Source organism: Scardinius erythrophthalmus, assembly GCF_964197995.2.
Source record: "Scardinius erythrophthalmus genome assembly, chromosome: 2".
NCBI lineage: Eukaryota > Metazoa > Chordata > Actinopteri > Cypriniformes > Leuciscidae > Scardinius > Scardinius erythrophthalmus.
The window spans coordinates 32,810,803-32,947,506 of NC_138222.1; the positions used below are offsets into that span (position 1 = coordinate 32,810,803).

The following is a 136,704-nucleotide window of genomic DNA, read 5'->3' on the forward strand; positions in this document are numbered from 1 at the left end:
GAAGACAGCGTTCGTCACCCCATCTGGCCATTATGAATATCAGGTTATGCCCTTCGGGCTGTTAAATGCTCCAGCGGTCTTCCAGGGGTATATGAACGAAGTGTTCCGTGAGTACCTCAACCGCTCTGTGATTGTCTACATTGACGATATTCTCATCTATTCATCTTCAATTGCTGAACACCATCGTCATGTCATTCAAGTACTAGAGAAACTGAGAGAAAACAAGCTTTACCTGAATTTGGACTGCTATAACTGAATACATACCAACTCCTATTCATTAAAACCACTAATGCCATGTAATGAGTGAGTATAGGAACGAGTGAGAGTTAACAGATGAAATAAGTAAAAATTTGACATTTATTAATACAGTTGAACTATACTCCACAGTGGTGATTTTGTGCATTTTAATGTTAAATTCATCAATCTGGTGCACTTTGAGAGTTCAAAATTAAAAGCTTAAACCCATATTCAGTGTGCAAATTAAACAAAGAAAAATTCAAACCTCTTTTAGTTACAGTGTCTATTTACATTACACCTACTACATAATAATAGTTATAATATTAATCCAATGACAGTAATAGCCATATTTAGTAAAACAAATGCACTAAAAAATAAAGGAAACCTTCATAAGTAGTTTTGTACCAATTTCTATACTTGAAAGAGATAAGCACATGATCTTTTATTTTGACGCAAACTGCATCAAGCTTTTATTTTGGCGGAGAACGTCTCGGTTACGTATGTAACCCTTGTTCCCTGAGTAGGGAACGGAGACGTTATGTCGGATGACGACGAATGGGGTTTCGCTTAGAAAGCCTGTCATCTTCGAGTATATAAAACGAGCCAATGGCAATGAAATGCCATGGGTCTGCGGAATTTGCATAGCGTAAGTCCGCCCCACATCATGGGTATATAAGGAAGTACGCTGGCAACATGCAGATATGTCTTCGCTGAGGAAACGAGACTGAACTCCGGCGTTCCAGCGGTACAGCGGAAGTGGCAGGGAGACGTAATGTCTCCGTTCCCTACTCAGGGAACGAGGGTTACATATGTAACCGAGACGTTCCCTTTCGTGGTCACATCCGAGTTACGTCGGATGACGACGAATGGGGTTCCCAGTCTAATCACGCCACCTCGGCTGTCTTCCAGTGCCCTGCGTAAGTCTGAGCTCCCTGTCGTGAGACTGGCATGGATGAAGGACTCCTACTTAACACAGCAATACCAAGGTACACTGGGAAGCATATCTCAGTGGAAATATGCAATTATGCCCAGCCCAAAGGGGGGGACTTGGGATACACATATGACCCTGGGGGGGCTGTATATGGATTATCACTGGGGTGTCCAGCCGTAGGTGGAATATTTCAACCCCAGGAGTGGCAAGGTGGCTTGCCGAGGGAAAACACATGCTCAGAGAGGCTTACAGTGGAAATACACGTGGGGGTTGCCCAAAGGGGGAACCATGCACATGGAGGCACCTAGCCAAGCGCGAAAGCTGCCGGTGGCAAAACTCTGGCGTTGACGTCGACAGTGCTGGAGGAGACTCAGGGCTAATTAGGCTCATCTGAGGAAATATCACATGTATCCCGTCCGTGGAGAAGAATGGCGAGCAAGCGAAGACACCTGAGCAAAATCTAGTACCGGCTAGTTGAACATGAGAAGAAACTGGCTAGTACCGGCTATCTAGTACCGGCTAGTTGTACATGAGAAGAAACTGGCTCCACTCGGAGACTATAGAATCTCGCGAATGTGTTGGGTGTCGCCCAGCCTGCAGCTCTGCAGATGTCTGTTAGCGAGGCGAGCCCAAGAGGATGCCACACTCCGGGTGGAGTGGGCCGTCACACCAAGGGGGGCACGGTCGACCTTGCTGCTGGTAAGCCAAAGCAATGGCGTCCACTATCCAGTGAGACAACCTTTGCTTGGAGAGAGCCTTTCCCTTCAGCTTCCCACCATGACAGACAAAGAGCTGATCTGAGGTCCTGAAACACTGCATTCTGTCTACGTAAGCACGGAGTGCGCGTACTGGACAGAGCGGTGCCAAGGCTGGGTCTGCCTCCTCCAAGGGCAGCGCTTGCAGGTTCACCACCAGATCTCGAGTGTGGGAACCTTAGGCACATATCCAGGCCGGGGTCTCAGGTCTCAGCCAATTTCTTCAACCGAAAATGCCTGCAGGTCCCCTACCCCTTGATGGAGGCCAATGCAACCAGGAGCGCTGTCTTCATTGACCCTACTGGTGGTAGGGTACTCAAACCTGCCTCGTCCCGTCCAGGAGCCACACGTGGAGGTTCCAAAGATCGGGACGAGGGTGCCATAGGGTGCCCCGTCCCTGAGAAAGCAGGTCTTTCCTCAGGGGGATAGGCCAGGGAGGTGCTGTCGCGAGGAGAACTAGTTCTGGGAACCAGGTGCGGTTGTGCTAGTACGGGGCAACCAAAGTGACCTGCTCCTCGTCCTCCCTGATCTTGCGCAAGGTCGGCGCAAGAAGGCTCACTGACGGAAACGCATACTTGCGGAGGCCCCGCGGCCAGCTGTGCGCCAGTGCATCCGTGCCGAGCGTGCCCTCGGTCAGGGAATAAAACAGGTCGCAGTGGGACGAGTCGTGGGAGGCAAACAGATCTACCTGTGTGTCCCCGAACTGATCCCAAATCTTCTGAACCGCTGGGGATGGAGTCTCCATTCTCCAGGGAGAGGCCGAAACTGAGACAGCTCGTTGGCCGCACGGTTCAGGTCTCCCGGGATATAAATGGCTCGAAGCGACCTCAGATGCTTCTGACTCCATTTGAGGAGGTGGCGGATGAGTTGCAACATACGGCGGGAGCGCAGACCACCTTGTCGATTGATGTACGCTACTGTCGCGGTATTGTCTGATCGGACTAGTACGTGCCAGCCCCTGAGCAACGCACGGAAGCGGTGCAGGGTGAGACGTACAGCCAGCAACTCGAGGCAATTGACATGCCAAAGGCGCTGGGGTCCTGTCCAGGAGCCTGTAGCAGCATGTCCACTGCACATGGCGCCCCAGCCCGTGGTGGAGGCATCTGTTGATACAACAACATGCCAGGAAACTCGTTCTAAGTGCACTCCGGCCTATAGAAAACTGAGATTCGTCCATGGGGTGAATGTCTGACGGCAGGTCAGAGTCACTGGGACTCGGAGCGTCCCGTGTTGCCATGCCCACCTCGACACTCGATCGTGAAGCCAAAGCTGAAGTGGTCTCATATGAAGCAATCCGAGCGGCGTTACTGCGGCTGTGGATGCCATATGCCCCAGGAGCCTCTGAAATAGTTTCAGCAGAACCGCACTCTTGCCCTCGAACTGATGAAGGCAAGTCAGCAGTGGCTGCGCGCACATGGCGACTGAGTCAATTTCCATACCGAGAAAAGAGATCCTCTGCACGGGGCAGAGTTTGCTCTTCTCCCAGTTGAGCCGAAAGCCCAGACGAGCTAGGTGCTAGCCCGAATGGGAGAACTGGGCATCCTTCTGGTCAATGGAATCAAGCCCGCCTTGTGATGCTGTGAGTGACATGACATTATCTGTTGGAGTCCCGAATGAAAACACTGGGTCACCGAGAGGAACCAGGCACACACAGAAGCCCCACGGTTTGCGATGTGGAGGGGGGGCGTGGCCCGAGGAAAGCTCGTTGGAATTATGCTACACCATAACCCTCAGATCACCCTGGCCACCAGCCAAAGTATCCCCTCTCGAGGAAGAGATAGATTGGGGTGTGGCAGTGGGGACTCTCACACAGAGATCATTGAGTCTCGATCTATAAACATCGCAATGGTTATGTTCCCGCAATGAAAACATGACTCATCCACGAGGGCTGCCGAGCGTGATTAAGCCCAACACGCGAAACAGCGCTCGTGACAGTTAGACAGATGAGTCACGCGCCCACATCCAGAAAATACACGGGCGAGCCCTCATGACATGGCCTAAGTGTTTTGAAAGTAGTTCTGCTTACCGCGGACTCTACACTCTCTCATCTCTCTCCTGATCCACCTCACTATCCTCATCATCACAGGAGCTGATGAAGGTCAGAAAACATATATTTTGACACATAAAGCGTCTGCTTTAAGGGCCTGGTTCTATTTTTTCACGCTATTTCTCTGCACATTCCTTGCGTTTCTTCTCCATCTATTTTGACAGATACACACTGACACTGCTGCACGCTCGCTCACTCGTTTAAAGTTGTGATTGGGCCAGCCCAGTGTCAAGCAAGAAAAGAACCGATGGGCTGCTGATCTATGTGTTTCATGGGCTGGTCTGTCAGAAAAAAAATAAAAAAAAAAATAACACTGACTTTTTTTGACCAATGCATTACACCGGTACAAACCCAGCGCCGCCAATTAAGCAAAACAAAACAAAACGAATGGGCCACCGATGTACAAATTGTATGGGCCGTTAAAAAAAAATAAATAAATAATAATAATAAAAATGATGTATGAGTAAGAGATGTATCAGCCCAAAAAGTACGTCGGCCCACCGGGAAAATGCCCGGTAAGCCCAATGGCCAGTCCAGCCTTGGATAACCTAGATATATTTATGAATGATTACGTCATGGTATTTGTAGAAGATATATGTAAACTTTTTTTTTTATATATATATATATATATATAATGATTATATAAGATACAACTCAAATATAGTTATCAAAACTCTATGACGTGTTCTAAAGTAGATTTTTAAGATTTGTTTTCTTTTAAAAACACTCATACATCATTGAACCATCTATATCAGAGCTCTCCCACCATAACTCCATTGTTCCTCCCTTTTATTGTCTTTTCAGTTTGACGAAGTGAGCTAGAGGAATATCAATATGCTCAGTACGTGTTATACATTTAGACTGGGTGACTTAACACACTCCTGGGGCATTTCATCAACCTACGGTCTCTCTTTTTTACTCCCATCAGTTGTCACAGTCTTTGATGCTGAGAGAGCAAACACATTCTGGTAATGCAGGATATATGTATAGTCAGAGCTTTGAGATACCTGTCTCGCAGCAGCACGCTGTTTCATGTGGTTTGTTGTGAGAATATCTGCAGAGTTAAGGGGAGTTAAAACACAGAAGCTGTCAAATTACTTGTCATACCTGCTTGTTTGTGCCGTTGTGCACTCTGCAGACTGCCAGTACACATTCTCATTAATTAGCCTCTATCTTTTTACATTGCCACTTGCTCCCAGAGCAGTTTAAAAACATATCTGTAAAAGTCAAAGCAGACTTAACAAGCAGTCCTGCTGTGGTGTGTAAGCAAGCGCGCTGAGAGTGTGTACTCCAAGCAGGGAAGCCTGTGTGGTGACGAGAACATATCAATAGCATTATGCACACATTGCTATGCCTGTCCGTCTGACCCTCTTCACACTTGAACTCATTATGGAGTCTACTTTGAAAAATGGCACGTTATTTTAGTTTTATTTAGTTTGAACATGGACCATGCACAGTCATTATGCCAGAGATGGTATAAAGCTAATTTGCAGTCCCTGAGCAGGAATGATGTTAAAAAAAAAAACATTAACCACATATTCCATAAACGTACAGATCAGTGATCACATTATTGATTTGTCTTAAGCCACTTGGCATGTTTGGTTCAATTAAACTTTTAGTGCAATTCATTTGAATAAGTGTGAATGCTGCCATTCGAACCCTAGTGTGCACCAAACAACTTGTAAAGGTGGGCCTTGGTCCGCTTACAAACGAACATGGACCAAAGATATCTAAACAAACATCTAAACAGGATGCGATGTCACAAGATGCGACCCTAAAAAGGACAGAATGCTCAAGCACTTGACTTCATTTTCTTCTTGAACACTTTCTACAAACCTGTTTTTTTCTCGCCATAGGAGCTATGTCACCCATTACAGTTCGGTACAGGAGTCTGTCTCCTTGCTGCAGATCTTCTTCTGAGTGTAAACCTTTACATATTTTATAAGCTCTTCATGAGTTCTCAGCTGGTAAAAATACCATGTACGCAGCTCAGCACACAGCATTGTTTTGAATGTATGGTAAGTTCTGTTGCAAAATATGTCATAAAAGCCTTCTTCTTTTTTTTTATCTTTAGGTTCAGAGTTAAAAATGACATTGTAAAAGCTAAGCAAACCAGGATTAAATGTACAATTGTCTTTTTTGGACTAAGAGAACTGAAGTACAAGTGTAAACACACTTTAAGTGTATAGTTTTAAAAAGGCTAAATGATCAGGTATCAACATCAAAATTGTAGAAAAAAAATAATAAAAAAGAGGGAAATAATCATTGTCCAAGCATTCATCTTTAACTAATGCCCTGGTTTCCCTAATGTTATCCATACAGAAAGTCATAATTGTTTAGGAGGTGGTGCTGAAAGATCATGGATTTACATCAATCACATATCAAATCACATTTAAAAAAATTATACTTTTTAATAACACTGCAATGATGGTAGGCTAACTCCTTGGGTTTTTTTTTTCACAGCTTGTTTGTAGAATGGTTTTATCGTGTGAGTTAAAAGAATTTGTAGATGCATTATAGGGGTGTTAAAGAAAAGGAGTGAGGGTTGGATTAAATACTCCTGGCTTTCCTTGCATGCTGCATGCTGCTTCCTCTTTCATCGGCTGTCTATTGGCATGACTTGCATGTCACAGCTGATGAGCCCAATGAGTGCCATGTAATATCTGCAAGGGACATTGATGATGTTCAAGGCATATGCCTGGTGATTCGACACAGCTGGCCATGAGGGTAATCCAGAGAAAAAAAGTGAAAGGAAGATTAAAGAACATGCAAGTGACATGAAGGGACGAAAGAGGAGATCTCTTTTTAGTGCTGCCCCACAGGAGAAATTGGGAAATATTTTATATTTTATTACAAACCCCTTTTAATGCTGTGTTCTGGCTGCTGCAGATAGACAATCAGGAAAGTGTTTTGCTTCTGGTCATAATGTCCAGAGATAAAAAAAACAACAACAACAAAACAAAAAAACAGACCTACACATTTATTATAAAGGTCTGGGAATGGTGAAGCCATACAGGTAAAAGATAGACAGATGGATAATTTGCATCATAATGACAATGGGATAACCAAGGTGTTGTATCAAGTAACTGGATAAACAAGCAAATAAATAAATGAACCCACACTGATCATCTCCATTTTTTCCGACTGATTAGAAGCAATCAACAAGATTGGTTGTAAATGCTGTTTCTCAGCAAAGCTCCCTCGGGTCCTGTTTACACCTAGTGTTGTCACGGATGATCTGATCTCAAGTGGTCAGCTGAGATAGATTGACATTACACCTGGAATTAATGCATCTCCAGTGATCTTTGTGATGAGAATTTTTTTATTTTTTTTCATGAGTACATATGTCACAAAAATAAACATAATTTTGACAATAAAAGACTGTAAAAATGCTTACATGCTGCATGCTAAGTTCTGTATATACGACAAAAACAGTAATCATTTAATAAATACTGTTAAATGTATACAGTTTTTGGAAGTGAAAAGACATTCTATAATTTGCAGTGAAAAATTATAAATTGACATTTCCAGAATAAATGTTTATTATTTTAGTGTCGTGTGTTAGATGGTGTTCTGTATTTGTGTGAATGACAATGTGCACCTTCTATATAATTAATATTTACCTCAACTTGTAGAAAAGCTACTTGTGATGAACGTTGATTCATCATGTGGTTTTCTCTTTACCACCTGTGTTTTTAAGGTCAGTGTGTATATATGAAGGTAAAAAGAAAAACATCTGATATTAGCAATTTGCTATATTAACAATCTCAGTTAAAGAAAAATAGGTTTCACTTTATTTTGATGCTCCCTTTAACCCATTCTGTTGACTATAAGTAATGTTGCACCTACATGTCTACTAACTCTCATTAGAGTGTTAGTAGAGTATTAGAAGACTGGCAGGGTAGTTGCAAAGTTACTTATAGTCAGTAGAATATCTGTTGAGGAGCATCCAAATAAAGAGTTAGCAGATATTAAGCAGACAGTCTAATAATACTCTAATGAGAGTTACTTGACATGTAGTTGCAGAGTTACTCATGGTCAACAGAATGTTCAAAGGGGACCAGTAAAATAAGTGTTACCAAAAAATGTTTTTTTTTTTTTAAACTGTAAATTTAAGTTCAGATTGCTTCTAACTTAAAGTTGCAGTATGTTATTTCTCAAAGTCGTTGATATTTGAAATCAACCCAAACAAACACACCCCTCTCTTCATTGCTCCTATTCCAAAGCTCACCCTCCAATCCTAATCGCCCTGTTTCGAGTCTGTCTCGAACCCTGATCGCCGGCATGCGAGGCTGGTGCACTAACAAGGACACTAAACAGTAAACAATGCATTCTCTAGCATTCATCAGCCTGCACAACTCTCACTAGCTGGTCAGCCTGCAAGAGTGGATGTCTATTTATCGTAGCAGAAGTGCAAAATACAAACAAAATAATACTTCACGCAAAATAAAGGGAAGATAATGGACGAATGACAAGGAAGCATAACAAAATTAACATGCATACACAAGAGTAAATACGTATGGAGAAGAATCAAAGTAACCTCCTCATCTGTTTTCAGGCCTTCCCGCTTCGCTTTCTCTAGCGCTGGAAAGCTTTTCTAATATTAACACCGGTCCTAAAGCTCTTTCCTGATCATAACCCTTCATTTTCCAGTGATATTCTCATGAGCTTTTCTCTTTTGTAATGTCTCTCAGCCATCTCTCTTTCTACAGTCTTTCTTCAAATCTCCCTCCTGCTTGTTCTCTCTCCTCCACAGTCATACACCCGCTAATGCTGATTGGCTACACGTTTGTTGTAGTGTCTGGTTGTGTCGGTCCGACCAACTTTCAAACAGCATTTTTCAAAAATCGCTTACCCCACCTTTAAGATCAGATGATTACCTTTTACAGTTGACATGGTTTAAAACATTTGATTTGATGCAATTATTTCACTAATTTTGTCATTAGCATTAACCCAACAAATTTAATATGGTCATATGCATTTCTGACTACTCTCACGAGTCAAGTTTGCTAATTTTTATACTATTGATGCTTAAAGTCATATACATGTTTGCGTATGTAGGGAATAGGAATGTTGTTTGTTTTGTAGTTCTGATGTTCAGTAGCCTATGCATTTTATGTTGTTAGCTTTGGCCACAACCCTAAAATAAACATTTTAGGATTTGAATATATTGTAAAGTTTCAACTTCTTCTCATATGTGGTTGTTTGTTTGTAGGACATTTTTAGCAATTATTTGTTTTGTAACCTCTTAAATTAAAATATATGAACTGAACCAAGAAATGTTTGTTCAAGGCTGATTAAGGACCACATCTTAGATCAGTGCAAATATTGTTAAGTTCATGTATGTAGCACCACACAGAATTTCTGAAATAATAGAGACCAATTTGTCTATGTTTCTAATTTGTTTTTGTGGCAAGCAGGGCAGGGCTGAGAGCCGTGGTAACGGAGCGAGGCCAATGACGCGAAGGTTAATAAACGTCACCTGCACGCCACACCAGTCTCGAGTCCCATGTAGGAGCTCCAGAAGGATAAGAGGAGGAGTGACGACAGTGGAAGACGAGAGAAGACTAGCCCTAGACACTCCATAATCATGCCCAGGCCTGATTGAAGAGGTGGGTGCGGTTCAATTGGGCTTGGGCGGGGATCGCATTGGGCGGGGAACGCTTGTGTGTGCGCTACTGTCATCATTAGGATAGCAAACTTCTTCTATTACAACTTGGATTGAACACTTTTCTATATAATATAAAAGGCTCCAATTTAGAGCAGCAAAGCGATTATGCACATCCCATGCGCAGAATGATGCACTTGAAGCAATGCGAAGTCACAGCGTGCAGTGCTTCGCATTGAAAAGTTCAAAGCACAAAGCAAAGAGATATTTGATGCTTAGTGTATTATATCTATGCAACAGTTTATTGAGCCTTTTCTTTTAACAGTTTTAAATTTCAGTTATAGTCGCATGAAGAACAATTCAGATTTAGATTTAGAAAGCGCAATAACCTCCAGCAAGATAAAGTCGTTTTATGCAAACCATAGACGTTTATCTACAAATAAAGTGTAATAATGGGAACACTGATCTTGGAGAGAGTGTCATCGTGTTACTGTTGTAACCGAACGTGATGCGCTGTTTGAATGCTGAATGGATAATGACTGAGGAGAGATGAGTTAACCATCCATTAACTTTAACTTAACGACTTAAATATTCATTTTTACCTCACATTATGCTATCAAATGACTTTAGAAGTCTTGGAATATAGTGCACGGAAACTTTATGGTGCTTTACAATGTTTTTTATGCATTTAGTGGGGCTTAACAATAACACAAAAATATGCACGATATGGCTGTGTACAGTATATGGCCTACATTCATTCTGCCGTGACCAATCAAGTGAAAATTGCTCGGCGGCATAAATGATAAATCTGTTAGGCTCTTTGCGAAAGCACTCTTCTTTCTGTTTTCTTCAAAACAAAAAGATGACGTAAGCATGCTCTGAAAGTTAAGTGCAATGTGAGTGCAGGCCAGCAGGGGAGGGGGGACCATTGCGCCAGGGCACGGTACAAGGCAAACAAAGTGCGAGTACTTTATTTTCGTTTTTTTGTTTGTTTACTTTTGGATTAAAGTTTGTTTAAAGGGGGGGTGAAATGCTCATTTTTACTCAATCTCCTGTTAATCTTGAGTACCTATAGAGTAGTATTGCATCCTTCATATCTCCAAAAAGTCTTTAGTTTTATTATGTTTATAAAAGAAAGATAGGCTGTACCGAGTCTTTCCGGAAAAAAAACGAGCGGCTGAAGGCGGGCCGTGTGGGCGGAGCTAAAGCTGTGCTAATGCGCCGAGCTAACAACACAGAGACATTTGAAGCAGTTTTACTCACCGCCCGGTTCCAACGCACGACCGCGAACCTTTATCATTGTGACTGCTCGATCCTTAAAGGGATAGTTCGCCCAAAAATGATATTTAAGCCATGATTTACTCACCCTAAAGCCGTTCGTGATGCATATGTCAATCTTTTTTCAGACGAACACATTTTCAGTTATTTTAGAAAATGTCTTAGATCTTTCAGTGGTTATAATGGGAAGCAATGGGGTCCAGCTGATTCAAGTCGGAAAATGAACATGCATCCTTCTTAAAAATAATCCATCCGGCTCCAGGGGGATAAACGAAGGCCTTCTGAGGGTAATCCGTGCGGTTTTGTCGTATAAATATACATATTTAAAACTTTATAAACTAAAATAACTGGCTTCCGGTGGCGGTCGGTGCGCGTTCACAGAGATGAATGCTGGTGTATGACGTATGACGTAGCGTCGTGACGTAGAACGAACGTTGAGTTTTGTTTTGCTCTGCTCTCTGGCTCCGCTGTCACGTTCGTTCTACGTCACGACGCTACGTCATACGTCATACGCCAGCATTCATCTCTGTGAACGCGCACCGACCGCCACCGGAAGCCAGTTATTTTAGTTTATAAAGTTTTAAATATGTATATTTTTACGACAAAACCGCACGGATTACCCTCAGAAGGCCTTCGTTTATCCCCCTGGAGCCGGATGGATTATTTTTGAGAAGGATGCATGTACATTTTCCGACTTGAATCAGCTGGACCCCATTGCTTCACATTATAACCACTGAAAGATCTAAGACATTTTCTAAAATAACTGAAAATGTGTTCGTCTGAAAAAAGATTGACGTATGCATCTCGAATAGCTTTAGGGTGAGTAAATCATGGCTTAAATATCATTTTGGGGCGAACTATCCCTTTAAGCATTAGACGATCTGCAAATCCGTCGATCTGGGCTTTGTTTATAAAACAAGCATCGTCGAAATGCAGGGAACAAACAGTCTTGCACAACCTTGATGCTCTGAAAAAACAAACTCCATCCACTGCTCCCTTAACGCTGGGTTCTTTGGGAATCTGTGCAGGGTTGTCTTGCCCTGGCAACCAAAAACCCACTTCTTTGGTGACATTGACTTCCTAAAGCCGAGCATAGCGCTTTGATGGGCGTACTGCTTTCGCTCTCTCGCTCTGGTCTACGGTGGCGCGCGAGCCTGCGTCCTTCCGGAGAAGTGCCCTTAGGACCCGTATAAGGAAATTTTGAAACTTTGTCCATGTTTAGCATGGGAATCCAACTCTTTAACAGTGTAAAAAACTCAGTATGCATGAAATAGCATTTCACCCACCCTTTAATGTTCTCGGGTTCCCGCCTTTTCCTTCCCTGAGCCTTTAACCTTGTTATAGTTTATTATGAGATTTTTTTTCCACATTTCAGTTTCAAAATTTCAAGCTATAATGCTATTTTGTATTTTATATATATATATATATATATATATATATATATATATATATCAGATGTCATTCGCTGTGCATTGCTTGTCAAAGATTACTTCACTTTTAAAACATCATTAATATGTAATGCCCATTTTTCAGTGAGTCGACCAATGAATGTGCTGACATGCTAACTTCACACCTCTCAATACCCACGGAGAGTTTCAGGATGGATTCAAGCTTGAAGGAGAATAAAAGGCCTGTGGTTTGGGAGGGAATCAATTTTTTCACCATGCCTGGTGATTTTCAATGGAATCCCTAAAAGCAATAGAAGAGCGTAGAGTATAAGATCTGGATTGAGTGGCAAATGTACTTTTTAGCCCATTACTGAGACAAGTGTATAAACCCTTGAGGTCTCTCCTTTACATGTGTAAATTTCACTGACTTCAGTTCCCCTTTTGAAGATGAGACAGAGGTCATGTAAGACTCGGAGGCATTTGTCCCACTCCAGCCTTTAACCCACATCTCACAGTATCTAGTTCAGTTGTCTGAAGCGACTACAGTCGACCTCACTACATGATTTTTCTGACAACTCCAAACATACATGTGTAAAATAAGCAATTGCTTGTGAATATATATGTCATGTTAATATATTTTTACATGCTGCAGTAGTTACAGTAGGTAAAACATTGGCATTCAAGATTGCATGCTGACTAACTGTGACTCAGACCGAAGGAATATTTCGTGTGCATAATGAATACCGTATAAATTATGAGCAGCAGAAACAAAAGATTATGTGCCTGGCATCCAGAGCAAAATCACACAGCCTTGGTTGTATGTCATCTACCATTAGCTGAGATCATTTTTCTACCACCTTCTTTGATTGAGAGCCCATTGAGAATATTTGTGCTTGTGAGAAGTTCCACAGAGGTTTCTGATTTAAATTGGACCTGTCATGATGTAGTCTGCGCTGAGCCGTGATGACATAAGTACATGAGATCAGTCAGATTGGTGTGTTTGATGCAGAGCAATGTTCTCGCCTCCCCGTTCATTACTCCTCTTGCATGCAAATAAGCTCCTGTTGTGGCAGTTCTAGTGAGACCTTTTAACAATTAATATAAAATATGCTAAAGGGAATACATTAAAAGGCTTACGTGAATCGATATGGACAGCATAATGCAAATCTTCTCTCTTTTCTAAAGGTCATATATGTTGATTTGTGATGGAAGGGAAGCACAAGGCCCTTTTCTCAGCTTGTAGACATGGAGACCTTTTGGCTTATTTTATTGGGATCGCTCGGTTCTTGTTTTGCATCAATCTAGGCAGACTAAATTGTTATTTTTGTTCTAAAAACTTTACATGGTCAGGATATTATTCTGTCCTCTCCAACTTCTGATATCATATTTACAAACCCTATACTGTTGATGAATCTGGTCAAAATAGTACAGTTAAACTAAAGTTCAAAACTTTGGAGTTAGTACAATTTTTTTTAAAATGTTTTTGAAATAGGCCTAAGTCATTTATGCTCACCAAGGCTGCATTTATGTGATTAAAAAACAGTAATATTGTTAAATTATTGCAGAGAAAAATAACAAAATATTAACTAATGATTTTTTTTTTGTAACAATGTAAATCACTTTTGATCAATTTAACACATACTTACTAAAAATCTATTTTATTTTAAAAAACAAGACCAACCACAGGTAGAAAACAAAAGAATAGGAAGAATCATCAGACATTCCTTGTGAAATAAAGGTTCATTGCATTTATTCAGTCATCAAAGATTAAATTATTGTTATGCAGAAAAAAATATACTTCATCACTGATACACAATGATGAAGTGACGTTTCACTCATAGTTACCACAGGCAGAAAACAAAAGAATAGGAAGAGTCATCAGACATTCCTTGTGAAATAAAGGTTCATTGCATTTATTCAGTCATCAAAGATTAAATTATTGTTATGCAGAAAAAAATATTGTTATAAAACAAAAGAATAGGAAGAGTCATCAGCAAAACTTGAAATGGCTCAGCGATTTACTGTAGAGCAAGCACTGAACACAGTAAAATATGATAGTCACTGTCACTTGATGGTGGATCTGGTCAAGAAGCTGTCAGCGATCAAAATATTGTTTTTTGAAGATGTTGAAAATTACAGTTTTTAGAATATGTTTGAGATTGTGAATATGTGCCAGTTGCTGAATATACTGGGAAATGAGCTCTGACGGGGACAGTGATGATGGTATAAAACATCTGCTCAAACTGAACCCTTCCCAGATCCAAAAGGTAACAAAATATGCTTTATTTTATTCTTCTGTACTCTAATATCTGGAGAGTTTTATATAATTGCGGCAGGCAGAGTTCCATCCATGTAAGATATAGATCTGGGTCGCTAAAGACCTTATGCAATAATCATTGGTGAAACATTCATGCATTTAATGGAAATAATATATAGACATTTGCATCCTCAGAATATTCCTGCATGTAGTACACCTTGTTTTGATCAATTTGTCATTTCTTTCAAAGCTTTTTCTTATCTTATGTGGTTGTATTTTGAAGACGTAGACGTAGACGCTGATTGTACCGTGGATGCGTAGATTTACTTCACATAATCTACAAAAGTCGTTCACAGCCATGTTCACTCCGGTATTTCGCTCGATGGTTTTGTTTTCGCATCATACATGTGTTTACAGTGGAAGTTAGATGCGGCTGAGCATGCGCATAACACACCCCATAACCAAACGTTATGTGATTGGCTTACGGGTAAGCAATGATTTTAAGCTTCAGACTAGCGCCCCCAGGCAGTAAAGAAAACGTTTTTCTATTACGGAACTCCAGACTCTCTCTACGAAGCAAAGCGAAGTAGCAGAGTCTGGTATTACCAGGCTATCAATTAATGTTGTTAAACTGAAAATGACCAGTTATTATTAGTGAAGTCAAGAAAAAAAATGCAAACACATTTTGTTTTGTTTTTTTCTTTTTTTTACAGATCTAGAGACTTCAATGATGGATTTCAAAAAAGTTATTTTTGAAGTACAGTGATGACGTGCAGGTGGGAACTGGGACGCTGGTGATGGATACTTGAGCACCTCCGAGATTAGAAAATGCCAGCGACTGTAATGCTCATGTTTAACACATAGGGAATGTGGAAATGAGTATGAATGCATGTAAATAGGCTTTTGATGGATGGGGATATCAGGCCGCTTTTGGAACAAGATTAACATGTGATAAGAGTTATTGTGTGCTCTCTATCATGTGTACCATGGGGAATTATTTAGATTCCAGAATACATGGATGTGATGGACGATTCTCCCTCTGCATGTTTAATGAATAGACTTTACACAGCATTAAATAGTAAAAACTCTGTTTTATATGCATGACTGGTTGCAGCCACTATCTGCTCTTATTTTCAATATGCCAAACATGAACTGGCCAGGACCGACCACTGTAGGTCATCACCATTCACATTGGCAATCTAAAATTCTTCCCTGCTAATGCTTCCTTGGATCAACTAAAAATACAGCTATTTTTATTCTTAAATGCAGTCTGTTAATGACTACTCAGGAGGGTGCTTTGTATAAGCAGCACGCATTTTATTAATGCATTCTTCGGAGGAAGAACCAAAAAATAACAATAATAAAAAAAATTCAAATATGGACCTCGGGAGTCGGTGGTTGTGTCACATCATCAGAAATGATAGTTTACGCTATGCTTTACAGATGCAAAATAATGCTCAGTATTGCGGTGCAATGAACCCGCTGTATTGCATTAGTTTGATGAATGTAAATTTCGGAAGCCATGTTTTAATTTGGCACTGACTGCCAGTCTAAATGAGTTACAAATCACAAGTATAAGATGTGACTGAAGTGACATGAGAGATAAGAGTAATCTGTTCTCAAAGAAATACCCAATGGAAGGACATTCTGACAAGCACTTTTGTCTGTGCAGCAGCATTTGCATGCACGGCAGGCTGGTTTGTTTACCTGAAAGTCTGGTTTGTGTTCTCTGACGCATAACTCCCTTTTTTTCTGTTTTCCCCCTCAGACAATGATTATGTTAAAGAAGATTACGAATCTAAGAGATAAAAAACATAAACGATTAAGCGTAAATGATATTTTAGACGACCACGTCAGTGATATACATGGTACATTTTAGAGCGCATGACTGTTAATATTTTTTTAACCTTTTTTTTTCAGTTTGTGGGCCTGTCTCTATAGCGTTGAATATGCTTTAGTCATTTTCCTCCCACTGACGTTTGGATGTGGGCTTTATGTCAGCCGTAAGCCATTGAGCGAGCACTATAGAGAGTGAAAGATGAGTAATAAACTAGTACCACCCTTTAGAATCTGGAAGTGGAGAAGTGCTGAGAGATTGGTAATTGGGTCAATATAACTATTGTCCACGATAAAAAGGAAAAAAATGTAGTTCAAAACACGTGCCACATACAGTAAGCCCTATATACTCTTTGTATTCAGGTTGGCTTTGAAAATCTTGTACCTTTTTTTTTTTTTTTTTTTTAAGCTTACAGTACATTTATCAACAGCTTTTACGGGTTCTTGTGAAAGCATCAATAGGCAAATGTAGGTCACTTTCAATAAAATGTCAAACATATTAGGAAAACTTTAGCTGTGTTGCTATCTGTCATGAGAGTTAGCAACTAAGCAGCTACTACTCTGAATAGAGCGTTATGCAGCTATTTTTGTTGTAATGTTGAAACCCATAACGCACATAACCCATAACCCAGCATACACAGTTAAAAAAGTCACCCCTTGCCACTGAGATATATAGATTTTTATATATTATTTTTCTTTTCTTTTTTTATGGAACGAAGTGTTGACATAATCGATCACTTCTATTCATGTCATTTACAAAAATAACTGACTTTTCAGGTGTTTAGAAGTTAAATGAGTTAAACAGGTAAATTGCTGATGACTGTTGCTGGTCTGTAGTGGCCATTGGAGAGCTAGACACAATCTGTTGGGCCTACTAAATAGGCACCTGCCAACAGCAATGGATACCGACAGACATTTCCACCCTAACCTCGGCTTTATCCCAGCTTTATCCTAGCTGGCTGGAGTAGGTTGGGATGAGATTGACAGCTCTTCCTCTCTCCTACCCTTAACTCCTTTACTTTTCAAATGCCTTTGTCACTGATGCCTGCTAGCTAGGAGGTCTTCCTCTCGCTGCTCTTCAGCTCTCTTGGAAAAACACTTTCCAAGCTTTCCCGAGAAGTACAAATCTTAAATGCCTCAACTGAATGCATTTCCCCCTCATGTCAGCAAGTATTAAAATGCGGTGTTAGAATAACTGATCCTATCCCATCGGAAGACCATTATATTCCCTGTGCCCACTTGTAGCAGTGACAGGCGCTATATGATGTGTAGACGCACAAACACACACATTCTTTTAGCCACAAAAACACACCCACATGTTCTCACATATGTTATGCCCACAGACTCACACACGCTGGTATTTTTCTGCATTCGTTTCGGTTGTTGAGAAACACGCATTGTCACTGCAGAATGAATGTATTCACTGTTTTTTCCTGGCATTGCAACCATCCCAAGTAACGCAAAAAAATAAAAAAATCTACCCTGGAGTAACATGTAGTATAAATGGAAATCAGGCCTGGATCAGGGGGGCTTCTCCCAGAGGGGATGCAGACAATAGAAGGATGGTTATTTACCTTGCATTAGGCCTAGCATAATGTAAAACACAGTGGCTGGAAGCTAGTGCATGTTCTGTTGATAAAGAAGTGAGTTATAGAAGAGGGAATAACAAATATTTTGGATCAGTAGGTTACAGGAATAATTTAACATAAGCAAATGGGCCTACAAATAATGAAGACATATGCTGCTGGAGAGCGCTTTAAAACAAACAGGCAGTGTATCTTTTATGCATGGCTACATGTGTTAAACACATTTCAGTCCCTGTCATTTTCTCCAAAACAAATATTAATTAAATCCTACAAGAATGCGTACAATATGGACAACTATTCTAAACAAATATTATCTAATGGATTGCTGCCATGCACTTTTCCCCCCTTCCCAACAGATGGAGGATCATTGCTGGACTAGCATACATTCATAATTCTCTCTTCTCATCTCTTCTGCTTAAAATAAAATATTTCCTGCTATGTTGGATTCTCTAATCTGTCAGTGAGCTCAGTGTCTGATGTGATCTCAATCTGCTTTGTGTGAGAGGGGAGAGGGAGCTCTCTTTGCTATGTGGATGGCTAAGCATCATTCAATTGATTTGAGGGCTGGTGTGTGCTCCACCCTTTGGCAAAGATCTAAAATCATGTTGTAGCTTCATTCCCCGTCAGCACGCTCAGCACTTTGAACACGGAGGAGTGGATAGCCCCACTTTGATCTGAAGCCACTGAACTGATACTTTATCAATAACTGCCATTTTGTAAACCTGTGAAGAGTAAAGACAAGCTGAACTTTGACAAATGTCCGATTTGGTTTTCCTTTTTAAGAAATGTAACTATTTGAGGCATGCATTTTTAAGCCTCAAAACAGGAATATAATTATTCCCATTTACTTATTTATTTATTGCATGGTATCCACTCCTATATACAGTTTGGAGTCAGTATATTTTTTTAAAGAAATGATCTTTTATTCAGCAGAGATACTAAATAAATTGATCAAAAGTGACAGTAAAGAAATATAATGATTCTATTTCAAATAAATGCTACTCTTTTGAATGTTCTATTCATCAAAGAATCATGAACGTATCACTGTTTCCATGTAATATTAAGTACACTACTCTTTTCAGCATTGATGATAATAAGAACTAATTATAGAGCAGTAATTCTAAATATTCTGATTTCTGACAGATCATGAAAATTAAGCTTTGCATGGATAAATTGCTTTTAAAAAATATGATAAAACAGAAAACAGTTATTTTAGATTTTAATAATATTTCACACTATTTATAAAAGATGGTAGATCGAGAGATATTAGGTGCTTTCCCTTTTCATCAGCCATGTTGAATTTCTGCTAAACCACATTGGCATATTAAAAGAACTGTTATATTATAGGATAGATAATATATAGAGTAATACACTGAATGGTCAAAAATAGCTTTCAAGGTTCTGTGTTTTGTGGGCTCCTTGCACCAGAGGGTTACTGTAAATACAGATCACTCTCTCTTTCAGGAGTAAAAAGCACAAGATCACTCTTTTTGCTTTTGTCTTATATAAAACAGATGACTTGTTGCTTTGGTACTTCTATAGCTGCTTCTATCTTAGAAAACCCACTGAAAGTGAGCCTTTTACACGAAGTTAAATTGATTTCTTCTGGGCGAAGACAGGATGAAGACTGACCTTCTTTTAGGCATGGCAGAAAAATCTAGATACATGTTTGTGGTATGGCAGAACTCAATAAGTCGAACTGTGTTGTCTCTGCCTGGAGATGTGAAAATTATATTCAGGTGCCGTTATAAATTGAGTAAATTGTTTGTGTTCCTGCTCTCTGCCACAACAGTTGGATGAATAAGGTATACCGATGCACAGACATTCCATATTCCCATCGTGGAGGGCCAGAATAAATGGGAAAGGCAGCCAGTGACAGTTGTAATCTGTTAAAACCTCTGGTCAGCAACTCCCTGGCTCATTTGCTGTGAAAGGGTTTCGCTGATCCCTCACAGTGGCAGAAGGCTGTATTATCACAGTGGACATATGCCCACACAAACACAGAGTCAAATTAAACACAACGTTAGTACTGTTTGTCCTTTATTGCTTTTCAGCCTCGACATGTAAACATGGCAATGCAAACACATCTAGATGTTAGAAGGATTTATTTAGAGGCTTTTAAATTGGTCTTTTTACTGAAAGGCGAAGAGAAGACTCGAGCTCTGCACTGCAGGAATGTTTGTCGAGCATTGTTCAATCAATTTTTGTAGTTGATTGTAGATTCTGTTCTGATCGCAGATTTAGTTTTTCTTTGACAAACTACTGTAGTTTTAGTCTAAACAGACACACACACACACACACACGTTGGGGTTCCATGTTTTATGGGGACATAGACGCAATGGTTTTCATACTGTAAAAACTGTATATTCTATCCCTTTACAGTTTACACTAACCCTACCCTAAACCCATGGCAGTGGCTATTTGCACTAAGTGCAACAGCAATAGATTCTATTTACATGTAAAAATAGCAGTTCTTTCTTTGCAATAAGTGTAGTTAGACGCTATTTATACTTATGAATTGTGACAAATACTATTTGCACCTCAGTGTTGTTGTACATTAAACGGTATGCAATAATGGCTTAATGATTATGTTTATTAAAATGATTTAATGTACGTCACCTTATTGGGACAATAAAGCCCTCCCTAGACCTACTCCAAACCCTAACTGATAAACACTTTATTATTAAACACGTTATACACTTTATTGCACTTTTCAAACATTTTCTAAAACTTTTATTGAAAATAAATGGCTTTTCAGTCTGATATGTGATGGGGAAATGGAGTAGAGCGAGCTTGGCAAAAGGTGGATTCGAACTCGGATCAATTTGCGTCAAAAAATTTGTCATGCACCGTTACCCCCTAAACTATTGCTACTGGTGACAATCTAGAGTCTTCCGTTATTTTGTATACATGTCCCAACCAAACGTCAGTAGGTGGAGATAGTGTAAATACCCACCTACCCATCACAGAAAACTTTCTGCTATTTTATATTTTCAAAAAAAAGATCATTCTGTATATAAACTTGTTTCCTCATGGGGACCAAAAATAAAAGAAATGTTCCCACAATGTCAACATTTACTGGTATTACTATACTTATGGGGACATTTAATCCCTATAATGTTGGCAATACCAGGACCTCACACACACACAAGACAACTGTGAATTTTTTCACTGAATTTCTGGAAGTTGTGTACTGTATAATAAGCAATGTGTACAGAAGATCACTTGAATGTAATAAAAAATTTTAAAACGTGTCATCATTCACCCACCCTCATTCCAAACCTATATGACTTTCTTCTGTGGAACACAAAATAAGATAGTTTGAAGAACATTTTTGGTTGAATTGAAAACCTAATGACATTCTGAGTTTTGCAGACTGGTTTTCAGTATTACTGTAGTTGCATAACCCTACACTCAATTATGTTTTTGGGAATCACCTAGAGAGCTGACTCACTGTCTTTGTGCCTATACCAGTCTAACATTACTGTTTAGGAGTCTGTGTGAGGGCAAGTTCACATTGTTACTGTGGACCCACTTACGTGGGTTGTCGTATGTCAGAACCTTGAGGGCTACAATAGCTTGGTCACTCAGAAATTTCCTGTGGCACAACTGGATCCCATATACAATTTAAAAAAATAAAGGTTTCAAAAAGGAGGTTTCCCAAAGAATCTTTCAGTAAATCTAAAGAACCTTTTGTGCATTGGAAAGGTTCCATGGATGTGAAAGGTTCTTCATGGAGCAATAGATGTAGTGTATCATCTCAATTTTTTTTTTTTTTTGCACAGTTGAAACTTTTTTTCCATTAAGCTACCTGTGAACTCATGTCAATGTTTTTAGCTCAAAAACAGCCTATAGTTGTTGTCCATAGCATGATTTAGAATGACTGACTATTTTGAAATTAGTAGGATACATGCGCTTTGCGTGGCGCTTTTCGTCTGGTGTGCTTCTCTGTCCACACAAGACTGCCACTATTTGTTACTCATTGCTCCTCTGTCAATTTTGCAACAACAGTTGAATTAACACATTCTTGTAATAAACCTGGACATAGCCTATAATGTATATTATACCATCTGTCTACACAAATAAAGTCATTGTCTTGATTAAAACTGCTGCTTGTACTTTCTCATCACCAGTCTGTGATTTAAGAGAAAATGTATTGCCTGCCCTTCGCTCACTTGCCTCACTCTCTTTCTAGTTGAGATCTTTCTGATATTTTTCTGAATTATCAAATTCTTGGTAGTAGCATCTCTTTTTATGAACATCAGAGAAAGCAGCAGTAAGCTGTAAATTGCTACTGAATGTGAGCCATGTGAATCACAGTGCCCTTAATTATTATAAAAAAAAAAAAATCATGATGACATTAAATACTAGATATTCCACCAAGTGAGTTATTAGCACTACATTTATTATAAGAATCTGACTTTTTTTTTATTATTATTATCAATAATGGAATTCATTCCTCTGATACTTTTCCCTGTGGAAAATGCTCAAATGAACAAGTCCACTAGGCTGGAAAATGATATATAAAGGTGTGTGTGTGTGTGAGAGAGTTTGGGCAGAATTCAAAAGAGGCCGATTGACACTTATTTGATTGCCTTTCAATAGCTGATGGGTTTCTGCACAGCTGACCGGCTCACCAGCCCATGCTCCAATGAGCGGGTCTGAATCAAAATGCATGAGATCTATATTTCTTCACTGCAAACAACTCTTGAAAAACACTTTTCACATCAACAGGCTCTGGAAGGACATGTCATACACACTGACACTATTAGATAGAAATAGTGCATATTTCTCAAGCCACTTCAAAAACAAAGAATCAATCAGCATGGAGTGACTGTGACTGTAATATCTTTGAAAGATACATGTGAAGGCCATAACATGTGGAGGCATGACATTCATTAAATAAGACTTCCGTGTGCAAAATCTCTTGATAATTAGTAATTAATTTCGCTTTACAGACGCAGCCTTGTCGTATACATGTTTTTCAGATCTCCTTTATCATAAGCACGGCACACACTGTATGATGCTTTTGGTCTTATGTTTGTTGCTTGTCAGACTGTAAGATTTGACCCCAATAAGATCTTGGGTAAAAGCCATGCGCACTGTGTGTCATCAACGGCCTTTTATCAGATTGATAAAAACATCGTTGCCAAGTCTTTGGTCCTAATCGTCTTGTCAGCAGCTCGTAGGAAGAGTGTCAGTGCATGACTGTGACTTAGAACTTCGACACTGTCCATTATGTATTACAAATGGAGAGCAGTATGGGAGCTACATGGAGTTATAACCATAACATGCACAATTTTCTGGTTCTATTTGAGCTTCATTTGGGTTGAAATAGTTGTAAATATAACTTTTCTGGCTAAACTGTGTGAAACTGCCATACTGTCATACATTTCCCCAAGCCAACTATGGTCGTAAGTTTCGTCGTTATCAGTACAATTCGACTGAACTTGCATCCGTAGTTGGCTCACAGTGCGTTTGGGAAACGCACCCCTGAATGTTAAAAATCTTAATCAAAACTATGCGCCTCATATTATTATAATTACAAATATTGCACTAAAATGTTATTCTTTAAACTATTTCTGTAAAATGGCTGGTTATAAATAATATATTGTTTTATAAGTATTACATTCCATAATTATATTATTTAGCCCTAAAATATTTTATAATACTGAATAAGGCTGCATTCCACTTCGCTTTTTTATGCCCTTAGCTTGCTAAATTCCTTCAGTCTTCTTGACTGATGAAATTCATTACATTTCATGAGTGCCTACTGGTGGAACCCTTGCAATGGGTTGAATTGGAACGTCCCAAGCCCTAGATCACTAGGAATCCACTATGGAGCAGATTCATATATATATAATATATATATGAAGAGTTCAGATGCAAAAGCCTCTAAGTGCCATCTGAAATTTTCTTCTAGAATGATCATTCTTATCAAGCTCGTATATTTAAGTTAAATAATTTCACTTAAATGGCAATGCAAATGACCTATTCATTTTCATTTAAGTGAAATAACTTAACTTAAATATACAAGCTTTATAAAAATGATCATTCTAGAAGAAAATTTCAGATGGCACTTAGAGGCTTTTGCATCTGAACTGAAGTGATATATATATATAACTTAATGTAACAAGTATTATGTGGTTAAATCTTAAATAATTCATATATCATACACTCGAGTTGTGTGGGGTGGGGGGTAAATTAAGAGAGATTTGCTGTTATGTTACAATTGTGTTGCTTTGTGATGGAGCTGCCTAAAGTGTCCATAAGTAGACTCGCTTCCTATGTCAAAATAAAGCGGTCGAGGGTCTGTTCATATAAACTTTCATTGCCTCATTGACGAAGTGGAAGTCGCTTCAAAATGGCAGCTGGGATTCCCTGAATTGAAGTGCTTAGGGAAGTTGGCGATTGTGTGTTTAAAAGTGAAGTGGAGGGTTACGTCAGCTTCACAACCTATTTGAAGGTATATATGCAATTGCAACTATACAACTGCCACTAGGTGCAAAATGTGAAAGTCGTATGCTAATGTCAGGGGTAGTGGAAAGTTGGCTTAAGATTCATTGGAAACAATAAGCGATCAAATACTCCTTATCATTGCATTGCGTGAAATTTGTGTTAACACATTTCGAACAAATGAATGACCAAGTTTAACAGTAAGTTGTATGTGGAAAACTTGGAATGGGAATGGGTGTGAGTTTATGAGAAACATTAGGGGCTTTCGCACCGGAGGAACCTTTTCATAGTTCCTAGAACTATTGGCGGAAGTTCACGGATTTTGGAACAAGGAACGATTTTAGTTCTAGGAACTCCATTTGTAGGAACTAATTTAGGTCCTACTTCAGAGTAGGTTCTAAACCAGCACTATAGGAACTACCAGTGATGTTAGTGTACACTGATTGGCCAAACGCATGCGAAACACCAGCACCCGGCATTTAAAAAAACACACAGATTAAAGCCTATATATTTTAAAACAGTGATAGATGGGCCTCTTAACCTTTACGCTAAGGAGAAAATCCAACGCAACTTTGAGCGAAACATGATTATTTTTGCTCAGCTAGCAACACTGGGCATCAATCACACGGCATATGCTAATGTCTTTTCATTACTGTCTCCTTTCTATGAATAACAGTTCTATCTTATAACGTATTAGACAGGACTGTTACAGATCGTAAACTAATGAACGCGGAGAATGCGAGCACTTTGTGATTAGCCTCTAACGTTCACAGCAACATCAAAATAAAAGTCACAACAACAGGCATGGCATATGTCACTTAAAGCAGCACTCAGTAGCTTCGGGATTTTTTCGCTGTATTCTAGCTTTTTGCTCGCAGGTTTCTCTCTAGAGCCCCCCCCACAGCTTCGGAATAGATATTTGACAACACTGTTGTAAAAACTCTTTGGTGATTCTCAGACACCAGAGGCTAGCAGATCAACGACATCAAAGCAGATGGGACATTCTTTAAAACGTCTTCTTCCTTTGGGTTCGGACAGCGTGAGGGAGCGCAATAATGACAGTATTTGAGCAGATTTCTTTTGGCCGTAAAGCAATTGTTTACATCGCGAGACCTGATATCACGCGATACTTCCTGCCGCGGCTGCCGGCGGCCCGCCGTCTCAAAGTTGCAAGTGCGAATTTTCCGCTCACGGGCACCAGGGGGGTGCGAAACGACCACCATTCAACCCGAAATAAGTAATATAACCATTCCAATGACTCTGGAGCTGTTCAGTTAAGGTAAAAAAGTTACTTAGTTCACCTTTAAAGGGAGGTGCGAATGCAACCAGGAAAACGTTCCTAGGGGAACCATACTGTAGTTCTCGGGGAGCCACCCTGGTGGCTAGTTCCTAGAACTAAGTTCCTAGAACTACCCAGTGCGAAAGCCCCTATATGAAGGCGTTTTGTTCGAAAGAGCTTATAGAGAAAAAAATTAAAGTTAATCACTCATCTTCCATGGTTTGCTTTATGCAAAATATTTTTGTTTAATAATATGTAAAATATCCATACATATATAAATAAAAATTATATAATAAATGCAAAATTTAATAAAAACAATAGAAAGTGTAATAACAAATGCCCACTTGAGCAAAGCATTTGACCTACGCAAAAATAAATGTTTACATTCCTTGAAATTGGTCTCAGATGACGAAATTGTGGCCAAAATTGTGCTATGTGAACTCAGCTTTACAGGAACCTATCTTAGAGCACCATTTGCTCATCTTGTATCCCACAAGCTCATTTCATTGTGAATTGTGTCTTCTATTCTGGTTTGTTGACAATAACAGCTAATGAGGGATCTAATGTAATTATCTGTCATGGCTAACCTTGTGTTAAAGTGTGCTCATCAATCCCCATTCGATGTATGTCAGTGTTGGATACATTCCTGCCTGGTCGTTATGAGACAACGTTGTCAATTAATCACAGTGAGGAACGCATTCGCAAATCCTTCACCTGTTCATTTCTGAAGGCTTAGTCAATAATGAGCTGTGAATCACTGTGTTAAAAATTTGATCACTCTTCAAATGACCTTTGCCCAATGGGAATCTGCTTACTGTGCCACAGGACATGGTGAAATCCACAGAACTGGAGTGTTTTGATGATCAATACATTGATTAGTTAGGTCAGACAAGGTAATTACCAGCCGCTTTCAATCAATGCGTGACTCTTTTCTCTTCCCCTTTTTGTCAGACCACTACAGAAATCAGAGCAGTAAACATGCTGGGACTAAGGCTAAATTGCAATGTGTCTAATTGTTTGACATATGATGATGTTGTGTTGTACAGCACTACAAGATGGGTGGCTAGAGTTTTCTGTGGGCATTTCATTTCTGACCACAGAGCACTTGATTGCAGATTGACAGCACAGTGTAAGTGCAAGATTATGTAAGGTAACACTACTTGTTCACTACACTTGCTAAAAATGAGGCCGAACTGATTACTGCTTATTCATGCTGAAAATGAAACAAAGTTAAGAACATATCTGTTTTTTTCCTTCTTTTCTTTTGTCTTTTTTTCCACCCCAAGCTATTACAGGCTCATCTATTAAAGAGAACAAAAGGATGTTTATTTTGCACATTGGCCAGACAAGCATATGAAGCTTCTAATTAGCAATTCTCTCCGCAGCCAGTAAATTATTAATATTCCAATTTATGGCAAAATATTGAAATGCATGCCTGAGAGATCATGGCTAAGAGTGTGACGGATTTTGATTCATTGCTGCGGGGGGAGAGCCAAAGGGCTGTGACCTGAAAGGGATTCAGCTTAATGATTCAAACTCAGACTGCAGAGGGGTGTAAACAGACCTGATGATGTCTTTGGTGAGGGGCAAATGGTTTAAGGTACTTTATTTGCTTCCTGAATTCATCTCTAACTTGGTCTTCTGGGAACAATGAATCAGGGTTAGGTTGGATTCACAATTATGAAACAAAGGCTCCAGATTAGAGATGCATTTTTTTATTTATTTTTTACTATAAGTACGACGGAAGTCTAAAAACAGCAGTTTTATGATCCTGGGTGCAAATCTGTGACGTCAATGCGTCAAGTGTTGACTATATTTCATTTGTTCGAAGATTATCTTTCTCTTGAATGTGTGTATTGAAGGTTGCTGATTACTTTAGCTTAGGTTTACAGACATGTGGATCAGTTTCATTCCAACATTTTGATAATATTAACAGTTTTTGAAATGTATTATTTTGTTATACACAGTTTCATTGGAAAACCGTACCTGTGGCAACATTTTTGCAAAACGCAAAATACGCACCAATACGTACATATCACTGCAGTTTCTAATATAATTGAACACTAGAGGCAGTAAAACAGCAAGCACTTTTAATCGTTTGCACACACAGTTATGATAACAGAGGCATAATATGAATTAATAAAGACTTGTTTTCATGCGTCTCCTTGCACAATTATGTTATGACCTCAAAACACTTTTTACCATAGTGCATGATTTGTAAACAAATATTTTTTGGAGTTTGCATCACTTAACCAGCTCCATATGTTCGGTTTTACTGCCCTACAAAGTTTGCTCGGTAGCTCAGCTGGTACAAAATCGTACTTGTGATGCGGAGAGCTCAGTGAAATCCTGTGAAAGACGAGTCATGATTAAAGAGTTCAAAGACAAGCTAAAATGCAATGTTTATGATTGTGTTTTTATGTCGCATTTGCTTTTGTTAACACTATCGGGTAGGTTTAGGGGTTTTTTTTTAAACGTGATGGAGCATTAATCTTTTAGCTCCACTCACTGGACATTTCAATTCAGAACTGGTACAAACACCAACGTAATTTAAAGGCACACTATGCAACCCCTAGAGTCGTTGTATTTAACGTTACTGTCGTAAACTCTTCAGACCGCGCTTTCTTCGTTTTCTTCGTCGACTCTGTCATGATTCACATCTGAAATGCATGCTAGTGTCTTCCATAAAGGCTGCTTCATATGTTGTTGATCTATGTGATGTACTTGTAAAGCAAGTCATGATTCTCGCGAGATTTGTCGGGGCGCCACCGCTCAAACCAGCATTGCTGGTTTTGCCAGCGGCATCCCGCTTTGCTATCGGGATGATTCGCCCTACTACGAGTTTGTTTACAATCGAAATTATTTCAAAGCTGTTATATTAAGGTACAAATCTTGCATAATGTACGTTTAAAGTTGCCATATTCACGTTAATCTGTTCCGGAAAAAAATAAACATGCTTTTAGTGCCACTCACTGGAAAAACTGTTGCGAAACGTGCTTGACGCAACGTATTGTAATTTCTCACCTATAGAGATGCATAACATAAAACATCAGGGTGATGTGGAGATCAGCTATTCTTTAAGCTTATAGGGATTACACGGCATAGCTTTAATCAGTGAGCTTGATTAATAAAGCTAAAGCCGGTCATTTTCAACTGTGGAAGACCTTTTAATAGAAGTGTATTATTAACTAGAACAAAGCACCAACATTGTCATTGCTATTTTTATGACCGTCACCATGATTGTTAGCATGATATTTAAAGAACTAATCAAACAAGTGCACAGCACACATCCTCCCACAGTTGTTATTATGCTGAAAGTGGTGTGTAATACGGTAGCTGACTCGTATTTTGTGCAATTTTTTGTCCGATTGTATAGGCAACACGACTTGCTAAAATGTCAACATTACAAGTTTATAATCGGTTACTTTGGGGTGAAAACTGTTAAGTTCCTCTCAAAACAAACTTGGTAAATTTGGGCAAATCCAGTTTATCCCCAGAATAATTAATTCTATTAATCTGTTACCTAAAAAGGAATGTAACTCAATTGGATTAGATTTGCAATATAATTGCAAAATGCATCAGATGATTAGTGAAAAGGACAGTCCATAGACTGAGGCTGAACACTTTTGTGATGATAAACTTCTCTGCATCCATGCGAGTGGAACTAAGCTCACCATGCTTTATAAATTCATATGATTTGCATTGCACTTTCCCTGTGCATGAATCTTCCTTGAGATCAAGTCATATGGGCAGTTTTCACCACATGAATTCTTATTACACCTGTGACGCATTTGCTGTTGTCTCAACACTGAGCATTTCATTCATTCAAATTTGTGGTGAACATCCCACTGAGCTCCTCTGCAGTCAAAACACACTTTACAGATCATGCACATTGTTTACCACTCACTTCACATCTTCTCATGTCTTTCCATTCTATTTATCTTTTTCACTGATTGCGTTTCTCTCGTTCCATCTCCAGCTATTCCTTCGGGTTTCACACAGCTCATTATAGGGAGGTCCTGCTGCAGAGGCAGCAACAGTCTGAAATTTTCATTAAGAATTTATTGATGAGACCACACTCATGTGGAACACTGTTTACCCAATGATGGAGACTCTAGTCTGCAGTGAGGGCGCCAGGCTCTGACGCTGTGGTAAGTTGGATAAATGACATTACAATGGGCTCCCCATTACAGGCAGGGTGAAACAGACCTGTGCTCACAGGTGGCACTGTGCTTTGGCTCTGGACTTCTCAGTATGGTTTGAACTAGGGACATGCTGACCTCAACAGCAGGGTTAATCTTAAAGGATTTAGCATCATCTTGAGAATATTATTTTGCCCAAAAGTCATTTGTGAGTCTGGTGTAAGACTACTCCCACAGCAGATCAGTCAGTTAATGTAGTGTAGTGGGTTAATGTGCAAATCCTAATGCCAGAGGATAGTTTAAGACTACATTAGGAATTCATTATTGGTTAATTTATACCTGTGATATTGTTTAAAAAAAATAACTGTACAGCTGACATTTACAAGAAGGGCTTCAACTGTACAAAAAAAAAAAAAAAAAGATTTACATACTAGCTCATCAGTATCATAATTTTTATTGGCCAGTGCCAGTAGTACTGATTTCTACTTACCCAACATTGCCAATATTTTTCTATATAATATACTGTATATTTTGTTACATTACATTTCAGTTTTTACTATGTCCATTTTATTGTTTTAAAATGTCATATTGAACTCACAATAAATACATTTTTTATTTAATGTATTATTATACATTTTCCACACATGTTATGGAAATGTTTTTCATCAAATGTTAAAGTCTGCATAAAATGAAAATTCACCCGATTTACTAAATGGGTGTTATTGATCTTTTTGGGAACAATTCATCCATGCGCACTGTATTTTTAATCAAAATGTCACTCGATCCACGTCACAGTGTCTCAATAGAACTGTTGCCATAGTGTTATCCATAACAGGACCCAGTTTGAGTTTCGGCTGAGCCAGGAGACCTGCGTGGAGTTTGCATGTTCCCCCCATGTCTTGTCCAGCATCACTGCGAATCTACAGAGGACAAGCAGTTTGGATGTTCACTCGATTATCCGGGGAAGCAACATACTTCTGTTTGGTAATGTATGCAAGACCATTTAGTCCGCTTAAACCCCATCCCTGCAAGCTCACATTAATTTGCCTCCATTTTGAGTGCAACGCCCACATCTCAAAATCCAATCAGCAAACGAAGTCCCAGCCTGCCCTTCATTTTTCTTTTTCAATAATCAGTTACACTCAGATATACAGTACATCACAAATTGGAAGAAAAGATCTGTGGCTACTTTTGTTTCCTCACAAACTTAAGGTTGTGATGAAATCTAAAAAAAGACCATTATTTATAAGCATTTTTGCTGACTTAGATGGCAAAACATTACTGATCGGTTTGTAATTTTAACCCATCATCACTCATGCTATCAAGACTATCACAAGTCAATCCTTGCAAATTTGACAACCGCACCTACTGTACCTCAACTTAATCAGACTGTAAGCACATTTTACATATGTCTGAAGCTTTAAAAAAACACAAGCATAGGTCACAACCAAATGTCACAGAAGAAATTCATAAAAATAATGTACATGATCATAAAATGAAAGATATAGTGCTGGCCTAATAGGACAGGTGACAGTTCAGTCAAGTGGCTTGAAACTCTCTCACACTGGCCCCAGGCCTTACCATTGAACCCTGCATTATTGAAATCAACACAGTCACAGTGAAGGGAAATTAAGTGCTCTGGCCTCTGACCAAGTGACAGGCAAAAAAAAATGAAAGACTGCACTGGCTTTAGAAAGTTCAAATTTGATTCAGATTCATTTATTTGGCCTTCGGTCACTTCATACTAGGCAAAGACTAAGCTTATAAGAATAATCTGTCGCTCTGAATTATTGGAGTCTCTCCTTAGATAGGGCACTGGCCATTATCTTCCCAAGCTGGATTGTAGTTTAAACAAGGCGGCTATCAAAAAAGAATTAAGAGGTAATTAAAATGACAAAGTCTAATTGTAGAGCACTTCATTTTATTCCGTACTTGTGACATTGTCACAGCTTTAAAGCTGAAGCTCTATTAATTGGGTAAAAACTATAGAGTTTACACTTAGTTTAAGCTTTAAGTATTTAAACCAAAATATTCAAAAGTAAAATGGAAAAAGCTTTATGTAATTGCTGGTCAAAATTGCTTATCCAATATTTTGGATGTACAGTTCATAAAATCACAGGATGTGCTATAATTTATTTGATGTTAACATTTGCAAGTATTGTGATGAAGAAGTGGACGTCTACTCCCAGCTAGAAGTAAATGAAGAATTTATCTGTGTATTCCCCACTGTGTCACTGTAAAAAGACTGTTGTGTGCTAATCCATTGGGCCTTGTTGTTAATTATTTTGATGGAGCTTAAAATGTGAGTAGTCCCTTTGAAGACGTCTATAAAACAAAAATAACATTTTAATGAACAGTCTGCTCATCTCACGTTAAAATCTCTAGAATTAGCACTAATTAATTACTTTGTGAGACACATATCATGTTCTGGGACATGGAAATCCCAGTATTGTTCCATTCCAACACTTCTTGAGCCACATACAGTACAGTATATGTGTGTGAACGTTTTGTGGATATGTCTGATAGATTATAACATGATGAGAGCTTATGCTCATATCTAAAATGAATCCAAAATGTGTTCTCTTACGAGAGGTCTCTCGTATTGCGTAAGGTTAGCTTACGCATCGGGAAAGTCTTCTTTCTTCGAGATCTGAAGCCAAAAAATTATCCTTAATTTTGTATTCATTGTCAACGCAGTGCAGCAGCCGACAGACCTAGGCAGGCTGTATAAGCGTGCTCATTGGCTGCTCGGTGGCTTCGCGCCCTCCACACCCTTCTAACCGTCAGAATGGGTGTGGCCAGCGTGTATATATTCAGCGCTCACAGGCTAAAATTCTGATTTTCTTGTCTTCAGCGACGCTCTTCGCATCGCTGGATCTTGAGAGCCGCCGCCGTTGAAACCAGCGACCAGCAAGCTTAGGACAGCGCCTGAGGAAGCCGGCCGTCTTCGCCGCCTTCAGCCATCCGTGCCTGCTACGCTATCCGGCGACATATCCTTTACATTATTACTGTTACTGTGTGTATTCTAAAGAGCACGAGGCGTTTTTGTAAAAACGCCTCGTTTTTCCTGCGGCTCGTGCCGCGCCCCGCTCAGCAACGGAGACCGCCACCTCTCTGCGCTCTCCGCCTGGGCCGCGGGCACGCCGCCACCGCACTCTCCGAGTGCGAAGAGCTTTCAATGTCGACCCTGCGGGCTCGACTTGAAGCTTTCGACCAAGCTGTCGCTCCGCCTGTCCCTGCCGGGCCGCGCAATAAGAAGCGCCGCTCGCAGCGACCACCGGAGACTGTTGTGACTGAGGAGCTCGCCGGAACCTCTCCCTCGAGCTCTCTCTCGCCCTCTCCCTCCCGGCCGCTCAACCGCCGGCTCTCGCCCGCACCGCCGCCGCGTCAGGAGATGAGGCGAATGTGATAGATACCCGTACTCTCCCTCTGTTCGAGCCGTGCAACTACGCCGCTCACAAGGGATGGCAGAAGCGGACGGTCTCGGAGCGAGTTTCCTCTCCCTCTGTTCGAGCCGCGCAAACTGAGCCGCTCACAAGGGATGGCAGGAGCGGACGGTCTTGGAGCTCTCTTTACGTTACAAGAAAGCTACTCCGTCCTCGCGCGTCACTCACCGGTGAAAGGGGAACAGAGTGTTTTCGTCCCGCTGTGGCCTGGACTATAACCTCCATTTCTCACACATTTCTCAGTCCCCTCTTAAGTTCAGGCGACTGGAATTGTTACTATTGCAGTATACGAGCCTGTTATACACGCTCGCCTGCAAGCAAACGCTGTCACAAGACATGATGACGCTAACCGAGTACTAATGTATTCTCCCCTGTGGCTCAGTGGCGGAATCCTAGACTGTCAAGCTAGAGACCCGGGTTCGGTCCCCGCTCTCGTGGCAGTTAAAAATTTATGCTGTTCGCTTCTCCGAGCTCGCGGCCAGTTTTTCTTACATACAGAAAGCAAGTCCGCTCTCTCCCTCGTTGGGCCGCGCAGATTGCGCCGTTCAAGGGATGACGAAGCGGACGGCCACGAGCAGCGTTCAGCGTGCGCGCCTCACTCACCGGCGAAAAGAGAAGAGAGTGTGTTAGTCTCGCTACGGCTGGACAACCGCCAATTCTCACACATTTCTCAGTCCCCTCTTAAGTTCAGGCGACTGGAAATATTACTATTGCAGTAAACAAGCCTGTTTTAAACACACGCACGCCTGCAAACAAACGCCGACGCGACACATGAGGTCGCTTTTTATATGCTCGCGCTAACTGAAAGCTAATGTGTTTGCCCCTGTGGCTCAGTGGCAGATTCTTACGCTTTCGTGCGGGAGATCCGCGTTCGATCCCAGCTCTCAGGGGCAGATAAAAATTTATGCTGCTTGCTTCTCCGAGCTCGCGGCCAGTCTTTCTTACTTACAGAAAGCGAACCCGCCTCTCGCACCACACCTACTCAGGGTGCTCGAGTATTTATGAGCGTCTAAACACGAGAGAAGAAAAGACGGTTAAGCCCCGCAGCGCTGCGGCTGGACCACCGTCGAAGCTTCACGCACAGTCAGTCCCCGTTGCCACGGCTACTGCAGCTGTTTACTTCGCAGTCAACGAGCCGGTATATCTACCCGCTCGCCTGCGCGCATCCGCCGTTCTCACGGCAACCCAGAGAAATTTCAAAAGAGCATAATGTCTGGTTGCACGGCTGACGCCGTATGTGTTTCTAGTACAGTGAATGTGCCCACGTTTCTGTGCTCACCCCTGTACACAAGCACTATACATCCCGTGTCTCTCATAGAGCCCACTCTCATGAAGCAGGCAAAAGCCGCTTTAGTGTTGGAAGTAGGTCACGTGTCCACTTCTCCGTGCCCACACCTACTCACTGCCCGCTCTGTCACACGGCCTCGCACGACCGGTCATGTTTTCAATGTAAGTCCTGTGCCCGCCCTCGAGCGCTAACACATACTAACTAACATTTTCGCCCCGACGCCGACATCGCGCGTCGCGCCTCACACTATATGTTCCCCGTCCAAAGCCACCGGGACACTGTGTGTAAAACGGCCAGCTATCGCTGCGTGCGATACGCCGTATCTAAGCACCAAGAGCGCGCGCGCCGTGCCCGCCCCTGAAATGTAAGTCCTGTGCCCGCCCTCGAGCGCTCACACATACTAACGAACATTTTCGCCGCGCCTCACACTATATGTTCCCCGTCTAAAGCCACCGGGACACTGTGTGTAAAACGGCCAGCTATCGCTGCGTGCGATCCGCCGTATCTAAGCACCAAGAGCGCGCGCGCTGCGCGCGCCCCTCCGTTTCGAGCTCTCGAGCCCGCGATGCGCGGCGATCGGAGCCCGGAGGCCATTCTGCCCCTGGCTGCACACGCAAAAGCGTGGGAAGCTATTCCAGGCGCATCAGAACGGGTGCTAAGCACAGTAAAACAGGGCTATACTCTGCAGTTCGCTCGCCGCCCTCCGCGCTTTCAAGCGCATATCGAGACCAGAGTGAATGTGGAAGTAGCACATCTACTTCGAGCAGAAATAGCTACACTTCTGTGCAAAAGGGCTATAGAACCGGTTTCCCCTTCCATGAGCGAGTCGGGCTTTTACAGCCGTTATTTCCTCGTTCCCAAGAAGGACGGAGCTCTCAGACCAATTTTGGATCTGAGACGTTTGAACAAGGCTCTTATGAGAAGACCGTTCAAAATGCTCACAACCAGACAAATTCTCGCGCAAATTCGCCCGAGGGACTGGTTTATATCTCTCGATCTAAAAGACGCGTACTTTCAGATCCAGATAATACCCCGTCACAGGCCATTCTTGAGATTCGCCTTCGACGGTCAGGTATATCAGTACACGGCCCGCCTGTCGACACAGCGCACGCGCTGCATTCGACGCCTGGCCGCGTCCCTCCGGCCGGGCAGCACCGTACCTCTCAAAACATTTCAGAGGTTACTGGGTTGGATGGCCTCAGCCGCAGCAGTGCTTCGGCTGGGTCTTTTACGAATGCGCCCGCTACAACGCTGGCTGAATGCCCGAGTGCCTCACAGAGCATGGGCTTCCGGCGGTGTTCGCATCAGAGTGTCTCAGAGCTGCGTTTCAGCTCTGAAGCCCTGGTTAGCGGCCGACTGGTACCAGCGGGGAGTGACAATGGGAGCTATCTCACACCGCAAAGTTATCTCGACGGACGCTTCCACCTCAGGCTGGGGCGCTCTGTTCGAGGGCAAACCGGCTTTTGGCCTATGGTCAGACCGGGAAAAATGCCTCCGCATAAACTGTTTGGAGATGATGGCGGTCGAGAACGCGCTCAGGCGCTTCCTCCCATTCATACGGGATCACCATGTGCTAGTCCGCTCGGACAACACGTCCGTGGTATCCTATGTGAACCGACAGGGCGGTGTCAGATCCAGGAATCTGTGCAGGCTGACAGAACGCCTTCTCGTGTGGGCTTACCGCTCCCTGCGCTCGCTGAGAGCCGCGCACATGCCGGGCCACCTGAATGTCGGTCCAGACAGACTGTCCAGGGACAACATTCCCCCGGGAGAATGGTCTCTGCACCCCCAGACAGTCCAGTTTCTCTGGCGCCTATTCGGCAGAGCGGAAATCGACCTCTTTGCGTCGAAAGACTATGCTCAATGCCCTAAGTTTTATTCGAAGAGCGAGGACGCGCTGTCCCAGACATGGCCCAGCCTCCCGCTGTATGCTTTTCCTCCGATCTCCCTGTTGCCACAGGTCATTTCGAGGATCAGAGAAACGCACCACTCAGTGCTGCTTATAGCCCCGCGATGGGAAAACCAAACTTGGTACCCAGAGCTAGTGAGGCTGTCGCACTCACCCCCATGGCCGATCCCGGTGAGAAAGGATCTCCTCTCCCAAGCCGGTGGATCGATCTGGCATCCCCATCCAGAGCGCTGGTCGCTGCATGCATGGGTGATCAACGGATACCCGTTGACCTGTCAGAAGGGGTCGTGAACACGATCACACAGTCGAGAGCCCCTCCACGAGACGGCTCTACGCGTCTAAATGGTCGGTGTTTTCTAAATGGTGCGCTACTTAAAACTTGGATCCGCGCGCATGCGGGGTCCCGCGGGTGCTCTCCTTCTTACAAGAGCTGTTGGAAAAGGGCAGATCCCCTTCCACGCTCAAAGTATATGTGGCCGCTATTGCAGCGTTCGCTGAGACGACGCGCGGCCGGGCAATGGGAAGGAATGAGCTCATTATCCGCTTCCTCAGAGGAGCTAGACGGATGAATCCCCCGCGGCCCCCTTCGGTTCCCTCGTGGGATCTGTCCTTGGTCCTAGCGGCCCTAAAGGCTTTTCCCTTTGAACCGCTTGAATCCGCGGATCTAAAGTATCTGTCGCTTAAAAAACGTTTTTCTGATAGCTCTGTCTTCAGTCAAACGAGTGGGTGATTTGCACGCGCTATCTGTTAGCCCTGCATGTCTTGAGTTCGGGCCGAATGACTCGAAAGTCATTCTCAGACCGAGACACGGTTACATCCCCAAAGCGATTGGAACCCCGTTTAGGGCACAAGTTATTTCCCTCTCGGCTCTGCCAGCATCTGATAGTGGGGACAGTGATAACCTCCTATGCCCTGTCCGGGCGCTGAGAGTTTACATCACGCGCTCCGCCGCTTTCAGGCGTTCAGAGCAGCTCTTTGTTTCCTTCGGCGGACGCACCAAGGGTCTTGCCGCCTCGAAGCAGAGCTTGTCCAGGTGGATAGTGGACGCGATAGCAGCAGCTTATGCCTCCAGACACCTGCAGTGCCCTCTGGGCATAAGAACCCACTCCACTAGAGGCATGGCCTCGTCGTGGGCCTGGTCCAGCGGAATTTCTATTCACGATATTTGTATGGCGGCGGGCTGGGCCTCCCCGTCAACATTCGTGAGGTTTTATAACCTGGAAGTTCCTGCCCTACAGGCAAAAATACTGTCAGTATAAGTGACATGTATGCTCTGCCCATTTCTCGTGTGCAGACTACGTTCATATGCTGGCACTATTCTGGTAACTATACTCAGGGTGAAGTGTTTGACTCAGAACGGCTGATCCGCTCTGTTTCCTATTTCCCGTTACGCGCTGTTGTCGGTGCTGGCCCGCGCTGCTGGCCGCCTGTATTATTCTCTGTCGCGCGGGAATTTTTTCTCTTCATGTGAGACCGACTATGTCGTTTTTCTCATACCCTTATGAGTGCTTATGTACTGTATGGGCTCGCTCTGCCGGCCCTACTGTTTGTACTGTTATATGTTTAAAGACCGGCCGCGCCGCTCTATTTCATATGCTGCATGAAGTGCCTGTACTGCGCTGGCCCGTCTCTCTGACCGGCCACATTTCCCAGCAGAGTGTTTTCCCCAGTTTCCCTGGGATTCATGGGCTGGATGCTCGGCGCACACGGCGTTGACAAAGGGTTCCCGATGCGTAAGCTAACCTTACGCAATACGAGAGACCTCTCGTAAGAGAACGTACTCGGTTACTAATGTAACCTCGGTTCTCTCTAGAAGAGGGAACGAGTATTGCGTAACCTGCCGTGTCGCGCCACGAGCTTTTGCGCTTCAGACTGCGAAAACCAGAATTTTAGCCTGTGAGCGCTGAATATATACACGCTGGCCACACCCATTCTGACGGTTAGAAGGGTGTGGAGGGCGCGAAGCGTTCTAGAGAGAACCGAGGTTACATTAGTAACCGAGTACGTTTTACTTTAGTTTCATTTAGCCATTCATTTTTCAACTATTACTATTGAACTTTTTCAGCCTATTGACCTTATGTAGCCCCGCCCCTTTTACAGCACTGCACTTGTTGTGTTCTGTCTTCCAGTTTGTTTTTCCACAGCATGAAGGTAAGATCTTACGGATTTTTATGAATGAGCCGCTCATTTTAAAATTTTCCCGGTCTACTGACCTTTGTTATGACATCAGCTTCAAACATTACAATGCCCATGATAACTTTCGTCAACTCTACAGTATCTAAATCCACTTCACTAGCAAATTACTCTTTGACAGCGATGCCATAGAAATATACAGAGCCACTGCAAAAACGGAAGTTCAAACACAATATTGTAAAAATGCTGCACGCTTGTTTCTCTGGCTCATAAATTTTATAGAGGTTTTTTTTTTCATTTGAATTCAATAATTAAAAAGGCATGTTAAAAATGTGTATGTTTTTGCTTTATTTTTGGTGTATTTTAATATACATATATTGGTGTGGATGCTTGAAGTTTGTTAATCTTGTTGTGGGTGCCTAGTTTAATATTTGAATTTTTGATTATACTGTATATACATATACAATTCCTGATTTACAAAAATCTAAAAAAACTCTCAGCTTAATAAATGCTTTAAACATTTGAAAGATAATGGTCACTGTCGCTCTATCAGCACTGTTGGACCTTAGGTGCATCGAAGTTTGCATTTGTTTTAGTGCAACTCACTTCCTCTTGGGTTTCTAGTGCTGCGACTACTGGCACAGATCCCAGTCAAAGGATAAATTCGAAATGGAGAACATGGCTGATCATATGATCTCAGCATAGCTGTTGTCATGATGAGAGACTGACCCACTCCATGTCTCGTAGTTATTCATAGCATGTGACATATGTTCCTAAGGCAAGCACTTCAAATGCTCAGGCACTTGAGTAAGTTGATACCATGCTGAGAAAATGGTCTTGAATGTTCTTTGCATGACTTCCCCTGCAATGGTGATAGAGCGACAGTGACCATCACCTTGGAAATGTTTATACAAAACAGGCATTTATTGGGTGAGAGTTTCTAGATTTTTATAAAACAGTGTTACATAATAGCAGTCTCGAAAGATATTTTGAGATCTTTAGTCTCAAAAGTGCTTTCAGATATTTTTCATGACACTTTCAACAAGTGTTTCTTGTTGAAAGCATCTTCCAGCTCCAATACTCTGATATTAGATGGATTGTCATCAGTTGTGTGTGTTTAAGGGATAGTTCACTTTGAAATTAAATTTTGGTATGTTTTAGCTTCTTGTCTTAGGCCATCAATGTGTACTTACGATGGGGAATTGTTTAATTTGGACGATGGGGAATTGTTTTCATTTGGACTTTGTGCATGCTCTTTGAGACAGTGACCACAGACCTGCATGAAATGACAGACAAGAACGGTTTGACCTAAAAATATCAAAATTGAATCTACTGCGGAAAAAAAGACACCTACATCTTGGATGCCCTTGAGGTAAGCTAAAACATACCACAATTTAATTTCAAAGTGAACTATCCCTTTAATGGACGAATATGTTCAATCTATTTCCCACAGACAGGCAGCTAAATTGCTGTGAATTCCGCTTGAATTTGTCTCTAAAGTGTCAAAGTAATGACTGGTTAAAATGTGGTTATAAATGGCGACCAGCTGCTTGGCCTGTTTTCTTAAGGCTTCAATATACTCAAAAGTTCTTCTTTGTTCTTTGCTAAAAGTAAATAGAGGTTTGGAGCTCCTGAGCAATGGTAGGCTGTACTGCAAATATTCCAATTCAGCACTCCAGTGTATTAATGTTTTTCGTTTTTTTTTTTTTTTTTAACTGTACCTCGACAGAGATTGACCAAAAAATGTCCATATCAAAGACAAAGGAGCCTCAGAGCACATGCCAATTACAATAATGGTATTTTAAAGTTGTTAAACAGCCATTGCAAATTTTTCCTGAAGGCTTTTGCTGGCAAGCTATTTCGAACCACTGGAACAAATTTCAAAACAGTTTAGTTTTGGTCAGATTTTGTTCACTATGACGTCACACGCATTCGTTCTTCGATTGCGCTTGAAGTATTTTGCAGCCTTTAGTAAGCGTCATGGCCTCTCCAGAGCTGCTTGTTGCAGATTTGTTAGTGTGATGCAGTGATAACGTTATCGCAAAATGTAATTTTACATTACATTTATTATATAACAAATTATGAATTAACAAATTAACAAATTAGTTTATATATATATATATATATATATATATATATATATATTTGTCATCATGTGAGACAGAAGAAAGCAATGTGTGTAAATAGTTTGAGAGTGTGAAAAAAAGTTGCAGTACAAAAGTTAAACATTTAAAATACTTCAAAGCTTTTATTACAACTGTGAATGGTGACACAAGATATCAAAATGCATTCACTCAAAATGTATGTATTATTCATCTTTTTCTGTCAAACAAATCAGCATGAGCTCTTTTGAATTAATGAATACACTGCTTAAAACTGAAACTGCATAATTCTTTAGCATCTGAATGAATTGTGCTAAAGGCACCGTGTGTACAAAAGCATTTTTTTTGCAAGGTGAGTCGAGCAGTGGGGGTTGTTTTTGGAGTTGTACTTTTTTGTTTTCTGATGGAGCACCACTCTCTCATTTTGTTTTCTTCAGATTTCAACTTAGAGGAGCTCTCAGGCAATTCGTCGTGAAGGGCATTATAACAAACAAAGATTGATTGACTCAGTACGTAGTGAGGCCAGGTGCCAGCACAGATACTTCAAACACTGCATTTAAATGCTAATATCTCTGCTACAAACCTGGCCATGTGTCCCTCCTAACATCCTAAGCTTTAGACAACAGCATGATAAACCACATGGGGTGTCTTCCGAAATTTTTCATTGGGACGGAATGTTATTCTTGAAAACCAATCCAGTTAAATTGGAAGACTTGAGGGTATTTCATAAAAAAACAGATTAAAAAATATCAAGAAATGATCTATTCATCCCTAAACACAGACAGACACATTTAGCATCATGTTAGACAACTTAGCAAATGATCTGTCCAGATTGATCAATTCATTTTTCTTTGTTTCATTGTTTTTTGTTGTCATAATAGAAAGAAACAACAACTTTGCTGTCAGCAGAACTTCTGGTAAAAGAGAAAATGAACTGATGTTAGACCTGGGATGCTCTGATAAAAACTTTATCAATAACTGGTAAATGGCCTTTATTAAAATTTGATGCTATTTTGTCGACATATAAATTAATCTCTAAACTAAAATCAGTCATTTAGGCATCACAACATTATAATGTGCAATATAAAACAAATGGATATTAATTTTGACATTTGCTAAAGATTTAACAATGTTATTAAATTATTAGTGTTTTTACAGATGTATCATTATAATTATAATTTATCATTAGATTTATAAGGGATAGTTCACTCAAAAATAAAAATTGTCTTCATTTACTCACATGTCAATTCAAACCTTCTTCTGATGATGCCATCATTCTTCAAAAAGATTCATTTTTATGTAAGTGCTTTATGATGGCAATGTGGCGAGGGGGGCGTGGTTTTGCGAAGTCTGTAGCAGGAGAGAAAGGAGGGGGCCGATCGGTGAGTAAGTAGGTCAAGTGCAAAATGATGAACACCTGTGTCTGACCAGACTCCGCCAGGTACGCCATTTGCGGACATCATCCAATCGCTCGCTGGTCTTCACCAGGAACAACATCAGCATCTGCTGGCCATAAAGGAGGAGCAGGACAAAAGGTTCGAGGCGCTCCTCCGAGGCCAGCATGAAGACCGCGAGCTGTTCCGGAGCTGGATAGACCGGGAGGTTAGGGCCGTCCCCCCATCACACAGAGACTCGTCCTCGCCGATACCTCTCAATAAGATGGGGCCCCAGGATGACCCAGAGGCGTTTTTGGAGCTTTTTGAGAGGTCGGCTGAGGACCGGGGATGGCCCTCAACGGACTGGCCAATGCGGCTGATACCCCTGCTGTCCGGAGAGGCGCAGGTGGCCGCACACCAACTGCCAGTCCAGAATCTCCTGGTCTATCAGGATTTAAAGCGGGCCATTCTCCAGCGGGTTGGCCGGACTCCGGAACAACATCGCCAGAGGTTCAGGACGTTGGACCTCGAGGAGTCTGGCCGACCCTTCATCATGGCCCAACAGCTCCGGGACTCGTGCCGCAAGTGGCTGATGGCCGACGGAAGCGACGTCGAGGAAGTCATAGATCGTGTGGTGCTGGAGCAGTTCGTGGCGCGGTTGCCAACAAAGACCGCGCAGTGGGTCCAGTGCCACCGCCCGACATCGCTGAACCAGGCCATCCAGCTGGCGGAGGACCAAATGGTGGCGTGCCCGGGGGTCGGCGAACCCCTACCATCTGCTTCTCTCTCTCTCTCTCTTTCTACCCCCCTTTCTAAGCCCGCTCCCCTTCCCAGGTACGGGGGGAATCTGCCACCGAGGCCGGCTCCAAGGTGGAGGAAAGGGGGTGCCGCGGAGCCGGTATCTTTCCCCAGGCCTCTTCCCCGGGGAGGGGGCCCATCGAGGGGGGGATTCTCTCCCCAAGCTGCACTACCTCTCTCTCCATGCCAATCCCTTGACCCGCTTCCTACCACTGGAGCGGCGGGGAGGCCCGGGCCGGCTTGTTGGGGCTGCGGGGACCCGAGTCATTTTATCGATCGGTGTCCGGTGATGGAGGTGGGGACGCTGATCCGGGTCCCCGACGCGCCGCAAGCTGCCCCCGATCAAGCTGGCCTGTACCAAATACCCGTGAGTATAAAGGGGGGTACTTTTAAGGCTCTGGTGGATTCAGGCTGTAACCAAACCTCTATACACCAAAGCCTGATTCAACCTAAGGCATTAGATAATGGCCGCATGGTTAAGGTACGGTGTGTGCACGGGGAAGTGGTGAATTATCCGTTAATGCCTGTGGATATTCAATTTAGAGGACAAAAGCATAGTGTGGAGGTGGCGATTAACCCGCACCTCCGGCATCCGCTGATTTTGGGGACAGATTGGCCAGCGTTTAATGAATTATTGGGTCATTTATGTGCGGATGCTTCTTGGGTAGAAAAGGATAAAAGGAAGGTGGCAATTGCTCAGTTGGGAGAAGCTGATCCGGAACCTCTGGGTACTGGTTCAGGGGAACAGAGCGCACTGGAGAGAACCATCCTCACAGAGCGCGATGATTTTCCCCTGGAACAGTCCCAGGATGACACGCTGAAACATGCCTTTGATCAGGTTCGCTCTATCGACGGCCAGCTTCTCCACCCTGACCAACCGCTCACCTATCCGTATTTTACAATTATAAAAGATAAGTTGTATCGGGTGACCCAAGATGCCCAATCAAAGCAGGATACAACTCAGTTGTTGGTACCCAAAAGCCGTCGGGAAATGCTTTTCCAGACGGCTCATTCTAATCCAATGGCCGGGCATTTAGGACAAACAGCGACACTAAACCGTCTCATGGCCCGATTCTTTTGGCCGGGCATTCACGAGAATGTACGCAAGTGGTGTGCGTCTTGTCGTGAATGTCAGCTGGTGAATCCACCGGCCAACCCAAAAGCACCATTGTGCCCTATTCCGTTGATGCAGGTCCCCTTCGAACGAATTGGTATGGACCTCATCGGGCCATTAGAACGGTCAGCATGGGGACATCGTTTTGCTTTAGTCCTGGTGGACTACGCAACGCGATGTCCTGAAGCAGTCCCGCTTCGCAATATTTCCGCAAACAGCGTGGCGAGCGCTCTGTTTCAACTAATCTCCCGGGTGGGAATCCCGAAAGAGATTCTCACCGATCAAGGCACGGCGTTTATGTCACGAACGATACGCGAACTTTACGAATTATTGGGCATTAAATCGATCCGGACCAGTGTCTATCACCCACAAACGGACGGGCTGGTCGAACGATTTAACCGCACTTTGAAATCCATGATTCGAAAGTTTGTACAAGAAGACGCCAAAAATTGGGATCGGTGGTTAGAACCCCTCTTGTTCGCTGTACGGGAGGTCCCTCAAGCTAGAGGTCTGCACTCCCGTGGGAGTCCCGCGGGACCCGCGGGTTGCGACGCAAAACAGTGCGGCGCGGGACAAATTTTGAAAGGTCATTGCGGGCGCGGGCGGGATGATGGAGGTGCACTTGCGGGTGCGGGCGGGAGGGATGATACGCTGCACTCCCGCAAATTAAATATGAGTGTAAAGTAAAATATATAAATGATTAAAGTAGCGTACATACTTTGTAGTTTTGAGGGAGATTCTGTTTGGCAGCAATAAAAACGTTTTAAGCAGCCTAAACTTGTGGATGTTGTCCTTTGGAGTACGGGCGGGGCCTAATCTCACGCACACTTGTTTAGAGACAATTCCTTCCCGCTGCTCCGTGTTCGAACTCGAAAGCTCAAAATAGACAGCAATAACATTCTAACATTATCTAATATATAATTATATATATTAGATAGATAATAATATTACCTAATCGAATAAATTTTTTTTTTTTTTTTTTTTTTGGTTACTGTTAGCCTACTAGTGAATATTATGCTGTTCGTAGGCCTAATATGGGACCGTTTCGTGTTTTGGTGATCACATTTTAAATGTTTAAATGGCCTGTAGTCTAGGATAAAAATGATCCGTTTAACAAATGTTCCTATGTGTGTAGGCCATGCCTAAGGCTGTTTTTATGTTACATGATAATTAAGCCTATTGAAATTTGGGCCGATTAATGTTTATCTTTGTTGGCGTTAGTTACTGTAAGGAATTATGTGCGCACGCATTTTTTTTCCAAGACCTTTCGTGAGACAGAATGTGAACATCCATCCTGCTGCCTGCCGTCTTGCGGGCATTTGCGGGCGGGAGCGGGACATAATATCACAGATGCGGGCGGGAGCGGGACTAAAAATGACAAATCTTTTGCGGGAGCGGGCGGGAGCGGGACTGAACACTGCGGGAGCGGGCGGGAGCGGGACTGAACATTGTGTCCCGCGCAGGTCTCTACCTCAAGCCTCCACGGGGTTTTCCCCCTTCGAGCTTCTCTATGGGCGTCAGCCCCGCGGGGTGTTAGACGTCCTTAGGGAGACTTGGGAGGACGGACCTTCAGCTAGTAAAAATGAAATTCAGTATGTCCTGGACCTGAGAACAAAACTCCACACTTTGGGGCGGCTGTCACGGGAGAATTTGTTACAGGCTCAGGACAAGCAAAGTCGGCTGTACAACAGGGTGGCTAGGCTACGTCAATTCACACCGGGAGAGAAAGTGCTTGTATTACTTCCTACCTCTAGCTCAAAATTACTCGCAAAGTGGCAAGGACCTTTTGAGGTTACACGGCGAATTGGAGATCTTAACTATGAGGTAATGCGAACAGATAGGGGCAGAGCACATCGAATTTACCATCTCAACCTGCTTAAAAAATGGTCTGAGGTGGAATCAGTGATGCTGGCGATGGTGGTGAGTGGAGAGGAGGATCTCGGTCCAGAGGCGAATGTCAAATCAAAATTTCTCGCCCTGGCCGCTGGGGGAGACCACCTCTCACCATCCCAACTCACTGATGTGCATAATTTACAAGCAGATTTTGCTGATGTGTTCTCGCCCCTGCCTGGTCGGACGGACCTCATTCAAAACCACGTTGAGACAGAGCCGGGCGTGGTGGTTCGCAGCCGGCCGTATCGACTGCCAGAGCACAAAAAGCAAGTTGTGCAAAGCGAATTAGAGGCGATGCTAGAGTTGGGAGTAATAGAGGAATCTAACAGTGACTGGGCGAGCCCGATAGTTTTAGTTCCTAAAACGGACGGCTCGGTCCGGTTCTGCGTAGATTACAGGAAGGTGAATGCTGTGTCGAAGTTCGACGCTTATCCAATGCCAAGGGTTGACGAATTGTTGATCGGCTGGGTACTGCTTGTTTTTATTCGACATTGGACTTAACCAAGGGATATTGGCAGATCCCCTTATCTCCCTTATCCAAAGAAAAAACAGCTTTCACCACGCCGTTTGGGTTACACCAATTTGTCACTCTTCCTTTTGGGTTGTTCGGGGCTCCGGCAACGTTTCAGCGTCTGATGGACAGGATTCTCCGACCGCACGCTGCATATGCCGCTGCCTATTTGGATGATATCATCATCTATAGTGGTGACTGGCAGCGTCATATGCAGCAGGTGCGGGCTGTCCTGAAGACGTTGAGACGGGCTGGGCTCACGGCCAACCCAAAGAAGTGTGCAATTGGGCGGGTGGAAGTTAGGTATCTGGGCTTCCACTTGGGTCATGGACAAGTGCGTCCCCAAATTGATAAGACGGCAGCGGTTGCGACTTGTCCGAGACCCAAGACCAAAAAGGAGGTTAGACAGTTCCTGGGGCTGGCGGGTTATTACAGAAGGTTTGTGCCTAATTATTCGGACCTCGCCAGCCCGCTGACTGATCTAACTAAAAAGGAGGTACCAGATACGGTTCAATGGACGGAGCAGTGTCAGCGGGCTTTTACCCAGATAAAGGCTGCTTTATGTGGTGGACCGCTTTTGCATGCCCCTGACTTTTCTCTCCCTTTCATCCTACAGACCGACGCGTCGGACAGGGGGATGGGCGCGGTCCTGTCCCAGGAGGTGGAGGGTGAGGAGCGGCCGGTGCTGTACATCAGTGGAAAGCTCTCTAAGAGAGAGACGGTGTACAGCACCATAGAAAAGGAGTGTTGGGCGGTGGGGGTATGTGGCGAGGGGGGCGTGGTTTTGCGAAGTCTGTAGCAGGAGAGAAAGGAGGGGGCCGATCGGTGAGTAAGTAGGTCAAGTGCAAAAAGATGAACACCTGTGTCTGATTGCAGTGATTGGGGTGGAGAGACCGGATATAAGCCAGCATGCGGGAGGAGATGAGAGAGAGAGTTGGACTGGATCCTCACCTGTACGCTGTGTTTGAATGGAAGCTGTCCTTGTTATTTGTCCTGTTTTATATTGCTGTGCATGGCACGGTGAATGTGCTACGTGCGCCCTTTTTGTTTGTTTATTTCTTTTGTAAATAAAAGTGAGTGTTTCAGTCACGCCGACCCCTGTCTTATTCCTTCCTTGCAATACAACGTTGAACCTTGTTACAGGCAAATATAACCTAAATATAAAAATGGGGGGAATAAGCATGTGCAATTAAATAACAATTACTGATATTGGATCAATATATTGTGAATTCCTAGATGATAGAATTGTTTCCTCATTTGATAGCACCAATCCTCTAAGGGCGTTTTCACACCTGAAAGTCTGCACCAAGGTCCGAACCAAAGTTCATGTTTTGATACATTTTATACATTCGGTAAGTTTTGGTTTGGTTTCACATTGCAATTATGCGAGCGCACTAAAGAACTTTACATGACATACTTGCGTCCTGTCATCATCATCTGTGTGGGTTGCATCTTGACATTGATTGGTCATATCATTGCCACTATACTGTTATTATTACGACATTACTACCTGCAGCACCAACTATACTCAAGGCTAGTTCAAATTCGCCAAATGAACGTCCTCACTGTGCAAACATTTTATCGTCGCCGGCTGGAAAGGAGGAGAAGAATGCAAGCTATCCTGCGAGAACCACCGAAACTTACTGTAAATTGTCTGAAAGTCCAAACCATACAGAAAATGCTTTCACACTAGAAACAAACCAAACCTTTGTTCAGTTTGATCCGGACCTAGACTACCTCTTTTCATCTGACCAAATTTTGTCTGTTTGGTCCGGACTGTGGTCCAGAGGAGGTTTCCCACTTGTAATTTTGATTCGGATCAAACTGAAAAGTCCGAAAATCCGGAGCAAACCAGGTAGGTGTGAAAGGGCCCTAAGACTTTAGAGGATTTTTTTAAAAGTGAAAACGCCTTATATGCAATATGCATGGAATTGCAAGATTGAACAATATGTCATTATTTGGAGGCACAGCAATGTATGAAAAATGATTGTTTTGTATGAAACAATACGTGTCCGGCACTGATAAAATGAGAATGCAGACTGTAATTCACTGACACTGGTCTGATTGCACTCTTCCTCACAGACACATTTGGCAGCTAATTGTTCTGGTTGTGATGGACGGTTGACTCCCTCTTTTCAGTCAAGGAATTTTTTTTCTTTTATTTTTTTTTTCTCTCTCAGGTCTGGCTGAATGCCCCATACCAGCACAGCACAATGAGGCCCAATCTAGGAGGATCTAATCAGTAGCAGCACAGTCAGATGTCTCCCAGAGCAGGGGTCAAATAGGGCTATACATTGATTGTGTATACTGGGTGAATCATTAGCAAATTGCCTTACACAGACGTTGTTATCTTGATGATATAGAAATTCTTTCCATGAGGACTTTGAATTACTCCTTATACTCATTAAGACTGCAAGCTAACTAATCCGATGTCTAGCACCATTTTGTCCAAATGGACAAAGGGCTCAGTTCTACATCAGCTATGAATGCTTTCTGTAATTTTGAACACTTAGCCCCATCCCTCTTTATTCATTACCTGTCTAGAAAATAGACTTTGTACTGACAGTGTCGCAAAGTGCTGTCTTCAATACATGGTCATACAGTAAATGCCGTGATATATTCTCTGCTATTGTGACTTTCACACTCACTTACATGAGCTTGAATGAACCATTATGGAACAATGTTATGGTAAATTGTGTTCCCTGTGCCATAGCACACTACATGTCTGTCTCAACAGAAAAGAAATGGCACTATAAATCTAATAGTGTCTCCTGAGCCACTGTGAATTAATGCATAGCACACATAGGTAGCCGAATCACATTGAAATGAGCCATTCCAGAATATTCCACATGGATGCATGTATATATTTTCACAGTCCCTGCTGTTTCACAATGTATTCTGCTTTGATGGATACAGGCGCTGAAATCAGTTGATTATTTAAGGTCCAAAGTGTGATTAGTGGTGGTTTTGCAATATACTGGTATTGATGTTGATACTGTGTTAATACAACTCATATGCTCAACAACTCGACGATCGATTAATTGTCGATAATAATTTAATCGATAAATCGCATCGATGGTCGATTAAGCAAGGTCATCAATAGTGTGTAGTTTTGAGGTGCATGTGGCTCATGCGCAAAACGTGCTACAGACACACAAGGAAATATGAAGCGTGTGCACCGTAGTTACGTATTCTAAGTGTATTAATGTGTTCATTCCATGCAATGGATTAGGTATGCTAGCCGTTTATTTCTAAACATAATTAATCAAGGGTCCAAAAAAAAAAAAAAACTCCAAACAAGATACTTTACTGAACATAAGAACTACTTACTTGTGTAAATGCCACAATAAATAGAATAAACAAGTAATAATATCCTGGTTGAGAAGTGATGAATTTACAGTGCTGTTTCAGCTGTGCGCTCCTATTCTATGGTGCATGGTAAATAAAGACTTGTCATCAAACACTCTCAGAAAAAAAGGTACAAAAGCTGTCACTGTGGCGGTACCTTTTCAAAAGGTACACCTTTGTACCTAAAGAGTGCATTCTACTCCCTCAAAGGTACATATTGGTACCAAACGTGTTCATATTAGTACCTAAATGGTACATATTAGAACCCTTTTGAAGGGTATACTGTCCCAGTGACAGCTTTTATACCTTTTTTCTGAGAGTGAACCAATCCAAGCCCTCTCCAGCTGTAAAACAGTGTCCGATTGGTCTCTACACATCGTCCCTATACCCTCTATATCTACACACCATACCCGAGATCCAGTTTCCATTGATTAAACTTTTATTTTTAAGACAATTATCGCATAGCGTATGTGACGTTTTGAGCACGCAGGCTCTTCATCAGACAAATTGACTACAGATGTGCAACCCTTTATATCTCCAGGTGATCACATGTCCAAACATCATGTTACTCATCAATACAACAATACAAAACGAAAAAAGAAAAACAAATATATATATATATATATATATATATATATATATATATATATATATATATATATATATATACACACACACAAAAATATCTAAAAAACTATGCAAAATACAACAGTATCATTATTAATATGCACTTCAAAAAACACTTTTCTTGATACCTGCAAATATACATCAAAATAACTAAATTAAAGTAATCACTCCAAAACCTTTGATGTATTATATACAAAAAAAAGAGAAATACACACACACACACATCTATATGACAATTCAAAGAAATGGACGAATATCAAAATCTTCATTAACTCCTCGAGGGGACAACGTGTCCAATGTAAAAATCCAAAAAGCCTCACGCTGTAAAAGCAATTTATCAATGTCACCTCCACGACGTGGATACTTAACTACCTCGATGCCTATGTATTGAAGAGTAGAAACTGAATGTCTAAAAGCTGCAAAATGCTGTGCGACTGGACTTTTTGGATCATGGTGTCTAATTGCACATCGATGTTCAGAAATGCGATTCTTCAAAGGTCTAATAGTCTTACCAATGTAACATAAGCCACAAGGGCAACGCAGCATATAAATAACGTTGGCCGTCTTACACGAAATGGTGCCTCAAATTTTAAAAGTTTTTGCCGTATGAGGATGTGTAAAAGTTGATGTCTTGTATGTAAAATTACACTGTTGACAGTTCCCACATCTATAATTACCATGAGGTATTTTATTCAAGAAGTGAGGAGCCGGTTTTAAATCCGCTCTAACTAAAATGTTTCGAAGGTTAGGTGTTTTTTTATACACTAAACAAGGTGGTTTTTCGAAGCATTTTTTAAGATTGGGATCACTCTCTACAATATGCCAGTGTTTAGATAAAACATTATTAACATCTTTGGTAACAGGCGAATATTGCATATAACAATTAACACGACATTCCGTTTTTTTATGTTTTTTTAACTAGACTCTCTTTTTGTGACACATCTTTAAAACGACTCGCTGCAGACTGAATCCACTCTTCTTTATATGATCGATGTCTGAATCTCTCTGATAAAATATGTGACTGCTGTTGGAAATCATCATCACTGCTACAGATACGGCGAATCCGACTAAATTGAGAAATAGGTAACGAACGTTTTAATGACACCGGATGATAGGATTGTCCGTGCAAGATAGTATTACGATCAGTAGGTTTTCGATACAAAGTGGTCTCAATGCCCGACGTGGTATGAAGAACAAGCACATCCAAAAAATTCATTTTCTCTTTATGGAAATCAATGGTAAATGTTAACGCAGTACATTTATTATTTACCAAATTGTGAAACTCTAATAGCTCCGCTTCAGTGGCACTCCACAATAGAAAAACATCGTCAATGTATCTTTTCCATAAAATAATGTGCTTTAAAAAATCGTTAACCGGATTAAACACAAATTGATGTTCAAACATGCCACAAAATAAAGATGCAAAACTTGGGGCCATCTTAGATCCATCTTAGATCGTAGGTTAATTCTTTCCTCACTCTCTTTCTTTCTGCAACTCGTATGAATGTGTGTGTGTGTGCGCGTGTGTTTGTGTTAGATATTAGTTTTATGTGTTAGAATAATCAATAAAGTCTTGTTTGTATTTTAAAGAGAAGTGTTACTTGTGTTATGTGCTTACGAATTTAATGTCTTAAACTGCTGATCTAAGTTACCTTGCTAGTAAATAGTGTTTCACTATAATTTGGATATTTATATCTGCTGCAGAGCTGATAGTTGCAGCCGGTTCAAATGAACCCTGTACGAGTCATTTGCTCAGCCGTAATAAGTGATTGTTTCGAATTCCCTATTAATTAATTAATAATTCCTTTTAAGCTAAATTGACCTGGCAGAATCACTAAATTACGTTACACGGAAGTTAAAAGACAATATTCTATAGATGGCGGCGCCCTCTTTTCTCTGGCACATAAGGTCTATTCTGCTAGTTGAGACCTTTTCAATGATATATGACAAAAGGCTGTTATGTAGGCTACTATTATTTTACAGATCACATTTTCATGTTTCTGTTATTTTTTCACGCAATAAAAGATAGAGCACTTCTAAAATGTCAGCAAATTAAAAGCACTTGTGTGATGGTCATAATGGTATTATATATTCCATATTCCATATTCACTGTAAAGCCAATCTTCTAAGATATGGTATGACACTTATTTGGTGCTGGTTAAGCAAGTGGATGTTGAGTAACATGATAATTTATAGCACCCCCCACTTAAGGTTAAATATTAATCAGAATTGACTTTGGGAATTTATGTAAAATCTTTTTTACACCTTATTTTAATGTGTCCATGTTACAGTGTAATAATACATTTAAGGACTGAGTAATAGTAATTTATTACATCTACTAATAGGGTTAGGGTAGGATTAGGGTTTGTTTTAGGGTTAGTTTCTTGTAATTATGCCTAAAATAAATACATGTAACATGTATAACAAGGACACTTTAAAATAAGGTGTTACCAATATCTTTACTAACCCAGCACTATAGTAACTATCTGGTTGTTGCTTCAACATAGTAGGTGGTGGGATTGCACCTTAGCCTTGGTAACCATCCATCTTACAACAGAAAAAAGATTCACTGTGTAGCTGCTACTGCCACTGCTGCTTCTTTCTTTCTTTCTTTCTTTCTTTCTTTCTTTCTTTCTTTCTTTCTTTCTTTCTTTCTTTCTTTCTTTCTTTCTTTCTTTCTTTCTTTCTTTCTTTCTTTCTTTCTTTCTTTCTTTCTTTCTTTCTTTCTTTCTTGACAGCCCTAGTGACAGACTTGTACAGGTTTGGTCAAACAATCAAGAGCTCTTGTGTTGAAGGACGTGATCTATCAGAACTAATGGTACTGATCAGCTAGCTAATTTCAGCACTTCGTTTGCAAGACACTTGAGATGGTGTGCGGAAAGCCAGCATCCTAATGTACACAACTGAAGGGTGTTTATTTGTGCTTTTCACTGGTGGAAGCGAGGCACCAATGTGATGAAAAGGTATGTGTAAAGAACAGACAGGCAGCTTTCATCCGAAGGCTCGGTGACCTCCACAGCTGTCACACGCGCTCCAGACTCATTTCCAGCTCTGCTGCGAGAGGGGTGCCATCACCCTACAATTACATCCGTGGAAAACAGAGTAGATTTCTGCACTCATTTGTTGTCGCCTGGCCACTTTGAAAAAAGATATGAACACAACGGATGTCTACTTCCCTCACTCACGTAAGCAGACACGTCCCTCATGTGTAATTCTGCTGTGAGGGTTTGTTTTTGAATGCCTAAAAGAAGCCTAATATTCTTTCATCACCGCTCAGCTCAGCAACATGTAATAAATAAAAAGGAATGAGAAAAAATAGTAAGTAAATTTGTCTTCCTTTATTTGTGCTGCAGATATCCAGCATGGCTTTCTGTTCTCTCTCAGCATTTTTTAGCCATTTGCCGCACTTACGTTCCTGGTACCTGGCTGACCCTTATAAAAATGTGCATATAAATAAACATATCTTAGATTGTGCACTTCTGTTGGTAGAGATATTGAGCGAAATAATCTCATTTAGCATTTGGCACGCACTTCGACTATATATAATGGACGTCAAGGCCTAAGAAGAGAGCTTGAAGTCACTCCACAAGCCACCCCGGAGAGTTTTATGTTTTATTTTACCTCCACTAAGCACCAAGTCTCGACCCTGCTCACCAGATGCCACAATAAAGTAGCCTTACATGATAAAGCCAGCATGAGAATAGAGCCTTACAGAAGAAATGAAAACACAATCATGGCTACAACCAGAGTTGAGGACAACACAGGCTGTGATCCAGAGAGGGTAAAAGCCACAGGGATGTGATAAGAAGCTCATAAAACAGAGCTGTCACCACTATATAGTTTATTACCGCACAGTCTCTCGTCGGCAGCTCCGCTAGCCAGCCGCAGTTCATATGGGAAGTCTGTCCCTGGCTAGAGAATGACCTTTCAGTGTGGTAATATGGGGGGGAAATTACTATATACTGAAGACAATAGATATTCTCAAGGCATTTTTAAATCTCTGAAGATTTATTATCTCCAAAGCAAGTTGAAGAGGGAAGATGTGATTTATGTTTGGCTGCAGGGTAATAGAGAATGAGTCTTTAATATTTTACTTAGTTCAGAGGTCAGGTCGTCTTTAATGATGGTGCTAAATGAATTTATTTGAACATCTAGCATGATAATACTTGGGAATTAAGTTTTTAATTGTACAAGTCTCTAAAGAGATGATCAGTATCCAGCAGTTATGTAGAGCATGGTTTCTCAAATGGTGGGTCACAAGACCGTTTTGAGTGTGTAGTCAAAAAACAACAACAAAATAATGTTTCATTAACAAAGTTCGGGAGGAACACGTTCAAATGATCTATCCAAACAACACGTCCTTCCAATCAGCAATTAACTCATCTATCCAGGCAGCATTAGAGGAGGCCTTCTGAAGATTAATACTTGCATATTTACATATATATGTGTATATATACACAGTCGACTCACCTACTGTACATTCCTCGACAGTTTTCAGCATCCCTCCACCACCCGAGTCCTCTTGGCTGGTTCATACCACAGCCAGGAATACGGGGGGAGTACTCTGGGTTCGGGCCAAAATACAGAGCTCGACAGGAACTTGATTGTCCTGTTAGACGTTATAATCAAGTGTAGCGTTAGTTCTGGCTGGTCACGTCAGTCATGCTTGCATCAGCTGACTCTCAGCTGATCCACATTTACCTATAGGAATACGACGCCTATTACAGCATCCCTATATATAAGGTCCATTCAGTATAATAAGCAGCTTTATCGTGTTGCTCAGGAGCTAATTACCCTCCTCCATCCCCAGCTCCTCCTCTCATCCACAGTCAGTTGCGATTATTTCTCTTCAAATCAGACTGTCATTTATCTTGATTTATGTTGTCACATTATTGTTATTAAGAACGTGATTGATATCTGCAATACATTTATGTTGGTTCTGTTCTGTTCTATCGCTGCGCTTCCTGCTCTTATCCATGTTAGGCTGCTTGTATGGGCAGGTTACATCACCCTTCCCTGCGTCAGTTTCAGTTGTAAACTCACACCACAAACTCAGTTGTGCTGAATTTGAACTCCCTGCCAAATTATTACCCCCCTCGTTGAGGCCGCTACCTGGTTGCCTAATCCTAACCCCACCCCCACACCTAATCCTAAACCTACCTACTGGGGACCTATATATTGGACCTATAGACCTATAATATTTTGGCAGGGGTCAGAACTCGGCACAATTCGGACTCTAGAAATCCCTGAGCCTAGGGGCCTGTGTAAATCTTAATCCACCCCTGCATGATGTTCATTCTATTCATCAGGATCAGTGTTCGTTTTATTTACAGTTCATGACATGTTAGTATTGTGTATTTACCATGGTATCTGTAGATTCCATAGATTCCAAAATACCACTTTATTTACTAATTGTGCTATTTTCTATTTTTTGATGACTGTGGTGGCTCACACCGACTTACTGACTGTTGTTTAGATCCTTACCTTATACTCAATATATTCATCAGTGTTAGTGATATTCTCACAGTTTATGTTAAGTAAAGTGGGACAGACATTTTTGAGAAATACATTTGTATGTTATATTATCAAAAAAGAGCCTACATACAGAATACATTTGTGTTATATTATTTACACTATAGTAGTTGCTGCTGCAACTTTTTTTCTATGTATTTATTTTAAAATGTAATATTTCAAGATCTCAAGTTGAAGATCCATTTCAGTTCAGCTCAGTTCAGTGTATTTATAGAGCACATTTAAAAACGGCCACTGGCCGGCCAAAGTGCTCTACTCTAACTGTACATTAAAATCAATTGGTTTAAATGCTAAAAGTAAATTTAGGCATCACAACATTATAGTTTTATTTTTTTGTTTTGAATGTATTTAGAAAAAAATAAAATAAATAGGATATCATTTGAAAATCCATAAAGCCATTTATTTATTAAAAGCACAATAAAATAGGTAATAGGTTATTGACCATAACATGAAAATTATTATTGGTTTAATTTTAACATATGCTGTAACGCTATTATATGATAATGAAATTTAAATTCTGTTCATGTTCAACTTTACAGGGGCCGACAACATTGATGAAGATCAGCAGGTAAGAAATATGAACAAGATTTATTGCTTTTACAGCAATATAAGATTTACCCTTTAGGGGAAGAGTGGAATTTAATGTTGTTCAGATGTTTAAGCATTTTCTTTCAATTACTTTGTATCTTTAGATCTATACAGCTTGTTATAACATACAGTATGCCATTTACAGCAAACTGTGGAAAACAAAAAGTTTAATGTTGAAAAAGAATGTTGGTAATCTAAATGTTGAAAATTGTGTCATAACTGTCAAGACATGTATCAACAAGGGATGTTGTTATTTTGCTGCATGTTGTATGTTTTCGCAGGTGGCACAGATGGACGGCTCTGGGTCATGTCACACAGCAGCCTGACTGGCAGGTGTCATGGCACTTGTCAGATGTGCTGTCTTACATGATTCCTGCATTGCTCTGCAGATATCTCCACCGGGTGCAACGTGGCAGTTGTATCCTGTGCCATTACAGCCAGGGATACATGCGCCTGTCACTGCGGTGACAGGAACAGGCTTCTTCGTTTTTCCGCAGGGCGGTTGGCACGATAAGAGAATTGCGTGCCCTTCGTCAGGGTTTGTGTGGGCAGCCGTTCTCTTTCCCTTTTCATTTCAGACATCTCATACTCATTGTTTGTGCTGGGTGGTCAAGTGGCAGTTGAGAATGAATAGATTTTGCTGGAGTACCAGCTGCACAGCGTTGGCATATTTATTTTTGTATTATTCTAATGAGGCCGATAGATGAAGGAATCAAACACGCTCTTCAGCTGACCATGGGTGGGAGCAAAGTTGGGCACATAACCAGCCATAATAGAGGTCATTTTTATCCTTTTAGTGAAAACAAAGCACATAGTGAGGGGAAATGTATGCACTCTTTTTAAGCATGTAAAATTCATAGGAATGAGATTCATAGGAATGTGCAGTAGTCTATTTGAAACCTGAGGATGGAGCAGAAAAAAAAAGCAGCAGTTGCAAATGGAAATGAACAAACAGATGCTAAAATACTTTTATCCTACGACTTGCATTGTATATCAGGCAGCCGCCACCAAGACTGTTGTGGTATAGCACAATAACAGATCACCAGGATAAATAAATTATCTATCTATCTATCTATCTATCTATCTATCTATCTATCTATCTATCTATCTATCTATCTATCTATCTATCTATCTATCTATCTATCTATCTATCTATCTATCTATCTATCTATCTATCTATCTATCTATCTATCTATCTATCTATCTATCAACTACTTCTACAGCTATTTATTTTTATTAGCTTTTATTTTTGTTGCAAGCTAGAATATAAATGGACGGGCTATTGTGTCTATGAAATTTGATACATACCCCTCATGAAATGACCTTTTTCTTGGAGAGACAGAAAACAGAGTGTGATTCAATATTCAAAGGGGAGAGCTGTCCTTACAGCGTAGCATGGCAATACACAGAGATGATTGGCCGACTTGCAGTGTTATTGCCGCACATCGTTTTAATGCAGGGCACGCCATGACCCATAATGCCCATGTGCATTACATCTTCATTAGGTCTATTATCTGAGCCCTCGCTGACGCACATCTCAGAGACCCTGTCCTCATTGACCTTTCTCAAATTTGCCCTTTGTTCTCTCCCTCTACCACATGCTAAACTGATAGTTTAAGATGCCCCGGCTGACAGTGCAAAAGGCTTTGCAGTGAACTTTGTGTCTTTGATTGAACATGTGCATGGGAAAAAAGTGAAAGCATATTTGGTAGAATATAGTTTGTTTATGTTACTGTGACAGTCAACATTTTAGAATTTGGGAAAGATGTGAGAATGGAGATAAATATAGATCAACAAGGAGATGTGAATGAATAAGAAACAGCTGTGCTGCTGTGGGAATGAGGTTGTCATCAGGTCCATGAATCAACAGGGGCCTGATGTATAAACGTTGCGTACGCACATATCACGATTACTAAAACATAAACTTGTCTTAAATATCTTTTTTTTTCTGGAATGAGTCTAGTAATGAAGTAATGTAGTAATACATTATTTGAAACTCTGTTTTCATTTTGAAATGCAAATTTAGATTAAATATTCCAGTCTCATTAATGGAGTTAAGCAAACAAATTAGTTAACATAAATTTACAAAAATTATAGTAATTTAGATAAACATTTGAGCTGTTTTTGAACACTTTTCCTGTGGCATGCTATGTTTTAATGTTTTACAGTTTTCCTTGATTTTTGACATATAATAGGTAATTGTGCTATAAAAAATATCCTTTAAGTTACTCAAACCGTCCTTCTTAGTCCAAAAACAGTTTTTTTTATAGAAACCATGCTCAGAAAACAACTTGTTTCGGATTGTGTCACATTATTATGTCATAGTGTGATGAAAGACTGCCTCTGCAGAAGAAGATCAGTGCCTACAGTACTTCTACATCATTGCCTCTTTAGCCCCGCCCACCAATTTGCGCATGTCATGATGTAGGCCTAGTAGTAAATATGAGATACACAAACACAGGATTACTCCAGCAACAAAATGATGAGATGCCGCTGAGGATTACAAGACGTTTTGATGTGCGAAGTTGTGGAAAAACATTGCTATCCTTGTGATCCTAACAGAAAGAAAGCATGGATGAACTTTATTTTTAATGAAGTTCTAGTCAGATCACGTCAATAAGACACTGTTTATTTGCTCTGTTCATTTTACTGCTTATTTGTTCTTAAAACAAGACACAAGCTTTTCAGAGAGACTGAAAATAAAAGATGACACAGTGCCAACTTCATTGGATCCGACAGTAGGCTAATGTTCCAACACACAAGCGTGAGTAACAGTGTTTTTACCATGTGTCACTATTGCTTTGATACATATCGTTTGATATGTACTGAGTATTTATATTGTAGTGAAGCAGTCAAACTGAATAGTTGTGATAGTTGTGATGCCGTTCTTTCCATTGCTTCGGCATTAATGGAGTTAATACGTTGGGTTCTCAGATATATTGTTTTGATCAAATCCATTCGATAATCATTTTATCGGTTCAGTGAGCAACATATTCTGTTTTTTCATCGTTTAGACATGACTACATTGTCATTCGCAGTGTCTTGTTTTACAGTTTTTCTCCATTGGTTTGGCTCATTTTTTGAAACAGAAATTACATTCTCAAAACAACATGGACAAACCTCCAAACCACTTGGCAATTGTTCACAACAGAATTGAATTTCTCATTCATTTCATCAAATTGCAAATGTCTAAGTACATGTCTCAATGTCTCAGTACATCTTTGCAAATGATTAAGTACAGGTAGCCTACATTTAGCACAATTTCCAAGTGAATAGATCTTGTTGATCTAAACTGATTGTTGATTCTCAGTCTAATGGTTGTTCACTCCAAAACGTGTCAGCGTAATTTCATTGTATAAGTCATCACATGCACAATAGTCTGTTCAATTGTCAAAATTAGTCAAGAACATAATACCATGAATACCATATATGAATCCCTTGGAACATTTGATACATTTATTACAACAATTGACAGTCAGGTGAAACTACAACTTGACTAATGAAGGAGGAGTTTCACACATCTCAGATGACCAATCAAACAATGTTTAGTTATCTGACAGGTGCTGTCCATGACTGTGAATGCTGCCAAACATGTATGTAAAGAGCTTGACCATGCAGGAACAGTAACATATCTGAACATGGAGGCACCTGGCCAAGTAAATGAACAAGAGCAACTGCATGCTCAAGGAAGAGGAAGAGGAGGAAGAAGAAGAAGTGGAGGAGGAGAAGTAGGAGGAGGAGGAGGAGGAGGAGGAGGAGGAGGAGGAGGAGGAGGAGGAGGAGGAGGAGGAGGAGTAAGGGTGCATGGTGGTGGAATAGGGGGAAGAGGCCGGGGAGCACGAAGACACCATGCTGTCCCAGATGAAATTCGGGCCACAATTATAGACCATGTCATCAACCATGGCCTCACAATGGCGGAGGCAGGTCGCCGAGTGCAGCCTAATGTGCCTCGCTCTACAGTCTCCTCCATCATCCAAACCTTTCACAGGGAAAACAGGTATGTTGTCAGTCAATGATGGAAATATATGTTGTATAGGACAGGACACTGCATAGAGCAAGAAATATATTTATTTACACATTTACCTATTCATTTAGTGTGTGTGTGATAGGCCTACAGCAATATCTTACCTCAATGGGATGTTACTGTATGATACTAAAAATGACATGAAAAACATTGGAGAAAAGAAACTATGGAATAGTTTATTTTCTACAGTATTGATGATACAGTATACAGTAGTATTCCAGTCACTGTGCAGTGATGCATTAGAATTTTGGTAAAGTTATTGTAAGTAAAACAACAATACAATTACATGGGTACCTCATTCTGTAAGGAATACATAAGGTATACATTACGAATGGAGTGTTGACCTTTGAATTCTATGTCTAGGATTGGACGACAACCTTGTACGGGTGGCAGAAGAAAACTTCTCAATGAACAACAAGAACAAGAGATCTGTAACATGGTGATGGCAAATAATGCCATCACATTGAGAGAGATCCGCACTGCAATCCTACAAGACAATGCCATTTTCCAAAATGTCAACTCTATAAGCATCTCCACAATAGACCGGATATTGAAGAAGCATGAGATGACAATGAAGCAAATTTACAGGTACCATTTGAGAGGAACTCTGATAGAGTGAAAGAGCTGCGGTACCAGTATGTACATGTAAGTCAGTTACTGGTTGTCCATCATTATAACCTTTTTACAATTAAGCAGTGGTTCCCAAACTTGTTTGGCTTCAGTACCCACTTTACCTGATTTGTGTATCCAGGTAATCCAGGTATGAAAGTATATGATTAATCTGACTTCAACATTTCCCCTAAAAACTGCAGCTTACTGTATGATGCAATTATCATTATAATCCTTATTTTTAAGAATATAACATACAATAAGAAAAGTGGTCAAAGAGCTGCAATTAGTGCCTCCCATGTAAATCTATCTAATACTGTGGGTTTAACTGTAACATTTCAGTAAGTCTAGTCATTGATTATTTCCCCCCTCCTTTCTGTCAAATACCCCCTGTAGTACCTCTGCATAGAGGTACATCTACCCCAGGTTTGGAACCACTTGAGTAGTGGCCAGTAGTATATTGAACTTGTGTAGAACATAGAACATTCCTATGTAATTGTCTGTAACTGTAGTGTATGACTCTTCTGTATGACTGATTTGATGTTTTCTTTGTTTATGCTATTGTAGAGAATAATGGCATTGGAAGGAAACGAGACCCATCACATCCTCGTGTTTGTGGATGAAGCTGGCTTCAACCTGGCTAAGGGCCGAAGACGTGGCCGTAAAATTATTGGCCACCGGGCCACGGTGGATGTCCCAGGCCAGCAAGGGGGCAATATAACTATGTGTGCTGCCATATCTGAGAATGGTGTGGCCACTCACATCCCCAGTCTTGGCCCATACAATACGCAGAAGCTCCTCATCTTCTTGGACCACCTTCATTTGGATTTGATCCCTGAAAATGAGAGAGGTCTCGTAGGCCCTCACCTGCCACAATTTGTCATTTTATGGGACAATGTGAATTTCCACCATGGCCCGCTCATCAGGGCCTGGTTCACTAATCATCCAAGGATGGTCATGGTGTTCCTACCACCTTACTCTCCTTTCCTCAATCCTATTGAGGAGTTTTTCTCCGCTTGGAGGTGGAGAGTGTATGAGCATCGGGCTCAAGATCAAAGGTCCCTGCTCCATGCAATGGACGCTGCGTGTGAGGATATCACAGGAGATCAATGTAGGGGATGGTTGCGACATGCGCGCCGTTTCTTCCCTCGCTGTATCGCAAGGGAGAATATACGCTGTGATGTAGATGAGAATCTGTGGCCAGACAGACAGCAGCGTGTGGATGGCCAGGAGGGTGAGGGCGGTGGCCAGGAGAGGGAGGGTGAGGACGGTGATCAGTGAAGAACTTTATTCTTCAGCTTTATTTATTTATTCTTCGACCAGCTTTATTTACAGCACTGTAGGCTGCATATAATTTTCATTGTTTTTTGTTTGTGTGTTTATTTTACAGTATATTATGCTGTATACATTTTCTTTTTACTCTAATGTATGGAAGTTATTTTATGTGTGTGAATGATAATTTCAATTACAATAAATTACAATTTCCTTGGCAGTATGAGTGCAATGTGTGATGTCAAAACTTGGAGGCTACTCTTACCCTAAAATCCTATTTCTTTTTTTCAGTTTTATACACAATTGTATTCTGTTAGCTAGACAAAAAACAGTACAGTAACCATTGTCAATGAAAGACTGGGCTAAGACTGAAAGGTGGACATGAGGGATATTTCAATGGTCCTCTGCCATAGTGACAAAACATCTAAACATTTTGACTTGCAGTGCTTACACAATGCCAAAGGGACGAAGCATTTTGGGGGCACTGACTGTTTAAATGAGAAGGAAATTTAGTTTTGACACACTCATGTAACTGTTTTGGGAGAGGTATGAACTTTTGTAGGTGAACCATGGTGTTGTGCCAAACCATCCATGTTATTTTGGCAAAAGCACCAAAAGTGTTGAGAACGTCCGGTCTGTTTCAAGAAATGAGCCAAAGCAATTGAGAAGGATCTTTACCATTTTCGTGGCACTGACTCTTTATATGGGAAAGGAATTTAGTTTTGAAGCATGAGTGAACAGTTTTGGGAGAGATATGAGCTTTTGCAAGTGAGCTATAGTGTTGTGCTGAACTGTAAGACTGTTTTGCCAAATGATCTTAGAGTTTTGAGAATGTAATTTCTGTTTCAAGAAATGAGCCAAACCAATGGAGAAAAACTGTAATAAAATGAAAAATACATTTTTCACTTTATCGAAAAGGATAAACTATGAATAGCCTATATAAGAACAGCAGTGTGACAAACAATTGTACAATCATTCAATAACACAAAACAGCAAGTCATCCTTTGTCAATTATAACTGTTTATTTGCCACAACTAAGGCTTTTAAAGCATAATGCACAAAATGTTTCAATTATGCACCGAGATAAGTTTTCAAAACAATTCCACACGTGTGGGGATGTTGAAAATTATTTTAATATGCAAAACAAATGTTTACCTTATAGAATACAAATTACATAAATTTGATTTGTTTAAAACAATTAAAAATACTATTTGGCCAATGGAAAAGAATGAGAATAACTATACAATTTTGCTTTTATGAATATTTTGATAGCCTTTATTTATTCTAAAACAAGAACACTCACACAAACACTTTGAAGGAAGTTTTAACAATGAGGCCCCAGGTCTAGAGAAATGTCAGCGGGTTCAGAAGTGAGCATTTAAGGTGATGTAAAGAAGTCGATTTTCCACTTATTCACTGTGAAATGACAGTGTAATACATGTAAGGTGCTTAAGGACAATTACACTTGTCAAACCAGAAAGCAATTAGTTGTACAGCCCACACAGGTTCAAATGAGCTGAGTTGGACAGAACTGCAGTGCAAATGGCAATAAGGGGACAATAAATCTGTAATCAGTATTTCTAGGCATGTAATGCATTCAACCAAATGTCTGAGTAACTTTTGCATTAGTTCTTTTCAGTATCCAGACAACTAGGGATGGTTAACCATGATAAGTATGATGATTTTGGCACAAGTCTGGAGTTTTCCAAAAGCCCTGAGCTGCCATGCTGTTGACGTGTGTCACAGGCTACCGCTTGCAAAGGCCATTCCATCTAAAATCCATCTGCACCCACTTTGAACCAAATGAGAGAGCCAGCCAAGCTAAGCATGAGGATAGATTTGTCGATTACCCACTCCACCTACCCCTACCCCTCTCTCTCGCTCTACACCCACTGAATCTCTGATCTGCCTCTCGCTAGTTCGATTACGGCGCAGGGAGCTGCAGAGAACAGGGCTCACCCCTTTCCAGCAGGCTACTGTTGAAAACGGCAAGCTTTCTTTATCAGATTATCTGAGAAAAGGGGCCCCTATCTGCCTCTGATTTACACAGATCAATTCTCCATTAAAAATGAACGTTGCTTCACAAGTTTAACGGGTGGAGAGGGAGGATGCCGTCCTGGCAGTTTGCCTTGTTGAACGGAGGCCCATCAATTGGAGTTTTCGAGAGCAGCTTGCGGGAAACGGGAAGGCCTGAATGAAGGCAAATTACTTAGTTCCGCTGTTAGACATATCAATGAGGAAGCTGTAGTTTACAATAAGACAAAAAGCTCACGTGCCACTGTGGGAGTGTGTGCTTGAATCATGGAAGTGCTGTATATGAATAAATTTCATTCACATTTGAAAAAAAAAAAAAAACTTAAACCCTAAACCTCTGTGGCCATTTATTTATTTCACACTACACAATGAAACTACTCAATGCTGAGATGCCATTTAACTTAATCAAGGTCCACATTTATGCTTAGAAACTTATTTTACAAGGAAGAACAGAGAGGTCTAAAGGACAAATAGCACTTTGCATCACCAAAATATTCATTGTTTTATCCTGAAACCCATGTCCTTGCTGATTTGTACAGTTGAAGAAAGCAAAGGTTGTTCAGTTGTTTTAGTATAATATGCTTTATTGGTTGTATTCAGGATTTAGACTTTTTTATAATATTAATAATAATACTAATAATACATTGCAATATAATTCATTGTTATTGTTGTTGATTTTACGTTCTGACTTTTGCAATGCTTTTCGCATTGTATTCTGCAGAATTAAACTGTATCAGTTGGTAGTGTAGACTCTGTTTAAATAAGCTGCCTGAGACTGAATCTCAGATCATCAGCCTTCGGGAATTATATACTGGAAATAACGAGAAAGAGAGAGAATATAAAAAGCCTTGTAAATAATCTAAGGAGATTGAGGAATGTAGTCAAGGAGAAATTGTTGGAGTGGTGAAGATAAAACGTTGACATTCCCAGAGCTACTAGCCAAAAATAAATCTCCCCGCAGCTGGATCATTAGATTGTCAAATAGAAATTTTGGACGATAAGAGACGTAATGATAAGGAATAAATTTCTGGTAATGTGAAGAGAAAAATACATTACAGAATTAATGTTTTCCCTCTAAATGATATTATGCTTCAGCAAACACCTCATGCTACAATAGAGTCCTGTAAACTGAAGAAAATACTTTTGTCTGCATGTCTCACACCTTTCAAGGACACAGGGATGGGAAATGGCTGTGCAACAAAGTTTTGGAGTTTTTGCAGTTTCACCTGACCTCTTCCCAAACCTTCTCACATATTTTCACACTTACATTTGGCTGGAAATAGGTGCTAGTATTTGTAATAGATAGTACATCTAGACCTGTGAAATGGAGGCTATGTTCTATTGAACATATTTTGTGCTGGCATGATCTGGCCTCGTGTACATACTTCAGATGTCATTCCCACCTCTTCTCAGGATTCTGACACCCTGCTGTTCCTCACCCTCTGTAGCACACCAATTGGATTACTTTAATTCCAAAAGCCAATTACAGCAAGTATTTCGGTTGCTCAATAAAATGAGAGACATTTAACAGTATTAAAATAAACCCAACCCAATCATATGCTTAAAATAATCTATCTAAATATTCTAAACATTCTATATTTCTCCCTGGGTCCATTTCTCAAAGTTAATTTTGATAACTTCCATTAAATCCTGTTTTGATTTAGGATATTTTAACATTAAGTGAAGTGGGGCTGAATCGACACAAATGTGGACCCTGGACTCATGGGTACATTTTTTGAAATTGAGATTTATACATCACATGAAAGCTGAATAAATAAGCTTTTCATAGATGTATGGTTTGTTACAGATATATCTGAGGGTGAAAATCTGAGGGTGCAAAAAATTGAAACATTGAGAAAATCACCTTTAAAGTTGTCCATTTATGTTCGCAATTGTGCTGCATTCACTCACAAAAATAAATGTTTTATATATTTACGGTAGGAAATTTACAAAATATCTTCATGGAACATTATCTTTATTTAATATCCTAATGATTTTTGGCATAAAAGAAAAATTTATAATTTTGACCCTTATAATGTGTTAAGTGTGGCTATTGCCACAAATATACCCTTGCTACTTGTGACTGGTTTTGTGATCCAGGGTCACAAATAAAAAAAACGTGGTAGGCTACTATACAGTTATCCGGACCACATGTGATGATCTACCCCAACCCCGCCCCCAAACCTACCCGTCAATGGGGTTACGACCAACCAAGAGTGGTTGTGGTCACGTGTGGTCAGGGTGCGGTCCGGATAACCGTATAGTACCAAAAACGCTGTTTATGTAAATATGCTGATTTGCATTGAACGCATCGACGCATCACACTGTTTACATTGCAACGATATACTATCCTTACTATAGCCTATCATGGTATGATATCATACATGTACATTTGCTTATCTTATAAGGCGTTGTCGGGAAAATTTCGTTTCGCGTTCCTACCCCAAATCAACAAAATAAAATAAAATTCTTTATCAAAATTTATAAGGAAAGACAAGTACTTGTTTAGGCTTGGCTTGTAGGGAATTCCAAACCTGCGTATTTTCAAATGCACATAACTATAGAACCCATTCTAAATGTGCATGTGAACGCCATCAGCGTTTCTCACAGGTTCGCGTTTAAAGTCTGTGTAGAGGGAATGGTGTCGTCTTAGCGGCCCCTAATTTAATAACAAATTATCGTTGCGACGGAAGCAAATCAATCAAAACTAACTTTAGATGGAAAATAACTTAACTCTGCTATAAAGCCAAAACAATATCTGTTTCCTTAAATTATACGCTTATCTCTGTGAAGCTGCTTTGAAGCAATCTATGTTGTTAAAAGCGCTATATAAATGAAGATGACTTGACTTGACTTGACTATCTACGATATTGAAAAAAGTGCGACTGGATGGAGAATATCACCTGCACGTCTCTTCTCCACTTCAAATACCTGTCAGAATCTGAACTTGAGCCACACACATGCTGTTGAGAAAATGTCAGAGAGGAGTGTGGATGATGTGAGGTAACTCTGGATATCCCCAAATGGTTAAAATCTTAATTTTAAAGACAACGATACTGATTATTAAATCCCAAGATCAGTCTTTTAGTCTATGCTGTGTTGTTGATGTTGTTGCAGTTGATGCTTGAATAAAGCTCCACTAAACATTACTTTAACTCTCCAAATTTTAATAATATACGTGTCAGCCGTTACTGAAATTGTCTGTAATTTTGGGAGGAGGTAGAGTACCTGATTTTGTGCATTAAGCTATTAGCGATGTTACATTTATTTAGTGCAACAATTACCTCAATCTCCTTTACCTTTACAGAACCCTTTCCCTGTTTTCTTTGCTTGATTATTTAATGGTTTGCTCTCAGTCAAGAAACAATCTCAAAGGACACAAAATATGCTTCTGTCTCTGTAAGTATAGCTATAATTTCATTGATATTTTTTTTTCTGTCACTGTAGTATAAAAAAAAGAAAATAACCAGAAATTAAGATAAATGTGCATTTCAGTGAGAGTGATTCAGCACATCAATTCAATGCAGATCCCAAATAATAGCCTTCTAGCTACCTTTAATCTTTTCCCTGCATAAACTGCAAAGTATTACATTTATATTTCCATACAAGAATAAAAAAAAAAAAAAAAAAAAAACAGAATAGAATAGAATAGAATAAAAGAAAAAAAAAAACACTTATATTCCACTTGATATAAAAAAGAAAAAATGTACTAATTAATCTCTAAATGTGCCAAAATAAGTAAATTATAATAAAGCAACTCAGTGTGGTTGTAGTGTGTGTTTTGTAGTAGTAGTAGTGGTGGGAGAAAATATGATTTAACAAACAAGATATACAAGATATCGGAAGTGAGCATTGGTGACCAAACTGGTGGCAAATCTGAATGCATTTGGCTTAATGTTGGGGTAACCTTGCGTATATCAGAAAAGAGAAGTGAATTACAGTATAGGAAGAACAAATAATTACTATTAATATTCATTAAGAAAATAAGGGGTCACTTTTGATCTCATGATGATTTTTAGTTGTAGTTTGAGCAGGTGAACATGGCAGTTTTCTGTCTGGCACATCTTAAGTTATTTTGAAATATAAACTTACAACATTATGACAGCTGCTGTATTTTTCATTGCATCATGTGGCATACATTTTATGGTATTTGCACAAGCAATTTGACAGTACCGTATACCGTACTGTAATAAAATTTCAGTTGTCGCGGTCTGCCGCCTCATCACTCAGTGTGTTGATTATCTGCTCACTGGATCATCTTATATGAGGGCCAGCAAAATTGCCGATTGATTACCCAATTGAACCTGACCACAAAACCAGCCCACTGTTTGAAAGCGGAGAGACCTGCATCCTGTTACCATCGATCGACCGCCCCATCTAGTCATCTAGATTCTAGCCAAACAAGGTACTCTGCAATGTCGTGTGGAGCCTCTCAGGAACTGGCCAGAGCTGAAGACTTACTTAGGATTTACAACCTGTCTTCTGAGTCTACAGATATCATCTTCCTGCTTCCAGGGATACTGTTCCGGCATAAAAAGACTCATGGTCATTAATTACTTTTAGGGTAGGTGAGCTAAATGCAGGTTCCTATGAAAAGAAAGGCATCTGTCCAACAAGACGGTTAGAGCTGACGGATTTTCATTAATGCCAAAGTAATATGACAGCATCATCTAACTAGGCTAAACAAAAATCAATGCATTGACTGATTAACAGGAACATTGACATTTACCGAAATGGATTCTTGCAGACCTTCGAGTTTCCTTTTTTTTTTTCTAATTATATGAGGGAATTAAGTTTCTATCCAAAGTGCTGAGCCTGCATTGCCCCATAATAACCCTCTTCCTTCAGGATCAGGAAGCTCAACATCAGGAAAGGAAGTTTTACTGTATTACATATAGGCTAAATACATAAATGGGCATCATGTTAACCTAAGGTCTACTTTCTGACCAAACTGACACAAAGTTCACTTTGAGAGAAGCAAATGTCTGTATGAGTTCATTTTCCTGATAGACCATGATCACATTTTACATAATGTATCCCTTTCTTCACCGTGATCTCTGGGACGTGGGTGCATTTGAAATGCTGACAGCTTCTAAATTTACAGCTCATATTTTCCTTAAATGGCTGGCAGTTGAGTAGGGGTTCTTTTTGTAAGAAGTGTTTCTCTTTCTTTCAGCTGTCAGGCCTCCTGATTGAACAAACCCATTGAGAATGACATACAGTGGCTTTGAGGGAGCAAAAATGGGGGATCCAAGACACTGCCTGATTGATGACTTAATTATGGATGCCAAGCCTTTAAGGGCAGAAAAAAATTGAAAATATTAATTTTAGTTTTGAAATCAAGCAGTCACCAACGTGTGCTGTATTGCGGATTCCTCATTCTTGCAGTAAATGAAACAAACTTTTCTAAATGCAGGACATGGGCACAGTAGATTCATGCTGCAGTCAATGCACAGGTCGAAACTTGTCTTAAAATAACATCCAAATACAATATATTCACTTTGAAATTATTCTGGTATAATTTTACTAATTATTTTGGTAACAATTACACAGTAAAATTGCAATCAATTGGATTACTGCTGATCTAACTTTTATTTTCTTTTTTTAATGATGTAAATTGTTTTGCGATTACATGTAGCCTAATTCATTGATACCAAGTGCATGCAATTGCAGGATATATTATAGTAATGTTAGTGTCATGATTCCTGTCTTGTGGTCCCCTTGTCTTGTGTGGACTTTTGTTATTTCCTGTTCTGTTCCATGTTTTGTAGTCCTTTGTAGTTTTTCTTGTTTATTAGTCTCCCCAGGTGTTTCTGATTAACCACGCCCCCTTGTTATCTTGTTTAGCTTGTTTGCCTGTGAATTTAAACCTCTTTGCTTCAGTTGTTGGTTGTTGGTCATTGTTTGCTGTAGCTTGTCCCATGTCCCATGTCCCATGTCCCATGTCCCTGTCCCATTTCCCTGTCCTGAGTTCTGTTGTTTGCCCTGGATTACCTGTTTGTTTTATTAAAGGGTTAGTTCACCCAAAAATGAAAATTATGTCATTAATGACTCACCCTCATGTCGTTCCAAGCCCGTAAGACCTCCGTTCATCTTTGGAACACAGTTTAAGATATTTTAGATTTAGTCAGAGAGCTTCATCAAAGAGCTGCATCATCAAAGTAGTCCATGTGACATCAGTGGCTCAATCTTAAGTTTATAAAGCGACAAGAATACTTTTTGCGCGCAAAAAGTAAACAAAAATAACGACTTTTTTTTTTCTGAAGTATTCTCGTCGCTTGATAAACTTAAGATTGAGCCACTGATGTCACATGGACTACTTTGATGATGTCTGTATTGCCTTTCTGGACATGGACAGTATGCCGTCCATTGACTTTCAATGGAGGAACAGAAAGCTCTCGGACTAAATCTAAAATATCTTAAACTGTGTTCCGAAGATGAACGGAGGTCTTACGGGCTTGGAACGACATGAGGGTGAGTCATTAATGACATAATTTTCATTTTTGGGTGAACTAACCCTTTAAAGTCGTGCTTGCATGTGGATTCTCTCCCCGCCTCGTCCGTGCCTACCTCATCGTTACAGTTAGATTTTTTCACACATTTTTGGCCTATATAAAAAAAAACATTGTCAACAAAAGCTTGTAAAGTCTAATGATATATAATTGTTTAGATTCAGACATATTAACAGATGTACTTTTATTTTTTGTTAAGGCCTCTTTCACGCGCCATGATCAAAAAGACATGGCCAGTGTCACTTTGATTATTTTTTTCTTACACCCAATTTGTATTCAATAGGCATGTCACAGTTGAAAAACATTTTTTGGATTTTGTTGTGTGCCTAAGGTCCTATGCTATCCAAACATCAAAGACTTGGCACATGAGAGAGAAGCATTTCTGATTCATCACAAAGCACCTGTTTACTGTTTTTAAAATAACCCGACAGCCTTTCTTTTTACTTATACTTTTATGCCAGTTCTACTCAATAGTTGTTGTTGTTGTTTTAGCCCTGTTAAAATTCTCTGGTTCTGGATAGGGGAGGGTTAGTGTTTAGGGAGAAGCTTGTCAACAGCAGGGTTGCCAGACACCTAGCCAGAAGCAGGTTTCTGCTGAAGAGGCTTGGACTCAACCGTTGTCTTATGTTCCAGCAGGGACATGTGAGAGCTCATAGCCAAAGGACCAGCATGTGCAGACTGTTGGGAACAACTGTAAAATGACTAACTTCATCTGCCGCAGTGTATTGCATGTTAGCCAGAGGTGATAGAGTAAGGAAGAAGAGAATAAAATGGAGAGCTACAATCAGTATGTTCATAAATCATCTGATTTCCTAACACATGTGGCTTAAATTGAAATCAGTACATTCACATTGGAAGGCTAACTGAGAAATCTTGAATGGGAGTTGGGAGCCAAATTGTATTTCTTACTCACTCACTCACTATACGATTCAATTAGTATTAGGTATCGTTAACTAACAATAAACATCACTGTACCTTTAATTATCTTGGTTAACCCTTAAATGCATGAATGTTTCGCTAATCATTATTGCAAATTCGGGTCTTTAGTGACCTGGATCTATATCCAGGGCCGGCCCGAGGCATAAGCGAACTAAGCGGCTGCTTGGGGCCCCCTCGCCACCAGGGGGCCTCCAAACGATTTTTTTTTTTTTACATATTAATTAAATTAAACAAGTGATATAAATGAATGAATAAATAATTCAATACAAGAAAATTCTGATTTCATGATCAATATACCTGCCTAAAACTGCTGCTGTGTCTGCCAGTGTTTGAGTCATGCGCATAACCTCGCGTGCATAGACAATTCGTGCGCAAAGTCACGGTAATGTTAAGCCATGTCACAAAAATTTGATTTGATCAATGATTTATCTTTTAAATTTAATGAGATTCAGAACAGAACAAGATTAAAAAAGAACTATAAACAAGCCAAAACGAAATAATTTAAAGCGAAAGTGAAAGCGGCGTTGGGCTCACGCATCTCTCATTAGAATCAAAATGTTTCAACAATCGCGATGGATTTGGATGGTAAACTATTCTTTATTATAGGCTTATTTGTACTTCACGTTCCAATATCGAGGGAAAAATCAATCTCTTCACATGCGCAAAAGTGCTTGAAATATCGAGGGAAAAAATCATTCTCTTCACATGCGCAAAAATGTGCTTGGAAACGTCACAGTGGAGCGGTGCTTAGGCTACGCAGCGCTGAATGGTACGAATAGGCTACTACTGACTATTTAAACAGAGCAGTGTAATTTTTATATGTTAGGTTGACTATTTTATTATTATATTTTATTACGGCTACAACGAACAGGCTGCGATGTCAAGATTGCATCGTTGTGTTGTGTGTGTGTGTGTGTGTGTGTGTGTGTGTGTGTGTGTGTGTGTGTGTGTGTGTGTGTGTGTGTGTGTGTGTGTGTGTGTGAGGCGCGGGCGCGATCGAACAGTGGAAACATAAAAACATAGCCTACTCCGTCATGTTCATACAAGACATCATTCAAACTGCAAAGTATATGCAAAGGATATTTTGCAAATATTTTTTTTAATATGTTTTGTGACAATTTGCTTTCAGAAGTTTTAAAGAGTAAGTAAAAGTAAAGAAAAAGTTAATTTTTTTTATTTAAGTATCTATTTTTTATTAAGTATTTATTTTGTATTAATACATAACCTCATTGTATTCATTTATAATGTAACATTATAGAGTGACATTGGGTCAATAATCGTCAAGCACAGGTGATTCCGCGAGGTGGGAGGGGGCCCCCCAAATCAAATTCTGCTTAGGGCCCCCAAAAGGCTCGGGCCGGCACTGTCTATATCTAACATGGATTGAACTCTACCTGTTGTGGTAATACACAACTCTCCTGATATTAGAGTAACAATGTCGTGGTAATACACAACTCTCTTGATATTAGAGTAACAATTACAGAAGAATAAAATAAAGCATATTGTGTTACCTTTTGGATCTTGGAAGGGGTTTAGTTTGAGCAGATGTTTTATACCATCATCACTGTCCTCGTCAGAACTCATTTCCCAGTACATTCAGCATCTGGCTCATATTCACAATCTCAAACATATTCTCATTTTCAACATCTTCAAAATCAATATTTTGATCGCTGACAGCTTCTTCACCAGATCCACCAGCAGTGACACTAATATTTGACTGTGTTCAGTGCTTGCTCTGCAGTAAATAACTGAGCCATTTCAAGTGTTGCTGATGATTCTTCCTATTCTTTTGTTTTCTGCCTGTGGTAACTATGAGTGAAACGCCACTTCATCATTCTGTATCAGACATTGCCACCTTGTGGAATAAAGGTGAATTGCACTTATTCAGTCATCAAATTTTTTTTTTATGTTATTGTTAAAACAGTAATATAGTAATAATTGTTATTCATTAAATTAACAATTTAAATTTCTTAAATACATTTTAATTTTTTTAAATAAACATTTCTAATAAATAACTTTTAAAATGTAAAGTATTCCTGCAAAGCTGAATTGTCAGCATCATTACTCTTCTTCAGCGTCACATGACCCTTCAGAAATCATTCTAATATGCTCAAGAAACATTTCTTATTACCATAAATGTTGAAACAGTTGTGTCTCTTAATATTTTTGTAGGAACCATTATGCTTTTTGTCCAGGATACAAAAGAAGAGCAAACCCAAAAGAGCAAAAAAAATAGTTTTTTTTTTTTTTTTTTTTTACAAAGTAAAAGTCTTTACTGTCACTTTCGATCAGTTAAATCATCCTAGCTATAAAAGAAAAAAAATATTATCTCTCTTTCTCTTTCTTTTTTATTTATTTTTGAAGTTGCACTAAAAAATCCAGTAGTCTTAAATTGTTTTCTCCTTTAACAAGCTATGCTTCAATATAAATATGCTTATGGTACCACAAATGCAGAAGCATGTCAGAGCTAAAAAAGCATAATTGTTTTAAGGTTGACAGCATACAAATATGTTCTTATTGAAAACAATCCTGTTGCTCTGTGGGATATATTTTGATAAATGTTTGTTTACAGTATAGGTGAAATGAGATTCAATCAGTTTGTGTATGAGGTTTGATTTACACCGAGAGACTGGTGAGAGCAGAGAGCAAAGTTCACTGCTCTCTTCTTTTACATGCAGCATAACTGGAGCATTTCACTGATAAAACTTGTCATCGTGTGACGTTTTTTGTTGTTTGAGTACTAGATACATTAAACTGTATGAAGGGAAAGATCAATGTCTACGCATTAGAGTTTAGTCAGACTCGCTTGTAAATAGTAGGTTGTGTTCATTGCTGAATAAGTGATTCATTAGTCTTGGATGCTTTTACACCCTCAAGCTTGTTTTTGGATCACATTTCAAATCTGCAACTGTCTACACAGAGTCATTATATGCTTTATGCTTCATTGCTTGAGTAAGATTATTTACTTGCACTGGAGATGTAGATAGTAATCAACACAGCCAGAAACTCTTTCAGGGAATGCCCTCAAATTCATTAAATGGGTCATCTTCACCAGGCGCTGCACTGTTTTTAATGATGTGACTCAAAGATTGTTGCACCACAGACACTTTCTTGTTGTAATCATGGGCTGGGATATTTTTGAAAATACAATGTAAAGCAATTTTTGTACTGACCCTACCATAGATCATTAAAGCATTATATTGGAAGCTTCATATGATGAGTAATGGGTCTCAGCTGAATCATATATTTGGGTTCATGAGTGCAGGTCACATTTAGAACTCAACAGAACCTTTTCAATATATTGATCTCTTGGATTCTAGAGTTTTGAACTTACTGGAGATAATATTATAGTGAGTTGTTGCGCACTGCTACAATTGGACCTCTGCAACTAGTGGTCAATTGATATACAGTAATAGGTGTGTTCGAATTAAAGCGGCGCTGCACAGACTGATCGGTATATGACATCAACGTGAAATATGAAGCTGTCAGCTCTCGTTGTACTTCGATACACCGATCGGTCTGTGTATAGCGATTGTTAAATACAGTAACAAATGTATTTTCAGTTTTCATTTAACTTTTAAAGTTTTAGTAGTTTTGTTATGTGCTTTTGTCATTTTCCCCCCAAATGTTTCCATTTAGCTTTGTTTATTATTATTATTATTATTATTATTATTATTATTATTCAGTTGTAGTAATTTTATACTCCAATTTAAACTTTATGCAAAATTAAGTGACATATCTAACTTTCATTATTTTCATCAAGGTTTTCATTGTTTAATATTTATTTATCTAATATTTATATTTTATATTATTTCAGCTTTATTTCAATTAATGATATATATATATTTTATTTTTGGTTTTCTATCAGCCAACGGCAAACCCCTGCAATCATTTGCAAACCCATATTGGTCACCCACTAGATACCACTGGAAGATGGACCCCAAATGTTCTGCCAGCTCCTGTTTCCACTCATTCCCCATCACAAACAGCATAACAGCTCTCTTTTTGTCAGTAATAAAGAGCCACTGGCTTTCCTGTGGTCAAATAAACAACTTTTCTGCTCACAATGCGATGGCTTTATTGCACACCGAGTTAGATTAGACAGTGTTGCAGTGTATTTCTTCTGTTGAATCTTGAAGGCCTCATACAAATGTGTGGAGGCAGAGCTAATCGTATAATTAATCTTTAGCGTTCTTCGGTCCCTGGGATGCTCACCATAGGACTATGATCATGGACTGTCAAGTTGTCAGGAATTTAAACAGACTACCACAACCCACAAGCACTCCCGGAGAGACAACATTGTTGATCCAGCACCTCCCAAAGCTTCTGTGCACTTTTCAGTCTGCATGGTCTGTCAGTCCAGAGATTATGTCTGTGCAGTTTCTTGAACGCAGATTGACGTTTCAACAATTTTTCTTCCCTACATTTATGATGTTTTTATTTTCCTGAATATCCTCGATATTGTGCTTAATTTTAGAGAACACAAAGGAGAATTGTCTGACAACAGCTTTTTTTTTTATTACGTGCAGTTTTATCTTTTTATTTTAGTCACTTTCGAGAGGGACAGAGAAATCCTGCTGGCAAACAATGAGTACTGAATTCGGAAACACACTATTATATCTGACTTCTCAACTGACTGGTCAACGGGATATAATGCACAGAGAAAAATAGCTGCAATTTGCATGGCATATATAGCACATGCTTGTGATGAACATAATGAGGGCACACTCTAAGCGCCCTATTCCAGCTTTTGTGTCTTTAATAATTTCAAGAGAATGTGCTAACCCAGAAATGTCACCACTTGCCATGGCCCTGCTGAATGTATTTGCCGGGAGACATGTTAGCTGTCAATAAGACCAGAGAGCTGTGCTGAGTGACAGATCGGCATAGATTTCCCCATGCAGAGGTCTGGGTTATTGGGATTAGAATCACTTCCTTCCCAGAGACAGTTCTGCTTTCTTGATTATCTCTGCCTCAGAGCAGATAACCTGTCGGGACAGTAGCTCATGCCAGACACATGCTGGAAACTCACCATTCCCTCTCACTTTTGGCTTTGATGGTATTGTGCTGGCAGGATTTGGCTTTGTTTCAGAGCCTCTGCTTTTTTTGTGTGTGTGTGGTCTTTTTCTATGAACCTGAGGTGATGTTGAACACTCATAAAACATTTGATTTACAACATTAAATCTCACCTGTTATTGCCTTCTGTCCACCAAAGGTTCAGTCAAGGTTTAATATTATATGCTTACATAAATCTGTAGACATTTGGATATTAGAAGGGGCTGTCTAGTCTAGTGCCTTTTAACCTATCTGCCACAGTTCTGGATTGTAACATTTTATATTTAAAAATGAAGATTATAATGACTGGTTGCTTAATAAAAAAAAAAACAGTTAATTTAACTTTTTTTTATTCATGAATATTTGTATTTATTTATGATATAATGATTTATTTATTTTTTAAATAATATAAAATAAAATGTTTACATTATATAGTAGACATGTTAAGTTTTTATTGTGTTTGTGTGTTATTTTCAAACTAATGGCACAATTCCATCTTATTTTTAGGTATATAAAGATTTATACATATTATATAATTATTATATAAGACTTTAAGACATGCTATACTTCAGACTTATCAAAGCGGTGCACATTCTTCTATAGCGTGGGAGTGCTCAAAAGAGGCAGCCCTCGGGTGGGCTCAGGGCCGGTTCTAGACATTAGGAGGCCCTAGGCAAAATTCATGTTGGAGGCCCCCCACCCCCAATAAAAAAACACTTGAAACAAATATGATTCCTAACCTTTTTATTTATACAACATTTAATTTTAAAAGCAGTATATTTTTACTTACACAGTACATAAGTTTGGACACATTACTATTTTTAATGTTTTTGAAAGAAGTCTCTTATGCTCATCAAGCCTGGATTTATTTGATCAAAAATACAGAAAAATAATATAGTGAAAATAGTTAAAATTTAAAATAATGGTTTTCTATTTTACTATACTTTATATTTCTGTGATGCAAAGCTGAATTTAGTGCCACGTGATCATTCTGATTTATTATGTTAGAAATGGTGCTTAATATTTATTTTATAACCTGTGATACTTTTTTCAGGATCTTTGATTATTAAAAAGTTGTTTTAAAAAAGTCTTCACTGTCACTTTTTATATATTTAACACATCCTTGCTGAATATTCCTGTTTTTTTTTCTCTGTATTTTTGATCAAATAAATGCAGGCTTGTAGAGGTAATCTCTTTTTTGTTTAATGAAGATGTTATTGTTGTTGTTGTTGTTATTTTGCTGTTTTATTCAATTTATTCACAGTTCCAGAATCCCACTTCAGTAGATGAGCATAAGTGATTTTATATTGCATTGCTACCTTAAATATGCTATACACAAATCAAGTGGAAGAGAAAGACACGATCGCTACTGAGCAGAAAAAAATATATAAAGTGATATTATTGGCGTAATGTCAGGAATCTAATCATCAGCAGAATTTAGAAGATAGACCCATAGATATGAGATCCTTTATTTGAAACATTTAAAAATGTTGTAGTGTGTTGGCTTTTTAACTTAGAATACAGACGTCTTGTCTTTTAATTGTGTAGCTTTTTTACTAGTCAGCTCCCGACGCGATGTTATTCATTGTACGCGCAAATTCAAAGCGTCGCGTCTTGGGCACGTTACGCTCGCGCTCTTTTAAACTCGTAATAAAGCGGTGAATGATTTTTCCAGAAATGACGCTGATCTACAGTACAAGTTTATATTTAGAATACATTGCAATCACTCCAAAATAGATGACGACAACTCACACACCTGCATTATGAGATGTGCTTCTTTGTGTGCTTATTAGGCTTTTGCCTCGCAGCACCTGATGGATGCGTTCTTTACACATACTTTCAGAAGCCGGCACCCGCTTTGTAACGGACACATTAATTGGTTTAACTGTAGTAATGTAACAGTCTATGGTTAAGATAAACATCGTCACTATTTTTAGTTAATAAATAAATATTGAAATAAATTGTAGATAGGACATTTGTACATTTTTTTTTTTTTTGTCCCTCTGTCTGGGCCCCATCCAACCAATCGGGCCCTAGGCACGTGCCTAGTTTGCCTTTGCGTTAATCCGGCTCTGGGTGGGCTTAATGTAGGACTGTCTACTTGAACAAATGGCAGCTCTCTCTGCTTGAGTGTGTGGTGAGGTGGGACTGCCTTCAACTTCTACATGAAGATAAAGGGGTCATGCCACGGACTTCTCCTTCAAAGTGTGTCAGGGGTTGATGAGAGGTAGAATCAGTCTAATCAACCCTAAGTGGAGCCTCTTCAATGTTATTGTTTATCCCGATGATTGCAGACTCTTATCCCACAGCCTCATGTCAATATGCTGTTCCTCAAAAAGCAGCTCTTTTATACCCCTTTTTCCTCTGTTCTTCCCTCATGCTGCTTTTCCAGCTCCCAAATTCTATCTGATTTATTTCCCTCCACAGGTTTCTGCTGATCTTTGTATCGAAATGAATGTCAGGTTTGACCCCGTCGTCCACTCTTTACATCATTGCTGCACTTTATCTATTATCATGATTCACAGTATGTATGTATGTACAACTTTTTTTCCCACACCCCCGATTTAGATAAATCATTAGGGAGGTATGAGAATTGAGGACAGCAGTTATAATCATTCATTCTTTTTCCGGCATGTGCAGGAAACTCTAAATGTACTAATGTATTTAAAACCACACGGTGACCTTGATAGTGATGTGTATCCATTTTGGAGCAGCTTGAATTTTTGGCTCAGACTAACTGTTCCGACATGTAGCCACCCGGATGGCAGTCAACCCCTGTCCATACAAGGTCATTCCACCCAGACACGATCTTCAACATGACATGTGACATGTATTTGACACCCTGAGTTTAAGACAGATTCAAAAAGTGGTCTTGTTTATTGAGTAATTATTTGTATCGTTCAGTAATCCGCAACAGAAGTTGTATTCCTTGTATATGACACTTTGCCTGTAATTAAACATATAATCAGAAATAAGTACCTGGAATAGATTAGTGCTTGCTTTGAGCAGGTACAGTGACGGAGGAATTTTCATTCTTTATACCATCAGAAAGTATCAAGCTGTATTTCTTCTACAAGTGCTCGACTGGATGTGGGTGTCTGCGCTTCCTTTGATTGGGACTAAATCTTTGAATGTGCTTTAAGTGCATTCATACTTTACATTTCTATGATATTCTGCCATTATATACGAACACTGCAGTACTATTTGCATTCTGTTGGCAATCTTGTATCATACATGGTTAAACTCAACAATCTCTATTCAGTGTCTGCGAAAAGTACATTTTCAACACATTTTGTATATCCTGCCCACAAGTGTCTATTTAGCGAGCTGAGTATTAAGACTCTGCGATGGGTTTGACATTGGACAGCTCAAGCTGTGTTTTGTCGTTTTCCCTTGTGACAACACACAGCAGTCACCCAGGTCCAGACACAGAGGGATCTCAAATATGTCTCAGGGACATCTAATCTCCTCTATTATTGATGCGGTTCCTGGCTTGTTATGGATAGTAAAAAAGGGGCCTTTCATCAAGAGATTGATTTTCAATTAATTCATCATCTCGATTCTTCAGTTCTCTATAGTCATTATGGTGACGGTACGTCTTATTTACTTCTTTAGGGTGACATCTAATTAATTCATCCACTCCGGAGATGGAATTCATCCAATCCACCCCTCAATGGGGTTTAATGAGGAAACATTATTAATTCACCTCAGACAGGAAATTACCCAGGTTGTGCTTTTTTTAGATGCCACCTGTTAATATAAGTAACTTGCAGGTAATATTATTTATCAATCTGGGGTCGGATTCACAAAACTTGTGTAACTTAAGAATAACGTTAAGAATTTTGTGTATTCCCAAGAACATTTCTAAAGACAAAACTTAATAATTTGTGTTCCTGGAAAGAAAGTTCTTAAAAATCATCATAAGAACTCTTGAAGTTAGGAAAACCTCCAACTTGCCTTTAATCCACAAAGGTAAGATGTTTATTGAGTTGTTTGAAATATTATGCATTACAACATAACACTATAGCTTATGCATATAATAACTGTACATATGAGTAAACGTGTACTCTAAACAGTCTGAAGTGGCAATATTGATCGATTGATTGTGAACAATGATCGTCCTAATTCTGTGTGATGTGATTTTTTGATGAATTCAAAAGACAGTAACAACTTTACAAAAGTAAAATCAAATCATTTTTGATTGTGTAATTACAGCCTAATTTTCTGTAATTTTTTCGATACGCAGGATGTGTTCACTGTAGTAGCACACACACACACACACACGCACGCACGCACGCACGCACGCACACACACACACACACACAGATACAGGATTTATTGACTCTAGAGAAATGCAACAGAGACGGAGCACAAATTAATGAAACAGACTGCTCCATCAGACTGGCTCTTTAAAAATAACTACTTAAAATACACGCCACATTAAAAAGGTAAATCAGAGTGTCGAATTTACATCAAGCCATTCGTGACAAAAAATAGTATGCACATTTCTTTTATTATTTTATGGTAATCTGCAGGCAGTACAAAAAGATTGCCTCTGAGGTGTTTTTCATTGAATTGATCAGCGAGTCAAGAACTTCTTAAGAACCGTTTATGAGTTGCACACGTAACATTCGTACAAACCTCTAAGAATTTAACGTACAAAATTTCTTGAATTCTTTCCTAAGATTCTCATGAATCCATCAAAGTCTGACATAACCCTGTATTTCTCCAGTAGCGTAAACTGATCTGCACGTTGTCTTGTTGTCTATGGTCAGTGTCTATTTTTACTCATTCACTGGTGGTCTGCAGGGCAGTGACTGGTGGTATGTGCCTTTTGCACTGTATCTAGCCTCCATAATGTCCAGAGGTCGGGATGACCCCTGAGATTGATCCCTTGGTAATGGCCATACGGCGAAGGCTGATCTCAGGTCGACTTATTGTGGCAGAGGTGAGCAGCTCCTACAGGAACAACAGCAAGAAAAAACAACAGCAATAGGGACAGCTTCAGTCAGGCATGGCCAGTCGATGTCTCTATCCCCAAATTCCCTACAGTGAAACATAAAGCAGCAGGCAAGAAAGGCAGTATAAACATTTTTTTTCTCCATATAATTGTCTATTAATTTTTGGTGCACAAGCTGTTTGGGTATTGAACATTCTGCCAAAAGGATTTGAGCATGTTTCCGTTTGACTGTATCCAAATCCCAGGAATCATGAATATGAAATATTTGATTGTACAGTATCTTTGGATTAGTAGCTGCATTAATCATGCTCTTTGTAGTGTTTCACAGAGAAACTGAGGCCATATTATTTGTATGGTTTTAGCATTGAGTGCTACTGTGATCTTATTAGTCCATATTGCAGATGGCTTTAGAGTTTATCAGCTCCAGTTTGGATCCAGCCTCTTATACAGACTTCAGATTCCCCAACACATGTGAAGAGATTAACGCAAGCTCTGAATCAACATGCACCAATGCTAAATTTTCTATATCCTAATTATTTTTGTTAAACATGTATTCGTTACTTCATTGAGCTCATTGTTTCTCCCTTAAATTAGCTAACTGTGTGATTTGTATATGATGTTCATTTCTGAAACACACACAGTCACCCGCTGCTTTGAAACGTATAACGTATAAATAAATGTGAATTGAATACAGGTTTGGAATGTCATGGGGGTGAGTAAATGATGACAGAATTGTCATTTTGAGTGAACAATCTCTTTAAGTACCTGAAGGACACAGGAAGCCCCATAACATGTCATAAGTGTAGACAATAAAGATGCCACTGTAGGATAAAAAAAAAAAATGATTGTGGGGAGATTATAGTGTTGAAGAAAAAAAACAAAAAACAGCCTTGTATCCTCTGTACAATATTCAATTGTGTATCGTTTAATTGCTCTGATAAGTCTAGAGAGAAGCACGCCAGTTTGAGAAGCTCTCTTAAGCAACTAATCTCCACTTAAGAATGTATACGTGATCTACCTTTTGCCCCTCAGATAATCAGCATAAATTAATCTAGGCCTGACAGCTGTGTGTGTGTGATTGTATATGAAAATCAGTGTTCCGTTGCAGAGGACACTCTGAGATAAGAGGGAGAAAGACTCGGGGCAGAGGCAGAGGCAGGGTCTCGTGGAGAGTGTCTTGTCTCATTTACATTTCCGGTTGTGACACAGGAAAGGTGCATGCTGGAGACGTTACGTTCCTCACTCTCTGACAGCATCTTCTTGTGAGGGTTTCATGGGTCCATATGTAAGTTTTTTTTTTTTTTTTTTATCTCTCAGAGGCCTAAAATTTGGGGAATTTAAATATGTATCAATATCAATATGTAATTTATGCTGGGACATAAAAAGTAAGCCATTTTATCTGTTGCTTAGTTTGGCATCTGGCGTGGTATTCTGTTTATTTATCATGCTTCTGACTATTGACAGAAAGGCCAAGGCATCAAAATTAGAAATGGACTACCTTTTGTGTGTGTTTTTGTGTCTGATAGAGATAAAGAGTGAAAGAAAGCCACAAAGGCTTTGAGTCAATCCTTCGCTGATCCTTGGTTACTGCTGCTAACAAGCTTCACAGAACAACCTGCAGATATGAACTGTATAATTTATTAATAAAGCTCATAAATTAAAGTGTTATAAAATGTCATCTTTAAGTGACCTGGCAATAGTGTTGACTGTATTTTTAGATAAAAGATAGAAATGATCTAAATACAGAAAAACAGATTGCTAAACTCACAGACCCACCAGAGACATTGGCCTACATTAGAAAAGAGTTTAGGGTCAGGGTCAGTTGTATTTTAAATAGTGATATCATAGTAAAATGATGATGTCCGGAATTGCATTTATTCTTTAACAGTAGCCAGGCTACATTTTTAAATGTTATAGATTCATGTCATGGATTGACTATAGTAAAAAAAAAAAAAAAAAAAAAAATACATATATATAAATATATATACATATATATAAAACTACATAAAAAAAAAAAAAATATATATATATATATATATATATATATATATATATATATATATATATATATATATATATATATGTGATGCGATCTGGGAAAACCCACCACATGGTGAAATTTTACCTATTACAGGTTTTGATATCATATGGATGCTGGTATCAAGCCCTTTCCAAATCTGTTTTTATTTTTATCATAGCTTGTTGCTAGCAGAAGTTATGTTTATCTGAAGTCGGCCGATCTCTATGATTTTCTGGAACGGAATTTTGAGAAAAACAGGTTTAAATAACTGTCACCGTTGAGACGCGTCCATCTCGCGATTGTTATGAAACTGCGTGACGTTATAGTTTAAACAGGATTGGCGCGAAATGCGCACTATACACATTCACTGTACATGTATGCGGTTTATTTTAAAGGTAAACTATCTTTGTAGTCTTACGAGACGGACAGGTGTATGGGATATACGGCGATTGTTTTTTTTTTTTTTTTTTTCACCTCTGCCGGGCGCTAATGGTCGCATAGAATGCATTAGAGAAAGAGAGTATTTTCAGCTTGACACTATAAATCGCTGTTTTTCTGCACTAAACAAGGGAATTTTGCCAAGATATTTTCAGAGATAAGAGAAAAGATGTTATAGAATAATAATTTAATGGAAAAAAAAATTTGACAAAAAAACTGACATTCAAACTATTTTGGAATTTACTGAAAACGGCCCAGCGCGACATCCGACGGGTTTTCCCAGATCGCATCACATATATATATATATATATATATATATATATATATATACATATATACATATATATAAAACTAACAAAAAAAAAAAATATATATATGTATATATATATTTTTTTTTTTTTTATAATGTAGTTTTAATTTAGCTAAATCAAGAAATAACACACCCAAGGCTGAAATTATCTCCACAAAAATATTTTGGCTGTTAACGGCCGCTCTTTGGAATGTAATACAAAATCGTCTGTCGTTGCATTGGTAAGGCAAGCCTTTACAGACAATATGAGATAGCGACCTCTTTATGAAGGATAGTTTTAATTGTATTATTCATTTGTGTTTACGTTTCTCAAATAGCGCGCTAGAGAGAAGCTGGTAGCCAGGCAACAAACAAGTGACCAATCCTGAGTTGCGACGTCACGGATTCTTCCAGCAAAGAACGGTTAGACCTTGCCGAGAATTCCGGGCCGAGAACGGTTGGTAATCGTTCCGTACCAGGCTCAAGTGGAAACATAACTTGAACCGTTCGCCCCGACGGTGGGAAAGCAGCTAATAATGCCGCGATACGGATGGAACCAAGCCGGGGTCCGGAACTGGGACCGCGCGACATAATTGCGCCATTTTACCGTTTCTACAGTTTAAAGTGAGCAGCTCTTCAAAACAACGGAGCGGTTCACACCACAAGTGCTCAGAGTAGTTCATGGTAATGATCTTTCGGAACAACATCCTCTAATATTTTAATAGAGCCATTCAAGCCCTTTCCATTCTGTGCTCGTTGCGTATCTCCCCTGCTCTCTCCCAAGACGGAAAACGCCATATTTTAACAACAGTAACGTTAGCAGAAACACGGTGAGCATCAAAATACCTTTGCTAAAACACTGCAGAAAATGAGAATTAAGCAAATACAATTATTTGTACCTGTCATAGAGATGACTCGGACAGTTGAACTAAACCAGGGTTGTGACAATTAACGTGTGGCACCTTAAAGTTTAGATGTTTGTTTTTTTCTTCTCCATTTAGCATTATTTTTCAGCAACCAGCATTTCATAAACAATGTTATAATTTGGAAAATTATTTAGAGGTGTCCAGGGAAGATAGACAGCTTTGAAATTAGAATTACTGTAGTTAACTTTGTTTTTTGCTCATGATGAGAGTTTTGATTATTAGATTATGTTGTTTGGTTTTTGTAGTTAATTATTTTGAGCAAAACATAAAAATGGTCAGAGGTGGAAAGAGTACTGAAAATTTGTACTCAAGTACAAGTACCGTTACATTGCTGAAATAATACTCAATTACAAGTAAAAGTACTGGTGTCAAAAAAGTAATTAAGTAAAAGTACAAATTACTCTTCTCAAAAACTACTCAGAGTACTAGTTACTAATTACCTTTTAGCTGGCGATAGTTAATGCATTACCAATAAAAATATTCAACAAAATCATAGATTTATGTAGAAAATAGCTACTTTTAACACGTTTTTACCTTATGTCAAAGGACATTAATTAGTGGATACTGGAATTTCTAACTTCAATATGACACCTTGAAATATGTCAATATTCAAGGCCTAGCCTATAATTTTTAATACCATCGGGAAAACTACTACATACTAAATATTTTAATATCTACATTTTTGTCCATCCATTTTGTCAAGGCAATCATTATTTTCAAGCATGGAAAAGCACAACACTCATTGTAACAGTAATTCTATTTGAATGGAAAAGTTTAATTCAAGTCTTCTGAAGAGACACGTCCACTTTATAAGGTGAGATTTTAATTTAGGCTTTTGTTTACATATTTAAACATTGATCAATAACCATTACAATAATCTAATATTTACTCACTCAGTGTATTTGTCTTTACAATAGGGTAACGTGAACTGTTGCAATAGCTCACACACAGCACAAGGAAGCTTGATTTCAATTCAAAGCAAACTGAATTTAATTTGCAAAAAGACTAGATTTTTCATAACTTTTGACAGTGTTTAATTCAAGAGCATGGAGAGATTGGAGCTGGACGTCATTTGAGTCTGCAGTGAGAACCACTTGGAGAGATTCGCGATTGCACATGATATGACACACAGTCCGAGAGCGCACACTCAATATCCGAGTCCAGTTCGTTCGTATATTTGAGAGCTCGCGTCCAGTTTTCTGCGATTACATGAATGTGCCCTCGCGTAATAATATTGTTCGTGACATTTGCCATTAAAATATGCCAGAGAAACTTGCAGGTATTAATAAAATTATGCGTAATAGGCCTACCTGCAATTCCGCGCTGAGAGGAGGCGGGTGTGTCAAACTCGCTGTCGTTGAGATGAGAGAATGAGAACGCGCAGCTGGTAAAATATAGATATTTTGACAATAATAACTATGTAGTTTGTTGTTCCAAACTTTCAGTCCAGCCATTAATCACTCTGAGCTCCTCGCCTCCTTCATGATCAGCTCTTCAAAACCTGCTGCGACTGCGGCGGCTTTCATTCAGTCCAAATATCAGGGGTTTTATTGGTCCGTTTACGATCGAATATTTTTATTGGCTACCGAAATGCCATTCAAAGATTTGAATATCAATTCAAATTGTACTCAGTAACGAAATGTGATTTTACAAGTAGCGAAGTAGATTACTTAGCTTAATATGTACTTGAGTACAAGTAAAATTACAGATTTAAAAATATACTCAAAAAAGTACAAGTACCCAAAAAAACTACTTAATTACAGTAACGTGAGTAGTTGTAATTCGTTACTTCCACCTCTGAAAATGGTCCATACTTTTCTTAAGAGGTAAACCTGCACCCCATGTGCTTTCTCAGTCCCAAGGCCTTCTATGTGCCATAGGTGTCTAAATATAACATAAATGATAAAACAAAAAATAGCCTGACAAAACATCTGTGCTTACCTTTTTATTAATAAATCCCAATGATTATAATAATTATTAGGCTGTATCAAGTTGGGAGATATATTTACTTTTTCTGGTAAATATTGGTAAAAATTCAGAACATCACTACTTTGGCTCTCGGGGCCCAAAATTCTCATCTTTGATGATTATTTTGAGTGTTTAGTATTTTAGGTACCATGGCTGCCCTAATGGGAGTTTATAACTGTTCCTAAAAGGTACTGTCCGGACCTCTGCAGGGAAGGAAATACAGAGACCAGACCTCTTGGAACTTTAATTGAATACCCTTGACTTAAAGGTTTACAACAAACCCCTAACCAGAAGAATATCAATACAGTGCCTTGAAAGCTGATTTAAAATCAAGCTGTAAAATGCAACTCAGCAATTAAAAGTCGTAGGCTACTTGAAGTCATGGGAGAAGATTCATTTCCTCCCTCAGATATCACTGGGCTATTTTGGCCTTTCCCCCCTAAGCCAAAACATCACATGTTCTTCAATTTAGACAAATTGTATAGTTTAATTTTACCCCTGCTCTCAACCCATTTCATGGCCATTTATGCCTGTAATCTGAAGCTGTGCTGTTGGTCTGAGATGCCAAAATATGTCGCCCACATTCCAGAGTATTTAGTCTGCAGTGGAGTTAAAAGTGTAGAATAACAGTCAAAAAATGTTCAGAGTTAAAATAAATGTTCAGAACTGAAGCAGCTCTCCCCTTCCCTTCATCCTCCCCCGCCTGCCTGAATTCTTCTCTTTCCATCTCTCCCAAACTGACAGGTCAGTCTGTTTTACTTGGAAGAGGTCCGGGTGGAACAACATTGAGATCGTTTTCGACAGGAAACTGCAGCAGCTGACTTCCATTAGGTAAATTGTGAGGAGTTTCAAATGAACAATCTTCTATTGTCAGGTACAATTACCAATGAAATCCAGCTTTCTGGTGAGTGCAGTGAAATAATAAAATATAGGCTAAAGCTCAACTTGATGTCTTATAGCAGCGCTGTATATGGTTTCAATTACTAATGGTCTAGGAAGTTAGACTGGAAAGAGCGTGTCTGAGGCTGTCAGTGTGAGCCTATAAAAAGCCATACCCATGTCAGAGGGGACAATGAGACTTTTGATGCCTTTTATGGGAGCAAATGTGGGTCACTCATGAATAAACTTACTCTTTCTGTAACCTTTTGCGTTATACAGCCCAGTAGAAGTGTTTTATTAATGTTTCAGTCAAAATGAATAGTTTACCCCCACATTTCTCTAAATTTATTGGTCCTGCTCCATGACCCTGTGCAAACAGTAGCGTCATGAGTAAATCTTGCCTTTTTTTGCGCTGAGGGCTTTAAAGGGTCATTTTTTTGTCACTCTTTTTTTAGGCTACATAGCCTAGTTGAAAATTATTATTTAATGAATATATTCAGATAATATAATTGTACATCTTAACTAATTTTAGTGTTTTGGTCTTGCCCCATATTAAAAAAAAAAAAAAAATGTTTAAAAATATAATGTATTTCCCTCATATTTTGATGGTTTAATCAAACTTGTAGGGTCATTAAAAACAAATATCCTTACGGACGTCACTTTTGGCCACTGCTGTTTATAATGTGTAATACACTATCATTCAAAAGTTTGAGGTCAAACAAAAATGCATTAAATTGATCAAAAGTGACTTTTACACACATCTTTTGTAATGTTACAACATATTTCTATTTCAAATAAATGTTGATATATTGAACAGTCCCTCCAGTTTTTCACGATTCCGCGATCGCTGAATACAACGCAAAATCAACAAATTGTCGCATTTTTTTGCGATCCTGCATAATTCCTAATTTAACCGCAAAATAATCACAAAAATGAAAAAGACCTCACAAAACATTAAATTATAATCACCCAATTGAAATATCTCTAGTTTAAAGGTGCCATATGTAACAATTGAGGTAAAAATATCCCAAAAATGAGCTACACACATCAAAAGAATGAGAAGAAATAAGGGCGATGATGTCATTAAAAAATGTCAAGTTATAGTGCTGCAGAGATATCAACCTTAATTAGCATTAGCATTACTAGCCACGGCCCGACAGGTGTCGTAATACCAGTTTCGGCCATGGGAGGCGGTATACGGGCAACATAACCACCAGCCAAACATGCAATACACGAATAACTCGCACGGCTTGTGGGCGTACTTGAACCTGATGTGGAAAGTACAGCCCACTACTACATTTCAGTTCAGGGAAGAGAGCGGAAGGATGGCTGAAGCCCTTGGCAAGAGACCCCTACCACCACCCGCTGCAGGGAAAAAAACGCGCTCTGAAGCACAAATAAAATCTCAAAAAGCTATCCGCCACACTGGCGGGTGAACGATCATACCAAAATATGACATTTTAAGCGCGCACGCGCTCTTCTGCCTCTAAGAACTAGCAGAGAGAGAGAGCGAGCCCCGGCCGCGCGCGCGCGCACTCACTCACTCACTATATTCAGAGCGGTCAAGTTTCCCCGTACTTTTTGACAAGCGTCCTTGACAGGGCGGCCAGAGCTTCTTTGCAGCTCAAGTCGGCGGCGGTGTATACAGTTTTAGTAACGCTCTATCTGTTGACGGCGCTGAGGAAAAAGCTCCCGCCACTGGAAGAAGCTGTCGCCGCCCATTTGTGTCCTCCTGCGCACCCATCAAAGCCGTGCAGAACGTCTTCAGCACTCACGGATCGCGCATACTCCGCCGCTGGCCAGGCTGCTTCTGCTTTACACACCCTGGACGCACGAAACGTAACGGAAAACATTGCAAGGTGTAATGAGACCGAATGTTTTTTGGTGACTAATGATAACTTAGCTAGAAGTGGTATTGCTAATGAAAATCAAACTTGATATATGCTGCTAAATTAGCTTCAGGCGGGCAGCGTAACACTCTAAATAGATGTTGTCCCTATTTTAACTTGTATATGTGCAGCTAAGAAGTTAGGGGCGGAGCATAGACCAATTCACTTTCTGGAGGTATACTGCCCCCATCTGGTATGGAATGTGGAGTATGACTTGATTTTTTTTTTGCCAGACATGACATATGGCACCTTTAATTAAAGTTTCAATGCATTTTACGTGGATACAGATGTTGCGCACGCGTGATGTCTGTGAGCGGTCTGTCAGAAACATGGCGAAAGAAAATTTGTCTCACCTGCCCTCTCACATAAGCGCCAAGGAGCGGGCTACGCAATATCCTGATATATTGCACGAGAGTGGGGTTAAATTGTTTTGTGTTGACCGAGTGACTGCCTGACTGCAGTGTGTGTGTGTGTGTGTGTGTGTGTGTGTGTGCGTGCGTGTGCGTGTGACTGACTGACTGACTGACTGCGTGTCACCGCCTGTCAGTGTAAATTCTCTTTATAGCGCTTGAACAAATACACATAGCAACAATTACTTCAAAATATTCATCTTGGCGAGTATTTACGTAAAACTATCAGTAATAACTGATTGTGACGTTTGTCATTACTGTAGTAGGTCTTAAAGTTACAGTAACCTAATTTACCTGCTGTTGTCAGTGTTGTTAATGTTAATCAAGCAACAACAATAGCTACAGCACAAAAAAAAAAAAAAACGTAAATTATCCACTGTATGTAACTGTATCCTTGTATTTACTTGTCCTGTTTTGTTTCTTTTTGTTATTTGTTCCTTTGTTCTTATTTCATTACTGAGTGTTTACTTGATTATTTAAATCATTTCTTGGATGTTCCTGGTTGTGCCCATAGGTTGTTTTAAAAGTTAATTTGATGAGAATTTGATTAGACCAAAATAAACAAGCTTTATGCATTTTGTTTGTGATTTGTGTCATGTATGACGATTGTGCATCTGACATAACACTTTTATGGTAAATGTGATGTCCTAATCACAAATTAATCGCAAATTTTTTCACAAATTTCTGGAAATTACCACCACAAAATCAGTCATTTTGATCGCAAAAATCACACAAAAAAATCGTGAAATCCTGGAGGGACTGATTGAACTTTCTATTCATCAAAGAATCCTTTAAAAAAAAAACACTGATAATTATAAGAATTCTGGAGCACCAAATCAGCATATGAATGATTTCTGAAGGATCATGTGACTGAAGAATAGAGTAAAGATGCTGAAAATTCATCTTTGCCATCACAGGAATACATTTCAGTTTAAACTATATTAAAATAGGGTTAGGGTTTAAAACAGTTATTTTAAAATGTAGTAATATTTCACAGTATTACATTTTGTTTAATGTATTTTTATTAAATAAATGCATATAAACTTTAAAAAAATCATACTAACCCCATGTTTCTGCTTGGTAGTGTATATAATTATGCACAGTAAAATGGAAAAATATACTTTTGTAATAATATAATACAATTTTGTCATTTTTGGCCCTCACTTTTTCAGAGGGTTAAATACATGAATGGTTATTAGGAACTTGGTAAGGGCATTTCCAGGATGGCTAAGATCATGTATCTTTTCTTTATCTTGTGTGAGAGCTCTATTCAGAGTGCCCCTTCAGCACCAGGAAGACATGGCACAGAACAGCACTAGAAGGGGCCACCAGGCCCCTAATGGAGAGTGATTTATTGAATGGCTTTGGCTTGCTGTTGGCCCTGGGCCTGTCTCCTAATTGAGCACCTGGTGCTGCATGGGAAAAGTTAATATGATATAAATTGATACTGTGGCAGTGGCCGTGGCAGGGCTCGGGAGGCGGCATGGACTCATGCCTGCTTCCCTACGGAGATAGGACCAGATGCTCCAGTAGGCAGGCGGAACAGCATGGGAACACCGAGGTGACAGATAGGCCTCACGTGAGGCTGAAGGGGTGGGCCAGAATCATCTGGCTGCAGATGTTGAGCTAAAGTTTCTAGTCATTGGTATTGATACCATCCATGCGGAAACAGAAGTCTGGAAAATTGTAAATAATGGTGAAATGCTGAAGCCGTCTTGTGATTTATGGTGCATACATACATATTTACGATACATATTGTCACTATCCACGATACATATTGTTGCATTTTTGTATTGCGATATACAGTATTGTGACACAATATATTGTTACTCCCCTAATATTTTTTATTGCAATTATGCGCAATCAATCTGCGTATTTAACATTCTAAACATAAATATAAACAAATAATATGTATTAGACAAGATCAGATATATTTTGCTTAGCAACCTTTCAATATACATTACCATTGAAAAATCAGTAAGATTTATTTATTGAATAAATTAATATTTTATTCAGCAAGGACACATTAAATTGATAAAGAAAATGACAGTAAATATTTTTTATAATGTTACAAAAGATTTCTATTTTTTTTTTAAATGCTGCTCTTTTGAACTTTTATTAATCAAAAAAGTATCACAGTTCCCTCATTGATAATAATAAGAAATGTTTATTAAGTATCAAATCAGAATATTAGAATGATTTCTGAAGGATCATGTGACACTGAATACTGGAGTAATGATGCTGAAAATACAGCTTTGCATCACAGGAATAAATTACATTTTAAATATATTAATATAGCGAACAGCGATTGTTTTTTATAAGATGGCAGGTAGCCACTCTCAACCTGTATAAACCCCGTGGAAATCCAGTTTTAGCATTTTTTCTGTTGTCCCACTCCCTTCATCTAGAGAGAGAGAGAGAGAGAGAGAGAGAGAGAGAGAGAGAGAGAGAGAGAAATGAAAGAAGAAAAAGTGCCTGTTCTTTGTGGGTCCCCCCTGAGGACGGTTGTGTCTTGACAGCTCACTCCCACAAATGAAACAGAGTGCCAGATCCATTCAGCAGCCCTGTTCGTTTCTCTGTCCTCGTCCACTCCTCTTACCCCAGCAAATCAGGTGCTGAATATACAAAACCTATGCCCACTGGCAGCTTCAGACTGCAGATCAGTGAGAAGGGGAAAAAAGACAATCTGGTAAAAAAAGTATTTTTCAATAAATTTCTTTCTCTGCCTAGCTACATTCTGCCAAGCTCACAGTCCAAAGCACACAGGCTTATCCAGAATAATCTTCTAAGGGAATTCCGCTCTGTAACTCTTCTTAGTACTCCTGTGTCAATACAAAGTCTTGCATGGCTTTGGTTGGATTTATCACTTTCCTTCTCCAGTTAGACTTACAAATATTCCTGCCTGAGTGCATTTTACTTTTCACAGTTCGCATGTGATGTTTGTTCCATAGGAAACAGGAGTGTTGAAATTCGATTGCAATCTAGACTGCAGACTGGAAGAAATACAAATGTGAAGAACTAAAGCCACTTATATTAGCTTGTTGTTGTTCAGTTTCACAGTTTAGGATGTTTTCCAGCAGTACTTCTGACGCCAGTCATTATGGTTACTCTGAAGTGACCAAAAACCCCACATAGATCCTACAAAGGACTGTGTCAATTTATTTATTCACATATTTATCTTTAACCCAGACTCACATTCCTCTGCCTCTTCAGAGATTGTTCACTCACCACATTATGTTTTCATTGTGTTCTGGCAGAGCATGCAGATCTCGACTTGTGCGGTAAATCCCGATGTTAAGAAATACTGAGACTGTGTCAGAATGGTATGAGCCTCTGGTATGTGTATTTATATATTTATTTTCTCTTTCCTCCACCCCTTGGTGCAGAATTTGAGTAGTTTCTGAAAATAGTAGCAGAATTTGTAAATTGAAAGCTTGTATTACATTTTAAAATCTTCTTCTAGGCTACATCAAACATTTAGCCATAAATGAATTATATGTAATGAAATTACTGTGTAGGCATACTTATTGCTCCTTTTTAAGAAAGTGTAAGTAATCGGTTTATTCATTTAGATGAATTTAGCTGGTCAGTCACCCTGCTTTGGACTTTGGCTAAGAAACGCTTCACAAATTAGTGGATAATTTTTCATGCTAATGACAATGTGTTGAATGTTTTTAATCTTTGAAAACTATTTCACTGCCTTTTTAGATCCCAAAGAACAACAGTAAAATGTGAGCTTTCTTTATTCCCAAGTACAATGATCCTTCACACGCTCATACAATGAATCAGATGGGATGATTTGCAAGTTTTCAAAAGCCTGTATAGCCCCTTTCACACAGCGCGTTGATCCCGGGAAATTGCTGTAAAATTGCTAGAGTGCCTTCTGTGTGAACGCAAACACGTCCCGGGATTGATGCCGGGATGGGGACCTAGTGTGATTAGTGCCCTGTGTGAACAAAAGCCAGGACCAATGCCATAAGGGGTATTTTGTTGCTCTTAGAAGAAAGTTTGTGTTCGTCATCAACAACGAAAAAATGTCTGCAAACTAGACTGAAGCAGAGACCATAGAGCTCCTTACTATCCGCGCTGAAGCTGAGATCGTTCGCCAGCTTTGTGGAACGGTACGTGATGCGCAGTGGTGGACAGTAACGAAGTAAATGTAATTCGTTACTGTACTTAAGTAGTTTTTTTGTGTATCTGTACTTTACTTGAGTATTTAAATTTGGGAAGACTTTTACTTTAACTCCACTACATTTCAAAGTCAAATATCTTATTTTTTACTCTACTACATTTTCAAAATCAGTCGTTCCTTTTTATTTATGAGTGGATAAAAACTTAACTGGTCAAACGAGCCACCAATCACAAGCCTACAACTTCCGTGCTTTGTTTTGAACTTGCCTTGGCGCTATCTGCGTGAACCAGAGCCGTTATGAGAGTTGCGACACACTATAGGCTTGTTCGACTTGAACCGGAGCTGCACAGACCGATCCGTTTATGACATCACGAGAGTGATTGAAAAGCATACAGAGCCGTCTACACTAGTACACTCTAATCGATCTATCTCGAGTCGCAGTATTTTAATATCATTCAGCGAATGGTCTGTGCAGTGTGCAGCCGCTGTAATCTCGCCGCCGATTCGTGTAGCTCTCAATAGTTCCAAACAAATCACGTTGCAAATGATTTTAAGCGGGGCAGAGAGCAGCAGCTATTATTGCAGCAATTATCGGTAAATATTGACGCATAATGAGCATTGCTTATTACGTTGACACTAAAATTACTTGCATATAATAGCATTTTTTTTCTGGGGAGTAGCAGAAACACTGCATTAATATACGTTTTGGTGTTTAATTTTGGAGGGAAATAGGCTGCTCCCTAAATACTGTAAATGTATTATACCTTATGGGAACAGTCCCCTTCCGTCCAAAATTAAACACACAAAAAATGTATTCAATTCAAATATATATATATATAATATAAATATATATATAGACTAATTAATGTCATTTTATTTATAGATTGATGTGCCAAGAGTGACATTGGAGTCTTCACGTAGACTGAGTTAAGCAAGAGTCTTGTGACAAAAATAATAATAGGACAATTATAGCCATAAAAAAATCATAGTACTTGGATACTTAAGTACATTTGAAGGCAACTACTTTTGTACTTTTACTCAAGTGAATGTTTAAAGGCAGCACTTCTACTTTTACTTGAGTAATATTTTACCTTGAGTATCTTTACTTTTACTCAAGTACATGGTATGTGTACTTCGTCCACCACTGGTGATGCGTTAGTGGACGACCGAATTTGATCGTGGTTTCTCGAGGTCGAAAGTGCAGATCATTAGTAAATTTAAGACGCTGCGTAAAAAAAAAATCCACCAAGTGCACGACTACAGTGGAAAGAGCGGTAGCGGAAGATTAGACTGGCCTTTCTACAACACATCCTGACGTCACATGTCTTTACGGGATCTTTACGGGATGTGTGAAAGAACCAAAATCAAACGATCCCGGGACAAATCCCAGGACACATTATCCGTGTATTTTCCGGAATCTCTGTGTGAAAGGGGGGCTCATGTGGTAGCTTTATTTTTTTTATGGTCCTGGCTTTTACTGCATTATGAGTGTATCTGGACAATATTGAGTTTCTCTGGTCTATCCTTCCACCCGTGTAGGCTGATGAGTCTTGACATCATGTCCTCTATGAGGCACCACAGTCTCTGTCATGAGTGCAGTTCTCTGTACTCACTTGCACTCAAGGAGAGAAAACACTGGCTTCCGGCTTCTGAAATCACAGTGCCACACAGCTATTAAAATAAAAAATTTACACTACCTAGACATATTTATAAAAAAAAAAAAAAAAGTAGAAGAAGAAAAAATAGATAGTGTGGGAGGTGAATGGGTTTTTATGGAGTTTATTCTTTATTTTTAAGTAAACTCTAAAAAAAAATAAACTATAATATTTGAAATGCTTTTATTGGTCAGGCTATTTTAGGTAAATCAGAAATTTCCATGTAATATAGAGTTTGGACTTTATTTTATTTTATTTGATTATTTTATAATGTTACAAAATATTTATATTTCAAATAAAAAACTGTTCTTTTGAATTTTTTTTCCCCAAAGAATCCTGAAAATTGTAAAAAAAAATCACAGTTTCCACACAAAAAAAAAATAATAATAAAAAATATTCAACATTGATAAAAATAATAGATAATACCTGAGCGCTAAATCAGCATATTAGAATGATTTCTGTATTTTCTGTATTATGAATGATTTCAGTATTTGGATACAGAACAGAGATGTATACTGGCTAATGTTATAATTTATAGCAGATTTCTATTGGCTGCATAATGATATCAGGGTACTGTTTAAAACAGTACAGATGCCCCCTAAATAAGAGCTGAAAAATTAAATAAAATGAGGTAAAGCTTCTTGCTCTTTCTCAAATATGAGCCCCCGTAGTCTCATACATACATTGTATTATTAATGTGCTATTCAACTTATGGAATACTCTGAAATAACTATATAGTGTTCATTTCAGGAGCGTACCTTATTAATGTCTTCATAGACAGCTCGCTGGAAGATTTGTTTGTGTTTTCAGTACTCATAGTGGCACACCAGTACCATACTCTTAAGTGTGGTTTGAACTCTCTTTTAGTCAGGGGAGTTGAAGAGAGATTCATGCTCATCTATGGGAGGCAGAGTTCACACTGTACCTGCTCCATAGTCCAACTGCTTCATAACCTGCTCAAGTCACCATTCTCTTCACAAGAGACTGTTTCAAAAAAAGAAAGGCTGCTGACCACTGAAAACAGCTGCAACTCTTGGCTGAAATATTGATGGAAACTAAGAAGTAAAGCATAATGAAAACAACAGTTTTTTTTTTTTTAAACAAGTATAAAAGCAGTCTGACAACTAATGTATGTTACATGAGAGTAAAATTTTAATGAGCAAATTCTGAAAGAGTGTTACTGTCTCTCGAAGGATTATCATGCTGGTGTACAGAATGAGTTTGGCCAACAGTTGCATATGTTACTGTGGAATGAAGTGTTATTTATCCATGATGTGGACCAGGTGGAGTTCAAGTGAGGAAAGATGTGGCGAGACGAATGTTTCAAAGATAAACTATGAAATATATTGTGCAGAATGATATCCAGTCTATACACAAGATGATGATTTCCATTTAAGTCATTTTAGCCCAGCCACACTCTCTGTAAAGACCGTTATAATGGAATACTGATAAAGCTAGGTCATTAAGAGTCTAACCTCTCCCAGAGGTGAATATTTTTCATTTCTGAATAATAAATAATATGATGAGAAAATCAAAAGCTAGAGAGATAAAAAAGATTTAGTGGAATGTTTTCAGTCCAGAGGTCGTCTACGCTCTGGCTATTTGTCAGCGCTCTGTAGCTTTGAATGATTTCAATGGTCATCCAGAATAATGCAGTGAAGTCGTACATAAAACCTTATTGTGCCAAGTACATTACCATTCAATGGTTTGAGAGAAAAATTAAACTTTTATTTAGCAAGGACACATTAAATTGATCAAAATACAACAAATACCTTTATAATGTTACAGAATATTTTTGTTTCAATAAATAATATTCTTTCAAACTTTCTATTCATCAAAGAATCCTGAAAAAATGTATCATGCTTTCCACAAAAATGTTAAGCTGCACAACGTTAAAACACAGGGTCACACTTTACAATAAGGTTCCATTTGTTAAGATAAGTTAACTACATTTGTTTAAAGGCGTCATTACATGGTTTTTTAAATTATTTTAATATGTTCCTTGAGGTTCACTTATAGGGCCCTATCATACTAGCTGTGTCCCAATGTTGAAGGCTGCATCCTTTGAAGGACGCAGACTTCAAGGATGCAGCCTATGCGTCCTCTGAAGGACGCACCATGTAGCCTTCCTAGGATTTCCTAATTGCGCAACCAGGTGTTCCCGATCACCGCTCCTGGTGCCAAGCAACGGTGCGAGAGGACAGCTGCTATCCTGATCATTCATTTTGATAACTGAGTAAACAGCTATGGAGCCAGAATTGGCTATTGTCATTTTTATGTTTTATATTTTACTTGAGGACATGGTAAGGATTTTTTAGCCCCGGCGCTGCCGGATCATATATTTTCGGTTTAGCCCTGTTTGAATACAAAACCCAGTTGAATATAAAAAGTCCAGTATTTCTCGCGCTCGTCATCTGCAGCTGTCACGGTTGCCAGGCGACAAGAACAATCCTTCGTAGGCTAGACGGGTCCGAGCGCGTCAGATGCACCCTTTGAAATGGGACGCTGCTGTAGTTAGCAACAATTTGTTAATATTGTGACAATAAGCCTACATTTTGTTACTTTAATTTTCGGAACTGCATATTTCGTTAAGTATTCACTTACAAATGTGAAGTAACAAGTAACCTACTGAAGTACTTTTTTCCCTCACATCACAATATGATTAAACTACACAAAAGTATATAATGTAACAACCAGATATTACTGTATATTGAAAATATACAGAAGTAAAATGCAACATAGCCTACGCAGTAATGCCGAAGTAGTACTTTTTTCAGAAAGCCGTCGATTGAATCAGCCCTGCAAACCTGTTGGTAGACAACTTAGTGGATAGAGGAAATATGCACTTAAACACTCTGGAGACCATCCCAGATGATGTCCCACCAGCAGGAGGCCTTACCAGGGGCAGCCCATCCCGGTCCAGCAGTTCAGCTCAATAGAATCTACATCATTTTTTTTCTTATTTTATGTATTGTAAAATTAAATGTTTATGTTGACTTTGATATGTTTAACGTATTTTGTAAATAGTTGGAAAAAGTACTTTAATGTAGCCTATAGAACAAATGACTTTCATTTACCAATTTTATTTGAAAAAATAAAAAGGTATAGAATTTGTTTCATGCAGAAAGTATTACTGTCATTACAAAAATAAACAATGTCCAGAACAATTCATTCTCTTTTATTTACACAATTAAAGTTGCATAAAAATAAATGTACATAATTTTTATTTTAAAAAATAAAAGTGAAAAAAGTTCAACAAGAATATGTAGAAAATGTATATATTTTTCAATCATTCTCTCAAGAAGAGAAAACAGCCTGTCCATCCTCTCCCTTCTTTCCTGTGCTCTCCTCGCCTCTGCCTCCCTCTGTAGTTGCATTTCTTCTCCGATCAAGTCCAAAAACCCGTCCTGTCTCGCCGCCTTCGTGCTGGTGCTGGTGCTCCTGCTGGTGCTACTGGTGGGGCTGGTGCTGCTGCCCCTGGCTCCTCCTCACCGTGGGTACCCACTACTGAACTCGGCCCTGGTGTGTCCTCAGGGATTGAGGCGATGAGGACAGGGGGGTTGGTGCAATGCCTCTGTCCCAACACCTCATCCATGAGGACAAACCAGGGCCAAGTTTCAGCAGTGGGTTTCCCACTCACACCCTCACCTGTCCCAGGACACTTGCAATCCTAAAGGCAGAGCAAATGAACCATGGCTTGTTAACAACAACAGGACAATAAATTTTTAGCAAAGATGTGTGTATTACTTTTCATATATATATATATATATATATATATATATATATATATATATATATATATATATATATATATACACCCATTTTTTCCTGAATTGTTCTAAAAAAAAAGCAGAAAAGGGTACTTAACACAGAGGAGCAATCTTAAATGCATTGTTAACACTGAAAAATATGACACATCAAGACACGCATACAAAATACTTAAGAAATCATATTTCTGTATACTAAAAATTGGTTAAAACCACATAGCTTGCATGACAGCACTACAAAAACACATAAAAGTGAAATCCCATTGCCTTATCTACTGCTTTTCTTATTGTTTTGGGCTTTATTGGGTGAGTGATATTTTTTATAATACACAAGTGCAAATATTACAAATAGGTCGTTAAACTAATAACGTTATTACCACAAGTTTTGCCTAAAACTACCTGATAAATGTAGCCACGCAATGGTGACGAAGGAGTTAAATTTATAAGAAACTTTAACTCTGGTTTTGCTAGCTTTTTGAGTAAATGAAAACATAATACTTACATTTAAATGTGAATTTGCTGTCCACCACCGATCTCTAGTCTCGGCCGCCTTTAAAAATAAATAAATAAATGCTGTCGTCAACGGCGCGCAATGACTTATGGGGTAGAATAGGCCGCTAAGTGTCCATTTATGTATCCTTCTTTTCACTGGGAAACGAAGGGTGCATTTGGCGTCGCTTTTGAATCAGGGAAGCCTTCGTCGCGGCGCGATGACGCAACCGGCCTTCGAATACGGCCTTCGGAGGATGCAGAACTGAATTGGGACAGCCTTCATCGAGCCGCGGTGACGCAATCGGCCTTCAAATGCGACCTTCCAAGGATGCAGCCTTTGAATTGGGACGTCCTTCGTCGCGCCGCGGTGACGCAATCGGCCTTCAAATACGGCCATCCGGTCTTCAAATACGGCCTTCGAAGGATGCAGCCTTCACTTTGGGACACAGCTACTGTCACGGTTTTGGTCTGGTTTTGTTCTTGTCATGTTTGCTTCCTTGTCTGTCATGTGATCCCTTGTAGTCATGTGATCCTGCCATGTGTCTTGTCATGAGTTTATTGTCTGATTGTTTGATCATTGTTCACAGGTGTCCCTTGTCTAGTCATTAGTCTTGTGTGTATTTAGCCCTCATGTTTGCCGTGTGTCGGGGTCTTGTATTGCTGATGTAACCACGTAGTAAGTTCTTGTTCCTGAGTTTGTTTTCGCCATGCCTCGCCATGTTTTTGTTTCTATGTCTGTTTCTAATTTTCATTAAACTGCATTTGGGTTCTACTTAAACTTGCTTCCAGTGGACCTCTTATTACATAATACAAGACCCAAACTATGAACCCAGCAGTTGACCTCCTTCGTCTTCGTCAGGACAACCGGACCGTAGAGGATTATGTCAAGGACTTTTGCGAACTCTGTCACAAGGTAGATTTTAATGATGTAGCACTCAAGGACATTTTTAGACATGGTTTAGACGAACCTTTGCGCTGTGGACTGCCTGGGGGAAAAATTCATTTCTCACTTGAACAATACATGGATTATGCTCTATTATTGAGCGGTTCCTCATTTACTGTGGGTTTTGAGGAGAAGCACCACAAATCCACAGTATCCGCCATGCCTGAGTCTCTCCACGCCTTGCCTGAGTCTCTCCACGCCTTGCCTGAGTCTCTCCACGCCTTGCCTGAGTCTCTCCACGCCTTGCCTGAGTCTCTCCACGCCTTGCCTGAGTCTCTCCACGCCTTGCCTGAGTCTCTCCACGCCTTGCCTGAGTCTCTCCACGCCATGCCTGAGTCTCTACATGCCATGTCTTCGAACAAAATGGCTGCCGCTACATCTGAGCCTTCTATGACAGCCACACTCACCATTTTTGCCACAGCCATTTGGTGTGTGTGGTCGGCTTATACTGTATCTGATCTCGCCACGTCTGCCCAGCCAGCGCCTGATCTCGCCACGTCTGCCCAGTCTGAGCCAGTCCTATACCCCCTGGCTCTCCCCAAGAAAATTTTGGGAGGGGGTAATAGGATCATGGATAGGACCATGGAGGCGGCGACGCCATGGTCTCCCACACATCCAGATCCACCCTGGCCACCGGAGCTGTCTGGTCCACCCTGGCCACCGGAGCTGTCTGGTCCACCCTGGCCACCGGAGCTGTCTGGTCCACCCTGGCCACCGGAGCTGTCTGGTCCACCCTGGCCACCGGAGCTGTCTGGTCCGCCCTGGCCACCGGAGCTGTCTGGTCCGCCCTGGCCACCGGAGCTGTCTGGTCCGCCCTGGCCACCGGAGCTGTCTGGTCCGCCCTGGCCACCGGAGCTGTCTGGTCCGCCCTGGCCACCTGAACTGTCAGGTCTGCACTGGCCGCCGGAGCTGTCTGGTCCGCCCAAGCTTCGTCACGGCCCTGGTCCGCCCAAGCTTCGTCACGGCCCTGGTCCGCCCAAGCTTCGTCACGGCCCTGGTCCGCCCAAGCTTCGTCACGGCCCTGGTCCGCCCAAGCTTCGTCACGGCCCTGGTCCGCCCAAGCTTCGTCACGGCCCTGGTCCGCCCAAGCTTCGTAACGGCCCTGGTCCGCCCAAGCTTCGTCACGGCCCTGGTCCGCCCAAGCTTCGTCACGGCCCTGGTCCGCCCAAGCTTCGTCACGGCCCTGGTCCGCCCAAGCTTCGTCACGGCCCTGGTCCGCCCAAGCTTCGTCACGGCCCTGGTCCGCCCAAGCTTCGTCACGGCCCTGGTCCGCCCAAGCTTCGTAACGGCCCTGGTCCGCCCAAGCTTCGTCACGGCCCTGGTCCGCCCAAGCTTCGTCACGGCCCTGGTCCGCCCACGTCATGCCACGTCCCTAGCCCTGTCCCCCTGCACGGGCCTGGCCCACCATCCCTCCCCCAAGACCGCCTCCGCTCCACCACCCACCTGGACTTTTATGTGTTGCTGGGTGTCGGGAGACGCCCTTAGAGGGGGGGATTCTGTCACGGTTTTGGTCTGGTTTTGTTCTTGTCATGTTTGCTTCCTTGTCTGTCATGTGATCCCTTGTAGTCATGTGATCCTGCCATGTGTCTTGTCATGAGTTTATTGTCTGATTGTTTGATCATTGTTCACAGGTGTCCCTTGTCTAGTCATTAGTCTTGTGTATTTAGCCCTCATGTTTGCCGTGTGTCGGGGTCTTGTATTGCTGATGTAACCACGTAGTAAGTTCTTGTTCCTGAGTTTGTTTTCGCCATGCCTCGCCATGTTTTTGTTTCTGATTTTCATTAAACTGCATTTGGGTTCTACTTAAACTTGCTTCCAGTGGACCTCTTATTACACATACACCCGGCGCAACACGTGTTTTTTTGCTAATTGCAGCCTAACTCAGTTATCATTTTCACATCCTGCGCCACGTTGTTTAAATAGCAAATGCATTTGCGCCCATTTGTGCACCCATGGGCGTGCTGGTCTGAAAATCAGATGTGTTTAGGCGCATTGTTGGCGCGTTGTTATTTTGAGGGAACTGAAATAGACTGTGCCATTGACCAACAAAAACATGGTCTAAAGTCAATGGCGCAGTATTTATTTATTTATTTTTAAATGCGCATACATTCTGCTTATTACACACACAGGGACACGCAGCAGCACACAAACTAAAATATTAATATTGTGTACTTAAAGAATGGTGAAATCCGGCTTGTTCTGTAGATGGTCTGCTTGCGCTCTTTAACCTCTCGCACGGGCAGATCCGTTTGCTCTCTGGAGACGCGTTCAGTTTTTCCGCTTGCAAATTTCGCCATGTAAATAGCGAATCCACCATGGTGCGAGCACAACTGGCTTTTAAAGGGAATGGGAAATTACACTCTGTTTTTTTGCACGTTACGCCCAAAACACACACATTACTCTTTAAGAGAATAGGGACAACCCTTTTAGACCATGCGTCAACCGTTTTTCCCGTCATAAAATTGCAAAAGTGGATTCGGACACATTACAGACAAAGCATAATGCAATCATTTACTTACGGTTTGTGATGCAGCTGCTGTCATATCCATTACAGTTGATCATCTGCCTCATCTTTCAACAAAAGTTTCTTTGCAAACTCCATTACAATAGGCCTACATATAATCCTCTGACGGCATACAGGATGTAAAAATAAACCTTCCACTTGTTTCTGACTTTGTGTTCCTTCCGAAGTAACTATATACTATATATACACATACATGCTGGGTACGATTAATGGTGTAAGTTTTTATCATCTCATACATCTATTTTATAACTATTTTAAGTGTAACCATAACTAGATATTGTCATCGAAGCCTTTCAATTACAATTGATGTGCTAAGTTTTGATCAAGTATTAACTTTGATGTGTTACCTATTGAAATACAATACAGTCACCCTATAGCAACGCTCTCCCACATATTTTGCTATTATAACTGTGCTTATTTCCGTCATTGGTATAAGTAGCAGACAAGAAATGGACAATTTTCTATCATCTTGCTGATGGCGTTTCTGTAGTCATTCGGCAATCCTGCAGCCTGAACAACTGTAGGCAAACCACCCTTACAAACCCATTATATTCATTATACCATTCAGAGGATGGCAACTTCCCCCGCTGTACTAAAGGTGTGACAATTAGCAGACCATTGATGTACACCTTGGCCTACACTGCCCTACAAAGGCAAAAGACCTTAACTCGCTAGAGTGTGGAACTGAGGAAAATGACTTTAAAGATTTTTAGTTGTCCTGCCAAATTAATTATTGGTAGGACACTGGAAATCTGGCAAATAGATGTTTTAGTAATGACAATTATATAAATAAAAGAATCTTGAGCTCAAACTTGACTTTTGACCACTATTTTAAAGTTACTGTACTCTGCCTTTGTATTGTGTTTCAACCAGGTCCGGTACCCAAACTGAGTGAGGCGGGGCTTTAGTTATTTGTTGTATTCCTCTGCTACGGCATGCATAACATTTTTCTGTCAACTCTGCATAATCCTTTGCGATCGATATCGCACGTTTGTCGATGGAGCGGTTTCAGACCATACTAAATGTTCTGACCGCATTTGTGCAGGACAAAGCTCTGAGGACATCAGAAGTTAGAGGGACTGATGGCAGCTTTACAAAGTACACAGGCTACACCGTAATTTTAATTTTAATGGACAGTAAAACAAAGGCAGATAACCGTACAATCTGGTAGGTAGCATTATTTGATAGAACACCAGCACAGTAACTTCATATTGACGCGCGGCGAAACAAAGGCAGAGCACCGTAACTCAGTTTGAGCGTTCCAAAACAGAGCCAAAGAGCGATAACTGATGTTACGGTGTTCTGCCTTGGTTTCTCATGGGCTTTTCGAAGTTACTGTTAAGACAACTCATTATTTTCTCGAAAAAACAACGGAATTGATTCAAGATACTCATCCACATAATAAAGGAGGTCTTGAATGTGCCAAAAATATAAATAACTCATTTTCGACCAAAAACGAAGTTACGGTCTTTTGCCTTTGCACAGCAGTACAGGCCTTGAGCACTATCAACACCTATTTGTCATTAGGAATTCCAAGTAAAGTAAATGTATTTGTTCTTTTTCAAATATCTTTGATTATTTTCCATCCTACAGGCTCTATATGATGCGACGCTGTCAGCTGGCGGGACTTAGGTGTGATGATGTAAAACTATTTGTCAATGTTTTGCTCTGGAGGCAGGTAGGGGTGGGAATCTCTAGGCACTTCACGATTCGATTCAATTACGATTCAGAGGGTAACGATTATCGATGCATCTTTTTTTTTTGTGACTACTTGGTACTTTTAAAGCAAAGGATTTATGATGACCCATAAAGAATTTACTTCCAATGCTTCCTATATTAATTTTATTAATAAAACAAATGGAAGTGATTTGGCAAGTCAACTGTAAAGTTACATTTGCCAGCATATGTCCCAACATTGCAAAGAACCAACAGGAAAATAAATGTGTGCTTGTACTAGCAGCGTACTTGTAGCAAAACCACAAACAGTTTTCGTTCAAAAATATAGAATTATGTACCAGCATCTCTCATCCAAACATAATGCTTGTGGACTTACGCATATTCTGAATAATAAGTAACATACAAAGCCGCTCTTATACACAACTAAATAATAAAGAGTTATGACTTGAAATGTTTGCTGTATACCACAATCAAAAACAGCTTATACAAAAAAAGTGAATGAACATCTGCAGAGAGCACAGTCAAAATGTAACTTTTTGTGACTGGCATTGCACTGATACATACTGTGACTGTGGAGGGCAGTGTAACGTACGTATAACAGATTGGTTTACAGCATATTGATGTGAAAACTAAACAATACAGAAAGCAGCTCTAATACAAAAAATACAAAATAGGTCACAATGAAATTGCCAATTTTCCATACGTTAGCTTTTAACAAAGAGGGTGCTGTTCGAATTTGGCGCTCAGTCATCATGCGTCTCTGTTATGTGCACGTCACAGACTGTCTGCGCACTGCACGTCCGCTTTAGAGTTCCGCCTTTTGTGTTCCTTCAATATTACGTTATTAGAGGAAAAAAAGTAGAAAATCGATTTTTGACATTTGTGAATCAATTCAGAATCGTCCACGTCCGCATCGCGATGCATCTAAGAATAATTTTTTCCCCCACCCCTAGAGGCAGTCATATGCAAATGTATTTGCCTGTGTGACGTCACAGATCCCACAATATCAAAACAAGCCAATTTTGGAGCTTGATTAAATAAATACTTTGTTTACAAGACGTGTTAAGCTATGAAACTTGTGGGATGTTTTATTGGTACAAAGACCTCTTTTATGTCAAATGACATCAAGGCGAATTTGATTTCTCGTGTGATGACCCCTTTAACATGACCTAACAATGAACAAATACTTCTAAAGCATTTATTAATCTTAATGTTAATTTCTACATTTACCAATCCATTATTAAAATCAAAAGATACAGGCCTATCTGTTAATATTATTTAATTGACCAGAGTTAACATGAACTAATACTGAACAGTTTTATTTCTGAAGGATCATGTGACACTGAAGGCTGGATTAATGGCTGCTGAAAGTTCAGCTTTGCCATCAAAGGAATAAATTACATTTTAAAATGAATAGAAACTTTTTTTTTAATCAATAATGATAGTTTTAATGTAATAGTTCACAATCTTGCTGTTTTTACTGTATTTTTTGTTCAAATATATGCATCTCTGGTGAGAATGAGAGATGGTGTAAAGTGTATCTCCAAATGCTTTTCTTACATTTATTCACATATAGTCGTGACATTCAAATGCCGTTTACAATGATTATTTTCCTCCCTTCATTTTAAAACTCCATATGCATTGGAGAATCTCTGCGAATGTTAAGCGCTCAAGAGCAAAAAGGCAAACATCACGATGCAGAGGGAATGCATTACTTATGAAATGTGCATACGGTAACATCCACCACCTGGTTTGAGGCTGGCTCTTATCGACCTAGATATGCAGGATGCTTGTGGGCTGTTTTTACATTTCTTTAAAATTAAGCTTTCCATGTAATGCGTGGCAGGAAAAGATGATTATTGTCGCCTTCCAATAGATCTTTTTTTGTTAATGATTTGCATGTGTTTGGCAGGAGCGAGAGAGTATTGCATATCCTGCATTCCTCCATACAAATGCTTGCAAAATATGTTGTAGGCCTATCTCTTGAAGTAGTTCAGCGCTGTGCGTGGGGTAGTCCAATGGTGCATGGATATGCTCTCCCTACCTCATGCATATGCTGTGTGACAGTGATGGAGAGCGGGTACAGTGCCTAACCTGGGTTGAGAACCGGCAGCAGATTAGACAGGACCACCTTGAAACCTCAGCTCTGTGTGAATCCAGACAGTGGGGGGAGCCTGTCTGTGCCGCATGTCTCTCAATTCACACCCATGACTATCTTACAGCTCATAGAACGAGACGGGAACTGAAATACTGCAGCTTTATAACTGTGTTAACTGCAAAGCATTTACAATACAGCAGTGAAAACTGAAACGCCATACTTGAATACAATGAGATTTGAATATATGACAATATAGAGATGCCAGTGGCATGCAATTCTGTGATAGCAGAGAAGTTCATTTCATCATACAGTATGTGAGTCTTATAACTCCACATACATGAGATGGTGCAACCCTTCACCATGATAGATGTTTGTTTCAGCCTCACATCCTATATATTAAAATACGCTAAAGAGATTTTTTTAAATCTGTTGCAGCATCTGACAAATAAGAGAATATCATAGTTCCCATGCATCATCGATGTTTGGCCAGCAGGGGCAGCAGATGTGGCAGGATTTTTACCAGGGTATTTATGCTTATTACTGGAGGGAAGCTTGCATCTGTGAGCACTCATGTGCACATATTTCAAGATTTTATTATTAAATATTATATATATATATATATATATATATATATATATATATATATATATATATATATATATATATTATATAATATACACCTAATATTATTATTATTATCATTCTGTTTTGAGCTGAACGTCTGTGAAAACAATCAAATGTGGTGTAATATTCATGAAACGGATAGGCCTATTTGCTGCATTATCATTACAGAGAAGTGCATGAAGTCTCAGTAATGCAATATAAAAATATTTAAAAATCACTTACATTTAAATGCCAGGTACAACCTTGAAATATTTTCTATTAGTGATGGGGACTATTTCTGTGCTTTTTTGTCATCACTAATGTTTCATGTAAACATACTGTACAATATTGTTCAAAAGGTTGATTCAGTAAGATATCTTTTTAGAGAGAGGAATTCAAATTGTTATTCAGCTAGACTGCATTAAATTGATCAAAACGGAAAGTGTATTGTTATTTTTCTTTCTTTCTATTTATTAAAGAAAAATCCTGAAAAACTGTATCAGTACGGTTTCCAGTAAAAATATTAAGCAGCACAACTGTTTTCAACATTTATAATAATAATAAATGTTAAATTGTAATAATAGTTACCAATATTACAGTTTTGATCAAAATAAATGCAGCCTTGGCGAGCACATAAAACTTCTTTAAAAGATTTACTGACTGCAAACCTTTAAACAGTAGTGTACAAATCACTTCAATTTGATGAAAAATGGTAATTTTGCTCAAGTAGGAAGTAAACAGTAGGTATCGTCTTTTACTCAGTTAAATAAATCAGTAAATACAGAGTGAAATGAATCAGACGGTTCTACTCACACCCTAGCAAAGAGGACAAATTAAAGATTTTGTGAGAACTCGTGGTTCTTTGGTCTTAGATTACTGTTAATTGGAGAGCACACATGGCAGCTTTGCCACTTTTTTTTGCTATACTTTGTATAGCAAATACAAAGTGGAACACTTTGTATTTGTTTCCACAAGACAGAATCAGAACAATACAACTGGTCTCAATAGGCTGGACATTTGGGAGAGAGAGCCCAGTCGGAATGCAAATGAGGAACACTTATATAAACAGACTCCAAAATATACAAAGGCTGAGGTTGCTTGAAAGGGTTTTGGAAGAGCTGCTTAGAGAAGAGGCTGTCATGATGTCTGGGATAAACGAACTGTTCTGTATGTGCTATCCACAATGCACTTCACTTCTCTTGCTACTTTTGAACACTACACTGTAACATACTTTGACTCATTTCGTTTAAATCCTTTAGCTATCATTTGTCATTCATATAATAATATATGCAAAACACATATTTTGTTTTAAAAGAATGTAAAGACCCCCTTTAAGGCATTATTAAATTACCTCAATAGCTAGACAGGTGTTGATAACTATATTATCACTTTTAACAAGAGACAAGGGAATCTTTTATTTCAGCAAGGCAGATGTGGTTCTGGTCTCATTCTTGATCCAGTCAATTACTGGAGGACATCTGCAAATTGAAATTGTGGTTTCCAACCCGGAGTAAAGACTGTTATTTCAGAGTGCCATTGTGACTTTGTATGTCACACTCTGATTTAAAAATAATAATAATAATAAAAAAAAATCTCTCTGTGTATAGGAAATGCAACTTTATTTCTCACAATTGTGATGTTTTTATTTCACCTGTGACTTTATATCCAACCCAGTCTCACGGCAGTTCGTGACATAGTCACGAAATTTAATCTATTGATTCGTGTTCGTGGACACGATTTTCCCCATTTTTTCGTGTCACTCAGCACGACTTTCAATCTAATGTATTTCAATGGGACGTATTTTTCGTGCCTGCACCACGTTTTTCTTTCGAGAGCACAGTATTGTTTTTTTTCTCAATTGTTATTCATTTTGCAAACTTTAAGAGCTACATTACTCAATATTTAATCAATAGATTTTAATCCTCGTTTTTATTGCTTTATATTCGGTAGGCTACTCAACATTAATCTATTTATTCGTGTCCAAGGGCACAAATATCCTTATTTTTTTCGTGTCACTCAGCACGACATTCAATGTATTTCAATGGGACGTATTTTTCGTGCTTGCACGTCTTTCTTTCGAGAACACACTATTTTTTTTCTCAAATGTTTGGCTATTCCTTTTGCAAAATTTAAGGGCTACATTGCTCAACATTTAATCAGGAGATTTTAATCCTCGTTGTATTGTAGCCTATTCGGTAGGCTACTCAACACGAATTTATTCGTGTCCAAAGGCACGAATTTCATTTTTTTCGTGTCACTCAGCACGACTTTCAATCTAATGTATTTCAATGGGGCGTATTTTTCGTGCTTGCACCACGTTTTTCTTTCGAGAGTTGTTTTTTCTCAATTGGTATTCATTTTGCCAACTTTAAGGGCTACATTACACAACATTTAATCAGGAGATTTTAATCCTTGTTTTTATTGCTTTATATTCGGTATAGGCTACTCAACATGAATCTATTTATTAGTGTCCATGGGCTCAAATTTTCTTCTTTTTTTCGTGTCATTCAGCACGACTTTCAATCCAATGTATTTCAATGGGACGTATTTTTCGTGCCTGCACCACGTTTTTTTTTCGAGAGCACCGTATTGTTTTTTCTCAATTGTTATTAATTTTGCAGACTTTAAGGGCTACATTACACAACATTTAATCAGGTGATTTTAATCCTCGTTTTTATTGCTTTATATTCGGTATAGGCTACTCAACATGAATCTATTGATTCGTGTTCATAGGCACGAATTTCCTTCTTTTTTTCGTGTCACTCAGCACGACTTTCAATCTAATGTATTTCAATGGGACGTATTTTTCGTGCCTGCACCACGTTTTTTTTCGAGAGCACGGTAGGCTATTGTTTTTTCTCAATTGTTATTAATTTTGCAGACTTTAAGGGCTACATTACTCAACATTTAATCAGGTGATTTCAATCCTCGTTTTTATTACTTTATATTCGGTATAGGCTACTCAACACAAATTGATTCGTGTCCATGGGCACGAATTTCCTTCCTTTTTTCGTGTCACTCAGCACGACTTTCAATCTAATGTATTTCAATGGGACGTCTTTTTCGTGCCTGCACCACGTTTTTCTTTCGAAACACAGTATTGTTATTTTTATTTTTTTTTGTGATTCATTTAGAAAACTTTAGGGGCTACTTTGCCCATCATTTAATCAGGAGATTTTAATCCTTGTTTTATTGCTTTTTAAATTATAATCGGTAGGCTACTCAACATTGTAAACCATCGTCAGTGCTTCCTTACATTAAAAAAATATGTATATTATTCCTGAATGCGAGTGCAAAGTTGAGTTACGGCTATTGCTTCTAAATATTCCTGTTTCTTTGCTGAAAAATACCGGTTTTCCATCGGTTTGGCGTGTCAAATCTAACAGTAACTACATTTCCCACGAGCCTTATCGACCGTTACTATGGTGATGACGACAGATAAAACTGAGGACCCGCCACCGATTCTCTTTTAATGATATCCTCATCTTTTTTCAACACACACGCGAAAGTGTGCTTGATAATTCAACAATACTATGTGTTATGGCCATCAGTTTTATTTGTTTCCAGTATTACCCATGATCATCAGCTTCCGTTGCTATGGAGACGGAGCCAGCCCGCCCTGTAATTGGGTGATTTCTTCAGTGATTTCTCATTGCGCTCAAACCACTTTCCAGGTAAGTTGCTAGGCTCATTCGTACGTAACGATCACGTTTTGCTATAAATAATTGATGCATTTGCCATATTAGATTCACATGATTTACACGTTAGGGCAACGAATTAAAGCCCGTCCAAGGTTTGCTCATTATCAGAAAAAAATCCTGTGAAATTAGGCTTGCTAAATGGATAGCCAACTTCAACATGCTAACTCTAACGTTAGTTATCTAAAATATGTAATTTTCTCTCGATCATCGTGGTTCACCCACAGTGTCACTGTAATGTGTCAGTAATAACAATATTATCACTTGGTCTAAACTTATACTGCACATAACGCTGCCTTTTAATCTGGGATGTCGAACCCCAGGCACATGTTACGCGCGCGCGCCTTTAAAAAAAAATTACGCGCACAGGAAATAGGAGCAACGTGAATCTGTATTTATTTATTTTAAGTATTTATAAGAAAATGGGAATCACTCACTATTAGGGTCATTAATAGGGTACATAAACACTACATAATCAACATTTTCTGTTGTTCTCCATGCAGATCCTGTCAAACACATCACCTGTCCGAACCTATAGCCACACCTGATTTCAAAACCCAAAGGCACTTTTAAGAGCCAACCTCAATCTCTTCTTTATTTTCTATATCTCACATTCTCTCTGTTCTCAATATCTATATTTCTCTCTCCATCTATCTCACAGTCTTTATCTATTGCTCGTTCTTTTCTCTCTGTCTGTCTTTGTCTACTTGTCTCTTATCCATCTTTGTCTGTCTGTCTGTCTGTCTGTATCTGACTGTTATAATGCCGGGGGGGTCTACAAAAAAGAACTGCCCTTTTTGTCAGGGCATTTTATTTTGTGCACAAAAGGTCTGTTCACACTGTAAAAAGGAGCAACCTCAGAAGCAGCGCCTCAAGAAGAAGCTTCAGAGGTTTGATGAGAAGCGAGATGAATGGGTGGTTGGTCGTAAGAAAAACCACAACATTGCATCCATCAAGGATGAAGCCAATATCCTGGTACGTACAATTTCATACATGACATTAAACTTTCCAGATCATCTAGGAAGTACATTCAGTGGTACCATTTGTTATTAAGTGAGCATGCCAGCGCAAGGTCAGAAAGACAGTATTTTTTGCCAATATAGATAAAGTTAAATTATTTTTTTCTAATGATACTTTGTCCTCCCTGTGTCATCAGAACTAATTTAAAAGTACAATTTAACTATCAAATTTGAAGGTAGATGTAATTGTGATTTTTAGTTTTTATTTTAGTGGTAGGCTAATACCCTAAAGTAAACACATCTTCACCATAACACATCACAGACCTTAATGATCTACCAGAGCAAAATTTGAACACACAGCAAATATAATTGATACTCAGGAATTCTTGAGTTCATAACAAATACAGGCATGTATTGTGACAGAATTGCAATATAATAATCAAACTTTCTTATCGAGTGGATGAGAAATAACAAATGAACTGCATTCATACTGTACTACTCAAAACAACAATGTGCACGTGTCAACTGTAAATATGTGCAGCATTCACCCATTTGGTCATGTTATCACTAAGGTTCTGCCTTTTTAAAATAAATCTTTAGATTGTCATTGTCCAGTTGCACAATGGCTACATAATCTTATCAACGTAGGTGCAAAACCCAAGCTCCTAATATTACAAAAAGTTATATTTTAACCTTATTTTCTATATATATTTGTTTTTTTTGCTTCTACTGTATGAGCCTTCCTGTTTGCACATACTTGGTTTTACAAAAGCAAAACTCACTATTAGGTTAAAAATCCTGAATGGCAGTAACCTGGATGCTGTCATTAATAATGTTATATTTTCTTAATAATTAATATTCCTAGTTATTTTTTATGTTGTTTTTCTATTTCATTAAACAGCAAAAATACACAATGTTGTCATTGCAGCTTGAGAAACTCCATGCCATTGGATACAAGCCAGTTCTGCTTCTTGGAAAGGAGAACAAAAAAAAAGAAATGAAGTGTGAAATATTAACCCCTCGCTGCACCCTCTCCGCCTATGCCCAGGACTACCTTCAGAAGATAGGTTCATTTTATGAATACCTTTGTGAAGGTGAGATGCATGCACTGTATCTTAAAGTCACAGTTCACAATTTGTGTTGAGAGCGCAAAAGATTTTATTATCTTAAAGGAGATTTAACATTGAGCTTAATTTTTTGTAAATCACAAAAATCTGGACATACTAATTGAACACATGAAATTCGCAAAGACACGTTTTGGTTACTGGGTCAATGAATTAAATGATAATATATATATATATATATATATATATATATATATATATATATATATATATATATATATATATATATATATATATATATATATATATATATATATATATATATATATATATATATATTCAATAAAACAATATCAAGGACGGCGCTAAAATGTAGAGCATTACCAGAAATAACACAAAGAAAAAGAAAACAATCAAATGTTGGCTGGATACACCAAAAACTTACACTGCTACTAACTTTGAGGCATAACCCAGACTGTAAACAAACATTATACTTGTCATTTTTTGAATAGATATTATGAGCAGTTTGGGTTTTATTTTCCCGACTTAAAGATATATTGTATTGGTTATAGTCATTGGAAATCAATCAAATATATTGCAGATATCTAATACATCCAGTTGACACTCAATAGTTCTCCTGCAATCAAAAGTGCCTTCAAATCTGGTTGGGCAAAATTTGGACTAGGCCTATATGATTCAAACAGATTAAAACTTAAAACAGGTACAGATCAAGCTTATGGTTAACCTCTATGTTTTAAATAAGCAAAACACAACACTTGTTTAACTTGCACAGGTTGGACCCAGGATTCCAGTGGCAATGATGATCAGCTGATTACGCTGCATCTCACACCCTGTGACCCATTGGAGAACAAGCAACCGGAAGAAGGTGAGCAGGCGAGCCCCGTGGAGGGGCAGGTGGATCAGGCGAGCCCCGTGGAGGGGCAGGTGGAGCAGGCGAGCCCCGTGGAGGGGCAGGTGGAGCAGGCGAGCCCCGTGGAGGGGCAGGTGGAGCAGGCGAGCCCCGTGGAGGGGCAGGTGGAGCAGGCGAGCCCCGTGGAGGGGCAGGTGGAGCAGGCGAGCCCCGTGGAGGGGCAGGTGGAGCAGGCGAGCCCCGTGGAGGGGCAGGTGGAGCAGGCGAGCCCCGTGGAGGGGCAGGTGGAGCAGACGAGCCCCGTGGAGGGGCAGGTGGAGCAGACGAGCCCTGTGGAGGGGCAGGTGGAGCAGACGAGCCCTGTGGAGGGGCAGGTGGAGCAGACGAGCCCTGTGGAGGGGCAGGTGGAGCAGACGAGCCCTGTGGAGCAGACGAGCCCTGTGGAGGGGCAGGTGGAGCAGACGAGCCCTGTGGAGGGGCAGGTGGAGCAGACGAGCCCAATGGAGGGGCAAGGTAATTAGAACAAATTTAAAGAGTTACAGTTTATATTTGTAAAGGCCTAAAGTGTTTGACCAATGGGTTACCTTGAATTTACTTGACTTCCAGTTTATTTCCCCCATAGAGCTTGATGCAGGTTAGGGCTCTTTTCAGCATCGACATTGCAATGTGTGCATGTGAAATAGTCACAATGCAGGATGCATGATGTCAAGTAGGGGAAATGAACTCAAACACACCATGCTATAACTTTTTTGCTGGTTGATAAATTAAAACTCACAAGGTTCTCATTTTCCATGGATAATCTGCTAGAAAAGTTGATCTGATATTACATAATTAGATGGTCTATCCGATTCTGTACTAGGGCTTTTGGAAGGAATTTTGTGAGTCTATTATAAATCTAAAAGTAAAAAAAAATGCTACTAATCGAATGCTGAAATTACTTGGCCAAAATTAAAGATTAAAGATATTAGGATAATTTGAATATTCAAAATAATTGGGAATGTCAGTGTCCCATGCACACTAAACTTGAAGGCAACATATCTCAATTTATCAGATTGCTATGAAATTTGATGAGCACATTTCATGCTCACAACCACACCACCATTTTCCCACCCCTTGCGTTCCTTGATCAAGTCAGCGAAGGATCAGCTCTTGTTGAAACAAATTAGGATTATCACAAACAGGATGGACATAAGCGAGAAAGTGAAACACGTGGAGTAAATGGAGCAACCTTAATTCAATCGCAATAAGACTACATGTACTTTACACCTATTAATACATGTACTGCCACACTTGTGCGACGTTGTGGTCTTTCAGTATTTTAAATAATAAGTTAAAGATTTATTTGGTATATGAGTAATTTTCTTTCTCCAAACCCATTGCTGTCTTCACAGGGTCAGCCAGGGGCACAGTTGCAAGTCGCAAAAAGAAAAAGTCAGGTATGTAAATAATGTTTGTTGGGTAATTATTGGTGGTTCTGATAACTGTTACCATAGCTCATTAGTCAAGCAGATTCTCTTAAAGGGTTAGTTCACCCAAAAATGAAAATTCTGTCAGTAATTACTCTCCCTCATGTTGTTCCAACATTCATGTTTACCTCGAAGCTAATACTCCCGCTAGCATACAATAGCCACATTAGCAGTTAGCTGCTGTTTGTTACACACAGTAGAGCAATAAAAACACAGTCTTAAGGCCCGTTCACACCAAGGATGATAACTATAAAGATAACGATAAAGATATAATTCTAAAAATCGTTCTCCATATTAAAGAATAACAGAGTTCACACCACAACTATAACGATAAAGATATGAGGAACGATATCATAGGGATCACTTTCAGAACGATTTTTTTCCAGCTGTCGAACGATAAAACACTGACAGCCAATCAGAATCCATTCTAATTTAAAGGTCTCGCGCATTTAAAATGGATCTGGATCATCCGGGCGCGCGCGTGCTTAGAATAAAAAGTCCGTTATCGGTCGCTGGTGTGGACACATATATAGTTATCTTTATCGTTATCTTTATAGTTATCGTGCTTGGTGTGAACGGGCCTTTACCGTTTCAATTGCAGGCAAGTCTCTGATTGTTGAAAATGGCCCCTTTTTCCCGAGCTTCGATGCCAACTTCGCCTGATATTGCCCCAAATTTGTGAAGGATTCCGGCGTAAAATGTTTAGTTAGCACAGACACCAAACGTTAAGCCAGTGGGAAGGGTTGTAGGAACCGCGTCATTAAAAATGAATTTAATCCACTGGTCCCTGATAGCTAGGTCCGTTCTTGGTAGAGAAAACACATTTACATGTTGATTCTGGCAGTCAACAACAGAGCAACTCACGTGTGCACTACGTTTCTGCATCTTTCGCGACTGAATTGAATATGAGGGGGTAAGGGGCAGGGCAGGCTTCCCGCGGCATAGGTCTGCGGTGTCCATATATGGTATATCCTGCCCCGTCATGACGTCAAGTCGGGGCTGAAATTAAAATCTCGTATTTGAGTGCGCGTGCACGCTTGCTGGTTGATGAATCCTGGGGTAAACAAACGCTTCACTTTTAAATATCGGCTTCCCGGCCAGTGTATAATCGTTAGGCAATCATAACATACATTGATTCTCGTGGAAAAGTGAAAATTACAGGTTATGACTCCTTTAAGATTGAGCAACTGGAGTCACTTGGACTATATTAACAATCTCTTTAATACATTTTCTGGGCCAGCAAGTTTCAATCCCTTAGTAGCCTATGGAAATGTGATCCAGCTCTCAGATTTAATCAAAAATATCTTAATTTGTGATCCGAAGATGAACGAAGGTCTTACGGGGTTGGAAGAACAACATGAGGGTGAGTAATTACTGACAGAATTTTCATATTTGGGTGAACTAACCCTTTAAGTAAATAAATGAATTACGCAAATAGAATTTAAAGGGGACCTATTATGCTAATTTCCAGTTCTATATTTTTGTTCTGATAGTCCACTAGAGTAGCTTTGCATTATCCTTAAAAAAAAATCCTTATTTATCTTGAACTGGTCCTTTATGCAGACCCTGTCTGAAACGAGTCGTTTTAGATGGAGTATTCTATAAGCCTACTATGATTACTATTCTAATGAGCCTCAGCCTGCATGTCATGTAAAATGTGGAGCCAAATATAAACAGCGTGTTTGCAGACACATTAACTGAAATAGAGGATGGTCTTTTTCCATATTTCAGGGGTCTCTACTCTCTAGACACACCAGGGAGTCAGGGACACATATTTATGTTGAAAAGACATTACAAAGTGCATTTTGTCTAATTAATGTAAATGTGTTTTTTTGTTTTTTGTTTTTTCTCACAGGGGGACCAAGGCATATGCCGGAAAGGAAAAGGTCACAAAAGAGTAAGTGCATTGCATGTAAATGCAATGATTGATACTTTGCTATACATTGCAACTTTTACCCCGGTTTATTTGCTATAGTTCCATTGCTTTTTTTTAACTACTTAAAACAGACAATTAGTCAAAATTTTATTTATTTATTTAATCATTTAGCAAAAGCTTTTATCCAAAGCGACTTAGCGACCCGCAACAGGGCAACAATATGTAAATGTCTTGACCAGTCCAGCTAGTCCAGCGTAGCACACATAACCATGATTATTCATAATAGATATAGAATAGTAATAATAATAATAATAATAATAATAGTAGTACATAATAGTAATAGTGAGATTAGTACAATTGACAACCTATAAAATCCAACAGGCTTAATTAGTCTAATTTGACCAAAATGCATTGTAGTAGTAGAAGCAGCAGCAGTGGAGTATTCTCAGTTGTGAGCTGTGGCTTAGCAGTAGTATGGTTATTCAAGCAAGCATACCACATTGGAAATTAGTGATTTGGTTCCATGGTACATGTTTTGATTAGTGATAAACATCACTTGTTGTCATCCTTGCAAGTCTGCTCCCTACTTAAAGGGATACTCCACTTTTTTTGGAAATAGGCTCATTTTACAACTCCCCCATAGTTGTACAGTCAAAATACAGTAATATGTAGCAGCGCCTGAAAATGGTCGACCCTAGTCTACCGAGCTGGGGACTATTTTCAGGCGCTGCGTCATATCATTACGTCTGCTGGACTCATGGTACGGCAGCAAAGTTTCTTGATTATTACGCAGGAATGAGAGTATAGTTCCTAGCCATATCAGCCTAGAAAATCACAAAGTGATTCATAGTTGTAAGTCTTCATAGTTGTGTTTATTTTGTTCCTAAACTAACTAATAAGTATTTGAAACGTGTTTTTGTTCACAGATTGCTCCTACCACACTCGCCTAGAGGCTTTCCCCATCAGGAGTGTAGTAAGAGAAAGAGTGAGAAAGGTTAGACAGTCATAAAGGAACTGCAGAGTGTAGGCAGTATGCAGAGTGCAATATAGGATTTAGAAACTTCCTTGTGAGTTGGCAAATACATATTACAGTATACATACCATAATTGTTAGGTAGATGCTTTTTATGTGTTTGGTCTTTTTTGAATTACAGTTTAGAAAGGAGTGTCTACTGAAAATAATGACCCATTGTATCAATGAAACTCAGTGCCTATAACCAGACATAATAGCCTTATGCTAAGAATGGAATTATTTATTTATTTTTCTTGATAGGGCAAAGCAGAAATGTTGGTTGACTGGGAGCCCTGTCCAGTATGGTAAGTATTTCTCTGTTCTTCTGCTTTATGAATTAGAGATAGGGGGGTTGGCTACAATACTTTTTCTATTAATCCGTTCTGTTTCAGATTAAACAAGCATTATAACAAGTGTAAAGCACACATCATTACAGAACTATAACAGTTTCATTTTCCATCTATGAAGGACCACCACCATTAATGCATGCATGAAGGTGGTGGTCCTTCATAGATGGAAAATTAAACTGTTATTCCCTAAAAATTCCCTTCTGTTTTTAGTGGTGAGCAGTGGGCCCAGTCCTGGCAGCCAAAGGATTCTCTCCGAAATAATGAAAATAAATAAAATGTATGTTTTGAACTCCATTTTGGTTTCAGCGTATTTATTCAATTGTTTCTGTTTTGCATTTGAAGTCGTATCTCATCTTTCTGTAGTAATGAAAAGGTGAAAATCTCCAAGAATGTGACCTGGAGTTTAATCTCGAGAGGGCTGTACTAGAAATGTACTTAATCCAACTGAATTTTCTTCTTCAGATGTTATTCAAAAGCATGTTTTCATATTTCATGATTATACATTGCACTTTTATTTTATTACAGTTGACGCGTAACTTGATTTCATGTTCTGTTGTCTGTGCTTTTCAAAGTTCACTTAACCTCACTGTGCACTGTTAAGAAATACAGCCTTATGGCTTGTTTGACATGAAGCTTAAATATGAAGTTCAACAAATAAGACTGACCTTCTTTATACTCACTCATTACTTTATATCTTTTACATTCTCTCTCACTCTCTTCTACTCCAAACTCATCAGCTGACTGGGCGTTTTACGTCTTAAACCAAATGTATTTTCTTCTCAACCCTCTTGAGCCAATCGTGTCATAGGTCCCTCCGCTGTGCTCATCAGGAGAAGAGCTCCACATTCATCCAGATCTCAGCATTGCTACTCACCCCTTCACCACCACCAGTGTCGGCTCCATGTAGGGGATATCCCTCTTCATATCATGCATTTCTCTACAGTACACCTTTAAAAGAACGATGTTTCGATGTGTTCCAATTGCCAAAGACTATATAGTTTCTACTTGTCATGCACCTTGTCAATAAATTTGTTTGATCACCCTTTAAGCCTCTTGTGAGTAATAAAGCAATACATAAGCATTTGGTGTATTTTCACTTATATTTTTGTGAAAGACCACAAATACACTATGATAACACTTGCAAAAGATGATAATTTTTGTTTTTACTTTTCCATACATCAAATTCAAAACAATATGATGATGTGGTTGAGACAAAAGAAACAACCTTCATTGAGTATATTTATATGTGGAATTTGTTTAACTTTACAAGTGGATTCTTTTTAAATGAAAATGTAGCCTATATATAATTTAATCAGGGCCTTCAAGTTTTATAAAAAAATTGGAGTGAGGTTACATTTGTTTGGGGAGGAGCCCCTCAAATATTTGAAACAGTGACCCCTCGGCCCCAAGTTTTTGCTTGCAGTTCAGTTTTATCTATTGTTCATAATTGACCAGCACAAACAAATGATAACAATTGGTAAATCTGATGAAAAAAACATGCATATTTAATCCAAATAAAATAAATGGTTTTATATATTTCAAAAGATAAAGCATAGAACTGTGCGGAGCCGCTTGTTGGCTGAAGTACCAGTTCCATCTGTCACACTTTGATCTCTCTCACACACGTGATCTCTCTCTCTCTCTCTCTCTCTCTCTCTCTCTCTCTCTCTCTCTCTCTCTCTCTCTCTCTCTCTCTCTCTCTCTCTCACACACACACACACACACACACACTGATTTAATTATAAAGATACATGGATCACCATGATTTTAGCTTCTAGAATAGAACAGTTTTTGTCACTAGTTAAAAGACAAATATTGATTTATTGTGAAGGTCTTGATCTGGACAGTATATCGCACATTTTGTCTCCTAATGCTGACATATTTATACACAGCAGTTTATTACATTCATCAGGGCAGGGGGCAAAACAAACACGTGGAGGCCATAATTAAATAATAATAATAAAAAATTAAAGGTCGCTCTTTGAAGGACTAAACTCCCGCCGACAAACTCGAATTCATTTCTACTGTAGGCTACAGCCTATACCAGCTAAAACCACAGATGTTAAATCCTGGCGATTTTGTTTCACCCTGATCATCTAAATGCAGCATAATGTATGTTTTGGCTGTATAATGTATGTTTCTTGATATATATAATAGTAAAGACACATTTTTATAACCCTGGTCGGGAAACCAGAAGAACTACAAGTATGGTGGCTGATTTGTACACTTTGTAAGAAGTTCTATGGCGCGTCTCTTGTGGGAATTGTAGTTTATAAATAGCGTACATTGGAGATGGCCCTGATGGTTGTCCTACAACTACAATATCAGTTAAATATACTTAATGACCTGAGATCCTAGCGATTTTTTTTTATTTTGATCATTACTATCACTATATACACAAACTGTAGTTTTTTTAGGAGCCATGTAGAATCTCAAAAACAAACACACTCTACAATACACACTGGTGAGATAGGCTACATGCAAACCAATACTACAAAAACTAATGCGGTAATACGCAAGCGATGTTGGTTGTGGTTCTCTCCTTCAAAAACGTTTTCACATGATGAACACAACAAAAATTCAAAAATTCAAAAATTCAAACACAACAAAATTTTTTTTTTTTCATTCCTTAATACAAAACAATACACCAAATAACACCAATAAAGATGATTCTGCTCCAGCATCCCATCTTTGGTCCTAACCAGTCATTGGGGGTAAAATCCCCTGGGACGCATGAAATGAAATGTGCAGGCAGACTTCTTCCAATCCATCGTGTCCTACAAAATTAGAAGCACTGATAATGCATCCTTTTTATAAAATGGAAGCATATATCTGTATGTGAGGCAATTTGATGCATTTCTTTTCATTAAAGTAGTATAGTGCAACAGCCACCATACATGTACAGTATGTGTAGTCACAGCACAGAGTACAGCACTCAAAAGTTACAGTAGAGAGCAGTCTGACCCCTACTGTACCTTTTTTCCTCCCTGAAGTTTCTGATACAGTTTTTCTTGATTGTTTACACACATTTTCTGAAAGCATGCCTCATATTCTCAGAACTCTACACACAAATCAAAAAACACACACACAATGGGCAAAACCCCTCAATTCTCCTGCAAAATGAAACTTTACATTCAAAACAATGTTATTTCTTCTCAAAATGGTATTTTGTTTTCAAATGACACACACAAACCATCATATGAATAGACATTTATAAGAACCAGTTGAACACTGATGTGTTCAGTGTAAAACACTATGATGAATGGAAAACACTTCTTCTCCATCCATCATAATGACTTAGGTATTTTCTTGTTCAGTGTTACACTTACTACAGACAGTACATACATAAATGTTGTAAAATATCTGAGAATATTGTTTTTATACTCAGAACACACAAATACACGGTAACAAATACATTTTATTGTTCCCACAAAAACAATGTACACAGTGTACATCCCAACCAATTAAAAAGTTGTACATAGAGTTGTCTACATACAAAACAACAGAAGAATTGCCTGTGTACATTTACAGTAAAAAATGTTGGCATCCATTGCCCCATTGAAGAGCTGACCTGTTGCTCTTTTATGCTAAAGCTCTGATTGTTAATTGTAAAACTGTGTGACGGGTGTTTGCCCATATGAAGAGTCAGTGTGCATATTTGAATGGCAGTGTGTTCCTTGTGAAAACAAGAGATTTTCTGCATGAAAATTGTGCCATAAGCAGAGAATTGTGTGTAGTGTTTTGAAAATGGTTTTAGAACTGCAATTTGAGTGTAAAGCAGGAATTGTCCTTGTAGTTTCGCAGAATTGGTTCAGGGGGTTCGTGAATGCGTTACATGTTGTGCTCATTGTGTCTCAAGTACCAGTATTTGTGTGTAAACAATTGAGAAAAACTGTAATGGAAGCGACGGTGAAGTGACTCTCAAGTTTGGCTGTACTCGTCGCCCAGCCTCCTTAGTCATAGCCTACCATGGACAAGAACATGGTCAACTAAAAAGGCACAAATCTCATCTGAGACTGCTTGTCTTTTTGCCCTCCCCCTTCTCCTCCCCCTCTCATCTTATCCCTTTCATCGATATATTGAAGGTTCTCGATTGCTGTGTGACCAGTTTTGACTCTTTGTGTTTCCTCCTGGGTGATTGTGTGCTAATTGAGCTGAAGCTGTGCTGAATGCTAGTGCTTTCTAAATTACAACATTGTGTACGGCAATGATAAATGAAGGGATATGTGTGTAAAGTTTTGCAGTGAAAGTTCAAGAAATCTTACTCATGTGTCAAAACTGGGGAATAGTGTTTATAGTTTGGGGAAAAGGGTGTGCTTTTTGATGAATGGTGTTATGGTTTTGAAATTTTAGGGTTAGGGTTAGTGTTTCAGCAATCGAGTAAAACTGTAACATGCCTTAACACACCTTAGATACACATTACTTATTATACTAGATCGATCTTGTTTAATTACAAGCCAGGTTGGTTTGAAAATAAGTAAAAAGACATGCATTAAAGTAATGAATTAATAATGCAGTGTGATGTTAAATTAAAAAAAATTCCACATATAAATACGTGATGTTTTTTTTCTCCAGCTATTGACTTTTATCAACCATAAAAATATAAAATCTTATTTTTCAATAATAATGGATGAAAAAGAAAAAAACATAAAATGCTCATCTTTGGAAATACTTTATTTCTTGTCTTTTACAACAATACTACTGAAAATACACCAAATGCATATTTGTCAAACAAGCCATAAGGCTGTATTTAAAAAACACTGGACTGTGAGGTTAAGTTCACTTGAAAAGCTCCAGCAGAAAAGAGAATCAAGTCATCTGTAATAATATACAATAAAGAATAATCATAACAAAAAAACAGTGTATTTTTCTGTTACATACTATAATGCATCTGTGCAGTAATATAAAATTACACAACAGTTATATCCTACAGTATAATACACTCAATCAAATAGCGATCCATAGGCAGCCTCTGAAAAAAAAAAATGACATAGACAGACACAGACACTGCTGCTGCACCGCAGAATAAGTAAATGTGGAGAAATGCAAGTAATCAAGAATGAGTTTTTACATCATGGCCTAAATGTGATGATAAAGGAATGGTCATGAGGTCACCAAAGTCATCATGTGCTTACAAGATTTCATGGCAATCTGCACAATTAGACAATATCAAATACAATGTCAAATTTTACATTCTGGTCTAATGGTTGTGCTACAGGGAATGTCATGAGGTCAACAAAAATGACATGATTCATTGCTCAGCAAAATACAAAAATTGGTTCATAACATTTGTTGTATGCAAGTCAAAAGTTTGGCCTGATGTTGGTGCAAAAGGAAAGGTCACAGGGTCACCACAATCAAGGGGAGTCTCTCTTAAAAGAGTATGAATACACTACCCAAATATCATGTGAGCCCAGTAATTACATCTGGTAATATCATACATGCTAAGTTGACATTTTTGGCTAAGATTGGTGCACCTATACTGGTAGGTTTGTGCATCTTCATTGAACTGTGCAATGTGCTTACTAAATTTAGGACATACTAGCTTTGGGACATACTACTTTGTCATCTTAATGGACAGATCTGTCGCGTGCATCATGTCACCGTTAACTGCCCTGTCAATCATCTTGTTAAAATTCTCCATTCAATCTAATTTTATTTTCTACCGTTTCGGAGAGAAATGTAGTTGCACGTTGATCTGCCAGTCGTGGGTCTTTCATGCGGAGACTCTCCTCATGTGTTTGCAATTTGAATATAATGATGTAAAAGTTAATGGCTAAAACGTATCTTTACAAAAGTCCACAATGCATCTGCAGATGCAATATAATGTAGACAACACTTAATAAATACATTTTCGTCAGGTTAGATACTGATAATTAATCACTCTAACCCCTTTATCTAAACCTCTCTACATAACCGCTGGATTCACGCGTCCTCCATGTCTGTAGTTTTTTAACACTTTTCACTCGTGTTTGTAGTTCTAACCGAATCCTCGTCCAACGCGCGATGGGTTGTGGGCAATATTAGCCGTTATAGTGTGCATCGATCTGCACTTCGGATTCTGACCGGAAATAGTAGACCATCCGGGTATATTTGGAACACTCATTTCAACGATTTGGGACGTACTAATTCTATTTTCGAATGCTATTTAGGATGGATAGTATGCGAATTGGGACGCACCTACAGTTTGAATTTTCAACAAGATATAATGCACACAGATTTTGATGAGGTAAATCAGCATACTAATAATACACAGATATAGGGCAAGTCCATTTCCTTCAACACAGTCCTTCGTTCAGCTTCCATCTGGGGAAATACAGAAAACAATAATAAGAGGCTGAATTTCAGCTGTTTTAGCATAAATAAAATACACAAATAAATTACTAAGAATAACAGTATTAGGGGGTTATTCCAAAAACTAACAAACATACATATTAATAAATAAATAAATGACCTAAATTGTGTTTTCCTCTTCATCCTCACTGGTGTCTGGACTACTGAGGCCACTTTGATCTTCCTCTTCAACATGTAGAAGGACAGAGGCCTCAGGACCTAAGGCAGTCTTATACTGTTGGAGGACCACTTGGAACCTTTCTGACACCTCTGACAGTCTTCTTCTTAAGAGACAGCAAAGTCCCTCATTTCCCTTGTCTACGTCTCAAAATACAAAAGAGATTACATTAAAGACAAACTATGTTAAGATTATTCAATAAGGCCAAAGAACTAACCTATTAAAATCTACATAGCAGGATGGTTGCCATTTTTATGTGTATCGCTGACATGGGACCAGGCTAGCTTCTGTATAAAACGACTTGAGGCAACATGACGGCTCACTGAGATGACTTTATGGAGGGAGGCCCAAAGCAGCATATAAGCGTTTTGTGCCCATGTCTGATAGCTGTTTTAAGTTAACAGTTTTCTTCTTCACTACAGTTATGCTGAAGTAACACATTGTGTTAGTTCCTGACCATCAAGGTTTTCTATGTTGACTGGAGGAAATAATAATAAGATTAATCTTGATGTTATGCTAACCCCATGTAACATATCAGGACACAAATTACAATGGTCAAAATTCTTTTGTTCATTTACGCTTTCAAGTAACAGCCATAATACAACATATCTGCACATCTTTCAAGCATCAATCTTTACAACCTTACTGACTTGTTACCATAGCTACAGTAACAATTGTAATCCCCATTTTATGTATATCCCAAAGGACCACGGCAAAGAGAGCCATAACCGTTCTACTCCATCCAAGTTCTGTGACTGATGTGTTTTTTTGTATGTTTTTTTTAAACACATTAGATGGACAGGGTTTTAATTAAACTTACCCTCCTCAGCCAACTTGTTCTTGAGAACCATTGCCAGGCTCTGCAACCACGTGCAGTGTTGTGCCATCTCCAACACCAAAACGCTTGTTTCCTCATGCAGTCGCCTTGTTAACATCACTTGGTCGTGCACTCGTTTCTTGATCGAAATATTTGCTAAGAATCAATAACAGTTACATGTATCCATGAGACAATCTTGCATAATCACTGCAAACATTGACTTTTTTTTAATCAAATCGATACATAAGAAAACTGAAAATACACCATTAAACTAAATTAATATTACAACACTCAATATGTAACATGCATGCCTTAGTTCAGTATACTCTATAAAGCAGAACTGTAAATAAATTCCTGTGAAGCATCTAAAAACAGACATACCACTGCCATGAACCTCCCACGGCCATATTTGAGACACAGTACTCTCTCCAGTTAGGGAATGCTCCACCACAGCTACGTCAATGTTTGTTGCCGATTCTAGTACAAGATCATTGTATTTCTGTATCTCCTGAAGAAGGAGTTTTTTGTCTTCTGCCAGCTTCCTTCGAAGGCGATGGCGAAACTTGCTGCTGTCTAGAAAGACATGAAGTACAGAGGCAGAGGTTTTTGACAGAACTCTTCAACAATAAAAAAATTATAGCACCAAAAAATTGAAAAGCAAAGCTGCAGTTATTGAAAACATAATGAAATACAGTATGTGAAAATTATAATGTAGACTGACATGGGAAACAAATTGTCCAAGGTGTAACATTTAGGGGGGAATCTATTTGCATGATTTTCATGATTGCCTGAAAATAATAATTGTGCATTAATTAATTTAGAATTGGCAGTTTTTTATCTAAATACGTTCCCCTTCCACGGAGGCCTCTATGTTGCACCTCCATGTTCCTACAGTAGCCCACAACGGACAAACAAACACTAGATAGTACCTCTCACATTTTCTCGTCGGCTACCGTAGCTTGGAAAGATAGAGGTGAGGGAAGCTGGTTGCATCGTCAAACCTCACTGATAGATGCCACTAATTCCTACCACTAAATCCTACAGACTGGTCATTTAAAGAACAGAATTCAACGATTGAGCTGAACTGTGCTACTACACTTATTTGCTAATTCCATGTTGGTGGAGTAGGATGCATACAGTAGCCTGAACTTATCAACCTATTATATTATATTATATAGTTATACCATTCTGACGGTAGAGGGTTCGCTTCCGGTGCCTCACACTAAGGTAGAGCCCCTCAATTGACTGCTGAAGTCCTCTGTGTGTGGTGCCTTGACTGGCACGAGATGTATCAGGTGTCTCTGTAGAAGATATAACGAAAGCAAATTCACTGTTAAAACAACACAGAACCGTTTCTCTGCTTGAATTTCATGTAAAACCTTTTAATCAAACTTATTTAAACTTTGTATGTGCACTTCCTGCAGGAAACTGGAATATACTAATAAACCTGACATCATAAATGTGGCATCACATTAGATGATGATCAACCTACTATTTTTTGCTGCTCTTTAATATCAAACATAAAATTTAGATTGTAGAAAGGGATGTTTGTTGTTTCTTTTATCTGGTCATGCTTACCACCAGCTGCCCATTCCTTTACATCAGATAGCCACTGTGACACCACTTCATCTGTGCAATCTAGCTCTGTTTTTAGGTCAGCTAGCCTTGCAGTCTCATCATGGAGTCTCTGACAAGTCTGATGAACAGTGTTATACAATAATAAGGATTAAAACTTGATTAACAACAGGCCAAGTAAACACAACAAAAGGACACACAAAACAATTAATATGAGACTTACCTTCACATATCTTGTGGAAAGTGCCTGATGTAAAGAGATATTTTTTTTCTCGTTCCACCCCATTGCATGCAACGTAAGCATGTCCACCCGTGCTGTTGAAAGCAAATAATGAGGTTATGATGATCAATCTAAAAATTTTTTACAAGAATATTGCAAACTCCGGTCACCTGCTTTGGACATATATTTGGTCGTCAGGGCACAACGTGAGAGGTAGCTGTTCACTTGCTCCACCTCCTCACCAGCGGTAGTCCCTGCTCCTTCCTGGTTCCTGCCACTCCAATTAATCTGTTAGTAAAGGGTGGAAGAAATTCAATTTAATTTTATTTATATAGCCCAATATCACAAACCACAATTTGCATCAAAGGGCATTACATTCCATGCAAGAAATGGTTATGCAAAAACACAAGATAACATAGTGTAGCTTAACTTATATTTAATATTATTAATGTGCTTGTAAATATTACAAATGTACATAAGATGCCAAAATATTATACACACCTCACACTTAGTAGCATGGGCTCGAGCATGCATTACACTGAGAAAGGGTTTCATAGTGGTCAGTTCCTGAAGAGCAGGAAGGACACTAGCAACTTTCTCCAGGTATGGCCAGTATTTGCATGCCACGTCCATTGCGAAGAATTGTGCCTTGGCTGGCATGAGCTCCTTCTGAAGGTACAGAGGGTAGGCAAATATCTCCCCCCTGTACATATTAAGGGCTTTCAAAAGGAACCCATGGCGACACACAGCAACCTCCATCCCCTCTTCATCCAATTTTGAAGCCCTCCTTGAAGTTTCCCTCGCTGCTGTCCACTGGGAGTCCCCACATGTGCCTCTTCCCTGTGTCTATGAAACACAAAACAAACACGACAAATCAAATAAAAGCAATGGTGTCATTCAATATATGGCATTTTGATTTTGTAATTGATATGCAGGAGTAATTGAAGTGGGGGTTACGTTTATTATTGTAACAACTATTTTGTCAACTTGCATTTTTCACTGCTTTCTGTATGGTGTCGACAAATCTAGACACCGCGCTGTCTTCAGCCACAAAGAGCCCCTCAAAAAAGCCAGGATCATCAGAGCTGAGGAAGAAAGAAAAATAGAAAATCCATTCATGAAATATATGAAGTAAGAAAATAAATCAATAAAAAGACTGGAAGAAAGATCACCTTCCGTTTCGGCGAAAGCGATATAGCTTTCTGTTTCCATCTGCTGAAACAGCCAACATTTCTGGTGTGCAGGCTGGGCAGGTGAAAGGAGCACTACAGCAGAGCTGGTCTTCCTCAAATGATGCATACGAAAGCTCTAAGAAGCTACGCTGCAGTGCATCGCCGTTGATAGATCCAGACTGGAAAATATATAGAATGAAATAGTATTTTGATATTGTCTGCTTATGGAATTTTTTTTATAAAATGGTAATAACATTTACACTTACTCTTCCTCCACACTTAGTGCGATGTTCCAGCAGCTTTGCGAAGGCTTGTCTGGAGAATCCCGGAGAGATGATCTTGAGTTCCTGAAAGGAGCTCAAGAGGTCCAGTGTATAAAGTGTGGAATTGGTGACGGAGGCTGGCCAATATCCACTTCTTAGGAGGTCTTTAAAGTCAGGGGTCCACTGCTGCTGGCATGTTTGACATTCATACAATGGCTGATGCAAGTCAAAACGCCCTTGGAACAAAAAAAAATAATTAAAAATATAATACACATTTACCACATACTTAATTTTACAACACTTAGTTCATTATGCACATTGTGAATGGTTAAGAGACATTGCGCAAGTTCCTATAATCCCACATTTATATTTTCAAATTCACTAAATTCCACACTGCTGTGTTGATTGGACATCATGCTGGAAAGATGCTAGGACAAAAAAAAAAAAAAAACCATCTGTCTTTGTTTCAGTTAATAACATTACCATGTGCTATTCCATATTTCTGTCACTTCTGCAATTGTAAGCACAATGCCACAGCACAATAGTGTGAAAAACATCACATCTACAATATATATATATATATATATTTATTTTATTTTTTTTACCATTGATGGTAATTAAAATCACTGGTTTGCCTGGTAACACAGTGAAGTTTGTGCCTCCACAGGAGCAGTCTGGCACCTTCACAGTTGGCAAAATGCAAGCTGGCAAAAAGAAGGAAAACCAATAATTTAGATTATCTGTAACTGTCTGCAGACACACATTGAACAGCAAAATTAAAGCTTTCGTGAGAACGTACCTTGCTCATGGGTGCAATATCCATCCTCCCCTTTAATGATGCATGTGGTCGGAGGAATGGCTTCAAAAAAACCACGAATCATGCATTCCCTGTTGTGGAGTGGATGTTTTTTGTGATGCAATACATCACAGTCCCCACAGAACCACTCCTCAGGAAGACACTCCCTGCACCTAAGGAGAAAATTATATATATAAAATTAATATTATAATATAATACATTATTATATGTTATATGAATAACTCATATAAAGTACTGTACACTCTATTTAAGCTATTTACCTTTTACTAGGTTTGATTTTATTGTATAGGATTGCGTAGTGCCTCAGTGTTTAGCACTGTCACCTCACAGCAAGAAGGTCCTAGATGTACTTTTCTCATTAATGTGTTTTTCATCTGGGTATCTAAGTCTTCTCCCATCCCAAAAGACATGCATCTTAGCCTATAAAGCAGGGCACTCTGCAAACCTACCCTGGGTAATTGAAGTTTGATATTAATGAAAACCAACCTAATAACAGCAGGCTCGTTGCAAAGGCAACACAGGGGATGACCAACAGCCTCTATTGAAATAAGGCATTTTAGGTGGTATGGTCTTGCTTCTTTCCAGCGCTCAGAGGCTTTCTGCTGCCGAAAAGACCATGATGATGCAGAGCTACTTTGAGGCTGAGCAGCAGAAGGACATGACGCCAAAATATCAGAGAGCCTCTCCATATTTTTTTCTGTAAAGAAAATCCAAAAATAAAGCGGTAAGGGATAATTTAGATAAGGAACAATTAAAAGTCAACTGATCAGTATTAGAATGAACACTTTTTTTATACTGTGCAAGCTTAAATTAATCACTGTGAATTACCAAATTCCCCTTGAGGATTTAGTTTTGTTGAGATTGCAGTAAGTGGAACCTCCACACTGGATGACAGGGAGCCCTCAACCGTGGGGTATGTGGCTGTAAAACAGCACATAGAAGAATAAGAACAAGTTAGGCTATCACACTCTATTCTTGTTCTTCTTTTCAAACTATATACTAAACAATTTATGAAATCAGACATATTTTTGTTAAGTACTTGGTAGTGTCTTCTACAATAGTGTCACTAATGTTTTTTTAGTTATTTGAATATCTTAAACTCTCAATAAACAATTACAGTGTTCTAATTTGAGTTGGTCCAACATTATCATTGTAAATTCCTCCTACAAATGTCAAATAATTCAGATATAACCTGTAGCGGAGGCATGGCGTCGCCCTCCTCGCCTCCCCCTCGGCTTACCACGTCCTACAGAGTCCCTTTTAGAGGTGTGTGGAGGGTCTCGTACACGTTTCCTCTCATCAGCTGCTCTCTGTGTATTGGAGTGAATATTTCTTGTAAGACTGATGTTGATAAAAGTACGGTAACCAAAAGGCAGGTAACTTGTGAAAGGAAAACACAACATAGTGTGTTAGTAAGGTGTTGAACAGCTTAAATGAGCCTTGGAATAGATTCTCCAAGTCTCTGTAACTCAGAGGGATGGAACTGCATATACTACTATTATTATTATTATATTCCCTTATTAACACGTCACAGAACATGGCAGGATGCATCATGCAATATACCTGTATAAAATCTTCTGCACTCATCATTCTTACATATTCCTCATCACGTTTTACTTTAATTTATGTTTGTTTTTATAAAATGATTGAGGTGTACAAAAACTCTAACCTTGGCTTCAGCTAGAATGTGTTCATGTTTCAGCTCCAGAGCCATGCGTCTCCCCTCTTGGTAGTGGGGATCCTTTGAATCAAGTTTATGCTTGGTGGCCATTGCAATGCAGTCAGATACAGACAGACAGTCAGATACAGACAGACAGTCAGATACAGACAGACAGACAGTCAGATACAAACAGACAGACTGACAAAGATGGGTAAGACAGACAAGTAGTGCTAGACAAAGACAGACAGGGAGGAAAGAAAGAGCAATAGATAAAGACTGTGAGATAGATAAAGATTGAGGATGAAAGAGAGGATGTAAGATATAGAAAATAATGAAGAGATAGAGGTTGGCTCTTAAAAGTGCCTTTGGGTTTTGAAAATCAGGTTCGGATAGGTTCGACAGGTGATATGTTTGACAGGATCTGCATGGAGAACAACAGAAAATGTTAATTATGTAGTGTTGTTGATATAAGATTTAAAAAGTGTACCCTAATAGTGAGTGATTCCCATTTTCTTGTAAATGCTTAGGATAAATAAATACAGATTCACGTTGTTTCTATTTCCTGTGCTACTGTTAAAAGTCGCGTAAGTTAACATTTTTTTTTAAAGGCGCGTAACATGTGCCTGGGGTTCGCCATAAAGGCAGCGTTATGTGCAGTATAACGTTAGACCAAGTGATAATATTGTTATTACTAACACATTACAGTGACGTTGAGTGTGAACCACGATGATCGAGAGAAAATCACATCATCTAAATGTCCCCAATTACTATTCCCCCAATAAATTCTCAATAAGCAGTTACACGTCCAAAATATATGTGGACTACATCATGTGGACATGATATATATATCACAACATGTTTTTTTTATGTGGAAATAGGCTAACGTTACTCATAATTTTATTTTGTATATATACATCTACAGCTATATATCTAGGCTTAGAACATGTTTTTTTTTTTTTAACTCGTAATTTTCTTCATTTTGGACGTGTAAATAATGCTTATGAATTCATCTTGCTTATTAGACTGTTGTAAGCGACTTACCGTGGTGGAATCGCGCTGGGCAATGGTTTCTGCGATGGTCGCACACAGTGACGTGTTGCACAAAATTGCGCCAAAATATCAATCATAATTAAAAGTACAGTCTTAATATTTTATATCCGTGCTCAATTTTAAAGGGGTCAGCATAAATGTCCAAGTGAAGGAAAAACGAGTATGTAGCCATTACATTTAAACACATATCACTTCCCAGAATACATCCATCTCTTTGCGAAAGGATATGTCCATATAAAGTAATATAAACATTTCTGCAGTAGGCTATATAATTAATTTATTACAACTGCATAAACAGTATTGAGATGAAAGTTCTATAAAAGTAGGCTATTCTTTTTTTCTTTTTTCTTTTTTGGGGCGCAGAAAAAAAAGAAAAGTAGGCTCACTATAAGCCATTGCAATTTGAAATAACATCGACAATTATAAAATATCCCACAATAAATTAAGGCATGTTTTAAGCCTACAGCAAATATGCAGTCCTGCAATTATGTCGTTTTAATGTAGTCCACAATAATATAAAAAAGAGGAAAAATCGTGATATTACCGATTTAGAAAAGGGTTTCAGCTAGCTACCCTCAACGTCGGCTTATGGACGTGAGGGGGAAATTACCACAATATGTGATCGAAAATTATAAAATATCCCACCTAAATGAAGGAATGTTTTAAGCAAATAGAAAATATACCGTCTTGTAATTATGTAATTTTAATGTAGCCCAAAATTATATAAAAAGAGAGGAAAAAGAGTTAGGTTTAGGAAAATAATAAAAGTTCAAAATTCAAAGATGAGTGATTTGCACTCAAATCTATCGGACGACCCTCTCCGTTGTCAAGTGACGAATAGGGGGTACCCTCAACGTCGGCTTTGGACGTGAGGGGGAAATGACCAAACGGCATAGCCTATGCTGAGCCTATGTGACGAATAGGGGTGAGACCATGTTGCAAAGAAAGACGTGGTGCAGGCACGAAAAATACGTCCCTTTGAAATACATTAGATTGAAAGTCGTGCTGAGTGACACGAAAAAAAGAAGGAAATTCGTGCCTAGGGACACGAATCAATAGATTCATGTTGAGTAGCCTATACCGAATATAAAGTAATAAAAACGAGAATTAAAATCACCTGATTAAATGTTGTGTAATGTAGCCCTTAAAGTCTGCAAAATTAATAACAATTGAGAAAAAACTATAGCCTACTGTGCTCTCGAAAGAAAAACGTGGTGCAAGCACGAAAAATATGTCCCATTGAAATACATTAGATTGAAAGTCGTGCTGAGTGACACGAAAAAAGGAAGGAAATTCGTGCCTATGGACACGAATCAATTTGTGCTGAGTAGCGTACCGAATACAATACAACGAGGATTAAAATCTCCTGATTAAATGTTGAGTAATGTAGCCCTTAAAGTTTGCAAAAGGAATAGCCAAACATTTGAGAAAAAAACAATAGTGTGCTCTCGAAAGAAAGACGTGGTGCATACGCCCCATTGAAATACATTAGATTGAAAGTCGTGCTGAGTGACACGAAAAAAAGAAGGAAATTCGTGCCCATAGACACGAATCAATTTGTTTTTGAGTAACCTACCGAATACAATACAGAGATGATTAAAACCACCTGATTAAATGTTGTGTAATGTAGCCCTTAAAGTCTGCAAAATAATAACAATTGAGAAAAAACAATACTGTGCTCTCGAAAGAAAAACGTGGTGCAAGCACGAAAAATACGTCCAATTGAAATACATTAGATTGAAAGTCGTGCTGAGTGACACGAAAAAAGGAAGGAAATTCGTGCCTATGGACACGAATAAATTCGTGTTGAGTAGCCTACCGAATACAATACAACGAGGATTAAAATCTCCTGATTAAATGTTGAGTAATGTAGCCCTTTAAGTTTGCAAAAGGAATAGCCCAACATTTGAGAAAAAACAATTGTGTGTTCCCGAAAGAAAGACGTGCAAGCACGAAAAATACGTCCCATTGAAATACATTGAATGTCGTGCTGGGTGACACGAAAAAAAGAAGGATATTTGTGCCCTTGGACACGAATAAATAGATTAATGTTGAGTAGCCAACCGAATATAAAGCAATAAAAACGACGATTAAAATCTCTTGATTAAATATTGAGTAATGTAGCTCTTAAAGTTAGCAAAATGAATTACAATTGAGAAAAAACAATACTGTGCTCTCGAAAGAAAAACGTGGTGCAGGCACGAAAAATACGTCCCATTGAAATACATTAGATTGAAAGTCGTGCTGAGTGACACGAAAAAATAGGGAAAATCGTGTCCACGAACACGAATCAATAGATTAAATTTCGTGACTATGTCACGAACTGCCGTGAGACTGGGTTGAGAATGAACAGAAACTAATTTGGTGATATATGCTTCCCTGTATTTAATTGTCTAAAACACAGGTTCTGTAGGTCTGCATGTATCTGGGATGTTTGAGCAGCTGGTCTCTCTTAAAGGAGAGAGATTTTCTCACAGGGTCTCTCTCCTGGGGCATTTAAGATGACCACACATCTAGCACAAACCAAATGCTTTCGTCCCACCACCCATCCATGCACTGAGATTTCCCAGTTCTTGAATGGAAGCCAGCGCAGCCATAGTTTAGCTTTGTGCAAACCTGTTTGTTTGGGCCGTATACCCAGCAAGGCTTCTTCTGTCACAGAGCCGTCACTGTCTGCCCTTCTAGTCAACCTGTGAAGATTCCTCAGGGATGGAATAATCACAGGTGAGGTTGCACCATGACAG

The 136,704-nt window shown here is 39.4% G+C and overlaps 2 protein-coding genes and 1 long non-coding RNA gene across 7 annotated transcripts; 2 read left to right on the forward strand and 1 right to left on the reverse strand.

Moving 5' to 3' along the window:
- Window positions 1–83,044: 83,044 nt before the first annotated feature.
- LOC308682507 lies at window positions 83,045–88,944 on the forward strand. The gene is made up of 3 exons (XR_014029155.1): window positions 83,045–83,155; window positions 84,956–85,447; window positions 88,256–88,944. It is a non-coding gene; the product is annotated as an uncharacterized lncRNA (long non-coding RNA).
- A 21,186-nt stretch (window positions 88,945–110,130) lies between these two features.
- On the forward strand, window positions 110,131–120,910 carry LOC308687403 (uncharacterized protein). 4 transcript variants are annotated; one of them, XM_081359950.1, is made up of 7 exons: window positions 110,131–113,253; window positions 114,166–114,331; window positions 115,095–115,685; window positions 116,564–116,608; window positions 118,494–118,535; window positions 119,787–119,830; window positions 120,086–120,131. In XM_081359950.1, exons 1-6 carry the CDS (start codon window positions 113,041–113,043, stop codon window positions 119,807–119,809), a joined length of 1,080 nt encoding a protein of 359 aa, XP_081216076.1. In that variant the 5' UTR covers window positions 110,131–113,040; the 3' UTR covers window positions 119,810–119,830; window positions 120,086–120,131. The 4 variants fall into 4 exon arrangements, 3 of the variants coding, with proteins under 3 accessions (XP_081216076.1, XP_081216075.1, XP_081216074.1); XR_014029739.1 differs by having other exon boundaries at window positions 118,494–119,830; window positions 120,086–120,910; XM_081359949.1 differs by lacking the exon at window positions 120,086–120,131 and having other exon boundaries at window positions 119,787–119,994.
- A 3,621-nt stretch (window positions 120,911–124,531) lies between these two features.
- Window positions 124,532–136,233, reverse strand: LOC308687232 (uncharacterized protein). 2 transcript variants are annotated; one of them, XM_081359596.1, is made up of 18 exons: window positions 132,920–136,233; window positions 132,443–132,560; window positions 132,079–132,171; window positions 131,737–131,947; window positions 131,233–131,402; window positions 131,039–131,137; window positions 130,437–130,669; window positions 130,171–130,349; window positions 129,990–130,083; window positions 129,500–129,844; window positions 129,169–129,286; window positions 129,002–129,093; window positions 128,782–128,899; window positions 128,388–128,504; window positions 127,585–127,776; window positions 127,207–127,359; window positions 126,330–126,532; window positions 124,532–126,181 (listed from the first exon to the last, which is right to left on the reverse strand). In XM_081359596.1, exons 1-17 carry the CDS (start codon window positions 133,019–133,021, stop codon window positions 126,330–126,332), a joined length of 2,637 nt encoding a protein of 878 aa, XP_081215722.1. In that variant the 5' UTR covers window positions 133,022–136,233; the 3' UTR covers window positions 124,532–126,181. The 2 variants fall into 2 exon arrangements, with proteins under 2 accessions (XP_081215722.1, XP_081215723.1); XM_081359597.1 differs by having other exon boundaries at window positions 126,330–126,526; window positions 132,920–136,231.
- Between the last annotated feature and the right edge of the window lie 471 nt (window positions 136,234–136,704).

Coding starts and splice junctions, on each gene's coding strand:
- LOC308687403 (XM_081359948.1), top strand. CDS start 113,041: ATGCCGGGGGGGTCTACAAAAAAGAACTGCCCTTTTTGTCAGGGCATT. Junction 113,254..114,165: donor AGGATGAAGCCAATATCCTG/GTACGTACAATT, acceptor TTGTCATTGCAG/CTTGAGAAACTCCATGCCAT. Junction 115,686..116,563: donor GAGCCCAATGGAGGGGCAAG/GTAATTAGAACA, acceptor CTGTCTTCACAG/GGTCAGCCAGGGGCACAGTT.
- LOC308687232 (XM_081359596.1), bottom strand. CDS start 133,021: ATGGCCACCAAGCATAAACTTGATTCAAAGGATCCCCACTACCAAGAG. Junction 129,287..129,499: donor CCCATGCTACTAAGTGTGAG/GTGTGTATAATA, acceptor CTTTACTAACAG/ATTAATTGGAGTGGCAGGAA. Junction 128,505..128,781: donor AAAGGAATGGGCAGCTGGTG/GTAAGCATGACC, acceptor TATCTTCTACAG/AGACACCTGATACATCTCGT.